The sequence below is a fragment of the Bubalus kerabau genome, chromosome 17, assembly GCF_029407905.1.
Source record: "Bubalus kerabau isolate K-KA32 ecotype Philippines breed swamp buffalo chromosome 17, PCC_UOA_SB_1v2, whole genome shotgun sequence".
Taxonomy (NCBI): Eukaryota; Metazoa; Chordata; class Mammalia; order Artiodactyla; family Bovidae; genus Bubalus; species Bubalus kerabau.
Window position 1 is genome coordinate 69,365,254 of NC_073640.1, and position 121,896 is coordinate 69,487,149.

The following is a 121,896-nucleotide window of genomic DNA, read 5'->3' on the forward strand; positions in this document are numbered from 1 at the left end:
ATCCAATATAAGATAAAAATCAAATTAAAAAATAAATGAGAGCTTATTCGGTATACTGAGAAGAAAAATATAATATTTGACAAAGCAGACGTTGAAAACCCTGTGTGCTCTTCCATCAGCCTCTTTCCTGGGCGGCAGAGGAGGCACGAATTTTCCATCCCGCTAATGGCTGTTTTAACTGCTCCATTCCGGGCTAAGAGGTTGACATTTAAGCGATAAATGTCACGTCTCGAAACCCAGCACAGAAAGACATTTCTACAGAACTGTTAAGAGCCCTTTTCACTTGCAAATTTCCAACCTGAGCCCATCTCCGCGGGCTTGCATTATTCATATAATTTGGAAAATGACTCACCGTTCCTGAGTCGTGATTGTCTGCAGGGCACAAGCCTTGAAAGGTGCCACGAAGCAGCTCTTTCCAGCTTTTAAACAAGACAAATATTCACCTTTTTTTTTTTCCCCTCTTGAGTGTCATGGGATTATATTTTCTTACAGCAAAGGATTGCTCACACATTTTTAAAAGTTTCCATAATGCTTCTCACTGGGAGATATAAAATACAAGGGGGAAAAAAAAGGTGCCTCGAGCTCATTTGTACAGCTTAACACACTAGTTCCCAGGTAATAAAGGAACCAGGGCTCCCCAGGAAAAAACCACCACCGCCACCCCTCCTCCAGAGATAAACACCATGCCAGCTTTTAGGATAATAATTCCCTGGCTGTTCCTCTTAGTTTCACCCGCCCCGGGTAAACCACTGTTGACTTTTGTTTGTAAAACAACAACCTTTTCATTTGTGAAAATGTTGGTAACCCTTGTTTTGTTCTGTTTCTTTCTTTCTTTTCTCCCCAGCTCCTCCAACCTCCCTCTTCTCTCCCATTTTAAAGCAAATGAAACTGTTTGGGTTTTTTCTCCATCATTGCTGGGATTCAAGTTGCCCCTCTTTCTGAGAACCTTCATTGTGGTCCAATACACAACCCATAAAATTTGCCCCCCACTATTTTCAGCGCACTCACGTTGCACGGCAACGTTTCACCGACTTTCGCCTCCATAGCTCCTCCTCTTCCACAGCTGAAAGTGTCCCCATTTCCCCTCTGCCAGCCCCGGGGAGTCGTCATCCTATTTCTGTTTTTATGAATCTGACTCTTCTGTTGTTGTTCAGTCGCTCAGTCATGTCCAGCTCCTTGCAACCCCATGGACTGCAGCACGCCAGGCTTCCCTGTCTTTTTCACTATCTCCTGAGTTTGTTCAAACCCTTGTCCATTGAGTTGGTGATGCCATCCAACCATCTCATCCTCTGTCATCCCCTTCTCCTCCTGCCTTCAATGTTTCCCAGCATCAGGGTCTTTTCAAATGAGACAGTTCTTCGCATCAGGCGGCCAAAGCACTGGAGTTTCAGCTTCAACATCAGTCCTTCTAATGAACTCTCAGGACTGATTTCCTTTAGGATGGACTGGTTGGATCTCCTTGCAGTCCAAGGGACTCTCAAGAGTCTTCTCCAACACCATGATTCAAAAGCATCAGTTCTTCAGCGTTCAGCCTTCTTTATGGTCCAGCTCTCCCAACTGTACACAACTACTGGAAAAACCATAGCTTTGACTAGATGGACCTTTGTCAGCAAAGTGATGTCTCTGCTTTTTAATTCGATGTCTAGGTTGGTCATAGCTTTCCTTCCGAGGAGCAGATGTCTTTTAATTTCATGGCTGCAGTCACCATCTGCAGTGATTTTGGAGCCTAAGAAAAGAAAATCTGTCACTGCTTCCACTTTTTCCCCTTTTATTTGTATGAAGTGATGAGACCAGTTGCCATAATCTTAGTTTTTCTAATGTTGAATTTTAAGCCAGCTTTTTCTCCTCCTCTTTAAAGATACTAATCGATATTTGTATAACGAGTGAGAGAAGGAAGGAGTAAATTAGTGAACGGTGAGAAGAGCCGATCGTCACGCCCCAGACACTTGTCCAGCTGTTAAAAAGCCGTGCTTTCTTCCTCGCAGAGGCCAAACACACTGGTTTTGAGCCCGCCTCGGCCTGCAGCGGCTTGAAGCAGTGTTTTGATTCCCAGCTAGAAACTGAAGTCAGGCCCGGGCAGTGAGAAGTGAATCCTAACCAGTCGACTGGTGGTCAGTGATAAGGCCCTGGCCCCTACGGCTTTACAGAAAATGAAAATTCCCACAAAGAAACGGAAAGTAGTGAAACAACTCAGGTGTTTATTAGGAGGAAAAAGACCTCTGTATGCGTGGATAGACTCACGGGTGGACTCAGAGAAGGACTCACACCCTCCTGGTGGTTAGAATCCTTGTGGCCAAAATCTTGGCCTTCTCTGCCACCGAAGCCGAATTAAAAAAAAAAAAAAAATAAGAGACAGAGTTTGGAGGAAACAGACAGGTGACTTTAATTCCCGGCCATGGAAGTGGGGAACACAGCAGGCTCATGCTGCAAGAGCTGTGGCCCCGATTCCGTGAAGAGTCTAGGTGCTCATGTAAGACCAGGGCTCACAGGCAGGACTCAGGGACGGAGAACAAAGGCGTCAGGGTCTTGGCTTCTTCCTCTCTGCATTATTTCAAAACCAGTCGTAGGCTGGCATTGGTAACCCAGTAGTTGAGTCTGGTTATCCGTAGCCCTTCTTTCTGTAAAGCAGAAAGAGAAAAACTCCAAGAGGTGGCCTGCAAAGACAAGACTGTAAAGGTGAGCACCAGATGCAGGAGGTCATGAGCATAGAGTCAGAGGACAGTAGGTGCAAAACGGGGCTCCCACAGGATTAGGGGGCAGAAAGGCAAAGTTGGTTACAGACGACCGACTAGGAACAGTTCAAGTGAAAACCAGGAGTAATCAGGTCTGCTCACTGTTGTTGTCGTTCAGCCTCTCAGTCGTCTTGGACTCTTTGGGACCCCATGGACTGCAGCACGCCAGGCTTCCCTGTCCTTTGCTATCTCCCGGGGTTTACTCAAACTCATGTCCATCGAGCCAGTGATGGCATCCAACCATCTCATCCTCTGTTGCCCCTTCCTCCTCCTGCCTTCCATCTTTCCCAGCATCAGGGTCTTTTCAAATGAGTCAGCTCTTCGCATCAGGTGGCCAAAGTATTGAAGCTTCAGCTTCAGCATCGGTCCTTCTAATGCATATTCAGGACTGATCTCCTTTAGGATGCACTGGTTGGATCTCCTTGCAGTCCAAGGGACTCTCAAGAGTCTTCTCCAGCACCACGATTCAAAAGCATCGATTCCTCGGCACTCAGCCTTCTTTGTTCTCAGGAAAGAAAACCTCATTCCTCTTTTCCTTTTCCCTGCAACAGAATCACGTTTATGGGGCATTTCTTCTGGGTTTCCTCTGGCCAGTCATCTTGCTTTGCCTGGTTCTGAGTCTGTATTTGGTTTAATCTTAGGTTCCCCCCGCCATGTGTGTGGTCATCTCTCAACCAAGATGGATTCCGGTGACGAGGCCTATGGGTAGGTTAACATTCCTTTTCTGACCTCCAAGGAGCTCTGTAGTCGGGAAGCTCCCCTTGACCTTGAGAAGGAGAAGTATGCAGTCTCTCTTCTAGGCAGGCTCCTCTCCGCCTCCTCTTCATCCTGCAGTCTGTCCACAGGCGACAGACTCCAGCTGCTCAGCCTGGGGCTTGTCTGTCTCTTGCCTCAGTTTTCTCCTTCTATAAAGCTGTTCTCCAGAGACACGATTTTTAAATTTATTTCTCTTTTTTTTGGCTGCACTGCATGGTATATGAGGTCTTAGTTCCCCGACCAGGAATTGAACCCTCACTCTCTGCACTGGAAGCCCAGAGTCCTAACCACCGGACTGCCAGTTGTTCAGTTGCTCTGTCGTGTCTGACTCTTTTCGATGCCGTGGGCTGCAGCATGCCAGGCTCGCCTGTGCTTCACTGTCTCCTGCAGTCTAAACTCATGTCCTGGGTCGGGAAGATCCGCTGGAGAAGGGAGAGGCTGCCTACGCCCGTGTTCTTGGGCTTCCCCTGTGGCTCAGCTGGTAAAGAATCCCCCCACAATGCGGGAGACCCGGCTTCGCTCCCTGGGTTGGGAAGATCCCCTGGAGGAGGGAAAGGCTACCCACTCCAGTGTTCTGGCCTGGGTCAAAAAGAATCAGACACGACTGAGCAAATTTCACTTTCACTTTTTCACTTTCATGTTCATTGAGTCGGTGATGCCGTCCAACCATCTCATCCTCTGTCGTCCCCTTCTCTTCCTGCTTTCAGTCTTTCCCAGTATCAGGGCCGGGGAAGTCCCCAAAGACACAATTTATGTATGATGCACAGGCCTCAGCCCCACTGACTGAAGTCTCAGGCCCATGCTTCCTCTCTAACCCCCAGTCGGGCCAGCTTCTGGGTCCCCTACTCCAGTGTCCACATTCCCTCCTCAAGCCACTGCTGATGGAAGCAGGCTCAGACAGTTGCCATGGAAACCAGTGCTCTCATGAGCTGGTAAATGATTTCTGAAATTAAGTGTAAAAGCCAGGTCTGAACAACTCAGAGTGAAAGTGCTATTATTTGTTTAAAAAAAAAAAAAGAATTGAGGTTAGAAATAAATGCACATTTTCAGAGAAGATAGAAAAACACACAAGAAAATTGTTCACTGGGAAGGGTGGAAGAGAGAGAAAGAGGAAAAAGTGAGTGGTGTGGGAGGCATATTTGTTTCTGCTTTATCGTTTCTCTCCTGTTCTCATGCAAACAATCACCTTTCCTAAAATTAAAATAAGCAAGAGCATCTAGAAAATTATAGCCACTAATATCAAGTTCTGAGTCCAGTCTTTCAGCTTGCACCAAAATTGCTTCAATGAAAGGTAGATGATATGATTACATCTTAAAATAAAGTAACAAACAACAACAAAAACAACAGCAAAGTGCTTCTCCTTGGGAAAAATAAACCCAGGAGCAACTTTAATAAACCTAATAGAAACATCCATATTTCTACAGGCCGTGTTGGAACAAACGATAAACTGTCTTAATATATAAAGAACTGAGGGAAGGGCGGGCGGCCCCGAGGGAGGCGATATACATATAGTTACGGCCACTCCTGCTGTTGTACGGAAGAAACCAACCCAGTGTTGTAAAGCAATTCTCCTCCAATTAAAAAATAAATAAGCAAAAAGAATCAAATTGTCAATAAAGAAAAAAGTAAGTATCTCAAGTGAATAATAAACTGCAATAATTAACAAGTGAATCATAAAGGGAAATGCAAAAAGAAAAAAGGAATATTACTCAGCCATAAAAAAGAATGAAGCAATGCCATTTGCAGCACCATAGATGGACCTAGAGATGATCATACTAAGTTAAATAAGTCAGACAAAGACAAGTATTATATGATATCATTTATATGTGGAACCTAAAATATTATATAAATGAACTTATTTACAAAACAGAAATAAAAATAATAATAAAAATACAAAAAACGAAACGGAAATATAGCCACAGATATTGAAAACAAATTTACGGTGACCATAGCGTAAACGTGGGGAAGGGTGAGGGATAAATTAGGAGTTTGGGATTAACAGACCCACACTGCTGTATATAAAATAAATAAATTCAGTTTTTAACTCAGTTTTCTGTGTTTTAGGTGTATGTTTACTAATATGGCAACCTGTAGGTAACAGGCCAATACAGCAGTATAATTAAGAGAACTGTTAATGAGATAAGTAGGTAATATATATGCAGATCTAGTAACTATTTTTTTTAAGCCTCATTAACTGCTAGGGGTGGGCTGGACCGGGAAGGCTCAGCAGTTGCCATGGGAACCGCAGCTCGAGGGGGAAGGAGGGGCTGGGAAGGGGGCGGAGAGAGCCCCAGTGACTCCAGACTCCGGACTCCCGGGAGGGGAGGTGGGGGTCACAGCTGGAACTGGGTGGCCCCAGGGGTGTTTACAGAGTGAAGAATGAAATGCAGGGTCCGAGTTGAGCAGTTCAGCTCAGGGGAATAATCTTTTCTAGCTCATTGTGTCCTTGCAAATATCAGATGATGTTTATAAAGCATGTGGTGCATTTCTGGGGTTTCCATGGTGACAGGCAGACACACTGCAAGAGAATCACCTGTTCTGATGGGGGGACTTGAGGCTTACCTCAGTCCAAGGAAGTAACTCTCTTGGTTAGAGAACTGTACCTCTTCTCGAGGTGTAGCAGGAATCTCTCTCAGCCTTCTATCTGTCCGTCTCTCTATCCATCTATCTACATGAATATCCGTGATTTGTTTGCTGTTCAATACTGGCTGAATTAAAATTATTCTCCATTGACTGTCATCTCCCACCCACTCCAGTGTGCCCCATGAAAGCAGAGGTCTTTCCATCTGCTTCCTTCAATTCGTGCAAAACCACAGTTCTGGCTTGAATGGGGTCTCCCAAGACTAGCCCCTAGTCCCTCAGAATGTGACTGTGTCTGGAGACAGGGTTTTTAAAGAGGTGATTAAGTTAGAACAGGGTCGTTAGGATGGCTTTTAATCCCATCTGTGGTTGTTCAGTCGCTCAGTCGTGTCCAACTCTTTGCGACCCCATAGGCTGCAGCACACCAGGCCTCCCTGTCCATCACCAACTCCCGGAGCTTACTCAAACTCATGTCCATCGAGTCGGTGATGCCATCCAACCATCTCATCCTCTGTTGTCCCCTTCTCCTCCTGCCTTCAATCTTTCGCAGCATCAGGGTCTTTTCCAGTGAGTCACTTCTTTGCATCAGGTGGCCAAAGGATTGGAGTTTCAGCTTCAGCATCAGTCCTGCCAATGAATATTCAGGACTGATTTCCTTTAGGATGGATTGCTTAGATCTCCTTGCTGTCAAAGGAACTCTCAAGAATCTTCTCCAACACCACAGTTTGAAAGCATCAATTATTCAGCATTCTCTGGTGTTCCTATAAAAAGAGGAGATTATCAAGAGGGAGGGGACATATGTATACCTATGGCTGATCCCTGTTGATGTATGGCAGAAAGCAACACAATATTTTAATTATCCTTCAATTAAAAATGAATATTTTTTTTAAAAGAGGAGATTAGAACATAGACACACTGAGAGAAGACCATGGCCATTTACAAGTAGAGTCTTCAGAAGAAACCAAGGCTGCTGACACCTCGATCTTGAGCTGCCAGAATGAGGAGAAAATCAATTTCTGTTGGAAGGCCCACCCCCCGCCCCCAGTCTGTGGTACTTTGTTATAACAGCCCTAGAAACCTAACACAATCACCCCCTTTTTTTTTAAAGTTTGTGTTTAAAAAGCAAGAAACAGTATGAAAACATGTGCATATAATTGATTGGAAAGCAATTACTTAACATCTTAGAACCACCATCAAGTCTACAAATGCTCATAATAAATGCTAGAGAGCGTGTGGGGAGAAGGGAACCCTCCTACACTCTTGGCAGGAACGTAAATTGGTGCAGCCACTATGGAAAACAGTACAGAGGCTCCTTAAAAACCTGAAAATAGAGTTAACATGTGATCCTGCAATCCCACTCCTGGGTGTAAGTCTGGAGAAAAACATAGCTTGAAAGGATACATGCACCCCAAAGTTGTCTGCCCCACTGCTTACAGCAGCCAGGCAAATGTCCATCCACGAAGGGGTGGATAAAGAGGATGTGCCGCACATGCACACTGAATGTTACTTAGCCGTGAAGGAGAAGGAGGTACTGCCACTCGCCACAACTTGGAAGGACCTATAGATTTTCACACTATCACAAGTGAAGCAACTCAGAGGACAAATGTCATATGAGATCGTTTATATGTGAAATCATAAAAGATACAAATGAACTTACAAAATAGAAATATGACTCACAGGCATAGAAAACAAACTTATGGTTACCAAAGGGTAAAAAGGGGAGGGATAAATTAGAAGTTTGAGATTAACAGGTACACCCTATTATATATAAATAGAGAATCAACAAGGTCCCACTGTATAGAACAGGGACCTCTACTCAATATCTTGTAATAATCTATAATGGAAAAAAATATATATATTATAGGAAATTATAAAATATATAGGATATATAAAAAATTCTTCCCAGGTGGCTCAGTGGTAAAGAATCCACCAGCAATGCACAAGACGAGGGTTCCCTTCCTGGACTGGGAAGATCCCCTGGAGAAGGAAATAGCAACCCACTCCAGTATCCTTGCCTGGAAAATCCCATGGACAGAGGAGCCTAGTGGACTACAGTCCATGGAATTGAAGAGTCAGACTCGACTCAGTGACTAAGCAACAACAACGTAGATACGTATGTATAACTGAATCAATTTTCCATCACCTAAAACATTGTAAACCAACAATACTTCAACAAAAATAAATGAAAAATGAAAAAACTTACATTAGAAACTCTTTAAACAAAACCATGCAGGACTCAAACAATCTGGAGTTTGGAGACCCATGTGCAAATTCCGGCAGAAATGCCGATCCACAGACTGGGTCTGTGGTTCCTAGTATTTAGTGGGAATCCCACCCGGCTGTCCCATGAGAGTGTGGGCAGTGGTCAGGAGGAAACACGTGGCCTTGGGGTGAGTGGTGGGGAATGGCAGCATCATTCCCTCTTCACTGCCTGCCCCACCCCCACAGCCCATGGGCATCCCACACTCCCCAGAGGAGCCGCAACGAGAGTCTGAAGCCCTCACACAGACCAGGTGGCTTCCCCTCTGCCACCCAAACATGCATCTTTGCAGTGGACTTTCCAGGGGATATAGAATGAAATCCCACGTCCTCACCCGGACAACATCCTGGAGGAGGAATTTGCAAGCATCTACAAAATTCACAGGCACATTTTCCCTCTGGCCCGCAGGCCATTGATCAATACTTAATCTAAACCACAAGCACACGCAACCTTGAATCTGCAACGGCTCCCTGAGTTCATCCAAGAGTCAGAGCAGAATTCGGGTGAAATAACATCTGTGCAGTCATAGATCGTTCACTGCACTGGGGCATTATCGTCATTATTTTTGTGGCCGAAACACAACAGAAATGCGTCAGGAAGTCAGCCTGTGAAATCCACGCATGGAACGTTCCATAGCCGCTAAGAATGAAGAACATCTTTGTGCCTGCAAGGACATCAAAAACCCGTCCATCCTAAAGAGAATCCACCCTGAAGATTCATTGGAAGGACTGATGCTGAAGCTGAGGCTCCAATACTTTGGCCACCTGATGGGAACAGCCAACTCATTGGAAAAGACCCTGATACTGGGAAAGATTGGAGACGGGAGGAGAAGAGGGTGACAGAGGATGAGATGGTTGGATGGCATCACCGACTCAATGGACATGAGTTTGAGTAAACTCTGGGAGATGGTGATGGACAGGGAGGCCTGGTGTGCTGCAGTCCATGGGGCTGCACAGAGTCGGACACGACTGAGAGACTGAACAGCAACAGCTTTGTGCCTTAATGCGGGATCAAGACGTGGTGTGAAGTGATAAGAGCAAAGTGTCAAAGAGCGCAATGCCAGGTACGCTCTGTGTCTGTGAAAATACACAGAAGGGCGTGAACGTCAAGATAGATGTTGCCGCCGATTTATGTATAGAACACTCAGCAGGGAGACCTAGGAGCTGGCAACTGAGTTTGTCTCGAGAGCAAGTGTTGGTAAGCTTTTTCTCTAAAGGGTCAAGTACTCAACTCTGCCGCTGGGATGGCAAAAGCAGCCACAGACAATTGTAAGGAATGGAGATGACTGTGTCCCGATAAAGCTTTATTTACAAACATAGGTGGAGCCAGGTGTGAGCGGATAGAGGGTGATTTCCCCTTTTAATTTATTTTATTGAACTTTAGTTGAGGTACAGTATGGTGTTAGTTTCTGGCATACGGCACAGTGATTCAGTTATACACATAAATAATAGTTTGCTTTGGCTAGCTCACCCCAAACTCCCCATCCTCCCCTTCCCCTTGGAGACCACTAGTGTGTTCTCTGGGTCTGTGAGTCTCTTTGTGTTTTGTAAATAAGTTTGATTGTATCATATCTTAGATTGCACATATAAGTGGGTATCATCTGACGACTTTCTTTTTCTAACTTACTTCCCCTAGTCTGGTAATGCCTAGGTCCACCCGTGTTGCCACAAATGCCATTATGGCATTCTTTTTCACAGTTGACTAATATTCCGCTGTCTATGCACCACACCTTCCTGATGCGTTCCTCTGTCGGTGGAGGCAGTTACTTCCCTCTCTTGGCTGTTGTGAATAACGATGCAGTGAACACCTGAGGGGCATCTGTCTTACCGAATGAGAGTTTTGTCGGGATCCATGCCCAGGAGTGGGATCACTGGATCGCATGGTGACTCTGTTTTTAGTTTTCAAGGCACTGTTCTCCGTGGCGGCTGCACCAACGTACGTTTACAGGGCGGTTCTGGGGGCTGGGTTTTCTGATCCCTGGGCTGGAGCGTGAAAACTAGGGCAGGAGCGTCAGGCCAGAAAGAGAAACACACCCTCCTGGTTCCCTTCCACGCAGTTCTTCGAATCCTCCAACGACGCCTACGGGAGAGGAACTGTTTTTATCCTCAACACGAAGGGTTGGAAACCTCTATTTAGAAAATTGCACAAGAACGCAGCTGGGAAGTGCAGGAGCCAACACACACACAGCCACGCCGAGTTACTCCACAGTCTGATGGCAGCCACGTGTCACTACCCTGGCGCTCCCCCGCGAGGAACCAGTCCTCTGGCTCCAGCCTGGGAGGAGAGAGAAGACCGGCTGGCAAGGAGAGGGGATCCAGGTTTCGGGGCTAAATGTAAGGGGTCTGGGGAATTTCAAACTTGGGTTTGTCTCAAATCAGTCCATATAAGCTGCTCGAGTTGCTGGAAGTCGGGTTTTCCTCGCTGAGGGACTTCTTGCTCCACAAAAGACTCTGATGGCAGCATTTCAAGTTCCCTAGATTGCAGATTTTCGGTCCTCCTGAGGACGCACGTTCCTGGGCTGTTTGTAAATTCACTCCCGGTTTGATCGATCACTGCCTGTTTTTGGTTTTCCTTTGTTGGTTTTTTGTTTTGTTTTGCTTTTGATTTGGCTGCCCCGGGTCTCAGCTGTGGCACTGGGATCTCCGGTCTTTGTTGAGGCATGAGGGTCGGGTGTTTTTTAGTTGGGGTATGCAAACTCTTAGTTGCAGCTAAGATGTAGTTCTTACTTATCTTACTATCTTAAGAGAAGATATATAGTAACATATAGTTCCCTGACCAGGGATCAAACCTGGGCCCCCTGCACTGAAAGCGCAGGGTCTTAGCCATTGCACCACCAGAGTGAAAGTGTTAATTGTTCAGTCGTGTCCGACCCTTTACAACCCCATGGACTGTAGCCCGCCGCGCTGCTCCGTCCGTGGGATTCTCCAGGCAAGAACACTGGAGTGGGAAGCCATTCCCTCCTCCAGGGGATCTACCCGACCCAAGGATCGAACCCAGGTCTCCTGCACTGAAGGCAAATTCTTTATCATCTGGAGCACCAGGGAAGTCCCAATCGACAGCGTGTTTTAAGGGAGCCAAAGCAGCCGGAGCTGGTCAGCGTTTTAGCTGCTGCCCCTTACCTTGGCTTCCCAGGTGACACAGCGGTAAAGAATCCATCTGCAATGTAGGAGACGGAGGTTCAGGCCCGGGGTCGGGAAGGTCCCCCGGAGGAGGAGATGGCAACCCACTGCAGTGTTCTCGCCCGGAGAATCCCATGCACAGAGGCATCTGGCAGACCGCAGTCCGTGGGGTCGCAGAGTCTGACATGATGAGCACACACGCACCATTACCTTGACAGAGGAACTGTGTTTCTCCCATCTTTGACGCAGGAAGGAACCAAAGCACACAGAGATTGAATAAGCATCTGCTGGACACACAGCCCATCGGGACCCACACTCAGGTCTCTGGAAACCCGCTTCTGTTGACAGACAAGGTCTACTGATGGCCTCAGGTGTCCGAGTGTCTCCTGATCTCTGAGAGTCCCTGACACTCCCCTCCTGAGTCCTTCCACCAATGGGGCTGGACCCCAGCCCTTCAGCACCATCCCAGAGTTACAGAAAGGCCCCCGGGACTTCGTGCACCTTGAATCCATCTTTCTCGGTGGTGGGGCCACCACCTCTCCATCTGATGAGCATAGCTTCATCACTCTGCCTCCATGACAACCCCAAACTATTTTCTCTCTTGTAAAAATTCTTCCAACCTTTGCATTTAACCCAAGACATCCAAATATGACCCCCTCAAAACATAACCCACATTACAATGATAAAGAATATGTTCTACGATCTGTTCTGCATTTATCCCACGCGAGTTTCATGGTTACAGCCCTTCTCCGTTTGAAAGATAAATCTGATCAGATAAACTTGACATGTATCAAGATTTCACACGGTCTGTGGTTGCAGGAGAGGCTTCATAGCAGCTGTGCTGTCCAAACACACCTTGAAACGTTCCCATAACGGAACCAAGTCTTGGTTTTCAGAATTGAAGTTACACTCGTTAAAATAAACCGAATGCAAAACTCCCATCCTGTTGGTTACCGAGCTGCATCTCATGGTGTGGATGGGCCCTGTCCCGGTGGGATGGGCCACTTGTACATGAAGGACCCTGGAGTCCCACCCAGCTTTTGTCGACCGTGAGTGTAGGGCTGCTCTAAACCTTCGCATTCACGTTTTTCTCAATGTAAGTCCTTTTTTGCAAGTCAGATAACTCAGACTGAGAAAGCCGGGTGGAAGGGTGAGTGTGTGTTTAACTGTAACAGAGATGGACCAATCGCTTTCCTAGTGGATGTGCCATTCTGTGCCCCCCTCCCCCCGCCGCCCCAGCGGTGGTGAGAGTCGCAGAGGCCTTGGTGTGGTCAGCAGTGGATGTTCCTGTGGCTTCCGGTGGCTGCAGGGTGTTTCAGCGCATCTAATTTCAGTCCTCCTGGGGGTTGTGATTTGAACCCATTCAAGTGTTTGCCTGCCTCTCCTTGGTGAACTATCTGTTCAAGTCTCTCTTTCTCGCTCTTGTTTTTTTTTTTTTTTTTAGAAATACTAAGAACTTTATTGTCTGCCTCTACCAGTGAATATAAAATAATTACCCTTGTGAAACAGAAATTCACGAAGGTTCAGAGGTAACGTTAAGGACTGGCAGAAGTGGACGCGTGTATTGTGTGGCAGGTGTTACAGAGACAGGCTGTGGTTCAGGCTTCAAATTCAGGTCTCCTCTGAATAGTCACTGGTTCGTGAAAAGTGGTCTAGAAAACCTTGTAAAGATTCCTTTTTCTACTAAAGGGAACAGGCTTTCTGGGGTCTGACACGTCTCCTTTGTAAAATTCTATTTTTTAAATAAAAATTATATATATTTAAGGCAAACAACATGATTTGCTGCACACATACATAATGAAATGATTACTGCGAACTAAGTCACATAGCTTCTCACATAGTTGCCATTATTTGTTTGATGCGAGCCCCTAAAGTCCACTCTCTCAGGAAATGTCCAGTGTTCAGCATAGTGTTTTTTGATTGTTTATTTGCTTCATTTATTTTTACTGAAGTATAGTGGATTTACAATGTCATGTTAGTTTCAGGCGTACAGCAAAGTGACTCAGTTATATATATAACTGAATATATATAATTATATATACATACTATAATATATATTATAGTATGTATATATGTGTGTGTGTGTATGTATATATATATGTTGTTGTTTACTTACTAAGTTGTGTCCAACTCTTTTGCGACCTCATGGGCTGTAGCCCACCAGGCTTCTCTGTCCATAGGATTCTCAAGGCACGAATACTGGAGTGGATTGCCACGTCCTCCTCCAAGGGATCTTCCCCAACCAGGGATCGAACCCGCGTCTCCTGCATTGGCATGCGGATTCCTTACCATTGAACCACCAGGGAAGCCATTTTTTTTTTCAGATTCTTTTCCCATATAGTTTATTGCAAAATGTTGAATACAGTTCCCTATGCTATACAGTAGGTCCTTGTTGTGTATTTTGTATGTAGTAGTTTATACCTGCTAATCCTAGACTCCTAATTTATCCTCTCCCCCCCACCCCCGCCATATTTCCTCTTTGGTGATCATAGTTTATTTTCTATGTCTGTGGGTCTGTTTTATAAATAAGTTCATTTGTATAATTTTTTTAGCTTCCACACACAAGTGGCGTCATATGATATTGTCTTTGTCTGTCTGACTTACTTCACTTAGTGTGACCATCTCTAGGTCCCTCCATGTGGTTGTAAGTGGCATGCTTTCATTCTTTTCGACAGTTGGGTAATATTCCGTTGTCTATATTTACCACATCTCTTTTGCCCATCCCTCTGTTGATGGACACTTCAGTGCTGCACACTAGGCCTTCAGACTTCTTCATCCCTCACAACTTAACGTTGCCCCCTTTGCCCATCACCCATTTCCCCATATCCCCTCTCTGCCCGCCTGCTAAGTCGCTTCAGTCGTGTCCAACTCTGTGTGACCCCATAGACGGCAGCCCACCAGGCTTCCCCGTCCCTGGGATTCTCCAGGCAAGAACACTGGAGTGGGTTGCCATTTCCTTCTCCAATGCATGAAAGTGAAAAGTGAAAGTGAAGTCGCTCAGTCGTGTCCAACCCTCAGTGACCCCATAGACTGCAGCCTACCATGTGGAATCTGAAAAAGTCAAATCGCAGAAGCAGAGAGGGGAATGATGGTTATCTAACCCTCTCTGGTAACCATCATTCCCCTCTCTGCTTCTGCGATTTGACTTTTTCAGATTCCACACGCATGAGAGTGCACATTTTTTTCCTTTGCCTGACTTGTGTCCCCTAGCATAACGTCCTCCGGTTCACCCGTGCTGTTCCAGATGGAAGGATCTCTCCTTTTTCAAAGCTGAGTCATACTGCATCACATCTCTATCCCTCAATTTCTTTATCCATTCTTCTGTCTGGGAAGACAGGTCTTTTGCCCATTTTCCAATGGGGTCATCTGTCCTTACCTGGAGATGTTTTAGTTCCTAACCCCTAACTGATTTTTATGAGGAAGGAAATGGAAGCACAGAAAGGTTAAGTGACTGGCCCGAAGATGCACAGCTGAGCCCTGCAAGAACCAGAAAGCAGGAAGCCAGGCCTCCTCACTGGCGGAGAGGAAGCAGAAAGCCCTCAGCCCTCTGGACTGACCTTTATAGACACGCGGTCGTTCTGTCTTCTGAGAAGCAGCTCCAGAGGGCGTCCCGGAATGGGTTTGTCCCAGGACCTCTGAGGGACCGACTCGTACCCACCTGAGGGCCTTTACACCTGCTTCCCTGCCCTCGGCCAGGGGAGTCCTTACCCAGACATCCTGCGTCTCATCCTTCAGGTCTCAGCTGCCACATCATCGTCACCTTGGAGGGTCATTTCCAGAGTTACTCTCTGAAACCGTGGCGTTGGTTTGTTAATTTTCTGACTGTCTCCTCCTTCCAGGAGAGTTTGAGTTCCACGAGGCGGGGTGGTTTGTCTGTGCTGGGTCACATTTCCACCCCATCTCTCACCAATGCTTTCTGTGCCCCCAAACATTTTTACTTCAAACGCCCCACATTCTTGAGACTTCCCTGGCGGTCCAGCCGTTAAGACTCCGAACTGCCACTGCAGGGGGCACGGGCTCAGTCCCTGCTCGGGGAACCAAGATCCCACATGCTGCGCAGTGCGGCCAAAACTTTTTAAAAACAACAGAAATATAGTACCACGTTCTCTCCAGATACAGCCCAGCAGAAGCGACAAACGACACGTACTTGTTGAATGAAGTAACAAAAATAGCAAACGTGAAATCTGGGAATGAACTGTTTTTAACAAGTTGGCAACCACCAGATTAGAATCATGGAAATTGTCTTCTCCCGAGAAAACACATGCTGTTTTTGTGCGAGTTCTGAAGCGTCTCTGGTTCCAGGAGAAATTCCCTGCGCACCGTTAGGTTAGTGAGGAGGGTCCCTGCAGACCCTGCAACGAGACAAGGGGCAGGAGCCAGCCCCCGGGCCGGTCCCGTGTCCCTGGCCGGCTGCTGTTCACCGTCTCATGAAACAACTTTTTTTTTTTTTTTTTGGCCTCACTGCAAGCGGGATCTTAGTTCCCTGAACCAAGGATCAAACCTGTGCCCCTGCAGTGGAAGCACAGAGTCCTAACCGCCGGGCCACCAGGGAAGTCCCTTGTGAGGTGAAACTGACGGTGTTGCAGCTGCTCCCGCCTTCCGTGGAGTCTCCTGAGTGGAGGTGGCGGACTCCGGTACCCTGATGGGGTTCTGTCCTACGGCAGAAGGGACAGGACCCTGGGCAGGCCTGGCCTGACACGGTGAGCCCTTTCCAAGCTTGTCACAGAGGAGCCAGAGAGACACGCTCCCACTGGGAAGAGGGGGAAGCGCCTGCCGTGGTGGGGTTCCGTGCAGGAGGCCCCAGACGGGGAGCTGAAGCCACCCCCACTGACAGCAGAGGAGAGGCAGGGGTCCGGCCATGGGACTGCAGGGCTCGATCTGCCTACGGCCCGTCTCACTGTGTCTGTGTGCCTGTGTGTGTGTGCGTGTGTGTCGGTGCCTGTCTGGGCGTGTCCTTGCGTCTGTGTGTGTGTGTGAGTATGTGTGTGTAGGTGTCTATGTGTGTGTGTCTCTGTGTGTCTGTGCATGTCTGTTTGTGTGCCTGTATGTGTCTGTGTGTGTCTCTGTGTCTCTCTGTGTGTCTCTGTGTCTCTCTGTGTGTCTCTGTGTGTGCTTGTGTGCCTGTATGTGTCTGTTTGTGTTGCTGCGTGCCTGTGTTTGTCTGTGTGTACCTGTCTATATGTGCGTGCTTGGAAGACGGCCCTAAGCCCCAGAGAAGACTGCAGCCCGAGCGACACCTTGCTCTCCCCTTGGTGAGGCCCTCCGAGAAGACCCCGCTGGCCTTCACCCTGATCCCTGACCAGAGGGCGTGCTCGCAGCGGACTGTGACATGGCACAGGAAACCATCGCACGCTCTGCGGGGCATCCCGCAAGCGATCTGGAGGACCACACGCTGGGAGGGAGACCACAGTGCCCCACACCCAGACCCCAGGACAGAGGCCCTGGCTCGCGTCTTCGAATGAGCATTTGGGGGCCACTGAGCAGAGTAGTTAGTCCCGGGGACCCACCCAGGGCCACACAGACCTGGTCCATGGCCTAGCTCTGCCCCGTCAGCCAGCGTCAGAACTCTCTGACCTCAAGCTGTCCCTTCGTAAAGTGAGGGGTAAATTCAGTGCTTTCCCTGTGAGCTCTTGGAATTAAATGACCTGACCCATTTCCACAGGCCGCCTGAAGTCGTAGTATCCAGACCAGACTCCGTTTTCACGTTTCTTTTGTTGCTGTTGTCCAGTCGCTTAGTCGTGTCCAACTCTTTGCGACCCCATGGACTGCAGCACACCAGGCTTTGCTGTTGTCCACCATCTCCCAGAGTTTGCTCCAACTCATGTCCGTCGAGTCGGTGATGCCATCCAACCAATCTCATCCTCTGTTACCCCCTTTTCCTCTTGCCTTCACTCTTTCCCAGCATCAGGGTCTTTTCCAATGAGTCCACACTTCGCATCATGTGGCCAAAGTATTGGAGCTTCAGCTTCAGTCCTTCCAATGAATATTCTGGGTTGATTCCCTTCAGGACGGGCTGGCTTGATCTCCTTGCAGTCCAAGGGACTCTCAGGAGTCTTCTCCAGCACCATGATTCGAAGGCTAAATGTGTATATAGGGCACACGCAACGTATTATTAAATACGCACACACACAGGCACACGCACAGCAAGACTCCCAAAGGGAACCCCCCCCCTCGTTTTAATTCACATCTCCGTGGAATGTGTCCAGTAAGCATTTAATGGACAACCACTGGCTCCAAGACACTGGCGAGAAGGGTCCGTGGGGCAGAAAACAACTTCCTTTGCAAAACAGAGTTGCGAAATGACCAATTCTCCAACTGCAGGGGGAAAACTGCTTAGGAACAGAATGTGGTGATAACGACTTGCCAAACAGATGGTTAGTGTTAAAGTTTTCCTCCGCGTTTTGGAAAGGACTGTCTCCAACACGCCGGCTGCACCGGGCTGGGTCCCAGAGAGCGGTTCCCACCCTCTGTCCTGCCTGGCCTTGAGCTCAGTGCAGACTCCGTGGGATTCCGGAGAGCTGAGGGTCCGTCCCGGCCACGTGGCCACGTGTGGGAATTCTAACCACCCCTCCCCATCCGTCCGCAGCCCCCGGCCCGTTCCAGGGTGAAGCGAGAGAGGCGCTCTGCTTGGGTGTAAAATTTAAGTGTGTGTGGGGCGGTGGGTGACGGGGCTGCAGACATTAAGGGAGATGATATTTGAATGCAGCGTTTCCTTAACATTTCCAAATTCATGGGGGAAAAAATCCACGATGAAGAAAATATCTGCATTTTAACTAGAGACAGGATCTCACAGAGTCGGGTGTGTTGGGCTGGATAATGAGTGGATAAATTCTGCAGCGTTCAGAGTCCGATCCTGTCCGAAGTATAAATGTTGGTGTTGCCTGCATCCTCGATTTCTGGCATTATTTTTTATTTTTCCAAATATTGCGTCAGGGCGGTCCAGCGGTTAAGACTTCACCTTCCGATGCAGGGGGTACGGGTTCAATCCCTGATTGAGGAGCTAAAATCCCAAGTGCCTCGGGGCCGAAAAACCAAAACATAAAGCAGAAGCAGCAGTGTAACAAGTTCAATAAAGGTTTTAAAAAATATATCCCATCAAAATTTTACCTTGAAGAAAAATATTACGTGGATCCTACCGTGTGTAGCAGAGGGAACTATATTCAATACCCTAGAATAAAGCATAATGGAAAATATGAAAAATAACATATATAGGCTGTATAACTGAGTCACTTTGCTATACAGCAGAAGTTAGCACTGTAAATCAACTGTACATGAATAAAATTTTAAAAAATAAAAATGAGGGATTTCCCCGGTGGTCCAGTGGCTCAGACTCTGTGCTCCCAATGCAGGGGCCCGGGGTTCAGTCAAGGGACTAGATCCCACGTGCCACAACGAGGACCCGGTGCAGCCAAATAAATAAATATGTAAAAAAGAAAACAAAAACAGATTAACTGGAGAAAACAAATTAAAAAAAAAAAAGAAAATAAAGGGCAGCTTCGCTGAGGTGCTTGGCAAACAGCTGTTGGCCGGGACTCACACCTGGCACCGCAGGCCTCTGGGGCCGGCGGGCAGTCTGTTGCAGGGCCGCCTCCGTGCGCGGTAGGATGCGCAGCATCCCAGGTCTCCACTCACCGGATGCCAGTCCTGTGTCCGCCTCACACTGTGACAACCACAGGCATCTCCAGCATTTCCAGGTGTTCCCGGCACCCCTGATTGAGAACCATTGGTTCAGCCGCACTTTTCACACTGTTTTGTTTTCAGTGTATTTCCTTTTTTAAAAAAATAATAAATTTTATTTAGTTTTAAATTATGAAAATACGATAACACATTTACAGGAAACTTGAAAAATACAGAACAAAGTTACGTACGTCATATGTGCTGTGCTTAGCCATGGCTGACTCTTTGGGACCCCCATGGACTGTACCCCGCCAGCCTCCTCTGTCCATGGGATTCCGCAGGCAAGAATACTGGAGTGGGGTGCCATGCCCTCCTCCAGGGGATCTTTCCGACCCAGGGATGGAACCCACATCCCTTATCTCTCCTGCATTGGCATACAGGTTCCTTATCACTATTGCCACCTGCGAAGCCATTGTTTATATATGTATGTGTGTGTGTGTATACACTCTAAATATTCTTTTCCATTATGGTTCATCCCAGGATATTGAATATAGTTCTGTGTGCTATACAGTATACAGTAGGTCCTTGTTGCTTATCCGTCTTATATATACCAGCTTGCATCCTATATATGTTGTTGTTGTTGAGTCACTCAGTCGTGTCCGACTCTGTGCAACCCCATGAACTGTAGCCGGCCAGGCTCCTCTGTCCGTGGGGTTCTCCAGGCAAGAAGACTGGAGTGGGGTGCCATTGCCTTCTCCCGAGGATCTTCCCCACCGAGGGATGGAGCCTGCGTCTCCTGCAGTGGCAGCTGGGTTCTTCGCCACTACTGAGCCACACAGGGAAGCCCTGTCTACTGTTAACATGGTTGTTAATACTAACCCCAAACTCTCAGTCTGTGCCTCCCCTGTCCCTTCACCTCTGTAAGGCCCCATGGAAAGTCAAAGTGAAGTTGCTCAGTTGTGTCAGACTCTTTGTGACCTCACGGACTGTAGCCGGCCAGGCTCCTCTGTCCATGGGATTCTCCAGCAAGAATACTGGAGTGGCTGGCCATTTCTTTTTCCAGGGATCTTCCCGACCCAGGGATCGAACCTGGGTCTCCTGCATTGTAGGCAGACACTTTAATACCAGAGTCTTGTGGACTTTCAATTTTGGGGGTTCTTTGTTGTGTTTTGTTAAAACTCACTCTGTCCTTGTGCTCTGCCCTGTCTGTCCCACAGAAAAAGAACACCTGTGGACCGTAGCCCACCAGGCTCCCTGTCCATAGAATTCTCCAGGCGAGGATACTGAAGGGCATGGCAGCCCACTCCAGTGTTCTTGCCTGGAGAATCCCATGAACAGAGGAGGCGGGCTACGGTCCATGGGGTCGCAGAGAGGCAGGCAGGACTGAGTGACTGACTCTGCTGCTAGACGCCTCTTGCCAGGTCCTAGGTTTCTCCATTTCCAAAAAGCCAGCTGAACACGGCCTGGATTTCCAAAAACCTGAGTGTATGCTGTAAAAGCATCGTGGTGGGTGGAAGGGTTTGCTTCTACAAGCAGGGCAGGCTGCAGGGCCAGCCGGGTGTCGCAGACCCTCCCGCCTTTCCTCCGGAGAGCCGTTGGGAAGGCCGGGGGTGTCTGGCTCCCGCCTGCCGCTCTGACGGGTTCCTCGGAGCTCGGGCTGATGAACAGCAGCCCCCTTACGGACAGTCTGGCGGCAGCTGCCAGGCGATCAAGGCGGGGACGCGGGCCTCTGCGGCCTTCACGTGCGGCTCAGAATCAGCCTGCGAGCACCGGGGCCGTGCAGCTGTCGGGGGATTAGCTGTAAGGAAAGGCGATCCCGTGACGAATGGGTCAGGTATGTCCGCCCCTGGGAAGCCGAAGCTCCAAGATCTGCCTGATAGGAAACCGGTCGGCTCGCAACAACGGAAAACTCGTTTGTCTTCTGCGTCCTTGTCGGGGAGTCGTGCTGTGGACTGCTTTGAACGTGGCTGGAGAAACAGAACGGGCTTCCGGGGTGGGGGGAGAGGGTCTCAGATGGTAAAGAACCCGCCTGCAATGCAGGAGATGTGGATTTGATCCCTAGGTTGGGAAGATCCGCTGGAGGAGGGAAAAGCTACCCACTCCAGTATTCTGGCCTGGAGAATTCCATGGAGAGAGGGGCCTCGCAGGCTACAGTCCACGGGGTGAGAGAGAGTCAGACACGACTGAACGAACAACAGCAGCAAGAGAAGCATGCCACACAGTGCAGACTCTGGGCAGGCTGCCCACGGGCTGTAGGACTCCGGTTGGGGAACCCCTTGGGCACTTTGCTCAGAGTGTGTCACCCATGGCTTCCGAGATGTTATGTTTCTTACTCATGATCCCAAGGAGGGGTGCTTTGCAGTAAAACGAGTGTGAACTGTGCTTCCCCAGAAAGAAAGCCTGTACCCAGAGTGACCAGAGACGTAACCACGGGGCTATCCACGTTTCGTTTTCTTCTCCTGAAGCTGAGAGGCGCCTGCCACCCTGGATGTGGTAGGAATTGAACGAGACTAGGACGAAAGATTATTATTTAAAATTAAAGATCACCTCTTTCTGAGTCTCCCCCTGACCCCTTCCCAGGGGGCAGTGGAGTTTGAAATAAAAGGAGGGGACTTCCCTGGCGGTACAGTGGATAAGAATGCACATGCCAGTGTAAGGGACGCGGATCCCATCCCTGATCTGGAAAGATCCCACGTGCTGCGGGCAGTTAAGCCCGTGCGCCACCACCGCTGAGCCCTCGCTCTAAAGCCCACGGTCCAAACAAGAGAAGCCACTGCTCCCCGCAACTAGGGAAGGTCTGCACCCAGCACAGCCGAAAATAAAATATTTAAGATATTTTTTAAAAAGAGAGAAAGAAGGATTGGTCAGATGCACAGTGTAGAAAGATGGCTTTGGCCTTCAGTGCATGAAGTGATGGGTGGAGGATAGTGTCCTTGGAAAGTTTAAAAATAGACAAAAGCAGACAAAATAGCAACATTTATTCCATTGCACTCATCATTTCAATACTTTTCTCTACAGCAGAAACTAACACGATGTTGTAAAGCAACTATATGCCAATAAAAATTAATGTTAAAATAAAATTATTCCTTTTATTTTTTATTTTTTAAAGAAAGATTTTTTTTAACTTGTTGGGAATTCTCTGGTTGTCTAGTGGTTAGGACTTGGCGTGTTCACTGCTGCAGCCCAGGCTCAATCCCTGGTCAGGGAACTAAGATTCTGCAAGCCTTACAGCAAGACAAAAAAAAAAAAAAGCCCAAAAAACAAACAAAAAGATTTTTACTCATCAAAGACTAGATACAACACAGACATGCACCCACATGAATAATAATAATTCATAATAGCATTATTTTTTCATTATTTTTGGCTTAATTCATAAAATGGAATACTATACAGCTATTAAGGAGCACAGGCCACATGCTGTGTAATTTATGTAAAGGGGCTACATTCATATGTGAGGATAACTATCATTCTAAGGTTCTTATAAATGAAGATCTACCCAAAAAATTAGCTTTAATCAAACTAAAGATAAAAAATAAAGAATAATAATTGAAGGACATGGGGGAAAAAAAGGAACACAGAACTGTTTTAAATTCCAATATGGCATGATCTCCAAAATATATTTTGGTGGGAAAAAACAAGATACAGAACAGTGGGTTTAGTACACTACGTTTTCAGGAAAAATGGGAAATTTATACATGTATCTACTTGTGTGTCCATAACTCTATGAATAAACAGAAAATGTTGCCTGTATCACTGGTTGCTTCATAAGAAGGAGACTGGGTACCACAGGATGGGGAGAGATCCTTTTTATTTCACATTTTTTAAATTTGTATAAATTTTTAAGTTGAAGTATAGGTTAATTTACAATGTTGTGTTAGTTACAAATGTACAGCAAAGTGATTCAGTTATCCACACATATATATTCTTTTCCAGATTCTTTTCCATTATAAACATTACAAGATATCAGTATCGTTTCCTGTGCTATTCAGTAGGACCTTGTTGTTCATCTATTTTACTAATATATATAGTAGTGTCTAGCTATTAATCCCAAACTCACAATCTATCCCCCCTCCCCACCATCCCTTTTGGTAATCATAAGTTTGTTTTCTATGTCTGTGGGTCTGTTTCTGTTTGCAAAAAGTTCATTTGCATATTTTTTAGACTACATATAAGCAATGTCATATGATGTTTGTCTTTGTCTGACTTCATTTAGTATGACAATCTCTGGGTCCGTCCATGTTGCTGCAAATGGCATTATTTCATTCTTTTTTATGGCTGAGTAATGTTCCATTGTATATATGCCCCACATTTCCTTCATCCATTCATCTGTCCGTGGGCATTCACCTTGCTGCCACGTCTTGGCTATTGTGAACAGTGTTGCTATGAACATAGGGCTGCACGGATCTTTTCGAATTATGGTTTTGGTCTTTTTCACATCGTTGCCAAGAAGTGGGGTTGCTGGATCATGTGGTAACTCTATACTTAGTGTTTCAAGGAACCTCAGGCCTGTTTCCACAGTGATTACCCCAACCCATTTACATCCCCACCCACAGGGTAGGAGGGTTCCTTTTTCTCCACGCCTTCCAGAGGGGAGTCTTTCCACTGCTTGTCTATTTGAATCTTTGAATGTGTTGCCTGTTCCAAAAAATGAATAAAAGTAGATTTTAAGTGAAAATAAATAACCTTGAAGATAAACTAAAACAGGAGACCCCAGCCCTGTTCCCCTAGCAGCCCCTACCTTCTCCATCGTGCTGATGGAGCTCACCACAGGAGCCCAGTGGCACTTACCGAACTTCCGCTTAGCCGAAGTTCCGCTTAGCCCCACTCTGACCCGGTCCGAGGAGCCAGAATCGCCCTGCCTTAATGATTGCTCCGTCTTCCCCTCCCAGGTGTGTCGTCAGCCCCAAGGAAGAGGCCGTCAGCCTGAGACCAAGAGGGTCCGGGGGCGAGTTCCCCCGGATAGGAGCGAAGGTAAGAGCGCAAGAACCATCACGTGCATCACCTCCCCGTCCTCCCAGGCCCCGCAGGGTGTGGGCAGGCCGGTGCGGGCCGGTGAGGGGTGGGCACGCGCATCTGGTGCAGTCACAGAGCGAGAGTGGGTGGGGAACCGCCAGGAAGGCTTGGGGGCGGGCCTTCCCTGGTGGTCCAGTGGCTAAGACTCTGCGCTTCCAAAGCAGGGGACCCAGGTTCGACCCCTGGTCAGGGAGCTAGATCCGACACGGCGCAACTAAGGCCCGGCGCAGCCAAATAAATACATATAAATAAATATTTTAAAAGAAGAAGGTTCCAGAGGGGACCTGGGGTCAGACTTGCAACGAATGTCAGCACTGTGCATAACCTATTCCTCCTCCCCGGAGGGCAAGATTCTAACAGGAGCGGCTCCTTCTCAGATCTGCCTTTTAGGAAGATTATCTGTGCTGCTAGGATGATAGTCACCAAATTCCAGTCCCCTCAAAACTGCTTCTGTATCCGCCGCCCCATTAATGTTATTGTCTATGCGATTCCCTCCATAATAGTTTTTTAAAAAGTTTCATTGGACTCCCTGCTTAACTGAAATAGTCTCATTAAAGGTAATTTTAAGTTTATTTTTTATTGATATGTTAAAAGAAAACTTTAATTCATAACTTACAGAGTAAACCAGCATTAGCTCAAAATTTTAATTAGCCGTCCAAGGAATCTAAAATGTAAAATTACTAGAAGGAAGCTTAGCAGAAAGTCCTTCTGATTGTGAGTTAATACAAATATCTCTTTGATATTACTCCAAAGCTACAATTCAAAAATTAATAAAGAATGATAATTTGGACTTCATAAAAATTAAGAATTTCTGCTTTTTTTTTTTTTTTTAATTTTTCTTCTGGACCACACCTCGAAGCTTGCGGGGATCTTGGTTCCCCAATGAGGAATTGAACCTGGGCCCGCCTGCAGTGAAAGCCCTGAGTGCTAACCACCGACCACCAAGGAAGTCCCAAGAATTTCTGCCCTTTGAAAGACTCTAAAAATATGGAATGCTTCATGAATTTCCTTGAGTCTGGGCCATGTTAATCTTATCTGGATCGTTGCAGTTTTAGTATATGTGCAGCTGAAGTGAGCACGGTAATTTTAAAATTGAAGTTTAGCTGATTTACAATGTTGTGTTAGCTTCTGGTATATAGCAAAGTGATTCAGCTATACATATATTTGTATATATCTGTATTCTTTTTTCTTTTTTCCATTATGGTTTATTGCAAGATACTGAATGTAGTTCCCTGTGCTGTACAGTAAATCTTTGTTGTTTATTTCATACACACGGTGCGTGTATATATTAATCCCAAACTCCTAATTTATCTCTCCCCCTATAATTTTTATACAATGACATATGCCCATTATTTCTCAGGACACCTGGAAAAATAATTTAAAACAGTCATAAAAAATAAAGATGGGTTTACTATTCAGCCATTTAAGAAATGAAATAATGCCATTTGCTCCAACATGGACGGACCTAGAGATGATCATACGAAGTGAAGTAAGTTGGAAAGAGAAAAACAAATACCCTGGGATATCAGTGATATGTGGAATCTAAAATATGACAGAAATGAACTTATCTATGAAACATAAACAGACTCAGACACAGAGAACAGACTCATGATGGCCAAGGGGTGGGGGTGGGAAGGACTGGGAGTTTTGGGGTCAGCAGATGTCAGCTATTATATATAGGATGGATAAACACCAAGGCCCTACTGTGGAGCACAGGAAACTCGGTTCAATATCCTGTGATAAACCATCATGGAAAAGAATCTGAAAAAGAATGTGCGTGCGTGCGTGCGTGTGTGTGTGTGTGTGTGTGTGTAACTGAATCACCGCTGTACACCTGAAACTAACACAACACTAAATCAACCAGACTCCAATCAAATAGTCTTACAAATAAAGGTAATTTTCCCTTCAACCTTGAAAGTGACCGGAGAGAGACTGTTCTAACCGGATCCGCTGTGCCCTGTAGATTGTGAGGGCTTCGCAGGTGGTGCTAGTGCTAAAGAGCTCACCTGCCAATGCAGGAGACATAAGAGATGCGGGTTCGATCCCCGGGTCGGGAAGACCCCCTGGAGGAGGGCACGGCAACCCCCTCCAGTGTCATTGCCTAGAGAACCTCATGGACAGAGGAGCCTGGCGGGCTGCAGTCCATGGGGTCGCACAGAGTCGGACATGACTGAGTGACTTGGCACGCACGCACTCGATTGAGCAAAGGCCCTGGGGTAGGGCCGCGAGCGGCCGGTTCTGGGAGCAGCAGGAAGGCCGCCCGGTGAGAGCGCGGTGGGCGGTGCTGGGGGCGACAGCGGCCTGTGTGCTAAGCGCCGGCGGGTCTCCGCAGGGGCTGACATCAGATCCATGTCTACACAGGAGCCCTTAGGCCGCGCGGTGCAGAGGACGCTGTGGGCAGAAGCCGGAGGTCTCGCGGGCTTGGCCCTCCTGCGCCGCCCGCGTGCTTCTCACGCGCGACCCCCCGCGGTCCCGGAGGAAGAGGCAGGCGTGAACGAAGCCTCAGAAGAAAGGCGTCCCAGGCAGCCACGCCGCGGCCCTCCACCCGGCGACTGCGCCCCCAGGAAACGTTGGGCAATACCTGAGACTCTGCGGGTTGTCCCGAGGGGGCCGGAGGCGGGGTGGGGGGGGAGTGCTTTCCCTTTGTCTGAGGCCCGTGCACGCGCAGCCGTGCTTCCGTGTGTATGCAACGACGCTGCCCGTATACACATGACCTGACAAGCATGTGTGGATCTCAGCTCATCCCAGCCCCAACCAGCTGTGTGCCCTCGGGCCAGTTCCTTAACCTCTCTGAGCCCCAGTCGTCTTGAAATCGGGGATCATCAAAGTACGCCCTCACACGGTTGTTGGGGAACGTGGTCCATTTGGAAAGGGCCTGTGGACAGGGCCTGTCCAAAGAGAGGGTGTTCCACACGCGGTAGTCATCACCACCACTGCTTTTCTCAGTATTGGTCTGGTCAGGATATCGGTGCTGCCAGCTGGGTTCTGAGGATGGCTGGGATGGCTCAGTTGGTAAGGAATCTGCCTGCAATGCCAGAGACCCAAGTTCGATCCCTGGGTAGGGAAGATCCCCTGGAGAAGGAAATGGCCACCCACTCCAGTGTCCTTGCCTGGAGAATCCCGTGGACAGAGGAGCGTGGCGGGCTACAGAGTCGGACATGATGGAGCGATTAACACGAGCTGGGTTGAGGATGGCGGGGATCTTGCCGTGTCCCACCTGCTAGGCCACGGGGTGGCCATGCACCCTACTAGGGGAGGACCTGTGTTCACCCTCCACGGGGTGGAGGGGGTCCTGACCCCACTAGGAAGACGGACGCTCTGACGTGTTGTCTGGGGAGGACACGGCACGGAACGGGATGAGACCCCGCCCGTCAGCCCCCAGCCCTGCTGGCTCCTCCACGGAGAAGGGGCCCTCTGTGGCCACAAGCCTGTTCCTTTCTCAGACTCTGCCTGCTGCATGCATTTCTTTCCAGCTGGATAGGTTTTAGAGTAACTCTGTGATGTTTTTCTTTTTCTTTTTCTTTTTTTAACCTAAGAAAAAAATAATCTTTGTTGTAGAAACTAGAGAAAATACAGATTAAAATAAAGAAAGAAAAACTGGTTACAGTCCCCACCGGGCACCAAATCTGTTTTCAGGCCTTTTTTTTTTTCTCTCTCTTTGTTTTTGTCTGGTTTTGGCTTCCTAGGTGGCTCAGTGGTATTAAAAAAGAAAAGAAAATCTTCCTGCCAACGCAGGAGACCTGGGTTCGATCCCTGAGTCAGGAAGAACCCCAGAAAAAGGGAATAGCAACCCACTCCAGTATTCCTGCCTGGAGAACTCCATGGACAGAGGAACCTAGTGGACTACAGTCCATGGGGTCACAGAGTTGGACGTGACTAACACTTTCGGGCTTCCCGGGTGGATCAGACGGTAAAGAACATGCCCTCCCTGTCAGCACCACCTCTTCTCTGAATTCAGAGATAGTGGATTACAACATTATATGAGTTTCAGGTGTAGAGCGTACTGACTCACAATTTTTAAAGGCTGTACACCATTTGTAGTCCCTGTAAACTATTGACTGTATTCCCCATGCTTTATAGTTACAGTATATCCACATAGCTTATCTATTTTATGCATAGAAGTTTGTATCTTTTAATCCTCAGTGGTAAAGAACCAGCCTGCCAGTGCAGGAGACTTGGGTTCAATCCCTGTGTCAGGAAGACTCCCTGGAGAAGGAAATGGCAACCCACTCCAGGATTCTTGCCTGGAGGATCTGATGGACAGAGGAGCCTGGCGGGCTACAGGTCACAAAGGGTCGGACACGACTGAGCAACTCAGCATCTCCCCTGCACTGCCTCTCCCCACTTCCCTCTCCCCATTGATAACCACGGGTCTGTTCTCCACTTCTGTGAGCCTGTTTCTCTTTTTTTTGTTGTTATGTCCACGCGTTTGTTTTCTATTTCAGATCCCACGTATGAGCGATATCATGCCGTACTTTCCCTTCGTATTTCAGTAAATCCATGCTGTTCTCTGTCGCCCTCTGCTGGCGGTTCTGTTCATTGTGACCAGCGTTTCTCCCGAGCCACGTGCCCCACCAGAAAGGCCGCAGGCTCGCAGGCCCCGAGCCCTTGAAATGGGGCTGGCCTGAACCGACGCGTGCTGTAGCGTGACACACACCGGGTTTCAGAGGCTGCGGGAGGAAAAGGAGATGAGGCAGCTCGTTGGCAGTGTTGGTTTTGTTTTGTTTGTTCTTAAGCACCTCACCTGACTTTGGGGCTTTTACTTCCCAACCAGGGATGGAAGCCAGGGCCCTTGGCATGAGGCGGCAGGACCCTAACCACCGGAGCCCAGGGAGTTCCCAGCTGTGATACTGAGGACGTGTGAGGCGACCCTTGAGCAGCACAGGCTGGGGCGCTGAGCCTCTGAAGATTTGAGTGTAACTTACAGTCAGCCCTCGTGCCCAGGCTTCCTCCCTGTCTGGGGCTCTGTATACTCAGGGCAGGTCTACTCTCCCATTTCCTCGTGAAAAATAATCGGCGTACAAGTTGGCTGCATTGGGTTAAATGACAGCTGGTCTTAAAATCAATTTCACTGGCTCTTTTTCTATTTTTTTAATGAGGATACTAGGAAATGTTGTTAGCTATGTGGCTCGAGTTGTATTTCTTTATATGCCGTTGGTCTGGACTATTACAAATGTATGTGTGTGGACCAGGCTTGGGGGCCAGGTCCCTCTTTCCTGTGGGGGCTGTCCAGTGTGTGGGGGATACTGACGGGGGTCTTCGGATATCAGCAGCATCAGCCCTCAGTTGTGACAGCAAAAATGCCTCCAGATGTTGACCAACTGTCCCCTGAGATCACCCTCACTTAAGAACCACTGTTTCATATGTGTGCTTTCAGTCTACGTATTTTTAATTTATAAAATACATTATGTATTTTATATATAAATCTATTTATTGATTTTATGTACATATATACAGATGTGAGAGTTGGACTATAAAGAAAGCTGAGCGCCGAAGAATTGATGCTTTTGAACTGTGGTGTTGAAGAAGACTCTTGAGAGTCCCTTGGACTGCAAGGAGGTCCAACCAGTCCATTCTGAAGGAATCAGCCCTGGGATTTCTTTGGAAGGAATGATGCTAAAGCTGAAACTCCAGTACTTCAGCCACCTGATGTGAAGAACTGACTCACTGGAAAAGACCATGATGCTGGGAAAGATTGAGGGCAGGAGGAGAAGGGGACAACAGAGGATGAGATGGTTGGATGGCATCACTGACTCAATGGACATGGGTTTGGGTGGACTCCAGGAGTTGGTGCTGGACAGGGAGGCCTGGCGTGCTGCGGTCCGTGGGGTTGCAGAGTCGGACACGACTGAGCGACTGAACACGCAATGGGTAAAATACAGCTGGCCCTTGAACAATACAGGTTTGAACTTCACAGATCCATTTATCTGCAAATTTTTCTCACTAGGACTTCCCGCAGTGCTACACGATGAGACCTACAGATACTAAGAAACCAAGCATACAGGGGACTGACACCAAGTTATATGCAGATTTTTGACTGCACGGAGTCAGCACCTCTAACACCCCCACACTGTTTAGGGGCCAACTGTGTATTGATTATTAATTATTTACTATATGTACTTCAAGGTATACATATATTTACAAAGTGAAAAAATATATACAAAAGACAACTACACATAACCCTTTCTGAGTCCCTGTCATGTGCAAGCTCCATGTTCAGGGCTTAGGGGGTTTTCCCTCCCAGTGCTCGCAGTGACCCCGCGGATGGGCGTTACTATCGTCCTTTCATGCAGACGAAGAACGGGAGGCACAGGGAGGTTAAGCCACTGGCCCCGGGTGCACAGCTCGCTGACCTGGATTCAAATCCAGACGTACCACTGAGGAGCGCCTGCCCCACAGCCACGGGCGGACCTGTGAGCCCCGGGATCTCCGTATGTCGTAGAGCAATGTAACTATAGTTATGGCAGTGTAGTGTAAACACGACGTTTGCTAAGAGGGTAAATCGCTGAGTATTCAGCACATACCTGAAGAGGAAGGAGAGGAGGAAGAGGAGGTGGAGGGAGGGGAGAAAGGAAGGAAGGAAGGAGAAAGAAAGAAGGAAAAACTGGCCACTTGGAGAGGATGGATATATTAACGTGATTGTGATGGTTATTTCACAGTGTATACTTGCATCAAATCGCCATTCTGCCCAACTTACATGTATACACTTTTAACGTGTCGGTTATACGTCAATAAAGCTGAGACAATAAAGCCCAGGCCCTCCATCCGTGGCGGGGGTGGGGGGGGGTCGGGGGTCGGGGGTGGGGTCCGTGTGCCGAGTGCCCTTCCTGGAACAGGCGCCCTCCCGGGGGACGGGGTGTGGAGGAGTGGGGTCAGGGTCACAACATCTACCTCCTGTAGAGGCCGGAAGAATCCAGATACTCCATCCCTTCCAGTCTGCTCCTGCAAGACTGCGGTAGAAGGGAAAACACTCATTTGCTCACCCATTCGTTCACCCGAGTCAGACTGTCTGTCCTCTGGACCTACTATGTGCCGGACACGGCCCAACGCTCTCAGGGCCCCCAGGTAACTAGGGCAGCACAACTCTAAGAGACCCCTGACCCCAGCAGAAGACAGGACCCCGCTGCAGACACACGCAGCTCATTTGGAGGAAGTCAAACGGGCGGGAACCTGCCTGATGGCTCAGACGGTCAAGAATCTGCCTGCCGATGCGGGAGACCCGGGTTCCCCCCCGGGTGGGGAAGGTCCCAAGGAGGAGGGCCTGGCCACGCACTCCAGTATTCTTGCCTGAAGAATCCCATGGATAGAGAAGCCTGGCGGGCCACATACAATCCATGGGATACCAAAGAGTCGGACACTACTCAGCACACACTACAGGAAAATGATGGGGGTGGGATTCTGGAAGATTCCAGAATCTTTACTTTTATCTAAAAATCTCTACCTTTCTCCAGGGCAGAGAACCCCATGAAGTCTCTTCTATATTGTGGAAGGGAGGTTCAGAATGGGGATGGGCGAGAGGCCAGAGCCCCCCTTCTCAGCATCGCCCCCCAAGAACTCTCCCCCTCCCCAGAGTCCAGGCAAGGGTTCGAACACGCACGCACAGTCTAAGTCCTGCGCCTGGAAAATTCCAGGCTCCGGGGTCCTCCCCCACCACCCCGCCCCTCGCCCGCTCCTGCCGCAGCCCCCACCACCTCCCCTGCCGGCTGCGGTTTCCATAGCAACGGATGTCGCCCGCCGACAGCTCTCCAGGCTGATAAACGACCGCGCGGCTTGATGAGGGGGAGAGGGGGGAGGCCGGAGCAAGGGCTCCCCATTAGTAGGCCACTCACGACTTTGATCCAACTAAAGTGCATCTTTAGACTGGGGTCTGTGCGGGGGCGGGCGGGGCGAAATCCAGGCGGTTCTCTGCAGACATCCCAAGTGGCCCAAAAGAGCCGCAGATACCATCTACCCCACCTATTCGCCCGCGTGTTCCTTCATTCCTTAAACCACTTATTTATTCCAAACATATTGACTGGATTAAATAGATGATGAACACAGATAATTCAATTGCTACATTAATTCTGTGCCTATTTTAAGCTCCAGGCTTCTGTCTGGAGAGACCCAGGAGGACGAAGAAAAAGCCGCAGAGCCTCCTTCGAGGAGGCTCTGGGACTGCGGCTCAGCTGCCAGGGCGCGGACGAGGAGACTGTATTGTTACGGTGGCAAGCGCGCAGTTCTGGGAAGACAGACCAAGCAGTGCCATTTTCAATTCGTGGTTTTCCTTTTTAACAGTAGTACATTTTATTATTTTTTTGTATACCTATGGCTGATTCACATTGAGGTTTGGCAGAAAAAAACAAAATTCTGTAAACCAATTATCCTTCAACAAAAAGATTAATTAAAAAAATCTTCATTGAAGCATGGCTGGTTTACGATGTTGTGTTAGTTTCTGGGGTCCAGCACAGTGATTCAGACATAGATATAAAGATATATATATATATATATATATATATATATATATATATATATAGAATAAAGAATTTATTCTTTCTATTTATTCTATATATAAAGAATTTTTCAGATTCTTTTACATTCCAGGTTATTACAAGATATTGAATATAGTTCCCTGTGCTATACACTAGATCTGTATTGGTTATTATTTTATATATAAAAGTGTATATCTGATAATTCCAAACTCCTAATTTATTCCTCCTCCCTGCACCCCCACATACCCCCTTGGTCACCATAAATTTATTTTCTATGTCTGTGAATCTGTTTCTGTTTTATAAGTAAGTTTGTTTTATCATGTTTTTAGATTCCACATATAAAGCAATATCATGAGCTTTCCTGGTGGCTCAGTGGTAAAGAATCCGCCTGCCAATGCAGGAGACATAGGGGACACAGGTTTGATTCCTGGGTCGGGAATATCCCCCAGTGAAAGGAACGGCAACTCACTCCAGTATTCTAGCCTGGAAAATCTGATGGACAGAGGAGCCTGGCGGGCTACAGTCCATCAAGTCCAAAAAGAGCTGAACATGACTGAGCGACTAAACAACAACATAAATGGTATCCTATGATGTTTGTCTTTCTCTGACTTACTTAACGCAGTATGATAATTTCTAGGTCCATCCATGTGGCTGCAAACGGCATTATCTTATTCTTTTTTATGGCTGAGTAATATTCCACTGTGTATATATACCACATCTTCTTTATCCATTCACCTGTCGATGGAAACTTAGGTTGCTTCAGTGATAGTACATTTTAAATCATGGTTTCGTCTCAACTCTGTGGACATAATAATCTTATGGGAAATATTGTCTAGTGAAAATTCAACGTTCCTGCCAGTCCCAAGTCACCCTGTACCCCCTGAGGAATGTGGAACATCATCCTTGATGAGTCATTATAAGCACGTCACATTGGCAGCTCCCTCCTTTTAAAAACAGAATAGTCATTTTCGCATACACTTTTCCGCAGCTTGCTGTTTCCTAATGTGAAGACAGCATAGTTTGGTGGTTAAAAGGCTGCATTAAATGCACCGTCTAAATTTGACTTCCAGCTTGTCCACCTGTTACCCTGGGACTCTGGGCTTCCTGTCTTGGTGCCGCCATTCCCCCACCTCTAAAATATCGCTGACTCAGTGAACATGAGTCTGAGCAAACTCCAGGAGATAGTGAAGGACGGGGGAGCCTGGCGTGCTGCAGTCCATGGGGTCGCAAAGAGTCAGACACGACTGAGCTACTGAACACCAGCAAATTGGGGGTTGGGCTGAGAGTTGAAAGAAGAGCAGCGGGGAGGCGGGTGCCTGTGGGGTATGTATACACAGTAAGTGAAATAAAATAAATCCTGGCGATCAGTCTATACCGGGACTTCAGCAGATGACCCGTTCCTCATGCAGATTCAGAACACCCCGCTGTATGGTTGTCACTCAATATCTCACCTTGCGCATTGAGGTTGTGCCACTCCTCTGGTAACTAACAAGGCTGCAGTCAGCTCCGGTACGCCCCTGCACGTGTGTATCAATACAAGTGCGTCTGTGCAGTTTATTCTTGGAAGTGAAACTGCCGGGTCCAAGAAAAAAAAAGCCTTCTAATTTTGCATCTTTAATGCAAATCGCCCACCATAAAAATCATGCCTGGGGGATTCCCTGGTGGCCCAGTGGTTAAGACTCTTCACTTTCAGTGCTTCCAATGCAAGGAGCACAGGTTCAAACCCTAGTCAGGAAACCAGGATCCCACGTGCCGTTCAGTGCAGCCAAAGAAAAAAACTTTTTTTAATTGTTAACTATTTAAGTGTTCAAAGAAAAAGACCACCAGTGCATAACTATCTCCCAAACCATCTCCCAAACCATCCCTTCCCTCCCACCCTCACCACCCCCCAAACAACCATGGTCGTTATCCAAGTCTGTGGGTGTTTCTGTTTTGTAAATAAGTCCATTTGTATCATTTGTTTAGAGTCCACATATAAGCAGTATCACAGGATATTTTCTTCTCTCTATCCTTCAAAAATGAAAGAGAGGGACTCCCTTGGTGTCCCAGTGGTTAAGAATTCACCTTGCGATGCAGAGGACACAGGTTCGATCCCTGGTCAGGGAACTAAGATCCCCCATGCTGCAGAGCAACTAAGCCTGCACACCACAACTGGAGAACCCTTGAGCCACAGCAAAGCCCTGATGCAGTCAAATAAATAAAAAAGTAATTTTTTAAAATTAAGAAAAAACAAAAAACTTTCTCAGACAAAAATGGAAGGAATTCATTCCCCAACCTGCCTTGCAAAAAAAAAAAAATATATATATATATATATATATATATATATATATATTTGCTTCTCTCTGACTGTACTTCACTTAGTATGATCATCTCCAGGGCCGTCCAGTTGCTGCAAATGGCATCATTTCAGATACTCATTTTAAAATAAAGGAGAGGGAGAGGATATATTAGTGTCCTTATGCAAATGAAAAATACTCTGAACTGTACATTGTGCACAAGCCCCAGCCCGCCTTCCTCCTTTCCTGTGTCACCCTTGTGAGACTCTGAGCTGGGACCTTTGGGTTTCAGGGGTGTCTGGGACCTTGGGAGCAGGCTCCTCTCCCTGGGAAGAGATGCCCCTGAGGCTTCTCTCCCCCTTCACCTCTCCTGCTCTCAGTCCCAGGGTCAGACAGCGAGGTCTGCTCCTGTCTGAATATCAAGGCCCCCCAAGCCCACCTCCCTTAACGGTTTATCCCCCTACAAACGCGTCCTCTGTCTCGCTCTCCATTTCCTAAGTCGTTCTGCCTTTCAGACGCCTCTCCTTCCACCAAACAATGCATCGATGCCTCCACACATCTACATGCCTGATAGGTGAGGCACCTACTGTGTGCAGGCACTGGGGTGGGCCAGGGGTGCAGGAGGAGACCGAGACAGACAGTCTCCACCTCATGGAAGGGAACTCACTCTGTAGTGGGCAGTTGGGGGAGATAATAAAACAGGAAAAGGGTTAGGGCAAAAAAAAAAAAAGACCTTGATGCTGGGAAAGATTTAGGGGCTGGGGGGAGATAATAAATAGGACAAGGGTTCAGTTCAGTTCAGTCACTCAGTCATGTCCAACTCTTGCAATCCCATGGACTGCAGCACGCCAGGAAAAGGGTTAATTAGGGCAAATTAAAAAAAGGATTAGGGAAGGAAAAAAAGGCTCTGATGCTGGGAAAGATTGAAGGTGGGAGAAGGGGGTGACAGAGGATGAGATGGTTGGATGGCATCATGGCTCAATGGACATGAGTTTGAGCAAGCTCTGGGAGTTGGTGATGGACAGGGAGGCCTGGCGTGCTGCAGTCCATGGGGTCGCAAAGAGTCGGACACGACTGAGTGACTGAACTGACTAGCGGAAATACGAAGATGGGGGTCAAAGGGTTGGAAGTTTCAATTATGCAGGAGAGTAAGTTCTGCAGATTTAATGTACAACCCGGGGACTGTGGTTAATACGACTATGCCTGTGTTAGTCACTCAGCCATGTCCAACTCTTCGTGACCCCATGGACTGTGGCCCGCCAGGCTCCTCTGTCCATGGGGTTCTCCCAAGAAGAATACTGGCATGGATAACCATTCCCTTCTGCAGACAGTCCCTTCTCCATCTGCGATCTTCCCAGCCCAGGAATTGAACCCAGGTCTCCCGCATCGCAGGCAGATTCTTTACCATCTGAGTCATTATAACAGTATACAAATTGTGTACCTGACCTGTGCTAAGAGAGTTGATCCTAAATGCACTCACTGTAGACACACACAGAGTTGTAACTGTGGGGTAAGGGGTGTGTCCATAACTTGATTGTGGTCATTTCCCAACATATACATATATCAAAGCATCTCATAATTATACCTCAATAAAACTAGGGGAAAGAAAAGAAATGAAGAAGGTAATCTCAGGTGAAGGTAACCTCAGATGATATGTATAAAATAAAGTAGGATTCTGAGTAGGGGAGGGGAGGGAGCAGGGGGCTGAGTTCTTCTTTCACTAAGGGTCTAAGGGCAGCCCAGGACTCTGGGTGTTTAATTATTTCTCTCTCCCTCGCTTCCGCATTCTGACGCAGGTGAATCCTGGAACATAGTTTTTTTGTGTTTTTCCTTAAAATCCTGGCTACACTACAACAGGCATGGCGCCGAGTGATTTACAAACAGCGTCTACTATAATCTGCACCACGCTCCAAGGATCCAGAAAAATATCCATATCTCCCCACTTTTAGATGAGAACAGTGCCTCAGAAAGGTGACGTCACTTTCCCATGATCCCGTATTTTTGTTCAAACTCTCCCCCCCTCCCCCCTCCCCTCTCCCCTGGCCACCTATTTATTGGGAATCGGTTCGTATGGCAGGCTGGAACTGTAACCCCCACGCAGTCTGGAAAGTTCCACCCGATAAGTGGCTCTCAGCCTCGTCCCCATCCCTCGGCTGCAGTTTCCATGGCAACAGAGCCTGCCTGCCTCCCTGAGACCCCGCCAATGCTCTTAAGGACCAGGGACGAGTAATGGATACCAGAGCTGTGGAGCAGAAGGGCGAGGTCTGGGGGAAGGGCACACGGGCTTCCTGAATCCCTGCCTGGGATTGGGAATTCTGTCTTTTGATAAGGTCACAATTTTAAACGGGCACCTCTTAAATGGCGTCTTTGCAAGACCCGAGTGGAAGTCACAGGTGTCTGTTGCAGCCTCTGGCACCAATGACGTAAACAACCTTTGTTCTCGCCAATAACCAGTTATTTGACTGATTCATTTGTTCAACAAAGGTTTATAGAGTCACTGCTGTTTGCCAGACTCTGTTCTAGGTGGTAGTCACCTAAAACAGAGTTTTCGTTTTCAGGCGAGTTGGCTTCCTATTTGAAGATGCAGTAAATACAAATATATATACGAAAATACAAGCACACTTTTATTTATATATAAATAATATATGTAATATACAAATAATACATAACAGCAATATGTGTATTTTATGATTATTACATATATTATCATAAATAATATTTGTTTATTTGGTATACATAATATTTATATATAAATAATGTATGCACATATAAACAATATAGGGATTCCCACGTGGTGCAGTGGTAAAGAATCCGCCTGCCATTGCAAGAGACACAAGAGATGTGGGTTCAATCCCTGAGTTGGGAAATCTCCTGGAATAGGAAATGGCAACCCGCTCCAGTATTATTGCCTGGAAAATTCCATGAACAGAAGAGCCTGGTGGGTTACAGCCCATGCGGTCGCAGAGTCGGACACAACTGAGCATGAGCATACATGCATATGCTAATATATGTAAAACATGTATATAAGTAATATGTAAGTATATACACATATATGACACACATATGTTCATATATATTGTCAACAAGTATAGTCAGAACCTGAAAGCAGAGAGTCATTTTATTGGGTGGGAGTGCTTAGGACTCCAAGCCTGGGAGACAGAACCTCAGTAGCTCTGAGAAAACTGCTCCAAGGAATCAGGAGGGGAAGTCAGGATATATGCAAGTTTGCAACAAAGGGAGCAGGCAGCTGAACATTGAAGATCAGGTATCAAGTTAAGGAACTGAGCATTCGATGGACGGGAAGATGCAAGGCTCTGGGCTCACTGCGTTAGCGCCTTTCTCACACACCTCAGCTGTCCGGGGCCAGCCCTGTGTCCTGTTCACCTGGCTTCTGGCATTTCCCCAGCTCCTCAGCGATCACCGTGGGGGTGGCAGGATCCGCTGGGTCACAGTTTGGGGAGCGCTCATCCACATGTGGAGGCCAGAAGTCACTGCGGCTGTAACAGTTCTTGCTTATTAATATGGCAGAGGCAGTTTCGTTTCACAATATGTTAAAATCTATGATAGCATTACGTTCTCTGGAGAATAAAATATTGGGGTAAGGCACAGAGCAACAGGTCAGGGGTGACTTTGGTGGGGGGAGTGATTGGGGAATTTACAAGGGAGGCTAGGCCAGTTATCTCTGTCGATGTGTGGACATGCATTTTCCTCTAAACCCCAAGTCCAGGCTATTCTCCTGGGACAATTTTGGACACCCGCCCACCACAGCCCTCCTAATATTAAAAATTCCTAGTTTCTCCAGCACCCAAAGTTAACACATCAGATGAGGTCCAGCTTTAGCTGAAAAGATTAATGACAGAATTTTCCTCTGTGGCTTTCTGACATTCAAGGATCTTCCCTCTTCTGAAATTTCTCCTTGAGATTTCAAGTCATTAAAAATATACCTCCTAAGGGCCAGATGTGTGTATTTAATACAGGATCAACAAGACAGACAAGATCTTTCACTGAATGTGCACCGTCAGGCAAGGATGCAGAAAGCAAATGAGTAAGAAATAAATCACGTTATTTCAGACAATAAAACTGCACAGTGGAAACACAAAAGAAGCCACAAGTGTCCAATTTTTCAATAGTCACCATTTAAAAAAAAGATAAAGAGACATAGGCGGAAGTAATCTTAACAGTAGGTTTTATTAAACCCAATACAAAATATTGCCACTTGAACCAATAACACCGATGTAAAAAATAAAAAAGACCGATGAAATGTTTTAATTTTTTTGTTTCTAGGATTTTTAAAATCCAATGTGTAGTTCACAATTACGGCCTGTCTCGGGGCGGGGACTAGACACATTCCAGGCACTGAATTAGCCACAGTGGCTTGCAGCTGCCATTGTACAGACTGTTAGAAAACAATCTGTAAAAACTGTTGGTAAGGAAATTATCAGGGTGAGAGGAAATGAAAGACAGGTGGGAAGGTGGGTGAGTGCTTGGACAAGGTGTTTTGCTTCAGAAAGTCTAGAGAGTAGCCCTGGGTTTGCCTTTCACCTGCACAGGTGATCCTCAAGGTACATCTGACTAGTAAGGCCTGGGAAAACCAGACTGATTGAATCCTCCAGCAGCCTGGACTGATGATTATTCCCTTTTGAGCGAAGTAACCTGAGGTTTTAGAGAGACCAAGCCAAGCACGAAAGACCCTGTGTTTTCCCAAATAACAGATACCAATATTTTTCTGTATCTCATGTCTTTTCTCTCTTTGTGGTTCAGTCGTGTCCAACTCTTTTCGACCCCATGGGCTGTAGCCCTCCAGGCTCCTGTGTGCATGGGATTTTTCAGGCAAGAAGAATACTGGAGTGGGTTGCCATTTCCTCCTCCAGGGGATCTTTCCCACCCAGGGATCCAACCCCTGTCTCCTGCGGCTCCTGCATTGGCAGGCGGATTCTTTACCGCTAGCCACACTGATGTTTATCTGTGTCTCATACAAATTCTCAAATAATCGATACAGATATTTATTGACTCATTCGCAGATAATCAATAGAGATATTTATTGACAGGCCGCCCTCTGTCTAGACTCGTCTCAGCATCCACACGTCACGTGATGTGAGGGAATGGAAAATTCCAGTCTCCCGGCCTCCCGCGGCTCCTCCTCACCCCAGCGCATCTCCCACTCCAGCGGTGGTCCCCATGGCAACCGTCTCCGCCGCTCCTGTCGGTCGAGTACCCTTGAGGGGCCGGAGGAGTAGTCTAGTCGGCCTCTGAAGAGCCTGGACTCGGGGATGGTGTGATGGGGGTGCGGGGAGGGCTCGGTCCCGGGATCCCTCCCCTGCCCACGTTACTTTCAGCGCTCCTTAGCAGTGTCTCCTCGAGTGGGGTTTGTGCAGAAGGGCAGGGATGAAATGGGCCGTGCAAGCTGCTGCTGACTTAAAGAAATAACAGCTTCCTCCATTAAGCAGCTGCTGGAGGTGCCGGCGACAGACGTCTTATCTCTGCCGACCATTCAGCCGTGTCCCATTCTTCCTCGGACACACGGTGATTGAGTGCCCGGGACATTGTGCACACTTGAATGTAATAATTGTGAGACAAGGCCTGACTATGCCGAACGCAGACTAGGCTTCAAAAGCTTCAAGTGTCTCTCTCCCCCTGACAAACCTCAGCACGAGGGTTCCACTCGGCCTTCTTTCAGGAGATGCTCTGCACCTGCTCTCTGGTACCCATTAGCACCCAAGTACCCCCACGAAGCTGCAAGGGTTTGAAAGACGCCAAAGACTCCACCGCGACTCATGAGCCAAACCACACGGCTTCTAGGGTCCGCGGGGGAGGGCGGGGTGGCGGGGGAGGTGGGCTTTGTGCGGGCATTCAGAAATGGACTTTTGTGGATTTTGAGAGGCGGCCGTGGTTCATCAGAGTTCAGGATCTGGGGACAGGTGCCTCCCCGTGGGACTCTGGAGGGCTGGGGAAACTCAGAAACCCAGTGCTTCAGGAGGGGAAGCAGATGGTGTGAGGGACAAAGGGCTGAACATCTGCTCGAGCAAATGTTTGCTTTTTTTTTTTTTTTTTCTGTGAAACTGTATAAACTGTCAGTGTTTTCCTCTAATGATTATGGGCCTTTTCACAGAATGGGTTTTTAAAAAAAAAGCACGGTCACGGTGGCTCTAAAGTTTGATCCTAAGAAGATGATGGCAGTTTAGAGAGAAGAGTTTGTGTAGAGGTTTTGTTGTTGTTCAGTCGCTCAGTCGTGTCCGACTCTTTGCGACCCCATAGACTTCAGCCCACCAGGCTTCCCTGTCCCTCACCAACTCCTGGAGCTTCCTCAAAACTCACGTCCATTGAGTCGGTGATGCCATCCAACCATCTCATCCTCTGTCACCCCCTTCTCCTGCCCTCAATCTTTCCCAGCATCAGGGTGTTTTCCAGTGAGTCAGTTCTTCAAATTAGGTGGTCACAGTATTGGAGCTTCAGCTTCAGCATCAGTCCTTCCAGTGAATATTCAGAGTTGATGTCCTTTAGGATTGACTGGCTTGATCTCCTTGCAGTCCAGGGGACTCTCAAGAGTCTCCAGCAACACAGTTCAACAGCATCAATTATGCTGCGCTCAGCCTTCCTTATGGTCCAATTCTCACACCTGTACGTGACTACTCAGAAAACCACAGCTTTGACTCTACGGACCTTTGTCGGCAAAGTGACGTCCCTGCTTTTCAACATGCTGTCTAGGTTTTTCACGCACAGGCTTTTTCCAAGGAGCAAGCGTCTTTTAATTTCATGGCTCTAGTCACCGTCCGCAATGATTTTGCAGCCAAGTAGAGGTTTTGGTGGGGAATACACTTGAGATGTTTATTCTCAGCCAGAATTTATGTCAGAATCCTAAACAGAACAGACAACAAAGAATTCAGAGATGAGGACAAACACCCACGCAGGTAACCTGAAGTACCCAGAGTGTGGGCGAGTCTAATCAGCCAGGGAAATCGAATTGTATGAATTATTCCTGCTTCACCCCTCGGCTTGGTCACAGAAAACTTATGTTTTTACAAACTCTAGCTCTTATTGTACCATAACCCGAAGCAAGCTCAATATTCTTCAAGAGAGGGGCTGGCTACATAAATTCTGAGGACTGCATTTGATGGAATTCAATGATGCTGGGCAAAACCATAAAGACGTCCTTCAGGAATTGAAAAAGCAAAATACACAGTGAAATGAAAGCTAGGTGTGTAATGGGATGAAGGGCTGCTACAATTTGTGTAAAAAGGGGAGAAAGGAGCATATATATAAATATATATAGTTTAATACAATATATTGACTTGGCTAAAAAGTTCCTTCAGATTTTTCCATACAATCTTAGGGAAAAACTCAAACTTTTTGGCCAACTCAATATTACATTAGATAGTAATTATAAAATAGACAATATGTAAAGAATATAAATAACATCTACACACATGGGCTCCCTCTCTCCATCACTGGGTGACTGGTGGATGAGCTGATGTCTTAGGTCAATGCCGCAGATTGAACATTGGTGTCTCCCCAGAATTCATATATCAAGCCCTAATCCCCCTGGAGAAGGAAATGGCAACCCACCCCAGTCTTCCTGCCTGGAGACCACGTGGACAAAGGAGCCTGGTGGACTACAGACTGTGGGGTCACAAAAGAGTCAGACACGACTTAGTGACCAAACAACTACAAGTGAAAAATGGCAGAAAGTAGTGGAACAAAATGGTGAAATGCTGTTCAGTAAGGTTCTTGGTGAAAATGAAAAAAAGAAAAAGAGACCTAATCCTTGGTGGGCCGGTATTAGGAGTCGGGCCTCCTGGAAATGCGTAGGTCTTGGGAGTAGAGACTTCGTGATGGGTTTAGGGTTCTCATAAAAGAGGCCCCAGGAGCTCGCCCACCCCTCCCCACAGGCTTTATAGCAGGAGGCCGGACATCAGGGAACCAGGAAGTGGCCTCACCGCCCACCAGCTCTGCGCGTTCCTTTTTCCATGTTTATTGACTCAGTCTTGATTTATGAATTCTGTCTTTAGTTTGTGGGATATCATTTGTTACCATCAGAGTTTATTGTTTTCCTGGAACTGTTCCAGCTTTGGTAGTGAAACTCCCTTCAAGTTTGCATCTGTGTCCTTTTGACATTTTTTTTTTTTTCCAGTCCTCCTGTAACTTTTAGGCACGAGATATTCTGGGCTTATCTTCTGTTTTTCTTGCCCAGCTCCAGAGTCAGCCATTTCTCCAGGCGGCACTGGGTCCCTTGAGTGGAGAATGGCATTTGGAAACCAGAATCTGAGTGATTGGTTTACTCTTTTATAAGTCATGTTTAGGTAAAGAGGGTTTTTTAAAATTATATTTTATTGAAGTATAGTTCATTTTCAATGTGGTATTAATTTCTGCTATATAGCAAAGCGTATATATGTGTGTGTGAAGTCGCTCAGCTGTGTCCAACTCTTTGCGACCCTGTGGACTGTAGCCTGCCAGGCTCCTCTGTCCATGGGATTCTCCAGGCAAGAATACTGGAATGGGTTGCCATTTCCTTCTCCAGGGGATCTTCCCGACCCAGGGATCAAACCCGGGTCTCCTGTATTGCAGGCAGACGCTTTATCCTCTGAGCCACCAGGGAAGCTGTATATATATATATATATATGAGACATATAGGGACTTTCCTAGTGGCTCAGAGGTAAAGAATCTGCCTGCAATGCAGGAGACCCAGGTTTGATTCCTGGGTCAGGAAAATTCCATGGAGAAGGGAATGGCTACCCACTCCAGTATTCTTGCCTGGGAAATGCCACGGACAGAGGAGCCCATGGACAGACTGAGTGACTAACGTGTGTGTGTGTGTGTGTGTGTGTGTGTGTGTTTTATATTCATTTGTTTTATGCTCAGTCATGTCAACTCTTTGCAACCCCATGGACTGCGGCCCACCAGGCTCTTCCATCTATGGAATTCTCCAGGCAAGAATACCAGAGTGGGTAGCCATTCCTATATATATATTCTTTTTCGTGTTCTTTACCATTGTGGTTTATCCCAGGATATTGACTAGCGTTCCCTATGCTCTAGGCCCTTCTTGCTTATCCATCCTGTACGTACTAATTTATACCTGCTAATCTCAGCCCCTGCTCCACCCTCCCCCAGCTGTGGATGTGACTGGTGATAGAAGCAAGGTCCGATGCTGTAAAGAGCAATATTGCATAGGAACCTGGAATGTCAGGTCCATGAATCAAGGCAAATTGGAAGTGGTCAAACAAGAGATGGCAAGAGTGAATGTCGACATTCTAGGAATCAGTGAACTGAAATGGACTGGAATGAGTGAATTTAACTCAGATGACCATTATATCTACTACTGCAGGCAGGAATCCCTCAGAAGAAATGGAGTGGCCATCATGGTCGACAAGAGTCCAAAATGCAGTACTTGGATGCAATCTCAAAAATGACAGAATGATCTCTGTTCGTTTCCAAGGCAAACCATTCAATATCACAGTAATCCAAGTCTATGCCCCAACCAGTAATGCTGAAGAAGCTGAAGTTGAATGGTTCTATGAAGACCTACAAGACCTTTTAGAACTAACACCCAAAAAAGATGTCCTTTTCATTATAGGAGACTGGAATGCAAAAGTAGGAAGTCAAGAAACACCTGGAGTAACAGGCAAATTTGGCCTTGGAATACAGAATGAAGCAGGGCAAAGACTAATAGAGTTTTGCCAAGAAAATGCACTGGTCATAGCAAATACCCTCTTCCAACAACACAAGAGAAGACTCTACACATGGACATCACCAGATGGTCAACACCGAAATCAGATTGATTATATTCTTTGCAGCCAAAGATGGAGAAGCTCTATACAGTCAGCAAAAACAAGACCAGGAGCTGACTGTGGCTCAGATCATGAACTCCTTATTGCCAAATTCAGACTTAAATTGAAGAAAGTAGGGAAAACCACTAGACCATTCAGGTATGACCTAAATCAAATCCCTTATGATTATATAGTGGAAGTGAGAAATAGATTTAAGGGCCTAGATCTGATAGAGTGCCTGATGAACTATGGAATGAGGTTCATGACATTGTACAGGAGACAGGGATCAAGACCATCCCCATGGAAAAGAAATGCAAAAAAGCAAAATGGCTGTCTGGGGAGGCCTTACAAATAGCTGTGAAAAGAAGAGAAGCGAAAAGCAAAGGAGAAAAGGAAAGATATAAACATCTGAATGCAGAGTTCCAAAGAATAGCAAGAAGAGATAAGAAAGCCTTCTTCAGCGATCAATGCAAAGAAATAGAGGAAAACAACAGAATGGGAAAGACTAGAGATCTCATATAAGTGAAATCAAATGATATTTGTCTTTCTCTATCTGACTTATTTCACTTACTATGATAATGTCTCAGTCCATCTATGTTGCATACGGCATTATTTCACTCTTTTTATGGTTGAGGAATGTTCCATCGTGTGTGTATACCCGTCTTCTATACCCATTCCTCTGTTGGTGGACATCTAGGTTGCTTCCATGGCTTGGCTATTGTAAACAGTGCTGCCGTGAACACACGGGTGCATGTATATTTTTGAATTAGAGTTTTATCTGGATATATACCCAGGAGTGGGAGTATAGGATTCTATGGCAACTCTCTTTTCAGATTTTTGAGGAACCGCCATACTGTTTCCATAGTAGCGGCATCAATTTACATTCCCACAAGCGTAGGAGGGTTCCCTGGGGAAATTAGGTTTTATCCTGAGAAGTGATGTGGCTAGATTTGCATTCTAGAAAGGCCTCTTCAGATATGAGTGTGGAAAATAGACTGGTGAGCACAGAGCTTCCAAAAATACAGCCCTTTAGGACTTCCCTGGTGGTCTGGTGGTTAAGAATCCACCTGCCAAGGCAGGGGCCAATTCCTGGTCTGGGAAGATTCCACATGCCGTGAAGCAGCTAAGTCCCCGAGCCCCGACTACTGAAGCCCGCATGTTCTAGAGCCCTCGTGCCACAGCTACTGAGCACACCTCCTGCAACTCCTGAAGCCTGTGCACCTAGAGACTGTGCTCCACGAGGGAGGCCACTGCAGAGAGAAACGCACACGCAGCAACGGAGACCCGGAGCAGCCGGAACCAGTTAATACTAAAGATATTTTAAAAATCAAAAATACTGTCCTTTATGTACCACATTGATGAATTTTGCCACATCAGAGTCTTTGTGATACTACTGGACATAATACTTTTTTTTTTCCTTTTAAATTGCTCTCTGTTATACCTGAACTATAAACTCCCTTTAAAGGGAATTTTAAATCATGACCCTGAATGGAAGCACCATTTTCTCTCATCGTGGAAGATGAGAATAAACATACAAGGAAAACACGCACAAATAATGTTGCTGAACATTAGTTAGATGCAATTGCCAGCCAAGGTTTTGAGCCAAAGACTTGCTTTTGTTTATTTGTTTTTTTTGTGTTTTTTTTTTTTGCTCAAAGGAGATGTTGGTGAATAATATTCGCTAAAGACATTCATTGTTGATACTTTCAAATTCTGGTGGTGTGTGAGGACTCTTAAGAGTCCCTTGGACTGCAAGGAGATCAAACCAGTCCATCCTAAAAGAAATCAACCCTGAGTATTCATTGAAAGGACTGATGCTGAAGCTGAAGCTCCAATACTTTAGCCACCTGATGCGAAGTGTGGACTCATTGAAAAAGACCCTGATGCTGGGCAAGATTGAGGGCAGGAGGAGAAGGGGACAACAGAGGATGAGATGGTTGGATGGCATCACTGACTCAATGGACATGAGTTTGAGCAAGCTCCGGGAGATAGTGAAGGACAGGGAGGCCTGGCGTGCTGCAGTCCATGGGGTCGCAAAGAGTCGGACACGACTGAGCAACTGAACAGCAAAGACATTCGAACCAAACTAAGACGTTATCCTTTATGCGCTGCGATGGGCCTTAAGATACTGAAAAGGAAATTTGTTTCTTCTTTTGATTCAAACATTATTTAATGTTATATGTCTAGCTTTTGTTTTGTTTTGTTTTTGTCACGTGGCTTGTGGGATCTTAGTTCCCCGGGCAGGGATTGAACCGAAGCCATGGCAGCGAAAGCTCAGAGCTGCATGGCAAGCTGCAGTCCAATGGGGGACAAAGAGTCGGACACGACTGCAGCGACTTAGCACAGCACAGCACAGTGTAAACGTATCTTCCCTAATGGTCCCGTTTCTCCAGAGAACCCAAACTAACACACAGGCAGGCCTCGCTGACGGCGATCTGGCCCGTTTTCTCCTGGTTAATTTCCTTTTTCCGGGCCCAGTATTTTTGAGATGTCCATAGACAATGGGAGAAGCTGAAGTTGACTTCGTGGGACCTGCAGAAGGACTGGGCACAGGGCTTTGAGAGCAGAGGGTAAAGAAGGCACGACTTCTGGGATGTCAGCTCGGGCAAAGTGGCACCTCCCGGCAGCGTTCACTGACACAGGGCCAGCCCGGGACACGGAGCGAGCGCGCGAGGTGCCTGCGATAATTACCCAGGAAATATATGTAGGCGGTGCGGGCAGGCTGGGGGCGGGGGAAAGGGAGCAGGGATTGGAGGGACAGTACTGGGGACGACGCGAAAAGAATAACAGCACAGAGACTCTGTGCTCTGGCAGGAAAAGCAACAAGGGTGTTTACCGTCCTCGCACGGTCAGGAGAGACAGCTTGCAGATTGTCAGCGGAATTTTCCACTGAGCTAAAGGCCAGGCCGGGCTCCATGAATGATATACATCCCCGTGTAATTAAGAGTGGGGAAGGTTTCTCTAAGACGCCAAAGGCTGTGGACAGTCTCCTGGAGACATCTGTTTACCATCATTCATTTTGTCTCAATACCCACCTGTTTCAGCAAATTTTCCCCGCTTTCAACTGTCCACCCAGTTTCCATCCAAATCTTGGGAACTGACGGCACTGAATTTTATCATCTGCAGGGCTTTATTTATTTGGACGTGTTAATCACGGTGTCCTGGCACACAAGAAAATGCACAGCGGAACGCTTCTGGGATCAATTTCCCTAATGCAGTCAAAAGCAGTGAAACATTCCGTGTTACCTAATGTGCACCCTCTCCTTGAAAATATCAACATCCCTCCCGTATTAACCTAAGGTTTCCTTGGTCTCCGTGCGCAGAGTGCGGAAGCTCCCTGCCCGGGAATCGAACCTGTGCCCCCTGCAGTGGAAGCATGGGCTCTTAACCACCAGACTGCCGGGGAAGTCCCCACGCTTTTCCTTTCTGACGTCTCCACTTGGGCATCTCATAGGCATCTCAGCATAACAAATGCAAACGGAAGCCGCTGGTGTCTACTCCCACCCACTCAACCGGCATGGTTCCCACAGAGGGGTCTCACAGACGTCACAGGACCCAGAACCACCAGTCCATTTTCAGTTCTTTCTCTCACATCCCATAGCCAGTCCATCAGAAGAATCAGGTCCTGGGACTTCCCTGGTGGTACAGCGGATAAGAATCTGCTTGCCCATGCAGGAGACGCGGGTTCGATCCCTGGCGGGGGAGGAGCCCACGTGCCTCGGAGCAACCAAGCGCCACGCCCACTAAGCCTGTGCTCTGGAGCCCGGGAGCTGCAACCACTGAAGCCGTGTGACAAGAGCCCATGCTCTGCAACCAGAGAAGCCGCCCGCAAGCAGAGAAAATCCCATCAGGGCAACGGAGACCCGGAGAAACCAAAACTAAAATACATAAACGTGTACAAATGTTTTCAAAAAGAAAACCAGCTCCAATGCTCGTCCAAAAATACACCCGAAACTTCAACAGCTCCTCGCCCTGCCCATCATCACTGCCCTGGTCCCTGACGCCGACAGCTCTTGGCTGAATGATTTCAGGAACACACCACCGCCAACTTGTTTTCCCAACTTCTAGTCTGGCCCCCTGAGTCTCCTCTCAGCACAGCCTGATTGTAATTATCCTAAAATTCTCTTTACTTTTTTAAAATTTTATATATTTATTTAGGCCATCACAGGCTGTGGGACCTTAGTTCCCCGACCAGGGATTGAACCCAGGCCGTCAGCAGTGAAAGTGTGGGGTCCTAACCCGAGTCACCAGGGACTTTCCCCAGATGCCTGTCTCTTTTGCATGCTGGGTCTTCGTCGCAGTGTGGGCTTTTCTCTAGTTGTGACGAACGGGGGACACTAGCTGCGATGTGCAGGCTTCTCACTGCCGGGGCTTCTCTTGGTGCAGAGCAGGGGCTCTGGGGCGTGCGGCCTTCTGTAGCTGCAGCTCCCGGGCTCAAGAGCACAGACTCAGTAGTTGGGACTCTTAGCTGTCCCTGCAGCACACGGGAATCTTCCCGGCCAGGGATCAAACCCGTGTCTCCTGCACTGGCAGGTGGATTCTTTACCACTGAGCCACCAGGGAATTGCCCTAGACCCCTTTTGGAAATCCTCCCCGGGCTGCCATCTTGCTGGGCTAGAGGCCGCAAGCGGAGCCCTATGTGTCTGTTCTCCAGCCTTCCTGCCTCTCCTCCGACCCCCGCCCCGCTGCGGCCGCGCTGACCCCCGCAGGCCGCCCTCCGCCGCCCCGTCCTCCACCCAGGAGGCAGCACAGCCGGCTCCCCCCGGCCTGCATGGCGGCGCTCGCCCTCTCAAGGACACCGCGCCCCGGGCGCCCCCCGGACCTGGCACCCCGGCCCCCTCCCCGCCTCGTGCTCCTTTCTCTCCGGGAGGAGGAGAGCGGCCCCTGTCTGGGGGCTCGGGTTCCGTTAAACATCAACCCTCAGCAGTGTTCGCACATACAAATGGGCTTCTTTCCAAAACAGAGACAGACATAGAAAACAAACTTATGGTTACCCTGGGGGAGAGTGGAAGCATAAATTAGGGGTAGAGCATTAACCGGTACAGTCTACCATATGTAAAGTAAACAGCGGTGATTCACGGTAGGCACGAGGTGTGTGCGTGCTCAGCCGCTCAGTCCTGTCGGACTCTCCATGACCCCATGGACTGTGTCCCTCCAGCTCCTCTGTCTGTGGGCTTCTCCAGGCAAGGAGACTGGAGAGAGTAGCCATTTCCTTCTCCAGGGGGTCTTCTCGACCTAGAGACTGAAACTGTGTCTCCTGTATTGACTGTGTACCCCTGGGCCATCTGGAAAGCCCCTATAGCACAGGGGACTATATTCAATATCTTACGTGTGTGCATGCGTGTGCGTTTTATATCTGTACATAACCGAATCACCTTGCTGTACTCCTGAAATTCAACTCCTCTTAAATTTAAAACAAAACAGTGTGTTCTCACAGCACATCAGCCTCAGAAAAGGCCACTCAGCAACCCTAATGGATTGAAACAAAACCCAGTCCTCCGTAATTGTGTCTGAACACAGACAAGACATGAACATCGTCCACGTCACAGAAATGAACAAACAGTACTCACTCCTGGGTAATTGTTGTTGGTGTTTTGTTACTAAATTGTTTAGTCACTAAGTCCTGGCCAGCTCTTTGCAACCTGATGGACTGTAGCCCTCCAGGCTCCTCTGTCCATGGGATTCTCCAGGCAAGAACTCTGGAGTGGGTTGCCATTTCCTCCTCTGGGGGAATCTTCCCCACCCAGGGATCCAACCTGCATCTCTTGTGTCTCCTGCATTCGAAGGCAGATTCTTTACCACTGAGCCACCTGGGAAGCTCAGATTCATCTTCAATTCCTTCTCTCACATCCCATGGCCAGTCCATCAAAAAATCAGGTCCAATACTCATCCAAAAATATATCTAAAAATTCATCAACAGCTCACTTTGCCTATCATCACTGCCCTGGTCCATGACACCCACAGCTCTTGGCTGAATGATTTTGAGAACACACCACCCCCAATCTGTTTCCCCAAAATCCATACTCTCCCCCTGGGTCTACTCTCAACCCAGCATAATTGTCATTATCCTAAAATCCTCTTTATTTTTAAATTTTTTTGTTTTTTGGTTTTTTACTTTATTTTTGGCTGCTGCATAGCTTGTGGGGGGCTTGCAGGAGATCTGGGTTCCATCCCTGGGTTGGGAGGATCCCCTGGAGGAGGAAATGGCAACCCACTTCAGTGTTCTTGCCTGGAAAATGCCATGGATGGAGCATCCTGGTGGGCTACAGTCCATGGGGTCACAAGGAGTCGGACATGACCGAGTACACGTGTGTGCATAAGATAGCTGGTGGAATCACAGTCCGCCCACTGGGATCGAACCCAGGCCCTCAGCAGTAAAAGGGTGGGGTCCTAACCACTGAGCCACCAGGGAACTGCCCTAGACCCCTTTTGGAAATCCTCCCCGGGCTGCCATCTTGCTGGGCTAGAGGCCGCAAGCGGAGCCCTGTGTGTCTGTTCTCCAGCCTTCCTGCCTCTCCTCCGACCCCCGCCCCGCTGCGGCCGCGCTGACCCCCGCAGGCCGCCCTCCGCCGCCCCGTCCTCCACCCAGGAGGCAGCACAGCCGGCTCCCCCCGGCCTGCACGGCGGCGCTCGCCCTCTCAAGGACACCGCGCCCCGGGCGCCCCCCGGACCTGGCACCCCGGCCCCCTCCCCGCCTCGTGCTCCTTTCTCTCCGGGAGGAGGAGAGCGGCCCCTGTCTGGGGGCTCGGGTTCCGTTAAACATCAACCCTCAGCAGTGTTCGCACATACAAATGGGCTTCTTTCCAAAACAGAGACAGACATAGAAAACAAACTTATGGTTACCCTGGGGGAGAGTGGAGGCATAAATTAGGGGTAGAGCATTAACCGGTACAGTCTACCATATGTAAAGTAAACAGCGGTGATTCACGGTAGGCACGAGGTGTGTGCGTGCTCAGCCGCTCAGTCCTGTCGGACTCTCCATGACCCCATGGACTGCGTCCCTCCGGCTCCTCTGTCTGTGGGCTTCTCCAGGCAAGGAGACTGGAGAGAGTAGCCATTTCCTTCTCCAGGGGGTCTTCTCGACCTAGAGACTGAAACTGTGTCTCCTGTATTGACTGTGTACCCCTGAGCCATCTGGAAAGCCCCTATAGCACAGGGGACTATATTCAATATCTTGCATGTGTGTGCATGTGTATAATATATAGAGAGAACTGCACATACATCTGAAACCAGCATGATATTTTAATTCAACTACACTGAAATTTAAAACAAAACAACAACAACAAAAAGTGTGTTCTCACAGCACATCAGCCTCAGAAAAGGCCACTCAGCAACCGTGATGGATCGAAGCAAAACAGCCACTCGCTAACGGTGTCTGAACACAGACGAGACGGGGACACCGCCCATCTCATGAAACAGTCACCAAACCTCCTCACTCCTGGCTAATGCTGCTTCCTAACCAGTTACAACTTTAGCCTTTCTCTCTGGTCGAGACCCTCCTTCTCCATAAGATTTACTAAGAAACTCAGTCACAGAATGAAGCTCTCTTCCTGATACAGCTCATCTAGAACATAACCCAGCTTCCATAAGCTATACTCAAAATCCCCGACTCAAATCCGAACCCTATAATAGAGTTTTCAACATATTGCCTCGAACACCTGTTCAATATAACAGGTATTTTCAACATCATCTCACAGTTTTCTGTTGCACTTTCTCCCTCATTTGAGCCATAACCAAGGTATCCACCATAGGTGTCTTCCAGGAGGTCTTTGCCTAACCCTAACCCCGTAACACCCAACACTAACAGCCTATGGATTTCATTTTATCATATTCACTGTCTGTCTCTTCATTAGAACAGAAGTTCTTTGAAGACAATGACTGGCAGAGTTAGGGCTCCACGAATTTTTTAAAAATAGCTTTAATTTATTTATTTAAAAATAAAGGAGGCTGAAGAAGGTCTTAGTTGCAGCATGGGAACCCTTAGTAGGGATATGTGGGATCTACTTCCCTGACCAGGGGTTGAACCCGGGTCCCCTGCATGGGCAGGCCGACTCTTAACCAATGGACTGCCAGGGAAGTCCTTCAGGAATTCTTGTAAAGAAATTATCCAGGAGGAAGTTGAAACCCAGTGGAGGGAGTTTTGGGGGGGCAGTGCCCTCTTTTTTGACAACTGACCTCAGTCCGTGGAGAAGGTCTGGCACCAAGCAAGTGGACCTGGGTGGGAGCAGGGGGTTTGGTTCCTGCCTTCCCGCCCAGGGTCCTGGCCCTGCCTCTCAGCTTGGAAGCAGCAGGGAACACCTTCGTGATTCCACCAGGGGGACCCCTCCGCCCGCCCCCTCCCCACCTCCCGTTCTTGGTCCAGGTTTGGCTGGAGGCCTTCTCTCACCTGACGCCCTCCCAGCCGCTTGGCAGTCTGTCTGCCTCTCCACCTTGGGCAGGGACTCTTCCCTGTGACTTTAGGTTCCTGTCGACTTGCTGTCTTTCCGAATAAGTCTCCGGCATTTCCCTCCTTTCTCCAAGATTACATCGAAAATTCGTACACCTGTATTCGTAATACCGTTAGTCACAAACGCTGAACTGTGGAAGTGGTCCAAGGGTCCACTGAAGAATAGATGGGCAAACAAAATATGATGGGTCCATATAATAGGATACCACCCAGTCTCAAAAAGGAAGATTTTTGGCATCTGTTCAATGTGCCTGAGCCTTGAGGTCATTATGTTACGTGGAATAAACCAGTCACAAAAGGACAAGTACTGTATGACTTCACTTATATGCGGTTTCCAGGGAACTCAAACTCACACTCAGGACATTTAACACTGGTTTGATCGATTCAGCCGTATTCAAATTTTCCCAAATGCCTCGGGATTCTTCAGTATCACCTCCACTGAGAAGGCCTCCCAGGTTACCCCCTGTAAAGCATGTCTGCTTCCTTAGTCTCTATTTTGGGTGTGTTTAGTTGCTCAGTCGTGTCTGACTCTGGGACCCCATGGACTGTAGCCCGCCAGGCTCCCCTGTCCACGGGATTCTCCAGGCCAGAATACTGGAGTGGGTTGCCATTTCCTTCTCCAGAGGGTCTTCCCCACCCAGGGATCGAACCCAGGTCTCCTGCATTGCAGGCAGATGCTTTACTGTCTGAGCTACGAATCGGCAAACACTTTCTGTAAAATGCCAGGTTGTTGGTTTTGTTTTGTTTCGGGGCCTCATGGCGCAGCTCGTGGGATCTTAGTTTCTGCACCAGGGATCCAACCTGAGCCCTTGGCAGTGAAAGCGCCAAGGCCTAACCTTTGGACGGCCAGGGAATGCCCCAGCTTGTAAATCTTTTAGGCTTTGTAGCACAGAGTTCTCTCCCTGTTGTAATAGGAAAGCAGCCACAGGCAATATGGAAATTAATTAGTGTGGCCATGTTCCAGTAAAACTTTATTTATGGACACTGGAAAAAGATAAGAATACATTCAAGGTTAGTTAAGCTGTAAGACCCACTCTAGGTGGGAGGCTTGTGGGGCGGGGCGCCCTCGAGAAGGAGACAGGCTCTGTGCTGCTGCACGGAGTTCACACCGGAAGACAGACCCTTGGCAGGTGAACCACTTTTCAAAACCCATTTTGGATATGGACCTGTGCTGAGAAGAAAAGGAAGCAGGGTGATAGTGTATATATTTGGTCACTTATTTTTAAGTTGTGTTTATTTATTACAGCCGCGCTGGGCCTTCCTCGCTGTGCGCGGGCTTTCTCTACTTGCGGCGAGGGGAGGGCTACTCTCGTTGCGAAGCTCGGGCTCAGTAGTTGCGATGCAGACTTGGTTGCCCAGTGGCATGGGGGATTTTCCCAGACCGGGGATCAAACCCGTGTCCCCTGCATTGGCAGGAGGATTCTTAACCACTGGAGCGCCAAGGAAATCCCCCATTTATTTATTTTCCCAGGGGCCGCAAAGGGAGCTTAATTTTTAATGCCAGAGGACAGATGTGTGTTTCAGTGCCGTTTTTTGCCAGTTCCTAGCCACGTGACCACAAGACATGGTCTACCTTCCCAGCTTCGACCGGCCCGCCCATTGGGTCAACATGACTAGTCTCTATAGTGTGTGCACGTCTCAGCAATTTTGTTGCCTCCTCCCAAGTTTTCCATCCACTGAACTTCTACTTATTCCTCACAGCCCCCCTCACCTATTTGTTTCACTTTCTGCCGCACCACACAGCAAGGAGGATCTTAGTTCCCGACCAGGGATCGAACCTGAGCCCCCCTACATTGGAAGCGCTGAGTCCTAACCACTGGACCGCCAGGGAAGTCCAGCAGGGTGATATTTAAGAGCGAGACTATGACGAGGAGAGCTTTTGCCTCCTTTTTTAGTTTTAGGGACCCCAGGATTCTCCATTTTCAACAGCGGCCCCCCTCTGCCCAAGTGCCCCGAGGCACGTGGTCTCTGGCTCCACTTTGAGAAACTTGGGCTAAAGGTGAAAAGGAAAAGTTAATATTTCCACATAACCTCCTGCTCTTTCTGCCTCTGTAACTCAGCTTGCTCCTTGCAAAGTCTAGGTCGTAGTCTCAGTGAGTGGGGACTCACAATACTGGGAACCGGAGTTTATCTCACTCACCCTTGTCCTGCTCTTTGCAACCACCCAGCCCCTGCAAACCCGCAAATCATGCCTGTCCGTGTATAAAGCTCAGTAACCCCTTTGTTCCGAGCTCAGAGCTTGCAGGGTTAACCACGCGGCGTGTTAACCCTGAGTTCTCCAGCTCTGCGAGTGCCGCGCGTGGTGACTCGAGTACTGGTTTCTGCAATAAACGGCGTCAGATCTGCTGCTGAGAACTTTGTCAGATGCATTTGCTTTATGCTCAGGGCAACCTCGTGATCATGGAATACTTGTAGTTTGTGTTCTAGAAGAGGAAACTGGGGTTTCGAGAGGCAAAGCCGCTTGCTGAGTTTCCTTCTTTCTTTTGGGATCTGCTGGGTCTCCATTACTTCTAATTGCGGGGAGTGGGGGGTTGCTCTCTGTTGCGGAGCAGCGGCCCTAGGGCACGTGGGTTCATGAGTTGTGGCTCCCAGGCTTAGTTGCTCCGCAGCGCATGGGATCTTCCCAGATCAGGGATCGAACCCGTGTTCCCTTCACTGTCGGGCAGATTCTCAACCACTGGATCAGCAAGGAAGCCCCACTTCCTGAGGGCCTCCATTGCGCCTTCATACCTTGGGTGCGTCCCCTGTGTGGATAGGCGGGACTTGAGTCCCACGTGGTCTGCAAAGCCCGTGAAGTCTCAGTCTCTGAGGCTCCTGCTGTCCTTTCCCCAGCCTCTCCTTCTGGGCCCCCATCCCACCTTGGTTTCCATGGCAATAGCCAACAGCCTCTATCTTCACACCAGGTGGGAGGGAGTTTCTGTGACCTGAAGAGGGTAGAGGGGTTGTCTTCGTCCCTTGGGGCTGTTATAACAGAATCCCCACAGATCCGGTGGGTTATGAACCACAGACGTTTCTCTCTTACATGTCTGGGCTAGAAGTCCAAGACGCAGGCTCCAGCAGATGAAGCGCCTGGTGAGGACCCCACTTGTGAAAAGTGCAAGTGTGGGTAGCTCAGTCGTGTCTGTCTCTTTGCGGTCCCATGGACTGTAGCCCGCCAGGCTTCTCTGTCCGTGGGATTCTCCAAGCAAGAATACTGGAGCGGGTAGCCTTTGCCTTCTCCAGGGGGATCTTCCCAACCAGGGGACGAACCCAGGTCTCCTGCACTGGCAGGCGGATTTTTTTTTTTTTTTTTTTTTTTTTTACCATCTGACCACCAGGGAAGCCCTTACTGGTTCGCAAATGGCTACCTTTGCTGCTGCTTCTTTTTTCCCCCCCCCTTGGTCACCACGAGGCACGTGGACTCTTATCTACCTCCGCCAGCATAGAACCTGTAACCCCTGCACTGGAAAGCGGAATCTTAACCATCGGACCACCCGGGAAGCCCTATGAAGGGCCACTTCTAGCTATGTCCACCAGAGGGAGCTCTTGGGGACTCTTTTATGGGGATATTAATCCCCAGCCTCGAGACCTAATCAATCACCGAAGGGCCCACCTTCAGATACCAACACACCGGTGGTGAGGATCCGACACGAAGTTGTGCGACGCAAACATTCCGTCCATAGCCGAGGGGACGCCAGGCCCGCGTGGCTGGAAAAGGAAGAGCTGAGAAAGGCTCAGACCTCCTGCTGCCCAGGACGTGTGTCATGCCTGCTTTTGTCCCTATTAAAATGAAAACTTACATTCTTTACAAAAGGATGAAAAATAAAATGAAAATTCCCTGGTGGTCCAATGGTTAGGGTTCTGTGCTTTCACTGCCCAGGGCCCGGGTTCAATCCATGTTCAGGGAATTAGGATCCTGCAAGCCATACAGCCATACAGTTAAAAATTAAATCAAGTGGTTTTGTAGTCTTTTGCGGACGCTAAAGATCCCAGATTCTAGGCAGCAGCGGCTGCAAGTTCCAGTAGCTCAAAGCATAGTTATTTAAATAATTAAAAATACAGCTGTGATGTGTGACAAGATGGATTAAATCTCAGGGCATTATGCTAAGTGAAATTAGCCAGGCAGAAAAGACAAATACAGTGTGATCTCGCTTATACATACGTGGAAACTTAAAAAAAAAATGAGATTCATAGAGTAGAACAGTGGCTTCCAGGGGCTGGGGTGAGGGTAGGGGAATGGGAGATGCTGGTCGAAGTGTACAAGCTTTCAGTTTTAAGACAAATTCTGAGCTCCAATGTACAGCGTGGCAGCTGTAGATAATCAGACTGCGTCATATGCTTGACATTTGCTAACAGAGTTGATCTTAAGCCTTTATTCTCAACAGAGACACATAAAATTACTCAGATAAAAGCAACTGGACATCGATTTTTAAGATAAATATTTATGAAATAAACGGGTAAGTACGTGCAAACAAGCAAAGGCACTGCATTCCTGAGGGGTGGGCTGGCCTGTGGAAAGGCCCTTTTGTTTTTCCAGTGGAATTGCTGGTGGTGGTCCCACATATGCACAAGTAAAATCGATACACTGTGATATACACTTGTTCATCTTTTATGGGAGACAGAAATGGGGTGAGATGCCTCAATGCATGTGCAGGATGTGAGTGTGTGTGTGTGTGTGAGTGAGAGTGTGTATGCGTGTATGTGTGTGAGAGTGTGTGAGAGTGTGAGTGTGTATGTGTGTATGTGTGTGTGTGTCTGTGACAGTGTGTGAGTGTATGCATGTGTGACAGTGTGTGAGAGTGTGTGTGTGTGTGTGTGTGTGTGTGTGACAGTATGAGTGTATTGTATGAGAGTGTGTGTGTGTGTGGCTGTGTGTGTGTGTGGCAGTGTGAGAGTGTGTATGCGTGTGTGAATGTATGTGTGTGAGATAGTGTGTTTGTGACAGTGTGTGTGACAGTGTATGTGTGTGAGAGAGTGTGTGTGAGTGCGTGTGTGTGAGAGTGTGTATGCGTGTGTGAGAGTGTGAGTGTGTGTGTGTATGTGTGTGTGTGGTGGGGCGGGCGCTCAGAATATTTCATAGCACTTCATTGTCACCTGCCCTGCTCTGCCCTTTCCTTTTCTTCAAATTATTCCCCTCTTCCCTCTAATTTATTTGCTTCTCTCCACACTCCCCTAGTTTTAAGGGGAAAATAGGACCAAAACCAAAAAAAAAAGAGCAGAGCTTCTTTCTCTTCGCCTTTATGTTGTCTCTCCCCGCCTGTCTCTGTCTCCCCTCTCCCTCTCCGCCTTGCCGGACCGGAGGCAGCAGAGGTCAGAGGAAAGCGTGGTCCTTTCCGGGAACCGCGGGCGCCCCGGGGACCTCAGACCCCGGCTCGGGCTGGAGGCACGGTGGCAACTGCGGCTTCGGGAACCCTCCCAAGCTACAGGAACCCCCGAAGGTGAAAGGAGCCATCTCAGGAGTAAGGATCACTCTCAAAACGTCTCAGCAGACACAGTCTCCCGTCCCGTCGGCCAGATCTGGGTTGCGGTAAACCCCCTAATCCAACCATTAGCGAGGAGATCAGGGCCTCCCAGAAAGAGCTAGACCCATCACAATTTACTCCCTTAAGGAGGGCTGGGGTCGCTCTTTCATGACGCAGATTCTTATCGCAGGTTCTCACAAACCTGATCCCCCCTTTTTCTTCTTTTTCTTTTTTTTATTGGCCATGCCACCTGGCATGTGAGATCTTAGTTTCAAGACCAGGGAGCAAACCCGTGCCGCCTGCTGTGGAAGCTCTAGTCTTAACCACTGAACTGCCAGGGAATTCACCTTGCTCCCTTTCATCATTCAAGCTGCAGCACAAATGTCACCTCCTCCGAGAAGCCCTCCTTGAACGCCCCATGCAGAGTAACCTTGCTAGGCGTGCACTCTCCCTCACCAAATTGTCTGTCCCAGGAGTCTCCAACCTCCGGGCCTCAGAGCGGTACCTCCTGTCAGATCAGTGGCAGCATTTGGATTGGAAATAAAGCGCACAATAGATGCAGTGGGCTTGAATCATCCCGAAGCCATCTCCCCACCTCCCCATCCATGGAAAAATCGTCTTCCACAAAACCAGTCCCTGGTGCCAAAAGCTTGGGGACCACAAGTCTATCCTTCAGGATATTTATCACAATTGTAAATTATCTTGCCCACTTTTGATTTCTAGCAGGTAGATACCACCATTATTGGCATTCAACAGGTAAGGGAAACAGAAGTATCTTCTCCAGTCTCTGCTGGGGGAGGGGGAGTACCCTAACTCCCTTTCATCACTCAAGCCACAGCTCAAATGTCACCTCCTCCAAGAAGTCCTCCATGAACACCCAATGCAGAGTCAATGTAAGGGTCGATGCTGAGTGTGCACAGGTGTAGATGTTACCATTGTCAGTGGAAAACATCAATAAACAATCTATATAAAAACAAACAAACAAAAAAAACTTTCCTGCTGGTCCAGTGGTTAAGACTCTAAGCTTCCACTGTAGAGGCACACGGGTTCAATCCCTGATCAGGGAACTAAAATCCCACATGCCCGCATGCTGTGGACCAAAGCGGAAAAAAAAAAAAAAAAAAAATATATATATATATATATATATATATAGTAGGAATAGAAAGGAGTTTTATTCCCACTGGATTACAAAATGGAAGAGAGTCGTAAAGGCAAAAACCACAGGTAACAAATTGTTTGTCAAGAATTATCACTAAATCTGGCCAGAACGTGTGCTTGTAGGGCGAGGATTGGTTGGGGTCTGAAATGGTTGCTTAGTTACGAGGGGAGACCTTGAGCCCGTGAGGTTGCAGCTGGCAGCGGTTCGTAGCTAACGGTTTGAGAACCGGCTGGTGGTAAATAGAATCACGGATAAGCCAGAATGGCTCCCCCACCCCTCAATATGTGAACATTTCTCCTGTCTTCGTCTTGGCTTCCTCCCCATCATTTACCTGTGTTCCCTCAACTGCGGTTGCGGTGTGACCCCGGTTCTCTTTAAATTATAAATCTGAGACTAGCCTACCGTTAAGCAAAGGTTGGAAAGGAAAATGCCCGCAGGCAGGACTCCTGAGCGGCTGCAAAGCACAGGGCAGCTGGGGCTCGAGCAGCTAGCCAGGGCCCACGAGGGCGGGTTAATGCTCGACCAGGCGCCAGGTGTTTGGAATGGCTTCCTTGCCCATCAGGGTCAGCACGAGGGCTCTCAGGCGGATGTGTGACGTTGGCAGAGAGGGGGCTGAGGCGGCGGGTGGGGCGTGGAGGAAACTCTGCACCTGGGGTGCTTCTTCTCACCCTGGCGCTACTGGCCTTTGGAGTCTAATGCTAATCTGGTACTAATTCTTAGTCCCAGGAGACCTGTGGCCTGGCCTCCCCGCCACACGCCCCCCACCCCCATCTCCTGCCCCTTGTGAAACCCGAAATGTCTGCAGACATCCCCCAAGTGTCCGCTAGGAGGCAGAACCGCCCCTAGTTGAGGAACCGTGCTCCCAGCAGAGCCCGCTCTAAACACCGGGCTGAGCCCCCGGATCAGATCTTGCTTTAGGAGGTCTAGGAGCATTACCTTGAGAAGTTCCTGCTCTAAACCATCTAAATTTCTTTTTCTTCAAAAAAAAAAAACAAAACAAAAACCCTTTCATTGATTGTCTAGTGCTTGTGCTTAGTCACTCAGTCCTGCCCGACTCTTTCTGACCCCACGCCGCCTCTGTCAGTGAAAATTTCCAGACAAGGATACTGGAATGGATTGCCATGCATTCCTCCAAAGGATCTTCCCAAACGCAGGGATCGAACCCAGGTCTCCCACATTGCAGGCGGATTTTTTTTTTTTTTTTTTTTTTTAACCATCCGAGCCACCAGGGAAGCCCAAGAATACTGGGGTGGGTAGCCTAGCCCTTCTCCAGGGGAACTTCCTGACCCAGGAATCGAACCAGGAGTCTCTTGCATCGCAGGCGGATTATTTACCAGCCGAGCCACCAGGGAAGCGTCATTGTCCACGCAAGTACTTAAATCATGAAAACATGTAGCTAGTCAAGAGTGGGAAGATTGAGGGGGAAAACGAATGGGACCTTTGCATATTGCCAAGCCTTGAATGTACATGCAGTTTGTGAGAGACCAATGACTGTATTTCTGAGCACACAAATGTCTCCTTGGATTATTTGTTTTATTTTAATTTATTATTTAATTTTGTCCTTATACGTGTGATTATGTCCGCGAATTTCTGTGGCAGTTACTATATATTACCACTAGATGGTGCTCGAAGACAAAAAAGAAAGCCTTGTGCGGCGTCTCCAGCAAGACCGCTACTCTCAATGTTACCACGAGGTGGTGCTAGAAAATAAGAAATAAAGCCTTAAGGTCCGTCTTGCTCGTTCACAGGCGTCTGTTGTTAGCCGGTTAAATTGAGAAGCCCCGCAAGTGAGATACTTCAGCGTCACCATCACAGTTTTCCGTATCATCCGACTCGAACAGTTTTTCTCGCAATAGGCACACTTTATTCATTTTCTTATTTTATTTTAATTATAGTTGATTTATTACAATGTTGTGTTAATTTCTTGAGATATACAGATATATACATTCTTTTTAAAATGTTCTTTGCCACTATGGTGTATCACAGGATTTTGAACAAAATCTGTGCTTTACAGCAGGATCTTGTTAATCCATTCTAGATGTAAAAGCTTACACCTGCTAACCCCAAATTCCCTCTCGTTTCTCCCCCAGCCCCTTCCCCCTTGGCAACCTCAAGTCTGTTCTCTGTGTCCGTGACTCCGCTTGGTAGATAGGCTCGTTTGTGTCATATTTTAGATTCCACATGTAAGTGATCTTACGTGGTGTTTGTCCTCTTTCTGACTTACTTGGTATGACCATCTCTAGTTGCCTTAAAAACAAATTTTAAAAAGTACATCAATTTCAACAGAAAACTGCAGCCGCTGCGATAATACAAGATGATAGCAAGAGAGAGAAAAACAGAGGAAAAAGTGGAGGGGAGGAGTCTCTAACTAGAACACTAATCCTATCAGAGCCCCACCCTTGTCTTCTCCTTTACGCCTAATTCCCTCCATCAAGGCCTCAGTTCCAAACACAGTCACGCTGGCAACTGGAGTTTCAACCTTTAGGAGGAGTGGGAAATGACACCGTTGAGTCCACAGCATTTATTTTTAACTGGAGGACATTGCTTTACAGTGTTGTGTTAGTCTCTGCGGCACCACGAGGTGAAGCAGTGACGTGTACGTACGTCCCCTCGCTCTTATCCCGCCCCTCTAGGTCCTCAGGCAGCACCAGGTTGAGCTCCCCGTGCCGTGTAACGACTTCCCAGGAGTGTCTGTCCACACATGATAACGTGTATGTTTCATGCTAACCCTAACCCGGGTGCCTCAGACGGTAGAGAACCTGCCTGCAATGCGGGAGACCAAGGTTTGATCCCTGGGTCAGGATAGATCCCTGGAGAAGGGAAGGACAACCCACTCCAGTATTCTTGCCTGGAGAATCCCATGGACAGAGGGCTGGCGGGCAACAGTCTCTGGGGTCACAAAGAATCAAAGACAACCGAGTAACTATCTTTCTCTCAATTCATGTGACTATTGATTTTTATCATTACTTCTTAAAGACTTCTCTCTTTTTTTTTTTCCAGAAGAGAACCCTAAATATTCCAATGGAAGACTTGACAATGAATATAAACAGAGTTCTCAAAAGAACTACAAAAGGGTGAGGTGGGAATTCTCCAGCGGTTCAGTGGTCAAGACTGCTCTCCCAGCACAGGGATGAGTGCAGTCCCCAGTCAGGGAACTAAAATCCACAGACCGCAAAGCGTGACCCGAAAGAGGAAACGAGGAAAAAAAAAAAAAAGCTGTGGAGACAGCGAGAGTGACGGGATAAAGATGCAGGTGAAGAGAAAATGAGGGAAGAACACATCAACTTTGGAAGTTCTGTTGGACATTCATGTAGGTAAACTTGACCAGTGAAAATCTTATTGATAATTAACTGAGCCTGAACATTAGTTTTACATATAAACACTAGGCACTGTTCCTTGTTGCCTGTTTTAATTTATGCTGAAACTCCTAAGCAACATGATGACCAGAATGTAAGGCAATTTGTTTTAGTTGAGATTTTGCCAAGTGAGGAACATCATTTCAAAAATCACAGTGCCCCCAAGCAATGCCATTCAGGCCATCTGAGTTGTCAGTAAATACCGAGTCAGTTGTTGTGTTAAGGGGAATCAACAGGTGTGCAGATACTTTGGCTACTTGTGTTTTATTGTTGTTGTTCAGTCACTAAGTCCTGTCCGACCCTCTGCGACCCCATGGGCTGCAGCATGACAGGTTTCTGTTCTCCACTATCTGCCTAGTTTGTTCAGATTCACGTCCATTGAGTCGGTGATGCCGTCCAACCATCTTGTCCTCTGTCGTCCCCTTCTCCTCCTGCCTTCAATCTTTCCCAGCATCAGGGTCCTTTCCAGTGAGTTGGCTCTTTGTATCCTGTGGCCAGAGTATTGGAGCCTGTGTTTGACTTCAAGCAAAATCATGCCAGAACACTTACACAGTGAAATACATGTTATTATTTTTTATTATGTGACTTTCCTTTTGTTTTTCCATCATATTATTGTTAAAACATTATGTTGAAGTTTTAATATTATGCATCTAGAAAGGCAGGGTTGGGAGGGGTTGGTTTTGGGGGCTTTTTTGGCCATGACTCTAGTTTCCTGACTGGGGATAGAGCTGGGGCCCCGTAGTGAAAGTGCCAAGTCCTAACCTCCAGACCTGGGGGGATTCCCTAGAAAGGCGGCATTAGCTAGGAGTCTCATCTCCGTATGGTTCACGGAGACGTATAAAATAAAATACCTGTTATAAAAAGTGAGCCATGGGTTTGATAAAGTCAAGAAGGACTTAGCCAGGAGAAAGAAAACCGTGACTTTCAAACGGACTTTTTGGTAGATGCAGGGAGCTTTGAGACTGAAGTCAGTGGTTAAGGAGGGGAAAGGAACTAATGAATTTGCAAGATATTATGATGAAGGGAAGGAGAAGAAAAGGAGATATCTAAGGAGAAGAACTCTTTTTCTTTTTTTAAATTAATTATTTTTGGTGTATAGCTGCTTTATGAGGTTGTGTTAGTTTCTGCTGTTGTTCAGTTGCTAAGTCATGACTCTTTGCTACTTCATGACTAAGTCATGCTAAGTCATAACTCAGTTGCTAAGTCCATGACTCTGGACTACGACGCTCCAGGCTTACCTGTCTGTCACTAACTCCCAGAGATTGCTCAAACTCATGTCCATCAAATCAGTGATGCCATCCAACCACCTCCTCCTCTTTCCCCTCTCTTCGTGTCTTCAGTCTTTCCCAGCATCAGGGGCTTTTCCAGTGAGTCAGCTTTTTGCATCAGGTGGCCAAAGGATTGGAGCTTCAGTGTCAGCATCAGCCCTTCCAATGAATATTCAGAGTGGATTTTCTTTAGGATGGACTGGTTTTATCTCCTTGCTGTCCAAGGGATTCAAGAATCTTCTCCAGCACCCTTCGAAAGCTTGTACACACGTCTTCTTACTGAATGTCAAATTGTGTGAAATGCTTAGTTTCCTGATTACTAGGCTATGATGTGCCTCTTCCACAAAATGTGACCTCCCTGATTCGATTCTTGGGTCGGGAAGATCCTCTGGAGAAAGGATAGTCTACCCACTCCAGTATTCTTGGGCTTCCCTGTGGCTCAGCTGATAAAGAATCCTCCTGAAATGCGGAGACCTGGGTTCAATCTCTGGGTTGGGAAGACCCCCTGGAGAAGGGAAAGGGTACCCACTCCAGTATTCTGGCCTGGAGAATTCCATGGACTAGAGTCCATGGGGTCACAAAGAGTCAGACACAACTAAGTGACTTTCGCTGAGGGAGAGGCATTTGCTGTCTCATCGCTGAGGTATCCTGCACCTGAAACAGTGTCTGGTGTGTGCTGAGCACCCAACAGCCGTTTTTCTAGTGGACAAATGAAAGTTTCTTGTAAAGATGGGTTGGGTGAAAGCCAGAGTTCATGGAAAACTTACTTGGAGGACGTACAACTATACTTTAAAACTGTAAAGGTGATGGGATTATATGCAATGTATTTATATACATGTCTATTCATCTTAATTGTATTTTTTTTTAAATTTTTATAGGGTCAGGGCATTTGGGATCTTTGTCCCTGACCAGGGATTGAACTTGCACCCCCTGCATTGGCAGCACAGAGTCTTAACCACTGGGAAGGGACCACCAGGGAAGTCCCTTAAGTTTAATTTTATAAATAACATTTATCATATACAACTTAAAAATCTCTAATCAGAATAAGCATTAAAAAAATACAGAATAAGCATTTAAACCAGAGTTGCTATCCACTATCTTCTCTGACAGAATTCACATCTGTAAGACCAAAATTATTTGAATAGTAACACTAAGATATTTTATGCCTTTTCAACACTCATTCTCTCACAATTGTACAACGGCATTTTCTAGGAGCTATGTAGTAAGTGGTATCACAACAGATTGAATGCAGGTACAAGATTTCAGCTGTCTTCTATTAACTCAGACAACAAATAGATTGCAAAACTGTAAAACAATGCAACTTTTCTCACTTAAAATAATTTTTGGTTTTAGAAAAAAGTAACTAAAAGACGCTTACTCCTTGGAAGGAAAGTTATGACCAACCTAGATAGCATATTCAAAAGCAGAGACATTACTTTGCCAACAAAGGACCGTCTAGTTAAGGCTATGGTTTCTCCTGTGGTCATGTATGGATGTGAGAGTTGGACTGTGAAGAAAGCTGAGTGCCGAAGAATGGATGCTTTTGAACTGTGGTGTTGGAGAAGACTCTTGAGAGTCCCTTGGACTGCACGGAGATCCAACCAGTCCATTCTGAAGGAGATCAGCCCTGGGATTTCTTTGGAAGGAATGATGCTGAAGCTGAAACTCCAGTACTTTGGCCACCTCATGCAAAGAGTTGACTCATTGGAAAAGACTCTGGTGCTGGGAGGGATTGGGGGCAGGAGGAGAAGGGGACAACAGAGGATGAGATGGATGGATGGCATCACTGACTCGATGGATGCGAGTCTGAGTGAACTCTGGGAGTTGGTGATGGACAGGGAGGCCTGGCGTGCTGCGATTCATGGGGTCGCAAGGAGTCGGACACGACTGAGGGACTGAACTGAACTGAACTGAACTGAATTATTTTTTTTTAAATTGTGTTACTTATGATAGCGTATAATGGGTTGGTGATTGTGGGGAATTGATATATAAAAACATTAAATTAAATTGGTCAAAAATAGTATACCCTGGAACACAGGAACTGTAAAATGGTCCTTTTGGACCTATTCACATTTATTATACAAGTTACACTGAAAAACTAGGAGCCCTATCTATGTATGCATGTGTATGTATATACACAAACTGTATTAAAAACTGGAGTGTGTATCTGTGTGTGTGTGTGTGTGTAAGCATGACCACATTCAGCCATTCATCAAATCCTTATTGACTGTCTACTGTCATGAGCAAGACAGCCTCTTTAACAGAGCACCCATAGTGGCAGAAGGAAACAGACAAACACAGAAAGCACTTCAGAAAGTGTGTGTATTGTGTGTCTGTGTGTGTGACAGAGATGCTAGGAAAGAATGTGTAAATCCACTTTTTCACAAGATGACAAATACGATTATTTTAAAATAAAAACTCAAAAACTGAACCTGCCACAATCTAAAAGTGAAAATCATTGCAAAGCAGAGTTTCTACAAAGAATGCACAAGTAGTAAATATGAATTAGAGAACAAAGTGGAAACTATATTAAAGCCAGAAGAAAAATGTTAACCACACTACTTGGTGATTGTTGGCATTATCATTAGATTGACATCTATTCTTACATCTTGCTGCTGCAAGTCACTTCAGTCGTGTCCGACTCTGTGCGACCCCAGAGACGGCAGCCCACCAGGCTCCCCCGTCCCTGGGATTCTCCAGGCAAGAACACTGGAGTGGGCTGCCATTTCCTTCTCTAATGCATGAAAGTGAAAAGTGAAAGTGAAGTCGCTCAGTCGTGTCCGACTCTTTGTGACCCCATGGACTGCAGCCCACCAGGCTCCCCCATCCATGGAATTTTCCAGGCAAGAGTTCTGGAGTGGCGTGCCATTGCCTTCTCCGATTCTTACATCTTACTTTCTAATAAAAATATATGTACGTGTGAAATTTATGCAAAGTAGACTTTGCATGTATTATTGTTTTTCACTCAAAAATATATCTTGTATATCAGTACCTTTCTTGTAAACTGACAGAAGCAAGTTTAAAAATATCTTGTAAAACTACATCACAGTATCAATGAAAACTCAATCAACTATCTATAAATTATAATGTAAGCTTAAATTACAAATGTCAAATGGTGAAAACTGCATTGTGTACATAAGAATAACTGATAGCCTTCATTTGTAAAGAATTTTTATAAATTAATGGGGGAAAAGTTAATTCACCTTTAACTTAAGAGATAAGCAAAAGCACTAGTAAGCAGCCAAAGAGAAAACATAATAATCAAAAAATAGAGAAAGCTGTACCAACACTTGTACTACAAATAAGATACATTTCTGCTAACCTACTGATAGAAACCAAATGATTGTAATACATCAGTGATGGGAAAGGTGAAAGTCGCTCAGTCGTGTCCGACTCTGCGACCCCATGGACTGTGGCCTGCCAGGGTCCTCTGTTCACAGAATTCTCCAGGCAAGAATACTGGGGCGGGTTGCCATTTCCTTCTCCAAGAGAATCTTCCCGACCCAGGGATTGAACCCACATCTCCTGCGTCTCCGGCACTGGCAGGCCGACGCCACCACAGAGCCAGGAGGGAAGCCGAGTTGGAGATGAAGACAGCCTGATTCAACGTGTTGATTTGGGAGGGATTTTTCCATTCTCTGTGACCTTGGATATTGGCATTTTCAGAAGGGAGTGCGCATCCAAAGCTGGAATGATAACAGCTACCTGCCTCTTGACCTCTCCTCGGGGAACAACTGGTGAACTCGAATCCCGATGACTCCTCCTTTCGGGGAATTTAAGGTGCAGTGAAGGTAGGTTCCTCTGAAGGGGGCACTTAAGTCATGGCCTGGTAGCAAAGTGACCAAGGGCATGAAATGTAGGGGAAAGGCGGCAGGGCACCCGCCCGTGCCCTGTCTTCACCCTCCAGACCTTGTGTTAGGACAGCTCAGGGAATTGAAGACGCGTTCACTACCGTGATGGAAGATCTTCCCTTTCCCCTGTGGCCTGGTGGGCTCAGCACTGTTATTGCCGGACCGTGAGGAAGGGGGTCACTCACTGCCCACGGTCATTTCCAATGATGCATCCCTGTTACCTTAGTTGGGTGACTCAGAAAAGCCCCTACATCTAATGTTTTGGGAGCTCAGTCTCCCTACCGGTTATTTTTTTTCCATTTTTGGGCTGTGCCGGGTCTTCCTTGCTGCGCTGGCGTTTCTCCCTCTGCTGTGGCGCATGGAGGCTGCTCTCTAGTCGTGGTCCACAGGCCGCTCACCATGGGGGCTTCTCCAGCGTGGAGCACGGGCCCTAGAGCACACTCAGTAGTTGTGTGTGGGCTTAGCTGCTCTGCAACTTGTGGGAACTTCCTGGATCAGGGATCAAACCCGTGTCCCCTGCATCGCCAGGAGGATTCTTATTTACTGGTTCACCAGGGAAGTCCCCTACTGGTTAAATATCGATAAAACTGAATATTGCATGCTCACTTGCAAAATTAAACTGTATTGAGGTATTTGAATCAAATAGACTGATCTGCAAGAAACCTGAATAAAAGTCACAGAATTCTGCTTCCTGCAGGAACAGAACCCCAGATTTCCCCAGATGAGGTACCCTGGTAGTTTAATATAGTCTATTCTGTTGTTTTGCAATCCCTAAGTCATGTCCGACTCTTCACGGCCCCATGGACTGCAGCATGCCAGGATCCTGTCTTCCTCTGTCTCCCAGAGTTTGCTCAAACTCATGTCCATTGAATTGGTGATGCTATCTAACCTTCTCATTATAGCAAACAAACAAAAACCCAGACACTTAAAGTTCTAGGCTGTGAGACATCAGAACAACCCTTTAAGTTAGACTAGAGGCATGAAGCACAGGGTTTCTCAAACAAGATAAGTTGTTAGGCTTGGTTGTGGCAAAGAGTTCCAGGTCTACTAGTCAGTGTTAGGCTTGTGGATGTACTAACATAATCTGGGTGATTGGGGAGGGGTGTGCTTGGAATGCTTTTGAGAGTGGATTAACTTACAGGATTGTGGAGGGAGATGAGTTTAAAACGTGTTATCTTTTTCTCACAACAACCCTAAGCAATCATTGCCCACATGTGACCGAGGACAGCTCTCCAGACTGACTCATGTCTTTTGGGGATGGACCGTGGCTGGGCAAAGGGCAATTTTTATGTTGGTTTCACCGGGGTTCTGATGCTTCTTTTCTAAAATTGAAATATCAGAGGGGAGTCACCATTCCTGACCGCCTGAAAAGAGATGAGCAAATGAGTGGGGAAAAGAAGGGAAATTAAGAGAGGTTTTTTTTTAAGTTTCTGAAAGCTCTCTGTCTCTGTTTTGAGCTGTATGTCTCTTCACGTCTCTTTCTTTTTCTCTCTTTTCTCTCTCTCTTTCTCTCTGAATTTTGATAATTATCTGCTACAAGAGTTGACCGTCTTACTCCATTTCCTTCCTCTGTACACACACTTTAATTTATTTATTTGTCCTGTGCTGGGTCTTAGTCGCTGCCTGGGCTTTCTCTAGTTACAGCGAGCGGGGCTACTCTCCACTGCAGTGCAGGGGCTTCTCACCGAGGTGCTTCTCTTGGTGCGGAGCCCAGCGCTGGGCACATGGGCTCAGAAGTTGCAACAGGCAGGCCCTAGAGCTCGGGCTGGGTAGCTGTCACACGCAGACATCGCTGCACTGCAGCGCATGGGATCCTCCCGACCGGGGACGGAACCGGGCTCCCCTGTATGGCCAGGTGGGTTCTCTAGCACTGAGCCACCAGGGAAGCCTTCTGTGTCTCTGTTTTGAGATGCATGGCTCTCTCCCTTTTGTCCTCTGTCTCTCTCTCTGAATTTTGCTAATTATCTGGTACACCAGCTCATCACCTTCCCCATTCCCCTCCTCTGTGTATATTTGACATGGGTGGTTGCATACCCAGCATTTATTCTTCTCCCAACCAATTCTTCCTAATGTGGCATTTATCACTCAGTCACATCGACTCTTTGTGACCCCAAGGACTATACAGTCCATGGAATTCTCCAGGCCAGAATACTGGAGTGGGTAGCCTTTCCCTTCTCTAGGGCATCTTCCCAACCCAGGGATTGAACCAGGGTCTCCTGCATTGTAGGCGGATTCTTTACCAACTGAGCTATCAGGGAAGCCATTCTTCCTAATAAAATTGTCCCAATTTTCCTTGTAACAACCCTTCTGCAATCCAGCCCTCCTATTACAATGAAAGCTGATTTATCCCCAGTTGCAGGGTAATGATAATTGTTTTAGGATTGACCAGCCCTTAACACAGTGAAATATCAGGTAGTACTTCATGGGAAATAGGTGGGGAAACAGTGGAAACAGTGTCAGACTTTATTTTTGGGGGCTCCAAAATCACTGCAGATGGTGATTGCAGCCATGAAATTAAGACGCTTACTCCTTGGAAGGAAAGTTATGACCAAGCTAGATAACATATTCAAAAGCAGAGACATTACTTTGCCAACAAAAGTCCATCTAGTCAAGGCTATGGTTTTTCCAGTAGTCATGTATGGATGTGAGAGTTGGACTGTGAAGAAAGCTGAGTGCCGAAGAATTGATGCTTTTGAACTGTGGTGTTGGAGAAGACTCTTGAGAGTCCCTTGGACTGCACGGAGATCCAACCAGTCCATTCTAAAGGAGATCAGTCCTGGGTGTTCATTGGAAGGACTGATGCTAAAGCTGAAACTCCAATACTTTGGCCACCTCATGTGAAGAGTTGACTCATTGGAAAAGACTCTGATGCTGGGAGGGATTGGGGGCAGGAGGAGACGGGGATGACAGAGGATGAGATGGCTGGATGGCATCACCGACTCAATGGATGTGAGTTTGAGTGAACTCCGGGAGTTGGTGATGGACAGGGAGGCCTGGCGTGCTGCAGTTCATGGGGTCGCAAAGAGTCGGACACGACTGAGTGACTGAACTGAACTGAACTGAACTGGTTAAATATCATATCACTGTATCTAACTGAAAGTGGGTTCCGGCTGCTCAAAACTCAAAGGCCACTAAAGAAGCCAGGTTGATGGAAAGGAAAGTTTGCTTTATTTCAGATGCTGGCAACTGGTGGGGGGGTTGAACTCCCTCTGCCCTCTCCCACCCCCACCCCCCACTGACAATCAGGGGCCAAGAGCAGTTATAGACAGAGGGAGAAACAGCAGAAACAGGCGGACTATGCAGGAACAGCACAGGCAGCTCGGACAGCCACCTTGAGGTTGGTCAGCAGCGGTCTGACCACCGTTGTCCTCATCGCTTTAGGTACAATTCATCTTCAGTTCCAGGGCTCGTTCCCATCTCTTTGAGGCCAGTTCTCAGAATTGTGGCAGCTTATGTCGTGGCTACAGTTTGGTCATCATCTGGTGGGGGTTTCAGTATCTACAAGACAGCTCATAGGCTACAGCTCAGAATATTATCTATAGTCCTTGAGAAGGAACTAAAGGTCCTTGACTCTGCTTATTGACTAAACTATTACTATTTGATCTCCTCTGACTGTTTTCCTTTGCTTCTGCATTTTCTCACTTCTCTGATTAAACTTATTCTTTGGCTAAAATTTTTCCACAGCCTAAAGGCAGGCTGAGGACACGGGAGGCAAGAACCATAGGGTCCTCCTCCACTTCACATGAAAAATAGGAAAAAACCCAGATGGGAGAATGCTGGTAAACCGATTTGCCCAATAATCAGTGGTGCTTAGAACAAAGACAGCATTAAGGTAAGAAGAAAACGTTGGCATGTAAAAGAGAAAAGCCAGGGACAGGACTGTGAAGTCATTGAATGAAGAGGCTAGATTTTTGTTCCAGTAAAAGTACAGAACTGCCTCTTACAAATGGTAAGTTGTATAGATCTGCAAATAACTGCTCTAAGGACATGTTTAGAGGCCCGATCCTAAGCCTCGTCTTCTCCCTGGCTATAAAACTCAGGTTTAATTGGTTAGTTGACTTCATTCTGTGTGATCATGATATGATAAATAAAATTAAATGCCACAGGAAAGAAAACTCAGAACCAGATATAGAAATCCCTCTTGGCTTACCTAAATTCAGCAGCATGACTGGGTAACATTAGTTATCCACCTTTTAAGCCATCCTTCATCACCCGCCCCGCCTAACAGCCCCCCGAAAGAGCTTATATTTTTTTTAAAGTTCTTTTTTCTTTTAAAAGTTTTTATTTGTTTATTTTTGCCTGTGCTGGGTCTTCATTGCAGTGTACGGGCTTCTCATTGTGGTGGCTTCTAGAGCATGGACTCAGTTGCTCCACAGCACGTGAGATCCAAGATGGGGGATTGAGCCTGTGTCCGATAAGTGGATTCTTATCCACTGCACCACCAGGAAAATCCAAAACTGTATTCTGAATCTATGTCTTCTGGAAAACTGCCACGCTTCCAACTCGCTCAGTCACGTCCAACTTGTTGTGGCTCCTCTGTCCTTGGGATTCCCCAGGCAAGAACACTGGAGTGGGTTGCCATGCCCTCCAGGGGATATTCCCGACCCAGGGGTCGAACCCACGTCTCCTTCAGCTCCTGCACCGCAGGCAGGCCCTTCACCACTGAGCCATCAGGGAAGCCCAAGAACTGCCATAGCTTTAGCATGTAAGTAGTCCCCCAAAAGTGTCTTTTAGCTAAGCCTAAGGAGAACACAGAATGAATTTTATTACACAGGGTTTTCCACTACTGATAATACATTCTAGACTAAAGTATATGTGTGTACTTTTTTTCTTCAGGTTACATAAGTTTTCCTTGCAAAGAAGAGGATGAATCCTCTAAAAATACACGGCTTTGTTCACATTTGGAGCAAGAGAGAAAAGCTCTTGTGGAAACAGTGGACGGAGAGAAGTAAATTAGCCTGGCAGTCATCTTCAACTCTGAAGGATTTATCCGGGTTTTTCAGCTCAGCAACAATATTACAAGTGTGGTCCTTACACACTGTGGAAAGAGACAAAGCTGTCTGCCTTTAACTCTGCAAAACAACAGCTGCTTGTTCATTAACAAATTATCCTACAGGGACCTGAACAGTTCAAGGCCTTTCTGGACGCAGTCTGTCAAAACAAATCCCAGCCACCCATGAAACACAATCGTGATTGGGGTGTTTTTGGTGGGAGGAACACACAGAAGGAAACGGACAAAACTCCATCTCACCAAGTCCGTGACAAGCCCTGCGATGCACCCTTTAATACAGAAAAAGCAAAGGAAACTCTCTCCCCTTCAAAGATGACTTTGTTCAAGTCACCAACACTTGCCAGAACAGGACTCTTAGAAAATCAAGGAACAAAGAGGGAAAAAATGCTATCACCTGGTCGAGAGATGAATGAAGGGTCTCTGAAAGAAAGCAACCCTGAACTAAACAGAAATTGAAGACCGATTCCTTTGAGTATGCAGAAGGTAACAAGGATGAACTGTGGCATTCAGAAGGTCAAGAAAAACAGAAATTCAACCTGTGGATCTACATGCAAGACCATCTCTACTGAAAATGCCAATCTAGCTCAGACTGTTGTTTCAATCCAGGCTCTCTCTTGCAAAACAGGTTTGGAGTTTCCATCAGAACAAATATATAGCCAATGCGACCTAAGATGGGATGACTTTGACACTCACCCAGAATTCTGGCAAGGGTTCCCCAACGTGGGGAACACCTGTTACATGAATGCAATTTTACAATCACTGTTTGTGATTCCCTCATTTGCTGATGACTTACTCATGAAGGGCATATCGTAGGAGAAAATTCCCTTTGTTGCTTTTATTACGTGCCTGACCCAGCTACTTGCTTTAAAAGATATTTGTAATCTGGAGGGCAAGAAAGAGCTACTTGTCAACATCAAAAATGCTATTTCAGCCATCACAGAGACTTTCTCCGGCAAGGTGCAGTACGACACTTATGAGTTTTTAGGATACTGTTTAGAGCAGCTGAAAGAAGACATGGAAAAATTAACCACCACTTTGAAGACTGAGCGGAAACCGGGGATGGCAATTCACCTTCACAGATGTATGCGGATAACGCTGCCTGCCAGACACTTGTTTGTCCTGTTGTGGCTACCTTTTGAATGGCAGCGCTGCATTATCTGTAAAGCCTGTGGACAGGTTGTTCTCAGGACAGAGGCAAGTCATTATCTTTCTATCAACCTTCCCTAAGAAACGAAACGACAACCATCCTCTATTCAGAATTCTTCTGATCTTTTCTTTAGGGCAGAAGACCTTGAGTGTAGCCGTAACAAATGCACCCATGAGACATCTGTTGCAATGCACAAATTCAGTAAGCTTCCCAGAGTGCTCATCGTCCGTCTGAAACGCTATAGCTTTAATGATGCTTGGTTGCTAGTGAAGGATAACCAACCAGTTGCTATTCCTAAAGTTTTAAACTCATCTTCTCATTGCAGTGAGAGCACCAAGTTACCTTTTCCTATACCAGTAACACACCTCCCGGGGACTCCAAAATGCTAGAAGTCTTCGAGAGAAGGTTTCTGAGATCCTCACCCCATTGTCATCTTCAAAGAAGTTGGTCTCAGAATCCAGTGATTCCTTGGCAAAGAATGCTGAACCACTAATGTTCCGGAAGATCGTTGAAGGGTCAAGCCAAGAACAGCAGCAGGGAGACCTGGAAAATGGTCCTTAACGGAATATAACAGCTTCAGAAATGGCAGAAAAGGAGCTGCCGGCAGCTGACTCAGGCATGGATCAAGAACACACATATCTTATGATCTGTGAAGATGCAAGAGAACCTACTAGCAGCCCACACCACGTCTCAGAGAGGCTCAGCTCCAAGAGGCGCCTGAAAATCCGGACCTTAAGAGATCTGAGAAAGCCAGGCATTCGTAGAGCAGATGTGGGCAGTGTCACGGAGTCCACTGAAGACTTTTATAGGCTCATGAAAACAGGATTGTAGAAAGATTTCAAGGCATGGCTGAAAAACTGCAGAAGTGCAATAGGAAAAGAATTGTCAAGGAATTCCCCTGAAGGGAATCACCTCCAGGCGTCAGGGAGCTGGGTGCCCAGGAATACACAGAAAAGGACTTCCAGGATCATCAGAAAGATCACAGGGACTCCCTCGGTGCTTTGGGTTCTGATACGAACCCTGGAATTTTAGACAGGGAGGACACAGAAACTGAAGCCAAAGGGTAAAAGGAAATGCCTACCAGCTCATCCGTGTCATCAGCCATCTCGGGAGCCCCCCAGATTCAGGCCATCACATCAGCGATGTTTACGACTTTCAGAAGCAGGCCTGGGTCACGTACCATGACCTACTAGTATCAGAAATCCAAGAGTCCGTGATGCAGGAGACTAGGCTTCACACTGGGTATGTCTTCTTTTGTATGCACGATGAGATCTTTTTTTTTTTTTTTTTTTCACGATGAGATCTTTCAGGAGCTGTTGAGAAAGGCAAGGAATTATCACTTAGAGTGGAGATAGGGGAGATCCCTCAAGAGGCCTAAGAAAAAGATGACTGGACTTCACTGGTGCCTCAGTGGATAAGAATCTGCCTGCCAATGCAGGGGACACAAGTTTGATTCCTAGTCCAGAAGATCCCTCATGCTGCAAAGCAACTACGCCCGTGGGCCACAACTGCTGAGCCTATGTTCTAGAGCCTGGGAGCTGCAACTGCTGATGCTCAAGCGTCTAGTGGCCACGCTTCACCGCTAGAGAAGCCACCGCAAGGAGACGCCTGCTCACTGCAGCTGGAGAGGAGCCCCTGCTCACCGCAACGAGAGAAAGCCTGCTCACCACAACAAAGACCCAGAGCAACCGAAAAGTAAAAATAAACAAAAATTTTAAAAAGAATGAGGTTTAACTTAAAAAAAAAAAAAAAAACGGAAAGAAAGAGATGACTCGCACAAATCTGCTTGCCTGCTTCACCCAGCCCCTCTTTCTCTGTGGAAGGAAGATTCTGAACTCTACCCAGAGATGAGAAGACAAGGAGCTTGAGAGTGAAGTTCAAACAGAAACTTCTCATGGGAAATAACCATGCTAACTCTGCAGCAGACCCCGAAGCTCAAACTGAGATGGGTCGTCCAAGCCTGTAAGATTGGAAAATCGCTTTTTGTGTTACTGGGGTGGTTTTCGAAATGCTGGTCCTGCCGTGGCAGCAGTAGCAGGAGGCTGGTTAGAAATGAACCATCCTGGATCCCGTTTCAGACCAACTGAATCAGAAACTGGGGGCGCGACTCAGTAATTGACAGAGATCTGGTGTTCCAGAAAATACAAGAGCCGCTGCTTTGCTGTGAAGAGTATCTTCATATGTTTCACTAGTGTATATATGAGTTGTTTGTTTTATGTAAAAGATTTTTTTTTTTGCTTTACGTAAAGGATTTTAATTGTGTGTTTTCAAGTTCCTCACACGCATGCATACCTTTCCGTTGTAAATGTGTTAAAATAAAAGCCCAACCAATACATGTATCATTGACTGGGCTTCACAAAGTTTTGTGACTGATTACTGGTAAAATTTGCTATTTTACAGTACAATCAACTGTATTTTTACATTCTTCCAGGAATTGCAGGGAAATAATTAATGGGAAATTGAGTATATTAAAAAATTATATGAGGTTGATTTTGAAAATTCAAAAGCATCTTAAAATGTTGCTGAAGTTATTAATATGAATAAGACTATAAATATTCATACATGCATAACGTAACCTAGTAGCCAAGGCTTAAACAGTCTCACAGTACTGAGTGTCAGTAGGGCATAGGAGTAAGGCTGTGAAAGTTGAGAGGATTTTGTGAGTACAAAGAGATAAAGTCCTGGTGAGGAAAAAAATAACTAATCCTGGTGGGAAATTCCCTGGGGTTCCAGTGGTTAGGACCTAGGGCTTTAACTGCCAGGGACCCAGGTTCAGTCCCTAGTTGGGGAACTAAAACAAAACAAAAAAAAAAAGGAAAAAAAAAATCCGGTGATGTATAAAATATAGGACAAGTTTACACAGTTAGATGCAGCAAAGAGGAGGTGGGAGGAAGCAAACAGAACTATGCACAAGGGTTTTAAAAGTATTATTTTTAGCATTTAAGGGGGAAAGACAGAAAGTACTGTATAAAAAAGAAACACATTTTTTTAATTTAAAAAAAGAATTAAAAATAAAGGAATTTTTAAAAAAGAAACAGAAACATGTCAATAATTCCACTATTAGTATTTTTGTGTTCTCTTCCAATCCTGCATACATAACTATGAAATATAAATTTGTTTACACATAATGTCCAAAATAATGTGCTTGTCAATGTGTTACCTCACCTACTTAGCTCTCTCTACTTCTCACATGTGTGTTTGACCTTCTTGGGCATCACTGAAGGGCAGGGAAAGCAATAAAAGCAATAACTCTGTAAGCCTACTCAGGCTTAAAACTGAGAGGGTAACAGGCAGGAAGGCCAGGTCTCCAAACGGAGGACATAGGCTGCAAGTCTCAGACATTCTTCTCTCTCTTAAGCGGCAGGAGGAAACAAACTAGCAGTATTTTTTCCTTCTCTATATAAATGTAAAAGGAGGTTTCTCTTAAAATACTGTGTTGCCATAATGACACCTGGTTTCACCTGAAGTTAACTATTCTCAAACCTTGAGTTAACCAATGCATTTTTCTTATGGAAATGTTTGTCTTAAGCTATGTTAATGTACTGTGCATTTACCCCAGACTCTGTCTTCAAGTCGTTCCGCCTAATGGCTCAGAACCTACTTGACAAACCAGTATGTTATACTCAGATATGGTTCCCCTAATCTATGTAAACGAAACTATTTGTATGGTAATCTGCCCTTCTACAAGATTCAAGACAACCGTTTTATGGCCTGGGATGAATCATCTGGTGCCAAGATTATCCCAAAATGCATCTTATGGATTGGGGGCCTGGTGCCATTCTGAGTTTTAAGACATTCCTCACTGCTAGTGACTATATAACATCCAGCTGAAGACTAGCAGAGGGGTACTCTTTCTGCCCCCTTCTGATGCCTATGTCAGAAGCTTTCTCTATCTCCTTTATACTTTAATAAAACTTTATTACACAAAAGCTCTGAGTGATCAAGCCTTGTCTCTGGCCCCAGATTGAATTCTTCTCCTCTGGAGGCCAAGAATCCTGGCGTCTTTTTGTTCAGCAACAACCTTTCAGCATGTTGTAAAGCCCTTTAAAAAGTAACAGCCAAGTTTTGTGAATGGAAATGTAGGGCTCAAGTCATATTCTGCTTTCAAAGTCATAACAAGTACAGATGAATTAAAATGAAAAAATAAAACCAGTAACTCTAAAACCCATTGCATTTACAGATGCCACGAGAAGGAAGGCCATCAATTCCAAGGTCAAAGTCTCCTTCACACCAGGATAGCACCCCTGACTCCTGAAACCAAAGGTGGAGTCGCACGTGCTGATTTACGTAAACCAAGCTTGACGGCAGTGAGCTCAAGGAAAACTCCTGGGCTTCGTGGATACCAGAGATCTGCAACATCCGATGATTCCCTGGACGCTTGATTTTCATTTAGCCCCTTTATATATAATGTAATTTCCTCTCTCATGTCCTCAACCATGACTTCCCGAGGTCTCCTAGCTTCCCTCCCAGATCTTCCCTCCACGTCCGCATCCTCCGTCCCTTTGCCTCCAGATCTTCCCTCCACGTCCGCATCCTCCGTCCCTTTGCCTCCAGATCCTCCCTCCACGTCCGCATCCTCCGTCCCTTTGCCTCCAGATCCTCCCTCCACGTCCGCATCCTCCGTCCCTTTGCCTCCAGATCCTCCCTCCACGTCCGCATCCTCCGTCCCTTTGCCTCCAGATCCTCCCTCCACGTCCGCATCCTCCGTCCCTTTGCCTCCAGATCCTCCCTCCACGTCCGCATCCTCCGTCCCTTTGCCTCCAGATCCTCCCTCCACGTCCGCATCCTCCGTCCCTTTGCCTCCAGATCCTCCCTCCACGTCCGCATCCTCCGTCCCTTTGCCTCCAGATCCTCCCTCCACGTCCGCATCCTCCGTCCCTTTGCCTCCAGATCTTCCCTCCACGTCCGCATCCTCCGTCCCTTTCCTCCAGTTATCTTTGCCTTCTTGCACATTTCTTTTCTTCCCCCTCAGGGCACTGTCAAGGGTAAAGAAAGCTCAATATCTGAAAAAGAAAGTCGTGGTGAGCAATCATCTTTTAGTTATTTGTTGACTTACAATGTTGGGTTCATTTCTGCTCGAGTGAAGTGATTCAGTCATACATACATGCAGTCTTTTTCATATTCTTCTCCATTATGGTTTATCCCAGGGTATTAAATATAGTTCCCTGTGCTCCGCAGTAGGAGCTTGTGGCTTATCCATCCTATATAGAACCGTTGGCATCTGCTAATCTGAAACTCCCAGTCTACCCCTCTCCCACCCCTCATCCCCCATGGCAACCGCAGGTCTGTTCTCTACGTCTGTGAGTCTGGTTTTGTTTCACAGATATGTTCGTTTGTGTCATATTTTAGATTACACAAGTAAGTGATACATGATATTTTCTTTCTCTGTCTGACTCATTTCACTTTGTGTGATAATCTCTAGGTCTATCCGGATTTCACTCTTTTTTACGGCTGAGGAAGCTCCAGGAGTTGGTGATGGACAGGGAAGCCTGGCGTGCTGCAGTCCACTCTTTGCTGGGGTCACAAAGAGTCGGACACGACGGAGCGACTGAACTGAATATTCCATAGTATATTTGTACCACATCTTTATCCATGTATCTGGTGATGGACATCTAGTTTGCTTCCATATCTTGGCTGTTGTAAATACTGCTGTTGTGAACATAGGGGTGCGTGTATCTTTTCAAATTATAGTTTTGTCTGACTATATGCCCAGGAGTGGGATTGCTGGATCATATGGCAGCTCTATGTTTAATTTCCTGAGGAATCTCCATACTGTTTTCTATAGTGGCTGTACCAATTTACATTCCCACAAACAATGTAGGAGGGTTTCCTTTTCTCCACACTCTTTTCAGCATTTGTTATTTGTAGGTTTTTTTTTTTTGAGGGTACACCTCATGGCAGGTGGGAATATTAGTTCCCCAACCAGGGATCGAACTTGTACCCCCTGCTGTGGAAGCTGGAGCACCAGGGAAGTCCCCAAGGCAAGAACTGTAAGTACAGGTACAAAGTTTATTATTAGAGACATAGCACAGCAACAAGTGGGAGAGTACACAGAGAAATATTGTGCGTAGCTAAGGCAGAACCAAGGCAGAGGTGCACACCCAGAGAAAGGATGTGGCGTTCTAGAGAGGAGCAGTGCAGTACGAGGCAGTTAGGAGGTCGTTTATACAGGACAGGCCTTCTGGGTCTTTGTTTACCTTTACCCAATGATCTGACTCTTTTTCCACACTGGACCTACCCCAGGACCCTCCCCTGGGGTGCACATGCACCCTTCAGCTGAGATGGATCTCAAAGTGAAGGCTTCTGGGAGAAGCAAGACCCATTATTCAATATTGTGTGTGTTCAATCACTAAGTCCTGAGTCTTTGCAACCTCATGGGCTGCAGCATGCCAGGCCTCCCTCTCCATCACCATCTCCCAGAGTTTGCTCAAACCCATGTCCATTGAGTCGGTGATGCCATCCAACCATCTCGTCCTCTGCCGTCCCCTTCTCCTCCTGCCCTCAATCTTTCCCAGCATCAGGGTCTTTTCCAGAGTTGGTTCTTCGTCCCAGGTGGCCAAAGGCTCATTATGGCCTGGCAATATCCTCTGATATTTTGACCCCATGAAGGCTTTTGCGCACGTGTGGTGCTGGAGAAGACTCTTGAGAGACCCTTGGACAACAAGATCAAACCACTCAGTCCTAAAGAAAATCATTGGAAGGGCTGATGCTGAAGCTGAAGCTCCAATACTTTGGCCACTTGATGAGCCAACTCATTAAAAAAACCCTCATGCTGGGAAAGATTGAAGGCACAAGGAGAAGGGGTGGCAGAGGATGAGATGGTTAGATAGCATCACCAACTCAATGGACATGAATTTGAGCAAACTCAGGAAGGACAGGGGAGCCTGGTGTCCTGCAGCCCATGGGGTTGCAAAGAGTCAGATACAACTCAGCAACTGAACAACATTGTCTCCCTTGCCCCAAGGATGGGAGGTGAGTGATCTCTTAATCTTTTTACAGTGTTTAGTCCAAGTCTGTCCCTGCCATAAAAATGCCCAAGGTCTGGTGATTTACCCTATTGCCATTGCTGGTTTTTATACCAAGGTGTAGATCTTGAGACAGGAGTCCGGTCATGAATATGTAGTCCCGGAGCCCGCTGGTCTCTTGCTTCAGGAAATGTACACAGGGGGCTGCTGATGAATGCAAGGTCCCAGGAGGTGTGAGCAGGAGGCCAGTTGTAAATGCCTAGCCTGGGGCCATCTCCTGGTCCAAGAGCACTCCAGTCACCATCCATAATATAATATTTTGTCACTCAATTTATTGTCTAATCCAAAAATGAAAGTGAAAAGATTTCACCTTATTCTTATCTCTTCCCCCTACTGTGACATCTATTGTGTTCTGTCAGTGTTTAAATGCTAATTTCCAGGTTACAAGAGCTTCCCTGATGGCTCAGAGGGTAAAGCGCCTGCCTGCAGTGCAGGAGACCTGGGTTCGATCCCTGGGTCGGGAAGAGCCCCTGGAGGAGGAAATGGCAACCCACTCTAGTACTCTTGCCTGGACAATCCCATGCATGGAGGAGCCTGGTGCAGGCTACAGTCCATGGGGTCGCAAGTTGAACACGACTGAGCGACTTCACTTTCACTTTCTTTCACTTTCCAGGTTACAAGCTATAAAGACAAGGTAATGGTTGAACCTGGAATCATTTAGGGAGGAAAGGAATGACTCAGAAGACTTACTTGCCCAAGGGAGAGAGGGTGAGTGTGTTCCCATTTAAATGAGGGATGGTTGTATTCTGTGAAGCAGGAAGATGTTTCTGCTGTCGTGTGGAATTCAGCTTTCTGAAGACCTCCATCTCCATGGGTGGACTGTCCACGGCAGAGAGTGAATCTAACTAACACCCGTTTTAATCCTCTTCTAGCTTACCTTCCTGCGTTGCAAAGTCTGGTTAGCTAAAAATGTTATTTTCCAGGCTCCCTTGCTTTTGGTAAGCAGACATGTGTGAGACTTGGAGTAAGATACTGCATGGCAGTGAGCGGCAAAAATGCATGCGGACTTCCCTGATGGTTTGGAGGCAAAGACTCCACACTCCCAATGCAGGGGGCCCGGAATTGACCCCTGGACAGGGAACTAGATCCCAGATGCTGTGACTAAGCCCCAAATAAATGCTGAAAAAAAATACATGAAACTCATGGACAGACTGGTTCCAGGTATCAACTAAAAAAGATGTACAAGGTAAGAGCTATGAGTTAAGTTTTATTGGAGACAAAATGAGGACTATGGCCTGGGAGACAGCACGTCAGATAGCTCTGGGAGACTGCTCCAAAGAGGCAGTGGGGGAAGGTCAATATGTGAGATTTCGGTGAAGGGGGAGCTCAACGCAATCAAGCACTTACTTCACAAAACATTTTCTGCTGCTCCTGAGGAGCTGATGTCACCATGAAGGGATTTAGTGATTTTCTAGATACAGGAGATGCAAGGACTGGGATCATGAAATCAGTTCCTGAAAATATCCAACTATCTAAAGACCAGTGCCATCAATTTCTCTGGCACAGAAAGTGCCTCTCTGTCCACCCTGAACTCCGTTCGAGCACAGAATCCAGTCTCTGCAGAGGCAGATGGTGAATGCCCTCAGCGAGAACCAATCTGTTGTCGGCACAGGAAGCTAGGTGTTCACAGTGGGTGGACTCAGCCATTCTGGGCTTTTTCCTCCTGCTCACAAGAGAGATGAATTATCTCCCTGTTCTCTTGGAAAACAAAGTGAAGGGCGGAGGAGGGCAGAGATTTTTATGCTGTGAAACATCTATTTGTCCCTCTTTCTTTCCCAGCTTTGAAGACTTACCAGGTACTTTCAGTATATTTCTCCTGGGTTGCTAAATGTATTGACTTAACAGATCACGTTCCCAAATAAAAAGCCGCAAATAAATAAATACTAGTATATACTAATACAAATAAATACTACTACTAATATAATCCATCCAGGGCATTTTAGTGATGCAACTATGTTGTTCCATTTTATGTTTATTGTCCCCAATTAGTGATAGTATTTATATTTAAAAAAATACATGGGACATCCCCGGAAGTCCAGCGATTAAGACTTCACACTCCCAATATAGGGGGCATGAGTTCAATCCCCGGTGGGGGAACTAAGATCCCACATGCCCCACAGGGCAGCTGAAATAAATACAATTAAAAATTAAATTAAATTTTAAAAAGACTTCACCTTCCAATGCACGGTGTGTGGGTTCGACCCCCAGTTGGGGAGCTAAGGTTCCCCCATGCCTATTGGCCAAAAAAACAAAACATAAAATAGAAACAATATTACAACAAATTCAATAAAGATTTTTAAAAAATGATCCACGCTGAAAAATCTTTAGAGCTTCCCTGGTGGTCCAGTGGTTAAGAATCCACCTTGCGATGCAAGGGACACTGGTTTGATCCCAGGTCTGGGAAGATCCTACATGCCTCAGGGCAACTAAGCCTGTGCACCACAATACTGGGCCTGCACACCTGGAGCCTCTGCTCGGAAACCAGAGAAGGTGCTGGAATCAGCAGCCCCTGCTCACTGCAGCTGGAGAAAGCCCAAGTGCCACAGCGAAGACCCACCACAGCCAAAAATAAATAAATACATCTTTTTAAAAATCTTTAAAAAAAGAATAAAGAGGTGTATTAATAATAATAATAATAAATAAGTAAAATTTAAAAATGGATACCACAGGTTGTATTCACTAGGAAAAAACTCCATCAGCATTTTTGCCAATTTGGTTTATTGCTACATTGTCAATGTTTAAAAGTATCCCTGGTATACAAAGGGTACTTCATATTTGCTGAACAATAAACAAAATCAATCTTCAAAGGATACACAGCACCCCCAGGCTGCCCTCTGATAAGAGTGTTCTTACCGATCATTCAGTGGGAACTCCTGGAGGACTATTCTAGGCGAGCCTCTAAGGGGAGCATTCCCCTATTTTCATGTGCAGGAAGTGTGTATCTGTTGTGAATTCTTCTCTGGTGTTTGATAAGATACGACGTGTCAAGGAAGACTTTTCCACATTCAGAACACTCATGAGGTTTCTATCTGGTATGGATTTTCTGATGCAGGCGGAGGCCTAACTTCCAGCTAAAGAATTTTCCGCATTCCTGACATTGGTAGGTCTTCTCTTCGCTATGAGTTCTCTGATGGCTGTGAAGATTGGACTTCTGGAAGAAAGCTTTCCCACATCTGTCACATTCATAGCATTTTTCTCCAGTATGGATTTTTCTGTGTTGAATGAGATTTTTCTGCTGGATGAAGGTATTGCCACATAGCTCGCAGGCGTAGGCTCTCTCCTTAGAGTGGATTTTCTCATGGTCAATGGCATTGGATTTCTGGGCAAAAGCCTTTCCACATACCTTGCATTTATAAGGCTTCTCTCCTGTGTGTGTTCTCTGGTGTTTGACAAGATCTGACTTGTAGATGAATGCTTTTGCACAGTCGTTACAGATGTAGGGTTTTTGTCCAGTGTGAATTTTTTTATGTTGAAGGAGGGTTGAGCCCTGTTTAAATGACTTCCCACATTTATCACATTCATAGGCTCTCTCTTCATTGTGAATTTTCTTATGATTAATGCAGGAGGATTTCCAGGAAAAGCCTTTCCCACATGTTTGACACTCAAAGGGTTTCTCTTCAACATGAGTTTTCTGGTGTTGGACAAGGCTGGGCTTTTGCTTGTAGACTTTTCCACATTCATCACATTCATAGGATTTTTCTCCTGTATTAGTGTTCTGATGTTCATCAATCCTTCTCTTCTTGCTGAATGCCTGTCTATGTGTATTATGTCCAAAGGATTCCTCAATGGCTTGTGTCCTTAGGGGACTCTGAAGGTATGATTTTGAACTGAGTGACTTTTGATGGACATTCCACAAAAATTGGTTTTCTTTAAGTTTAGATGGATCATTGCCAATTCTTCTTTTGTATATATTATACGTATTATTTTTTACATAGCTTTTCTTACCTAAACTATGTTTCAAATGTTTTCCGCGTGAGTCACCTTCAAGGAGTCTGACCCTCGAAGGAACACTGTCCATGCCCGGTAGGAATTTTTCTTTGTCACGTTCAGGATCTTTGTGCTCAGTCAGTGTCTCCTGGTTGACGGATACAGCTTCTGTCTTGAGGTTCCGCTCTATGTCCTGGAATCTCCAACTCTGCTCTTCAATGGCCCAGTCTTTTTCTAAAACAGAATACAAAGAAACGGACTTCCCTGGTGGTACAGTGGATAAGAATCCTCCTGCCAATGCAGGGAACTCGTGTTTGATTCCTGGTCCAGGAAGATACCACATGCGACAGGGCAACTAAGCCCGTGGTGTGCACAGCTACTGAAACCCGCCTGCTCTAGAGCCCAAGCTCCGCAACAAGAGAAGCCACCGCAACGAGAAGCCCAAGCTCCGCAACTAGGGAGCAGCCCCTGCTGGCTGTAACTACAGAAAAGCCTGTGCAGCTACGAAGACCCGGCACAGCCAAAAATAAATAAATAAATAGAATTTTTTTTTAAAGAATACAGAGAAATGTTCTGTGTGAATCTCCCCACTCACATGATTGAAATGAGGTACTGTAAATTCTCTATTGAAGAGATCATTCTGGTTTCAGGTGTAAAGTCTGTGGGAAATTAACTTAATTGAAACTTTATGGAGGAACACTAAAGGAGTAGATATAACCTCAGGTGATACTGATCAAGAATGATCAAAAACAGGACTTCCTATGACAACTGACCACAGCTGAATACCTGCCGACCGCTTACTGAAGGTAACGTGTTGTGTAGCTACCGTATCTTTAGTTTCAGATAAATAGAGCTTAAGATCCATGACAGATTTATACTCAAAGTTACCTGCAATGTGTGCATTCTGGTTAGTTTTTTCCTAAATAAACATGTGTGTGCTCAGTCATGTCTCACTCTTTGCGACCCCATGGACTGTAGCCCACCAGGCTCCTCTGTCCATGGGGATTCTCCAGGTAAGAATACTGGAGTGGGTTCTCATGCCCTTCTCCAGGGGATATTCCCCACCAGGGATCAAACCAGGGTCTCCTGCGTTGCTGGCAGATTCTTTACCAGCTGAGCTACCAGGAAGCTTTAAAATAAACTTAGATAATCTAATATTTATGAATTGCTGTGTGCATATAATTGTATGTAATATCATGTTCTCTCTCGTATTTTGAGCTGCACTTGGTCTTTGCTGCAGGGCATGGGCTTTTCCAGTGGTGGCATGTGGGCTTCAATGCCCCGCAACATGTGGGATCTTAGTTCCCTGACCAGGTATAAAACTGCGTGCCCTATATTGGAAGTCAAAGTCTTAACCACTGGACCACCAGGGAAGTCCTGTATCTTGTTCTTTTTGTGGTTTGCTTTTATTGATTAATTTTTTAAATTGAAGTACAGTTGATTTTCAGTGCTGTGTTAATTTCAGGTGTACACCAAAGTGATTCTTTTTCAGATTCTGAATATGTCTGAAATATATTCTGAACATACTCAAAATATATCTGAATACATATACAAAAGTAGATACACATATATGTGTGTATATATATACAATCTGTACATATGAAAGTTAAAGTGTTAGTTGTTCAGTTGTGTCCAACTCTTTGCAACCCCATGGACTACAGCCCACCAGGCTCCTCTTCTCCAGGCAAGAATACTGGAGTGGGTAGCCATTTCCTTGTCAAGCAGGTCTTCCCAACCCAGGGATCAAACCTGGGTCTTCTGCATTGCAGGCAGATTCTTTATCGTCTGAGCCACCAGGGAGGTCCATCTGTATATACATACAGATTTCTTATCTAGATTCTTTTCCCATATAAGTTAAGCAGCTGAATTTTGGATCCAACTTTTTCAATTCTTTTGCTATGAAGCACATTATTGGGAAAATTCGTGAAATTTGAATGATGTTTATAGACAAATACTAGCATTACTTTCAGTGCTGAGTACCCAATGTCAACCCCTGTACTGTGATCATGCCCTTATAAGAGAAGGCCCTTGTGTTAAAGAAAACACTTGAGTGCAGGGGGCTTCACAGTTGAGTGCACAGGGAGCAGAGGAGAGCCCAAAGAGAGGAGAAACAGAGTTTACTCGAAAAGGAAAATTCAGGTTAAAATTAAGGAACATGGCTGTGTGGAGAAAAATACCTGGAGATTCTCTCATTACAAAAAAAAGTCAGTAGCTTCCATGTGATTTTGGTCCACTCAGGCTAAAGGACTTAGTGATTTTTCTAAGAGGTTGGGTGGGGTGGGGGGAATTCCTGGCCATCCTGTGGTTAGGAATCGGTGCAGAGAGAACGGGTTCAATCCCTGATCGGGGAACTAAGATCCTACAAGGGGTGCAGTGTGGCCAAAATAAAAAGGATGACTTCCATCCACGTGACTTTAGCCCTCCCTCTCCTGGTTATGTACCTGCTGGACCGCAGCTCCTCAGCACTTGCGTTCCCACCATCCACGGCTCCTCACTGTTTTCCAGCCTCAAGATCACTTCCGGTTTGGTGGAGTCCTCTCCTCCTGTTCACGGAAAATACAGTTTGAAGTTGAGTGTCTGAGTTTTTGTGGGAACATGGTGTGTGTTTGTGTGTGTTTCCATGAGTGTGTTTGTGTGAGTACCATGTGTCTGAGAGTGTTCCTATGTGTTGGAGTGTTTGTGTGTTTGTATATGTGTTTGTGTGAGTACCGTGTGTGAGGATGTTCATCTGTTGGAATGTTCGTGTGCTTGTGTGTGTGTTTCTGTGAGTGTGTGTGTTAGTGCTATGTGTCTGAGGGTGTTCAAACGTGTTGGAATGTGTGTGTGTGTGTATGTGTTGGTGTGAGTGTGGGTGTTGTGTGTCAGCCTTTGGTGGAGGGAACAGATGGGGAAGATACAGCTAGGAATGCCTGGGGGCTGTCAATCCAAATACAGTTTTCAAATGCTTTTTTTTTTGGAGGATGATGTTTTCCCAAAAATCAGGGCCAGAACTGGGGTGGAGCGAGAGGGCCCCACCCACAAAACTGAAAGAGGCCCTCGTCCTCACGGTACTTACACAACCTGAGATGGAGGTTTCCTTAAATTTAGCCCACGTGCGCCTCACATGCCCTAATCTCTGTCCTGCCATGAACATATCCAAAGCAAATAGCATCTAACACACAAAACTGGTAAGCTACTCGGGGTGAGTGCCATGAGGTTCAGGCTTCAGGTTTTGAGTGACGCTCCCCAAGGAGCCATGCTTACCCATGGAGACCAGGTTCCTGTAGTTCTCCAAGGTCACATCCCTGTACAGGTCCCTCTGCTCAGGACTCAGCCGCTGCCACTCCTCCTGTGTGAAGTCCACGGCGACATCCTCAAAGGTCACGCCTCCCTGTAACAAGTTCCTGACCTGCAGAAAAATACCCCCAGATCCAGAGGCCTGGTGAACAGGAATTTGTTTCCACTGAGCCAAGATGGAATTGTGTATGCTATTCACTGAGTGTTATGTGCGCTCAGTTACTAAGTTGTGTCCAACTCTTCGCGACCCCATGGACTGTAGCCTGCCAGGCTCCTTTGTCCATAGGGTTTCCGAGGCAAGAATGCTGGAGTGTTGTAAAGCAATTATCCCTCAATAAAAAAATAGACTAAAAAAGAAAATGCTAGAGTGGGTTGCCATTTCTTTCTCCACAGGATCTTCTGAACCCAGGGATTGAACCCATGGCTCCTATATTAATAGATGAGTTCTTTACCACAGAGCCACCTGGGAAGCCTCTCTATGACTGCTGTGCCTGGGAGAAAATTAATTGTACCTGAAATATCTTGCCGATGAGCTGTAGCCTCAGGGTTATGCTTCTACAAACCCTATCCAGTTCCATCGATTTTACTTGCTAAACCTCTCTCAGATCTATTTGGCGGTCTCCATTTTCCCCACTGTTCACTGATCCACAATATCTTTTTTTTTAAGATAATTATGATTTATTACATGCTAAGCTCTTTGCAGTTTTCTTGGCTGTACCACAAGGCATAGAGGATGTTAGTTCACCAATAAGAGATCGAACCTGTGCCCTCTGCAGTGGAAGCTCAGAGTCTTAACCACTGGGCTACCAGAGAACTACCTATGATCTTTTTTTTTTTTAACCATTTTTAATTTTTTTTAATTGGAGGATAATTGCTTTACAATCTTGTCAGTTTCTGCCAAATGTCAACATATACCAGCGATGGGTGTACAGCCACAGGTGTCCCCTCCCTCTAGAACCCCCCCCTTCCAACCCCTCTAGGTTGTCACAGAGCACAGAGCAAATTCCCACTAGCTATCTGTTTTACATATGGTAAAATTGGTATATATTTCAATGCTACTCTCTCAGTTCATCCCACCCTCTCCTCTCCCTGCTGTGTCCACAAGTCTCTCCTCTATGCGTCTCTATTTCTGCTCTGCAAATAGGTTCATTAGTACCATCTTTCTAGATTCCATGTATGTGCGTTTATATATAAAATTTGTTCTTCTCTTTCTAACTCACTTCACTCTGTATAACAGGTTCTAGGCTCACCCACCTCACTAGAACTGACTTAAATAAATCCGTTCCTTTATTTAGAACAAGGCACTAGCATCCTAACTATAGGAGGAAAAGGGGACGACGGAGGATGAGACGGTTGGATGACATAACGGAGTCAATGAATATGAGTTTGAGCAAATTCCGGGAGACAGTGAAGAACAGGGAATTCTGGCGTGCTGTGGTCCATGGGGTCCCAATGATTGGACATGACTTGATGACTAAACAACAACATCCTTACTCTTTCGCTGCTTCTAAACTGATGCCTTCCAATCTGTTTTTCACAAGGCGTGGAAATTGGATTGTGACATGCCCCAGTTTATCAGCTTTCCTTGGTTTGGGGAAATGGTGAAAAGTGAAAGTGAAAGTTGCTCAGTCGTGTCTGATTCTTTGTGACCCCCATGGACTACACAGTCCATGGAATTCTCCAGGCTGGAGTGGGTAGCCTTGCCCTTCTGCAGGGCATCTTCCCAACCCAAGGATCGAACCCAGGTCTCCCGCATTGCAGGAGGATTCTTTACCAGCTGAGCCACCAGGGAAGCCCAAGAATACTGGAGTGGGTAGTCTATTCCTTCTCCAGGGGATCTTCCCGACCCAGGAATCGAACTGAGGTCTCCAGCATTGCAGGCGAATTCTTTACCAACTGAGCTACTAGGGGGAAAGGGCACCCCTCCTTTTGACGTGTGAGAAATAAGATATTGTCTCCCAGATCAGTAAGCAAAGGATGTCAGAGTCATCGGCGATTAAGGGAAGTTGGTGAGACCCGAGGGAATTCAGGGTGTGAAAACACAGGATGCTGCCCCAGATAACTGTGGAGCCTATCGAAGAAGGCAGGAGGGAGAGGGGATGGAGGAGGGAAGGAGAAACTGCCAAAGAGGTTAGTGGAGGTTAATTCTGAGGAATGGGAATACAGATGACATGTCTGCTTGTTTGAGATGATGATTTGGATTAAAAAAAAAAAACTCACCTGGATATTTTTCATTTCCTGTTCCTTTTGAGCCATAGCGGTCTCGGGAAGGAAGAGCTGAGGGAAAACAGAAAAAAGTCATGAAAAACAGGACGTCTGGAGCTGCCCAGTCCTCCTGTACAGGGAGCACTGCCTGGACCCTTCAGAAAAGCCTTTGCTTATCCCAGGAGGGACCCTGTCGGGACAGGGGCCGACCCCGCTGGGTGGCATAAACCCATAGAATTCCCTTGACCTCTCACAATTTACATTTCCTTGATCCTGAGATTCTACTAGTAATCCTTTGCCTTCCAGTAAATAACTCTGGGGGCTTTCCAGGTCACTCAGCGGTAAAGAATCTGCCTACAATGCAGGTCTCGCAGGTGATGCATTTTTGACCCCTGGGTCAGAAGATCCCCTGGAGGAGGGCATGGCAACCCACTCCAATATTCTTGCCTGAATAACCCCCTGAACAAAGGAGCCTCACGTGCATGGACAGTCAGATACAACAGAGGAGACTTAGTATGGCACAAATAACTACGAAAGTGCAAAAAAAGGATCAAGGACAAGACATCTCACTATCGGCTTATTTTTCTCATCAAACGAGTGGAAGCGACTTACAGGTACAGTAATCAAAGTTTTCTTTCTTTTTTTTAATAATTAAAAAATAATTTTATTTATTTATCTATTTTTGGCTGTGCTGGGTCTTCCTTGCTGCACGGGCTTTTTCTCTACTTGCAGGGAGCGGGGGCTGCTCTCTAGCTGTGAGCAAGCTTCTCATTGTGGAGGCTTCTCGTCTTGTGGAGCCGGGGTTCTAGGGCTCGAGGACTTCAGTAGTTGCGGCTGCCGGTCCCTCGAGCACAGACAGGCTCAGAAGTTGTGGTGCTTAGTTGGAGGGAGGGAGGTGTGGAGCCTAGTTGCTCCTCCTCATGGGAGATCTTCGCGCACCAGGAATCGAACCCATGTCTCCCGCATTGGCCGACGGATTCTTGACCACTAAGCCTTCAGGCAAGCCCAGGTGCTACAATCAAAGGTTTCTTAAGGATCCGACGGTGCAGGCTCTATTGTGTACAAGCAGAGTCGTCGGGTCAGCCACCTGCAGACCCCTCCAGGAATCCGCCTTCATGCCTCTCACCCGTGAGAGTTTTCAAAGGCACGGTTGTCTCTGAGTCAGTTCAGCCTGATTTGCAGTGGTCCATAAACTTGCCAGATGGCTCAGGGGTAAAGGGCCCACCTGTCAATGCGGGAGACTTGGGTTTGATCCCTGGGTGGGGAAGATGCCCTGGAGGAGGAAATGGCAAGCCACTCCAGTCTTCTTGCCTGGGAAATCCCATGCACAGAGGAGCCTGGTGGGCTACAGTCCCCGCGGTCGAAAGACTAGGACACAAGTAAGCGGGTGTGCACACGCATAAACTTGCCAAATGGGGGCAGGAAGGACAGCCACCTTTCTCAGAACCCAGCCTGAGACCCAGAACAAAACAAGAAAAGGTCCTGAGAGGGCGTCTTTCTGGATTTTCTGCCTCATCAGAGAAGGCGGGGTCCCTCTATTTCCTCGAACTGCTCTGACTTCTTCAAACCACAGTCTTCCCTCTGACGGGGAAGCGAGGCAGGAAACGGGCCATGTCACCCGCAAGAAGGTCCCTTCACCAGGAGGGCAGAATCCAGGCAGGAGAAGCCTGCGGAGAGCAGTGCACGCCCTTTGCCCTCAGTGCACTTCAGTTCGGTTCAGGCGCTCAGTCGTGTCCGACTCTTTGCGACCCCATGGACCGCAGCACGCCAGGCCTCCCTGTCCATCACCAAGTCCTGGAGTTTGCTCAAACTCATGTCCATCGCGTCGGTGATACCATCCAACCATCTCATTCTCTATCGTCCCCTTCTCCTCCCGCCTTCAATCTTTCCCAGCATCAGGGTCTTCTCAAGAGAGTCAGCTCTTCACATCAGGTGGCCAACCTATTGGAGTTTCAGCTTCAGCATCAGTCCTTCCAATGAACACTCAGGACTGATTTCCTTTACGATGGACTGGTTGGCCTTAGTAGTTTCAATTTCTGAGGACATCTTCTTTTCTCTTTCTAATAATACCTACTTTTTCTTTTTATTTGATATTCTTTCTCAAGCTTTTATCAAGTGTAGTAGAAAGGCTTTCATATACATATATATAAATAGTAAGTAAAATATAATATATATATTTTAGGAAATGTAGGCATGTTTGCCTAGCTAAAAAATTTAAGACATCTTGATTTCACTTGTTTGACTTAGTATGAATAGAAAGCTAGATTTCTAATTTTAAAAACATAGATACACAACAAGCAACAAAGGTTTACTGTACACCACAGGGAATGATAGTCATTATCTTATAATAACAAAATAATATATGTCTCTATATAACTGAAGCACCTTGCTGTGCACTGAAACACTGTAAGTCAACTATGCTTCAATAAAATATACATATTAATTTAAAAAATAATAAATAGCTACTTTTCTTTCTTTCTTTTTTTTTTGCTGACCCAGGTGGCTTGTGGGATCTTAGTTCCCCAACCCAGGATCCAACCTATGCCCCCCTGCAGTGGAAACATGGAGTCCTAACCACTGAACCACCAGGGAAGTCCCTTATTTTCATTTTTTTTTTAATTGAAGTGTAGTTGTACGGTATTAATAAGTTACAGGTGTGTCATATGTATGTGCTAAGTTGCTCAGTGGTGTCCGACCCTTTGCAACCCCATGGACTGTAGCCCGCCAGGCTCCTCTGTCCATGGGATTCTCCAGGCAAGAATTCTGGAGTGGGGAGCTTGCCCTCCTCCAGGGGATCTTCCGCATCCAGAGATCAAACCCTAGTCTCTTACGTCTCCTGCGTCGGCACTACAGCTGCCTGGGAAGCCATACTGGTGTGCAATATGGTGAGTCATGATTTGTAAAGGCTGTACTCCATGATAGTTATTATAAAATATTGGCTACGTTCGCCATGTTGTACAGCATATCCTTGTAGCTCTTTTCACACCTATAGCTTGCCTCTCTTCGTCTTGCCCCTCCTTGCTTCCCTCTCCCCACTGTTAATCACTAGTGTATTCTCTGTATCTGAGTCTGCTTCTTTTTTATTACGTTCCCTAGTTTGTTGTATTTTTTAGGTTCCACATATAAGTGATACTGTACAGTATTTGTCTTTCTTTGTGAAGACATCTTAGTTTCATCTTTCATTCTTCTCTGCATTTTAAAAAGAAAGTATTACCTGACAGGGAATTTCCCAACCAGGGATTGAACTTGGGTCCATGGCAGTGAAAGTGCAGCATCCTAACCATTGGACCACCAGGGAACTCTCTCCCAGTTTATTTATTTTTTTAAAAGAATTAATATCTCAAAAGTATGGTTCAAAGGCTTTTTTGTACCTTCACTTTTTCTTACAAGTTACTGATTTATCCATCTTTTCTGAGTTGCTACCAGTAAACATCTTCCTACTTTCACAGATTTTGGAGTCATTTGTTCAACTTCTGCTCAATGGATATTTTTTTATCACAAGTAATAATTGCCTTCTGACCTCTTTTTCAGTTTTTCTAATGCTTGTGTTTCCTTATTGCTCCCTTTTTAGGTAACTTCGTTCTCTTGAAGGACAATTAGTAGAAATAGTATATCGGTTATAAGGATTAGAGAAACAAGTAAGAGGGAAAAGATATTTTTTAAGAATACAGTTTCTATACAATTTGTAGTTTCAAAATTAAACATTGACATGTTCCTTTTTTTTTTATGTTCCTCTTTTTAAAACAAAAAATGTATAAAATCCCTAGTGTGATTTGTTTTAAAAAATTCTTTCATAGTGGGCAAAAGTCATGCAAGATGATTAAAAAAAATTTTTTTTGCTAAAAGACTGTTCTAAAGTAGCTGTAAATATGTTATTTCAAAATGTATAAAGAAGTAAAACCCTACATTCTCATTCATTCATTTTTTAAACAGAAATGAAAAAGGAGACAAATTTCATAATTTGAGGATACAGAGAGTAGATGTTACCTATTCATATAAACAAGGATTTCTCAACCTCGGCTCCGTTGTCATTTGGACCAGATGTTTACAGCAGCTTTATTCATAATTGGAAAACTTGGAAGCAACCAAGATGTCCTTCAATAGGTAAGTGGGTAAATAAACTGATATATCCAGACAATAGCATATTATTCAGAGCAAAAAAGAAATAAGCTATCATCATAGAAAGACATGTGGAGGAAAATTAAATGCATATTACTAAGTAAAGAAACCAATGTGAAAAAGCTACATACTACATGATTCCAACTATATGACATTCTGGAACAAGGGAAATTATGACGACGATAATAAGATTAGTTTCAGGACTTCCCTGGTGGTCCAGTGATTCGCACTCCCAGTGTTGGGAACCTGGGTTCAATCCCTGGTCAGAGAACTAAGATCCCATTTGCTGCAACTAAGAGTTCCTCTGTGGCTTAATTAAAGATTCAGTGGCAACTAAGAACTGGCTCAGTCAAATAAATAAAGATTAGCTGCCAGGGGGTTGGAGGAAGGGAGAGATAAACAGGCAGAGCAGGAGAGCATGAAGGGTCTTTAGGGCAGTGAAAAATACTCTGTATGGAACTATGTTAATGGTTTTATGTCATTACATGTGTGTTCAAACCCGAAGCATGTTCAATAACAAGAGTGAACCCTTAAAAATAAGTAACAAGGGAGGAAAAAACCCAAACAAGAAAGAGTAGACCCTTAGGAAAACCATGGACTTTGTTGATAATGATCGGTTAATATATGTTGATGGGGGAGGGACTATACATGGATAAGGTAGGAAGCATATGGGAAATTTCTGTATTTTCCTTTCAATTGTATTATAAAACTAAAACTGCTCTAAAAAAAATCATTGGGAATTCCCTGGTGGTTCAATGGTTAGAACTTCATGCTTCCACTGCAGGAGTACAGGTTTGATGCCTGGTTGGAGAACTGTTTCCCTGGTGGCTCAGACAGTAAAGCGTCTGCCTGCAGTATGGGAGACCCAGATTTGATCCCTGGGTCGGGAAGATCCCCTGGAGAAGGAAACGTCAACCCACTCCAGTACTCTTGCCTAGAAAATTCCTTGGATGGAGGAGCTTGGTGGCCTACAGTCCATGGGGTCACAAAGAGTTGGACACAACTGAGCGACTTCACTTTCTTTCACTTTGGAGGACTAAGATCCCACAAGCCCCCTAGCCAAAAAAAAAAAAACTTCCCTGGCAGTTCAGGGGTTAAGACTCCATACTCCCATTGCAGGGGTTGAAGATTCAGTCTGGTCAGGGAGCTAAGATTCCACATGGTGTGCATGGTGGAGCCAGACCGAAAAAAAAAAAAAAAAGAAACAAAAGACCTCTACCCCCCAGAAATTTAAAAACAAAATTATCAAAAACAATCTTGGGGGCTTCGCTGGTGGCTGAGCAGTAAAAAATCTGCCTGCCAGTGCAGGAGACACAGGTTTGATCCCTGGGTTGGGAGGATCCCCTGGAGGAGGAAATGAGAACCCACTGCAGTATTCGTGCCTACAGAATCCCAGGGACAGAGGAGCCTGGCGGGCCTCAGTCCAAGGGGTCGCAGAGTCGGACACGACTCAGCGACTAAAAAGAAGATGAAGGTAATGGATACAGATATGACATTGGCATATAAAACAGAGCTAAACTGAGGGAAAAAAGGAACAGAAGTTCAGCTGCACTTTTGCAATGAGCCGGTGCCAAGACCGTGGGGCCCAGAAGGGCTCCGCTAGAGAACAGACAAGCAAGCTGAGCACAGAAAACAGTGAAGTCAGAACCGAACCACGGGCCATGGTGCTGAGGATTCAAGGCCATTGAAAGTACTGGGCACGTCCTGGGACCACCACTTTCTAACACAAAAATTCAGATCTACGTACAAATGTAAAACGTTTGACTTTCAAGGAAGGAGAAAGAACAGCCTACCTCCCGTGAAATCTGGTATGAACTCTCTAGGTTAATTCCCAGCGCCTGTGGTTGTTTCTTCTCCTTGGGTGGACTGGAAATGAAAAGAGGTGTGTAAATGAACCATCAAATAAATGTAATCAGCCCCACCCCTCTCATCTCAAGATCCTAATCTAGTCAGGAAACAAAGAGTATCTGGTCAGAAACAGGAAGCCCCACCTATTCTAATCCTATTAAACATCTTCAGCTACAACTTCCATAAAACCTCATGAATAAATGTGAAAGGCAGGAGAAGAAGGGGATGACAGAGGATGAGGTGGTTGGATGGCATCACCGACTCAATGGCCTTGGGTATCTCCAGGAGATAGTGAAGGACAGGGAAGGCTGGTGTGCTGCAGTCCATGGGGTCACAAAGAGTCAAACATGACTTAGTGACTAAACAACAAAACTTTTTTATTTAAACAGGCCAGTGTATTTCCAATGGAAATTTAAAAAATCCCATTCAAGTGAAATCTTTCATCCTAAATTGAAAAGATAAAGAAAAACATGAATATTTATCCAAGTGATTGAAAGCCCCATGAAATACATTAAACAAGAACGTTTTACTTATTAGTTTATTCTTTGAGCTCCCCAACAATGGTTTTCAGTGTTTAAAAATAAAGGTTGAATATTTTTGGCTTAAACTATCAGAAACTTCGATGTAAAAATAAAATGTGTTTCTGGTTGCAAACATCTAGCAAACTGAAAATGGTTTGCTTTAATCAGCTGACTACACTGATATGGAATTGGGCTCACAGAGGAAGAAGTCCCTCTGCCTTAAGGGGCTGTGCTCCAGTGCCTGCGTGCTCATTCTCATCTTTTGCAATCCCATGAGTGTAGCCTGCCAGGCTCCTCTGTCCATGGGATTCTGCAGGCAAGAATACTGGAGTGGGTTGTCATTTCCTCCTCCAGGGGATCTTCGCCGACTAAAGATCGAACTTGCCTCTCCTGCACTGGGCAGGTGGATTCTTCAGCACTGAGCCACCTGGGAAGCCCCCTGTGCCCCAACAGCAAGGGCTCTTCAGCCGTCCTGATACTGCCAAGATGAGACCAACGTGCCACGTAGGTCCTAGCCTCATCTGGGTCTTGAATTTAAATACTTGTTTCATGATCCCCTGCCTAGACATGGCAACTTTCCAAAACAAAATGGCTAAATGAATTCTGAGAGATTACTGCAGACTCCATGAGGTAGGCTCCAAGAGACTTGGTCTCCTCTCAAACATATCTGAAGATGGATATTTTTTAATATATGTGCGTGCTCCGTCGTGTCCAACTCTTTGTGGCCCCATGGACTGTAGCCAGCCAGGCTCCTCTGACATTGGGATTTCCCAGGCAAGAATACGGGAGAGGATTGCCATGCCCTCCTCCAGCTTGGATTGAACCTGCATCTCCTGCGTCTCCTACATTGGCAGGCAGGCTCTTTACCACTAACGCCACCTGGGAAACCATTTTTTAAATGACCTGACTGGAAAGAGGAGGGATGAAAGTGCAAAACACAAAGGATTTTCGGTGCAATCGTATGAATAGCAAATGTGCTTCTCTGCTGGGGGATGTGGATAAGAGGGGAAGGGTGTGCATGGGAGGGGCAGGGGACATATGAGAACTCGATACCTTCCTCTGAATTCGGTTGTGAACCTAAAACCTTTCTATAAAAAATGTGTTTTGGGAAAATGACCTGATTCTACCAGTCAGCCCCTGGTGGGGGAGGGCGGCAAAATGAAAGGGCCTTGGGGGAATCCCTGGCGGTCCAGTGATTCAGACTCGGTGATTTCACTGTGGGGGCTCGTTCAGCCCTGGCTGTGGAACTAAGATCCTGCAAGCTGCCTGGCAAGGCCAAAGCGGTAGCGGCTCCACTGGGTCCAGCTCCCTGCGACCCGTGGACTGTGGCTGCCAGGGCCCTCAGTCCGTGCGATTCTCCAGGCAAGAATACTGGAGTGGGTTGCCATTCCCTTCTCCAGGGGCTCTTCCCAACCCAGGAATTGAACCCAGGTCTTCTGCATTGCAGGCAGCTTCTTTACCATCTGAACCATCAGGGAAGCCCAAAATTCAGGGAAAAAAATGAAAGGAATGTTTTACATCACTCTTTTTTTTTTTTCCCCTAAAGGTGGCAAAGGCCGGAATTGCTATGAGAAAGTTGCTTTATTACCCTTCAAAAGTGTTAGGACTCAGATTTATTGTTCGTGTTAATGGAGAGGGTTTCTTAAGATGGTTTTGACTCACAGTCTTGGAGAATGAATTTATGGTCGTGGGTTAAGTGGGGAAAGATGGGAGCTAGAGATAGGGAGTTTAGGATGGACATGCACACACTGCTACATTCAAAATGGATAACCAACGAGGACCTACCGTAGAGCACAGGGAACCTTGCTCAGGGTTCATGTGGCCGCCTGGATGGGAGGGGAGTTTGGGGCAGAATGGATACATGCGTATGCACGGCTGAGTCTCTTTGCTCTTCACGTGAAACTATCACAATACTGTTAATTGGCTATACTCCAATACAAGATTAAATAAAATTTTTTTTAAGATTTTTTTGGAGAAGGAAATGGCAACTCACTCCAGTATTTCTTGCCTGGGAAGTCCCATGGACAAAGGAGCCTGGTAGGTTACAATCCATGAGGTTGCAAAGAGTCAGACAGGACTGAGCACACGAATGTTGTACCATGTCACTATTACAAATACTGCTTTATTGTTTTTTGACAACTTAATTTTTAGTGACCTGTAAGCTGACTATAATGGTGAGATATATATATATATTTAATCCCTTTCCCAAAGAAAGCGTATTTATTTCCCAACCCAGATCCTCAGATTCCTTGATGAACAGAAACCGATCAGAGGTGAGATGAGAAATTTGGGCAAGGCTTTTCTGGGGCTCTCATTGCAGCACAAGGGAGCAAGGACAAGTGACAGGTGCCCTGGCTCCTTCTGGAGGACAGCGGGCTGGTTCCTTAAATGGGGGAGGGCGGGTGAGGATCCAGAGGTCGTAGGGTCACCAGAGAGGTGGCCCTGGTGGTCTGCAGACCCCCTGGTGGCGCCGTGTGTTGGGATCATATGCAGCACACAGCTTTTGCGCCAGGCATCCCAGAATCAGCTGTTGGTTTGTGGCCTTTTTATATCTTACTGCATAACCGTGTTGAGTACACATGGATGTTAGATCTTTTGAATCTCTTGCTGGAGGAGGCCTCTGTCTGGTTTCAGGTGCTCCAATGGCTGGTCCCAGGTCCCAGCCTCTCAGATTCAAAGATAAATGGTGGTAGAGCCCATAGGGATATTCCAGTCTGGAGTCTCGAAGTCTTATTTAACAATATTACTGTTAATCTCCACAGAGTCACATCAAGAATTTCAGAGTGATGTAGATGGTCAGAGACTTGATAGAACTGGGTTTATTCCCAGCACATAAGAACATCACAAGCTGGTTTACTGACTCTATGGACATTCACCTGAATCTTTCCCTACCTCCAGTCTATTCCCTGGGAAGTTTCCTGGATGTCCAGTGGTTAGAACCCCTGTTTGGAGAACTGAGAGCCCACAAGCCTCAGTGTGACTGAGATTTTTTTTTTTAAAGTGAACATGAGGTTTCAAACAGTAGGTACTGTCCCCAGACTCAGAACTGGAATCCAGTGACAAAAGTTTCTTAAATAAATATAATTTGAAGGGGAATTCCCTGGTGCTCCAGTGATTAAGGATCCATGCTTCCACTGTAGGGGGAACAGGTTCAATCCCTGGTGGGGGAACTGAGACCTCACATGCCTCTCAGCACAGCCCAAAAAATGTTTTTTAATTAAAAAAGTTTTTGATAAGTAATTATAACCTAACATGTTAGAAATATGATCCAGGAACCTTCCTTCTATTGTAATACCTTACCATATTCTGCTATAGTTTACAACACATGGAAGCTTGTTGTTCAGTTGCTAAGTTGTGTCCGATTCTTTGGACCCCATGGACAGCAGCACATCAGGCTTCCTTGTCCTTCACTATTTCCCCAAGTTTGCTCAGATTCATGTCCATTGAGTCAGTGATGCCATCCAACCAGCTCATCCTCTGTTGCCCCTTCTCCTCCTGTCCTCAATCTTTCCCAGCATCAGGGTCTTTTCCAATGAGTCAGCTCTTCGCATCAGGTGGCCAAAGCATTGAAGTTTCAGTTTCAGCATCAGTCCTTCCGATGAATATTCAGGGTTGATTTCCTTTAGGATTGACTGGTTTGATCTCCTTGTATTCCAAGGACTCTCAAGAGTCTTCTCCAGCACCACGGTTCGAAAGCATCAGTGGAAGCTTATGGCTCTCAAATTGATATTTCTCCAGCACCGACCCTCCTCTGAACCGAAGCTGTGTCCTGACGATCTCCCCACGCTGGGAGACGCTGGGGATGTAGTGGTTAAACAAGGCACACTCCGGCTCCACTTGTCAAAGCCACTGTACCATCAGCAAAAGACTTCCTTACTCCAGACCTCAGTTGCCTCATCAGTAGCAACATGATGAGAGTGGAGAGGCTGTGAGCATTAGATGATGTAATACATGCAAAGAAGTCAGAAGGATGCCCAGCACAGAGTTAATTTTTGTGTTCATTATTATTAATATCTTTACCTTGAGAGTTGCCATTCCTCAGACAGATTCAGGGGTTTTGAAGTAAACCATGAGGTCACAAAGAGTCAGACACGACTGAGCAACTGAACAACAACCAGCAAACCAGGTGGACGGGGCATCTTACTTTCATCTTAACCCTATCTGATATTATGTTCTAACTCACAGCCACAGCTTCTCTTCCACTGGCTCTCAACTCTTACTTGACCTCTTTATTCTCCAAATGGATGCTCTTTTAAGCATAAGTTCAGTTTAGTTCAGTCGCAGCATGCCAGGCTTCCCTGTCCATCGCCAACTCCCGGAGTTTACTCAAACTCATGTCCATTGAGTCAGTGATGCCATCCAGCCATCTCATCCTCTGTCGTCCCCTTCTCCTCCTGCCCCCAATCCCTCCCAGCATCAGAGTCTTTTCCAATGAGTCAACTCTTCGCATGAGGCGGCCAGAGTACTGGAGTTTCAGCTTTAGCATCAATCCTTCCAGTGAATGTTCAGGACTGATTTCCTTTAGGATGGACTGGTTGGATCTCCTTGCAGTCCAAGGGACTCTCAAGAGTCTTCTCCAACACCACAGTTCGAAAGCATCCATTCTCAGAGCTCAGCTTTCTTTATAGTCCAACTATCACATCCATACATGACCACAGGAAAAACCATAGCCTTGACTAGATGGACTTTTGTTGGCAAAGTAATGTCTGCTTTATACTATGCTGTCTAGGTTGGTCATAACTTTGCTTCCAAAGAGCAAGCATCTTGTAATTTCATGGCTTCAATCACCATCTGCAGTGATTTTGGAGCCCCCCAAAATAAAGTCTGTCCCTGTTTCCACTGTTTCCCCATCTATTTGCCATGAAGTGATAGGACCAGATGCTGTGCTCTTAGTTTTCTGAGTGTTGAGCTTTAAGCCAACTTTTTCTCTCTTCAGTTTCACTTTCATCAAGAGGTTCTTTTGTTCCTCTTTGCTTTTCTGCCATAAGGGTGGTGTCATCTGCATATCTGAGGTTATTGATATTTCTTCCAGCAATCTTGATTCCAGCTTTTGCTTCCTCCAGTCTAGCATTTCTCATGATGTACTCTGCATATAAGTTAAATAAGCAGGGTGACAATATACAGCCTTGACGTACTCCTTTCCCGATTTGGAACCAATCTCTTGTTCCATGTCCAGTCTAACTGTTGCTTCTTGACCTGCATACAGATTTCTGAGGAGGCAGGTCAGGTGGTCTGGTATTCCTATCTCTTTAAGAATTTTCCACAGGTTTTGTGATCCACACAGTCAAAGGCTTTGGGATAGTCAATAAAGCTGAAGTAGATGTTTTTTGGAACTAAAGCGGATTATAAATCCTTGAATGGCTCAACGTTTTCCCTTTCTGTTAGATCTCAAATTCCTATAAGGGGCTGCCTCTTTGGCCACCCCTTACTTAGATTAACTTTCTCCCAAACATCAGATCGGACAATCTTTCTTCTGGTACATGAATATTTTGTTTCTTTCCTACCTGAGGACTCATTAATATTCATATTAAGTGCTTAAATTTTTTTTTAATTTTTGGTTATACTGGGTCTTCATTGCTGCGCATGGGCTTTCTCTAGTTGAGGCCAGCAAGGGCCACTCTGTCGCAGTGTGTGGGCTTCTCACTGTGGGTGCTTCTCTTGTTGCAGAGCATGGGCTCTAGGGCGTGCCGGCTTCAGGGACTGCAGCATGCAGGCTCAGCAGATGCAGCGCCTGGACTCCAGAGCAGAGTCTCAGTAGTTGTGGCTTACGGGCTTAGTTGCTCTTTGGCATGTGGGATCCTTCTGGACCGGGGATTGAACCCATATCTCCTGCATTGGCAGGTGGATTCTTCACCCCTGAGCCGGCAGGGAAGACCCATGTTAAGTGCTTTAGTGCAATAGTTTTAAGTTTTTTCTCTTGGGCCATGGATGTATATTCTCTTGAAATATATCCTGATAGTTTCGGTTCTGTTGTGATTACGATATAAATTTAAATTCTACTTTCAAGCCTATTAATGCCATCACATAAGTAGGTATCAGTGTTTGAAGTGCACATTTATTAAATCAGAAAGACAATGTTACTTTTCTTTTTGGTCACACTTTGTGACATGCAGGATCTTCTTCCCTGACCAGGGATCAAACCCTCTGCTCCCTGCAGTGAAAGCACATAACTCGACCACGGGACCACCCGGGAATTCCCTGTGCACGTACTGTTGAATGAAATAGTTATTCACTTCCTGTCACACTCATCATTTCTAGTACCCAGTGGTCCACTGTGACTTGTGGTTACTATACTGTTTTGGGGTGTTTGTGTGTGTGTGTGTGTGTGTGTGTGTGGCTACTATGATGTTTTTTGTGTATGTGTATATGGCTACTATATTGGACATACATTTGGGTTCTGGACCCAATTCCAGCCAACCGATGCTGGAGACACCAGTGGGGATCCTACAATTCAACCCAATTCTGACTCTATCAACTTGGAGATAGTGCCGTATTCCATGGGTTATAGGGGCTCAGTCCTAAGACTCTGCTACCAAACTCAGGTTCAGCTGCTGATTGCTCATGAATCCGATATTAGAGACACGTGTTGGGTAAAAGCAAAGATAGCTTTATTGGGAAAGCTGACAATCCTGGGAAGAAGCTGGACTCATGTTCCAAAAAACCAAATCCCCATTGTTGATCAGAGGGCAAGAGATTTTAAAGAATTAGATGTCCATCAGCAGATGAATGGATAAGAAAGCTGTGGTACATATACACAATGGAGTATTACTCAGCCTTTAAAAAGAATACATTTGAATCAGTTCTAATGAGGTGGATGAAACTGGAGCCGATTATACAGAGTGAAGTAAGCCAGAAAGAAAAACATCAATACAGCATACTACTACTACTACTAAGTCACTTCAGTCGTGTCCGACTCTGTGTGACCCCATAGACGGCAGCCCCCCAGGCTCCCCCGTCCCTGGGATTCTCCAGGCAAGAACACTGGAGTGGGTTGCCATTTCCTTCTCCAATGCATGAAAGTGGAAAGTGAAAGTGAAGTCGCTCAGTCGTGTCCAACCCTCAGCGACCCCATGGACTGCAGCCTTCCAGGCTCCCCCGTCCCTGGGATTCTCCAGGCAAGAACACTGGAGTGGGATGCCATTGCCTTCTCTGGTATACTAACGCATATATATGGAATTTAGAAAGATGGTAACAATAACCCTGTATGTGAGACAGCAAAAGAGACACAGATGTATAGAACAGTCTTTTGGACTCTGTGGGAGAGAGAGGGAGGCATGATTTGGGAGAATGGCATTGAAACATGTATAATATCATATAAGAAACGAATCGCCAGTCCAGGTTCGATGCTGGATACAGGATGCTCGGGGCTGGTGCACTGAGATGACCCAGAGGGATGGTATGGGGAGGGAGGTGGGAAGGGGGTTCAGGATTGGGAACACGTGTACACCCATGGCAGATTCATGTTGATGTATGGCAAAACCAAGAGACTGTTGTAAAGTAATTAGCCTCTAATTAAAATAAATAAATTTAAATTAAAAAATAATAATAAAAAAAGAATTTCAAGAATGCACAGGTGGAGAGGGGTGGCTGCATGCAGAGGAGTAGCGTCATCTCTGACAGTCATCTTGAAGTTTTTCATGGGTGGTCTGACCAGTATCATCTTGGTTGTTTTAAGTACAGTTAATCTTCAGTTCCAGGGTCAATTTGTTCCTATTTCCTTGAGACAAACTCTCAGAATTGTGTAAGATGGAGCAGCTTATGTTGTGGCTACAATCTGGTCATGATGTGGTCAACTTCTTCCAACTGATGGGGGCTCCAGTATTAAAGGATATGGCTCAGAAAATGATCTATAGCCCTGGTGTGCTAAGTCGCTTCAGTCCTGTTGGACTCTTTTTGACCTCATGAACTATAGGCTGTAGGTTCCTCTGTCCAAGGGATTCTCCAGGCAAGAATATTGGAGTGGGTTGCCGTGCCCTTCCCCAGGGATCAAACCCTCAGCTCTTAAGATGCCTGCATTCACAGGCAGTTTCTTTACCCCTAGTGCCTCCTGGGAAGCCCAAGAGAGCCCTTGTGAAGGAACTAAAGCTCCCTGACTTTAATGGCTCAAGTATTTCATCTTTTCTTTCAAATTTAAACTTTTTATTTTGTATTGGAGTATAGCCAATTAACAATGTAGTGGTAGTTTCAGGTGACCAGTGAAGGGACTTAGCCATCCATATACGTGTGTCCATTCTTCTCCAAATCCCAGTCCCATCTAGGCTGCCACGTAACACTGAGCAGAGTCTCCTGTGCTTACAGTAGGTCCTTGTTGTTATCCATTTTAAATACAGCAGCGTGTACATGACCTTCCCATGTACAAACCTTCATCTTGTTTGACTGTTTTCCTTTGTTGCTGCATTTTTCTCTTTTCTCTGATTAAATCTATTCTTTAGCTAGAAATGCCTCCAACCATCTCAAGTTCACATGGTTACCTGACTTCTGACCAACAGGCTATAAATCAGAGGTTCCCAAGAACCCTTCTCCTTGGGTCAGGAAAGTCAGTAGATTACAGATTTATTACAAGGCTACTGAAGGATGTAAGTCAACAGCCGGATGGCTACGCAGGGTTGGTGAGGTATGTGACAAGGGGCTCGGAGCGTCCATGTCCCCTTCAGTGCATCGCTTGCCCCTGCTCCACGTTTGCTCTGAACCCATCCTTTTAGGGGTTTACTAGAGCCGGACACGACTGAGCGGCTTCACTTTCACTTTCATGCATTGGAGAAGGAAATGGCAACCCACTCCAGTGTTCTTGCCCGGAGAATCCCAGGGACGGGGAAGCCTGGGGGGCTGCCGTCTATGGGGTCGCACAGAGTCGGACACGACTGAAGCGACTTAGCAGCAGCAGTTTGATTAAAATCACGATACCACACATTTTGATGATTTTTGCTTGAATCAGTAGTATTCTGATGATCAAAAAAAAAGATATTATTTATAATTATTTTATTGTCCTCAAGATCTGTTGAACTCTGAATCTGGATTCGGTCACTAGGGCTGCATGGTTCTTTGTATCGTCTGTCTCTGCCTCCTGAAGTCCTCTTTACCATCTCCAGAAGCTGAAGCTGAATGTATATTTAGAGGGATATGTTAAGGAAGATAATTAATGTGGAGTCCAGGCTGATGACATCAAATACACCAAATCTGTCTCCCTTTTCACTTTGTTCTGGCTCCAGAGAAATAAAACAGTCACTATGGAGTGCCATTCTGTATACCTAAAGCAGAAAGGGAAAAGAAAAATTGAAGAAACCAGTTTACACATACAAAAATGGTGGTCGATTCTTTCCAGTGTTCCAGTCAAATGTGGAACCTCCTACCCCTTGGGAAAGCCGTGCATTAGCCAGCCCTGGCAGAACACACCTGAGGATTCATTCTGCCAGTAACTCAGACATACCTTCCACAAAATCTGATTGTTTACCATGTGCCAGGACTAGGGACAATATTAATAAACCAAGCTCACATACTAACAGGGTTTCTGGGTTCCAGTTCAGAGCTTGAAAAGCGGGCAGTGGAATTCCTCGGGAGGACTACAACCTTGGGAAGAGCCTTGGGGACTGCGACCACCCCTGACCCCATGGAGGCACGCTTGAGTGGAAACTTCATCCACTGTCCAGAGGAAGCTGGAGCTGAGTCCACCACGCGGAATAACTGGCACTCAGCAGACTGACTGTGAGTCACAGTGGGAACAGCAGGCTAGTACCTTGAACTCTCCCATATCAGAGATCCTGTCCCTGGTTTTGTCTTTGGTCTAGAGCTTCTTCAAGGCCTCTTTTTCTCTGGATACGGAGTCTGGCTCTTCGGTTTTGGAACCAAATCTAAGTAGGTAAAACAAAGAGATTTAATGAAAAAAAAATTGATGTCATGCAAGTCTCACCATTGCTCATCCTATAAGGTAAAGGAGAGGAAGAGATGGTTTCTTTTAGGCATAATTCTCAAACCACTGACATTCCATATGACATCTAGGAAAGTCTCTCACATCTCAGGATAAAGTTCAAAATTCTGAAATTTTTTTTGGGGGGGGGCTTGTTGCTGTGTCTGTGGCTTGCAGGGATCTTAGTTCCCCAACCAGGGATCAAACCCGTGTCCCTGCAGTGGAAGCATGGAGTCCTAACTCCTGGACCACCAGAGATGTCCCTCAAAATTCTAAATCTTGTACAAATACCTTTATGATTTACTGATAGGTTTCATATCCTGAAAGTCCCCGCAATTCCCTCGTTATAAGTATTCAGATCAGATCAGATCAGGTCAGTTGCTCACTCGTGTCTGACTCTTTGCGACCCCATGAATCGCAGCATGCCAGGCCTCCCTGTCCATCACCAACTCCCGGAGTTCACTCAGACTCACGTCCATCGAGTCAGTGATGCCATCCAGCCATCTCATCCTCTGTCGTCCCCTTCTCCTCCTGCCCCCAATCCCTCCCAGCATCAGAGTCTTTTCCAATGAGTCAACTCTTCACATGAGGTGGCCAAAGTACTGGAGTTTCAGCTTCAGCATCATTCCTTCCAAAGAAATCCCAGGGCTGATCTCCTTCAGAATGGACTGGTTGGATCTCCTTGCAGTCCAAGGGACTCTCAAGAGTCTTCTCCAACACCACAGTTCAAAAGCATCAATTCTTTGGTGCTCAGCTTTCTTCACAGTCCAACTCTCACATCCATACATGACCACAGGAAAAACCATAGCCTTGACTAGATGAACCTTTGTTGGCAAAGTAATGTCTCTGCTTTTGAATATGCTATCTAGGTTGGTCATAACTTTCCTTCCAAGGAGTAAGCATCTTTTAATTTCATGGCTGCAGTCACCATCTGCAGTGATTTTGGAGCCCAGAAAAATAAAGTCTGACACTGTTTCCACTGTTTCCCCATCTATTTCCCATGAAGTAATGGGACCGGATGCCATGATTTTCGTTTTCTGAATGTTGAGCTTTAAGCCAACTTTTTCACTCTCCACTTTCACTTTCATCAAGAGGCTTTTGAGTTCCTCTTCACTTTCTGCCATAAGGGTGGGGTTATCTGCATATCTGAGGTTATTGATATTTCTCCTGGCAATCTTGATTCCAGCTTGTGCTTCTTCCAGCCCAGCCTTTCTCATGATGTACTCTGCATACAAGTTAAATAAGCAGGGTGACAATATACAGCCTTGACGTAGGCCTTTTCCTATTTGGAACCAGTCTGTTGTTCCATGTCCAGTTCTAACTGTTGCTTCCTGACCTGCATACAGATTTCTCAAGAGGCAGGTCAGGTGGTCTGGTATTCCCATCTCTTTCAGAATTTCCCACAGTTTATTATGATCCACACAGTCAAAGGCTTTGGCATAGTCAATAAAGCAGAAATAGATGTTTTTCTGGAACTCTCTTGCTTTTTCCATGATCCAGCGGATGTTGGCAATTTGATCTCTGGTTCCTCTGCCTTTTCTAAAACCAGCTTGAACATCAGGAAGTTCATGGTTCACATATTGCTGAAGCCTGGCTTGGAGAATTTTGAGCATTACTTTACTAGCGTGTGAGATGAGTGCAATTGTGCGGTAGTTTGAGCATTCTTTGGCATTGCCTTTCTTTGGGATTGGAATGAAAACTGACCTTTTCCAGTCCTGTGGCCACTGCTGACTTTTCCAAATTTGCGGGCATATTGAGTGCAGCACTTTCACAGCATCATCTTTCAGGATTTGGAATAGCTCAACTGGAATTCTATCCCCTCCACTAGCTTTGTTCATAGTGATGCTTTCTAGGGCCCACTTGACTTCACATTCCAGGATGTCTGGCTCTAGGTCAGTGATCACACCCTCGTGATTATCTGGGTCATGAAGATCTTTTTTGTACAGTTCTTCTGTGTATTCTTGCCATCTCTTCTTAATATCTTCTGCTTCTGTTAGGTCCATACCATTTCTGTCCTTTATCGAGCCCATCTTTGCATGAAATGTTCCTTTGGTATCTCTGATTTTCTTGAAGAGATCCCTAGTCTTTCCCATTCTGTTGTTTTCCTCTATTTCTTTGCATTGATCATTGAAGAAGGCTTTCTTATCTCTTCTTGCTATTCTTTGGAACTCTGCATTCAGATGTTTATATCTTTCCTTTTCTCCTTTGCTTTTCACTTCTCTTCTTTTCACAGCTATTTGTTAGGCCTCCCCAGACAGCCATTTTGCTTTTTTGCATTTCTTTTCCATGGGGATGGTCTTGATCCCTGTCCCCTGTACAATGTCATGAACCTCATTCCATAGTTCATCAGGCACTCTGTCTATCAGATCTAGGCCCTTAAGTCTATTTCTCACTTCCACTGTATAATCATAAGGGATTTGATTTAGGTCATACCTGAATGGTCTAGTGGTTTTCCCTACTTTCTTCAATTTAAGTCTGAATTTGGCAATAAGGAGTTCATGGTCTGAGCCACAGTCAGCTCCTGGTCTTGTTTTTGCTGACTGTATAGAGCGTCTCCATCTTTGGCTGCAAAGAATATAATCAATCTGATTTCGGTGTTGACCATCTGGTGATGTCCATGTATAGAGTCTTCTCTTGTGTTGTTGGAAGAGGGTGTTTGTTATGACCAGTGCATTTTCTTGGCAAAACTCTATTAGTCTTTGCCCTGCTTCATTCCGTATTCCAAGGCCAAATTTGCCTGTTACTCCAGGTGTTTCTTGAAGAAGGCAATGGCACCCCACTCCAGTACTCTTGCCTGGAAAATCCCATGGACGGAGGAGCCTGGTAGGCTGCAGTCCATGGGGTCGCACAGAGTCAGACACGACTGAGTGACTTCACTTTCACTTTTCAGTTTCATGCATTGGAGAAGGAAATGGCACCCCACTCCAGTACCCTTGCCTGGAGAATCCCAGGGACAGGGGAGCCTGGTGGGCTGCCATCTATGGGGTCGCGCAGAGTCAGACTCGACTGAAGTGACTTAGCAGCCAGGTGTTTCTTGACTTCCTACTTTTGCATTCCAGTCCCCTATAATGAAAAGGACATCTTTTTTGGGTATTAGTTCTAAAAGGTCTTGTAAGTCTTCATAGAACCGTTCAACTTCAGCTTCTTCAGCATTACTGGTTGGGGCATAGACTTGGATTACTGTGATATCGAATGGTTTGCCTTGAAAACGAACAGAGATCATTCTGTCGTTTTCGAGATTGCATCCAAGTACTGCATTTCAGACTCTTTTGTTGACCATGATGGCCAAGTCTTTCCTAAAGGGCCATACCTGTATTTCAGCTTTTCTCTCTGCCTGGAATTCTCTTCCCACTTCTCTCCTTCCTCTCAAAAATGCCTGATTTTACTCTATGACCCAGAATAGGGTAATGTCTTCTAGGAAGACATTGTTATCCCATGGGTGCATGCATGCTCAGTCATATCCAACTCTTCAGAACCCCCATGGACTGTAGCCCACAAGGCTTCTCTGTGCATGGGATTTTCCAGGCAAGAATACTGAAGTGAGTTGCCATTTTCTCCTCCAGGGGATCCTCCCCACCCAGGGATTGAACATGAGTCTCCAGTGTCTCCTGCATTGCATTCTTCACCTACTGAGCCCTTGGGGAAGAACTATTCAAGCCAGAAACCCCATTTTTCATCTGTCCTGCTCATCTTTTTTTCATTTATAACATATTATGCTATTTGTTTTTCTTCATATTTATTTTATTTATTTGGCTGCACCAGATCTTAGTTGCAGCACTTGGTTGGGATTTTCATAGTTGCAGCATGCAAATTCTTGCCTGGGGCATGTGGGATCTAGTTCCCTGACCAGGGATTGAACTGCACCCCAGGTATTGGGAGTATGAAGTCTTAGCCACTGAACCACCAGGGAAGTCTTCATCTGTCCTGCTTATGATGTCTATGAGAATAAGTCCCTGATGGAGAAATCATTTAAAGATGTCTCATTATGTACACACAGTATCAAGTCCCTTTTCGATTACCTGGACTCTTGACTCTGGAACCCCAATTTCTTCAGCAAGTTGCTCTCTGGAGTCAATCCCAGGATAAGGGTTTTCTGTGAACGCATTCTTGAGAGTTTGTAACTGAGAGGAAGTGTAGCTGGTACGACACCGTCTGTCTGTTCCATCTGGAGCAGGGATAGGATTGAAGGTAGAGAAACATTTGGGATCAGCTTACATATTCGGATGAGGAACCGAAACATGTTCTCACCATCTAACTTGGAATCTGTTGTCACTCCTTGAGAAGGTGATTCAAGGTGGGAGGTTCTAGAAGAGTGTGTGCTCAGTCGCGTCCTACTCTCCACGGACTGTAGGGCACCAGGCTCTTCTGTCCGTGGGATTACCGGAGTGGGTTGCCATTTCCTCCTCCAGGGGATCATCCTGACCCAGGCCTTGAACCCACATCTCTTGTGAGAAGCAGTAGTATTTGGCTAAATTGCTAGACTCCAGCGCAAATAAGCTAAGACTCAGAATATCTGGACCTTGTGGGGAGACTTTCCAGGGGCCTCATTGAACCCTTTGCTCCTGGGATGCCTTGATCAGGAAACCCGGAGGAGGAAACATTCCTTTCCCACTCTCCTCTTACAAGGCGGAGAGAGGAAGAGATGGTTTCTTTTAGGTGGCACCACTCTCAAGAGGCACTTGCATCCCAGGAGGCTCTGGTGGGGAGCAGGGCTGGAGCAGGCTGTTTACCTTGAATCTTCTCTATGGGGAAGGCGTGGTCTTTGCTTGGGTCTAAGTTCTTCTTGAATCTCTTCAGGAATCCATGCCTCGCTCTTCGATTCTGAAACCATATCTAAGAGAGGAAAAGAAAACGAGAGAATTAAACATGTTTATGCCATCTTGGCTCCATTGCTGCTCTTCTCCAAAGGGAGTGATTCTGGGACTGCCCTGGTGGTCCAGTGGTTAGGACTGCAGGTGGCATGAGTTCAATCCCTGGTCAGGGAACTAAAATCCCACGTGCCATGACATGGCCCCCAAAAGGGGGGTGGGCAGTGATTCTTATGAACCCTAAACTCAGGATTATCACCGATCCTGGTTACATTCAACTAAGCCTTAGATAAAGGCTTGGCATTCAGCATCTTCATGACCTGGTCCCAGCACAATTTGCTCTAATAATCTCTTTTTTTAAAAGGACCATTTTTAAAGTCTTTATTGAATTTGTTATAACATTGCATCTGTTGTTTACATTCTGGTTTTTGGCCATGAGGCACGTGGGATTCTAGCTCCCCAGTGAGGAGTTAAACCTGCATCCCTTCATTGGAAGGCAATGTCTTACCCACTGCACCACCAGGGAAGTCCCCTGTAATACTTTTTAAGTTAATAAATGGATGCTGTAATTATTCTGCGTGTAAGACCTCTGTCCAGCCTGAATCTGCAACTTTACACCTGGGCTTCCCAGGTGGCACAGTGGTGAAGAATCTACCTGCCAATCCAGGAGACATGGGTTCCATCCCTAGGTTGGCAAGATCCCCTAGAGAAGGGAATGACAACCCACTCCAGTATTCTTGCCTGAGAAATCCCATAGAGAGAGGAGCCTGGAGGCTACAGTCCATGGGGTTGCACAGAATCACACAACTGAACGCACACACACCAGTCTGCTATTCCCTGGTCTTCTAGAATGCATTGAAAGGAGAAGGTTAGCCCTCACATCATCCATCATTCCTCTGGCATCTTACCACGTCATCAGACACTTGCTGATATCTGTGACCACATCACCTAGATGACCTATTTGGCTTTTACACCCTGGAATAAGTGTGTCTTCACACCATTCCTCTTTTCTGAAGGTGTATCTGCACATTTCTTGCCCACTCTCCTTCACTCTCAGTGTCCACATTTGGAAGAGAGGTTATGAGCAACATTCTTGGGAGTTCATTCTGAGGGTCAAGCAAGGCACTCCACTCAACGCCCTTATCACACAGGCTCATGATATGTGTTCAATGAATGGTCCTCACCCCCCTTTCTTTGTTTATATTTTATTTTTGATTTACTTGACTGTGCCAGGTCTTAGTTGTGGCACATGGGATCTTTAGTTGTGGCATGTGGAATCTAGTTCCCTGACTGGGGATCAAACCCAAGGCCCCTGCATTGGAAACATGGATTCCTATTCACTGGACCACCAGGGAAGTCCCTCCTCTTATTCTTGAATAGAGGTTTCTCTCCAACAGCTCTCTATTAGAATCACAAAATGCTAAGACTTCCCTGGTGATCCAGTGGTTAAGACTCTGTACTTCCACTGCAGGGAGCCCAGGTTTGATCCCTGGTTGAGGAATCAAGATCCTGCATGCCAGGCAGCATGGCCAAAAACTTAATTAAAAAAGAAGAAGCACAAAATGCTGTGAATATTCTCGCAATTACATTATTGCAAACATCATAAGTTATCTTCTTGGCAAAAAAAAAAAAAATCCTTAAAATGATATGCTGTCAAATGTCATGAACATTCAGGTTTAATGCATATTGACAGATTGTCCTCCAGAAACATTGTACCAATTTCAGTTAATAACTTTTGCGATTACTAAAATTTGGGGGGAAAAAATTTTCACTCTCCTTGAATTTTGAGGTGTGCATTCTCAAAAAATTATGCAAGTGGAGTTTCTCCTGCCATATCAGTAAACAAGGATGTCACATTCATCGGCGATTCCAGCCCTCCAGGGCGCTCAGAAAGGAGAAAATACCTGGAATCTAACAGCCATCAGATCCCAGCCACGCCTTAGGATGAGCCCCAAGGGAGCTCAGGATGTGAAAAAACACAGGATATTGGTCACACAGCTGAGGTGCGTATGAAAGGAATGATTTCAGTGAGCCCAGACTCTTGCACCTTCTCATACATAGAAAAACGCCAAATTCCTTCACTTGGGATATCTGTTTTTATTAAAATCACAAAAATCCTTTGGATGTTCAGACTACTCGCCCTTTGTTGCAACTTCTTTATAACATGGGGCTTCCTAGGTGGTGCTACTGGGAACGAATCAGCTGGCCCATGCAGGAGACAAAGGAGTTGTGGGTTCAATCCCTGAGTCAGGAAGATCCCCTGGAGAAGGAAAGGGCAACCCACTCCAGTATTCTCACAAAGAGTTGGACGGGACTGAGCACAAATACAACCGGACTCCTCCCTCTTCCCCTATAGCCTCCTTGGAGCAGTTCTCTCAGGGTTACTTGAGATGCTGCCTCCCGGGCTTGAAGTCCTAAAAATTTCCACTGAGTAAAAACCTAACTCTCAACTTTGAGGTTGTGACTGATTTTTTAAGTCGACACAAACACGTGTAGCTATGTCTCGCTTACATCTAGCTCGGAGTCTTAGCTACTGGGCCACCAGATAAGTCCCCACCCCCCCATTCCCACCCTGAGTTTCTGCTTCTCGTCCTGGAGATCTGGAACTTGGAATGTACCTGGATCCTAGACTCTTCAGTGTTGATTTCCATGGCAAGTCTCTGTTTGGCAGTATAGCCAGGGTAAGGGTTTTGGCTGAATGCCTGGATGAGGATCTTCAACTGCTCTTCTGTGAACGAGGTACGGCTGCGTCTACACTTTGTCGCCATGGTCTCTGGGGAAAGAGAGACCAATAAATCAGAGGAGAGAAGCATTAAATGGCCATTGTATGCATTCATGCTTCAGCTTGGAGCTTGTCTTTCATTTCCTCTTTTCATTCTGAATCCACCAGAACCCAGATGGAAAGAACCCTCGATTATAAAGCCCTTAAGTGCACAAGGGTGGTGATTCTTGACGCTTCCTTAGTTGACCTGAAGGTCATGACTAGGGACATATGTCTTCTGTTTAAAAAAAAGAAAAAAGAAAAAAAAAACATGAAAAACTGATGTGTCCCAATCCTATGGATCAAGAGCAATGTAAGTCAGGATGATGCGGGTGATGTCATGACAATGATGGACATTTGAACTCACAAAGAGCTCCTGTTACAGGTATTGTTGAGCTCCTTTCAGGTTTTCTGGTTAGAATTCCTAGTACGGATTGACTCATTTTGAAGTTCATTGCCCTCAACAAATAGGATCAGTTTCCATTTTTTTTGCCTCACTGCATAGCATGCAGGATCTTAGTTCCCCGACCAGTGCTTGAACCTGTACCCCCTGCAATGGAAGCACCGGTTCTTACCTGCTGGACCATCAGGGAAATCCCCCTACAAATATTTTTTTAAACACTATGGGGTGAACACAATTCATACATTCAGTAGAATCTTCAAATAGGGAATACATGCCATGTTGCATGATCTTAGATATGATCAGATCAGATCTGATCAGTCGCTCAGTCATGTCCGACTCTTCGCAACTCCATGAATCGCAGCACGCCAGGCCTCCCTGTCCATCACCAACTCCCAGAGTTCACTGAGACTCACGTCCATCGAGTCAGTGATGCCATCCAGCCATCTCATCCTCTATCGTCCCCTTCTCCTCTTGCCCCCAATCCCTCCCAGCATCAGAGTCTTTTCCAATGAGTCAACTCTTCGCATGAGGTGGCCAAACTACTGGAGTTTCTGCTTTAGCATCATTCCTTCCAAAGAAATCCCAGGGCTGATCTCCTTCAGAATGGACTGGTTGGATCTCCTTGCAGTCCAAGGGACTCTCAAGAGTCTTCTCCAACACCACAGTTCAAAAGCATCAATTCTTCGGCACTCAGCCTTCTTCACAGTCCAACTCTCACATCCATACATGACTACTGGAAAAACCATAGCCCTGACCAGACGGACCTTTGTTGGCAAAGTAATGTCTCTGCTTTTGAATATGCTATCTAGGTTGGTCATAACTTTCCTTCCAAGGAGTAAGCGTCTTTTAATTTCATGGCTGCAGTCACCATCTGTAGTGATTTTGGAGCCCAGAAAAATAAAGCCTGACACTGTTTCCACTGTTTCCCCATCTATTTCCCATGAAGTGATGGGACCAGCTCATTAAAATAGCCAAATCTGGAAAACCTGGGCATTCATTTTGGAACATGAATGAATTCGGCTTGGTAAACTAAATAAGATGAAAAGAAAAGTTACTGTGAATGCTAGAGGTTCGTTTGGAGCTGGACTCATACAAAGAGGAAACTTAGGGATTCTGAGTTGCTTTGGTTGACACCTCACAGAAAAGAACATGCTGGATCATATCGTAGTTCTATTTTTCTTTTTTTAAGGAGCCTCCACACTGGTCTCCCAAGTGGCGCTAGTGGTAAAGAACCCGCCTGCCAATGCAGGAGACGCAAGAGACAAGGGCTCCATTCCAGGGTCAAGAAGATCCCCTGGAGAAGGAAATGGCGACCCTCTACAGTATTTCTTGCCTGAAAAATTCCACAGACAGAGGAGCCTGGTGGACTACAGTCCATAGGGTCGCAAAGAGTCGGACACAATTGAGTGGCTAAACAACAACAGTAGGTAGTTTTAACCCCAAATCCATTTCTTTGTAATGGATTACATAGAATAATTTGTAATTCTAACCCCAAATACATCTCCGTGACATTTCTCAGAATGGTATTTCGTAGTAAGCTGAAGCAACTGAACACCCATTGCTAGGAGAATGGATAAGTAAAACTTGGTATATTCCCGTAATGGAATTTTACACACAAGACAAAGTAATGAGGGAAAAAATGATGGAGAAATAAGCTAGGTAGAGCAGGAGGGTTGGAGAAGAGAAAATGAACCAGAAGCAGATGAGGTCTTAGACCTCCAAGTGGGCAGATTATATGGGACCTCCTGAGGCCATGTGCCTTTGATTCTAGTATGGTGGGGCTTCTCAGGTAGACCCAGGTGCAATCCCTAGGTCAGGAAGATCCCATGGAAAAAGGAATGGTGGCCCACTCCAGTATTCTTGCCTGGGAAATCCCATGGACAGAGGAGGCTGGCAGGCTACAGTCATGGGGTCGCAGAGTGGGACATGACTGAGTGATCTTGGCTGGCCAACAGTGAGAAGAGTTGATCAGACAGTTTGACAAGATCACAGAGGCTACAGAGTTGAAAATAGATTGAATCAGGGCCAGGATGGGGGCAGAGAGATCAATTCTTGCCATAATCCAGCGACGATGGTTTATGTTTAAGTGTTTTGTTAAAGCCAACAGGATTCTCAGCCTGGTTAGGTGTAGCTTATGAATTCCCCAGGCAAGAACACTGGAGTGGGTAGCCATTCCTTCCTCCAGGGGATCTTCCCTACCCAGGGATCAAACCCAGGTCTCCTGCATTGCAGGCAAATTCCTTACCATCTGAGCTGCCAGGGTAGCCCTATGAGAGAAAGACAAGGTCAAGAACGCTTAGGTTTGGGGCACAAACAGTTGATATTTGGTGAGCAAGGAGAACAGGAGGAAGAATTTGGGTCTGAACATAAGGAGTTCCATTTGGGACATGTTGATTTTGAGACACCTATTACAGGCAGTTAGATGCACAGAGCTGAAGTTCAGGAGACAAGTTCAGTCTGGAGAGAGAAATCTGAAAGCTACTTCGATTCCAAAAACTTACTGGTCTCAGGACTTTTTGACGACCCCCATCATTTCCTTGGGTTTCCCAGGTGGCACTAATGGTAAAGAACCTGGCTGCCAATAAGATGTGGGTTCCATCCCTGGGGAGGGAAGATCCTCTGGAGAAGGAAATGCAACCCGCTCCAGTATTCTTGCCTGAAGAATCCCAAGGACAGAGGAGCCCAGGTGGTTGCAAATAGTCGGACACGACTGAAGCAACTTAGCACAGCACAGCACGTAGCTCCTCTTCCTTCTTCCCATCAATTTTTCCCTTCCATCTCCCTTCTCGAAACAACACTTTGTACTGTTCAGTTGTTTTCACCCTCCTCCTGTATTGTCTGGTTCTTGCATGCCTCCATCGTTTTGAAATTCCCAATGCTCAGATGCAGAGAAAACAGCATGGTTTCATATTACATGAGGGATCAATTTTCTCTTACCTAGCACAGTTATTTAAACGCTTGAAAAATGGGACTCCCATACCTTCTCATAAGCTCAGTATGTTTTCAGTCCAATTCCCCTCCCCCTCCCCACTAACCAAGGAAAAGAGCACAGCAGTCTGAAGCGTGAGGAACTTACTGTCTGAAGGACTGTCTTGACCCATCTGCAAAGGAGCTCCAAAGTCTGTTTCCAGCAGAAGGCAGGTAAGCAGCACTAGCTGGTTGGCTTTTATATGAGCAGCCTGTTTGGCCCCACCCACTTACTTAAGTATAAACCCATCTAATCCAGCAAGGACTAGATAGGATCTTTTCTTCCTTTGAATGAATTATTTATTTACTTACTTTTATTTTTTGGCTGTGCCCCTTGGCATGTGGGATCTTAGTTGCCCAAACGGGAGTCAGACCCATGCCCCCTGCATTTGAAGCAAGGCGTTTTAACCACTGGACCACCAGGGAAGTCCCCCGAGATTGAATTATTTATACCAACATCTACACCTGAACAAGTGCATTTTTGAGTAGTATTGCTCTTACGCATCTTCCCCCCCCCCATGTTTGTTATGTACATATTATTCTCTTTGAAATTGCTTTTTCATATTCTTCACTTATCTTTTGAAGTGGTAGCCTTTTCTTATTTAATTAATAACTAGCAGCAGGATTGAAGTGAGGTAAAGTTGGTAAGTTGTATCTGACTTTTTGCACTGGAGTGGGTTGCTAGTTCCTTCTCCAGGGGATCTTCCCAACCCAGGGATCGAACCCAGGTCTCTCTCCCACATTGTAGGCAGACGCTTTACCATCTGAGCCACTAGGGAAGTCAAGCAGCATGATTAGGGTGAGGCAAATGAGATTCTCATTTCTAGGGAGCAATATTTAAGGGGGGGGGATGCTAAAAGTTCTGTGGTCAAGACAAATGATATTTGGATGCAGTACTTAAAAAATTAAAATTAATTGCAAAAAGTCCATGTTTTCAAAATGTGAGAATTGTAGATAGGGACTTCTGGAGGTCCGCTGGTTAAGACCTCACCTTGCAGTGCAGGGGGCATGGGTTCCAGCCCTGATCAGGAAACTAAGATCCCACATGCCACTGGGTGTGGTCGAAAAAACAAAACAACTGTAAATAAAAACAGGATCCTATCCAGTACTGTCAGGAGTTATGCATCTGAGGGCACAGTGCTGTGACTAAAAGAGCTCGCCTTTGCAATTTCTTCTCAAGGTCATTGGTCAGTTCTGAGGGAAGCTCACAAGTCCTTTTAATTTTCTTTAGTTGTCATCCACAGTAGTGCAAAACGGAGAAGATTTTATAACTCATATATGTCTGTGTGATTCAGGAGGAGTCAAAGTGTCAGGTGCCACCGCCGAGGAGGGCGGACGCTGTAAGTCGCACACTTGGGAACCCTCCTACACTGTTGGTGGGGCTGCAAACTGGCACAGCCACTGCGGAAAACAGTATGCAGGTTCCTTAAAAAAACTAAAAATAGAGTTACCATTGTTGCTGCTCGGTCACTCAGCTGTGTGTGACTCTTTGTGACCCCATGGACTGTAGCACACCAGTGTTCCCTGTCCATCACTATCTCCTGGAGTTTGCTCAAACTCATATCCATTGAATCAATGATGCCATCCAACTAGCTCATCCTTTGTCGCCCCCCTTCTCCTCCTGCTCTTGATCTTTCCCAGCATCAGGGTCTTTTCCAATGAGTGGCCACAGTATTGGAACTTCAGCTTTATCATCAGTACTTCCAATGAATATTCAGTTGATTTCCTTCAGGATTGACTGGTTTGATCTCCTTTCAGTCCAAGGGATTCTCAAGAGTCTCCTCCAGCAACACAGTTCGAAAGCATCAATTCTTCGGCGCTCAGCCTTCTTTGTGGTCCACCTCCCACATTCATGCATGATTACTGGAAAAACTAACTTTGACTATACAGACCTGTGTCAGCAAAGAGATGTCTTTGCTTTTGAATATCCTGTCTAGGTTTGTCATAGCCTCTTTTCCAAGGTGCAAGAATCTTTTAATTTCATGGCTTCAGTCACCATGAAATTAAGTTACCTTATGACCCATCTGATCTGCCTCTTGAGAAATTTGTATGCAGGTCAGGAAGCAACAGTTAGAACTGGACATGGAACAACAGACTGGTTCCAAATAGGAAAAGGAGTACGTCAAGGCTGTATATTGTCACCCTGCTTATTTAACTTATATGCAGAGTACATCATGAGAAAGGCTGGGCTGGAAGAAGCACACGCTGGAATCAAGATTGCCAGGAGAAATATCAATAACCTCAGATATGCAGATGACCCCACCCTTATGGCAGAAAGTGAAGAGGAACTAAAAAGCCTCTTGATGAAAGTGAAAGAGGAGAGTGAAAAAGTTGGCTTAAAGCTCAACATTCAGAAAACGAAGATCATGGCATCCAGTGCCATCACTTCATGGGAAATAGATGGGGAAACAGTGGAAACAGTGTCAGACTTTATTTTTCTGGGCTCCAAAATCACTGCAGATGGTGACTGCAGCCATGAAGTTAAAAGATGCTTACTCCTTGGAAGGAAAGTTATGACCAACATAGATAGCAGATTCAAAAGCAGAGACGTTACTTTGCCAACAAAGGTTCGTCTAGTCAAGGCTATGGTTTTTCCTGTGGTCATGTATGGATGTGAGAGTTGGACTGTGAAGAAGGCTGAGTGCCGAAGAATTGATGCTTTTGAACTGTGGTGTTGGAGAAGACTCTTGAGAATCCCTTGGACTGCAAGGAGATCCAACCAGTCCATTCTGAAGGAGATCAGCCCTGGGATTTCTTTGGAAGGAATGATGCTAAAGCTGAAACTCCAGTACTTTGGCTACCTCATGCGAAGAGTTGACTCATTGGAAAAGACTCTGATGCTGGGAGGGATTGGGGGCAGGAGGAGAAGGGGACGACAGAGGATGAGATGGCTGGATGGCATCACTGACTCGATGGACGTGGGTCTGGGTGAACTCCGGGAGTTGGTGATGGGCAGGGAGGCCTGGCGTGCTGGGATTCGTGGGGTCGCAAAGAGTTGGACACGACTGAGCGACTGAACTGAACTGAACTATGACCCAGCAATCCCATTCCTGGGCATATACACAGAGAAAGTCATAATTCAAAAAATACATGCACCCCAATGTTCATAGCAGCACTGTTCACAATAGCCAGGAATTCTTTCCTGGTTCTCAGATCTCCCCTTATTGGCTGATGAACCTAAGTTATGTTGGGTGGTGCTAAACTCCTCTCTGGAGGAGTAGATTATCCTTGAAACTTAGTTTCAAGAAGAGGTACCTGGGTTACCCTAAATTGAAAGACTGGAAAGCCTTGCTTGAAAGTCTCCCTAACCCAAAATCTAATTCATTGCCTCATTAAAAAAAAAAAAAAAACACTAACTTTATTTATTTATTTATTTTTGGCTGCACTGGGTCTTCATTGCTGGGAGGGCTTTTCTCTAGTTGCCATGAGTGGGGGCTACTCTCTAGGTGCAGTGTTCAGGCTTCTCTTCTTACAGAGCACAGGCTCTAGGCATGCAGGCTTCAGTAGCCTGTGGAGAGGCATGTGGACTCTAGAGCACAGGCTCAGTAGTTGTGGCTCAGAGGCTTAGTAGCTCCGCAGCATGTGGGATCTTCCCAGATCAGGGATCAAACCTGTGTCTCCTGCATTGGCAGATGAATTCTTGACCACTGAGCCGCCAAAGAAGCCGTCATCAGCTCTTTAAACCTCTTCTAGGGTTTGTCAAGGATAAATACAAATCTTTAAAGTCTTTCCCAGAAATAAGAGAGCTTTAGTCATCTGAGCAAGCAGATTTAACTTATTCCAACTGTTCTTTATAAACTAGTAAGTTTACATTGTAATACCTTATTCACACCCAAGTGTCAAAGCCATGAGATCTCTATAGTTTTGCCTG

At 46.3% G+C, this 121,896-nt stretch overlaps 2 protein-coding genes, 3 long non-coding RNA genes, 1 other non-coding gene and 3 pseudogenes across 13 annotated transcripts; 5 read left to right on the forward strand and 4 right to left on the reverse strand.

Annotated features, from left to right (window-relative positions):
- The first annotated feature begins 24,198 nt into the window (after nucleotides 1-24,198).
- Nucleotides 24,199-24,271, forward strand: TRNAG-UCC (transfer RNA glycine (anticodon UCC)). Its single transcript has one exon. It is a non-coding gene; the product is annotated as a tRNA-Gly (tRNA).
- A 787-nt stretch (nucleotides 24,272-25,058) lies between these two features.
- Nucleotides 25,059-25,156, reverse strand: LOC129632668 (uncharacterized; annotated as a pseudogene).
- A 3,457-nt stretch (nucleotides 25,157-28,613) lies between these two features.
- On the reverse strand, nucleotides 28,614-32,036 carry LOC129632327 (uncharacterized). The gene is made up of 3 exons (XR_008704466.1): nucleotides 31,907-32,036; nucleotides 30,969-31,027; nucleotides 28,614-28,747 (listed from the first exon to the last, which is right to left on the reverse strand). It is a non-coding gene; the product is annotated as an uncharacterized LOC129632327 (long non-coding RNA).
- Nucleotides 32,037-61,044: 29,008 nt separating this feature from the next.
- Nucleotides 61,045-66,870, forward strand: LOC129632321 (uncharacterized). Its single transcript, XR_008704460.1, has 3 exons — nucleotides 61,045-62,339; nucleotides 62,629-62,938; nucleotides 65,131-66,870. It is a non-coding gene; the product is annotated as an uncharacterized LOC129632321 (long non-coding RNA).
- A 6,099-nt stretch (nucleotides 66,871-72,969) lies between these two features.
- On the forward strand, nucleotides 72,970-73,570 carry LOC129632271 (ubiquitin carboxyl-terminal hydrolase 29-like; annotated as a pseudogene).
- An 18-nt stretch (nucleotides 73,571-73,588) lies between these two features.
- Nucleotides 73,589-74,822, forward strand: LOC129630773 (ubiquitin carboxyl-terminal hydrolase 29-like; annotated as a pseudogene).
- Nucleotides 74,823-83,985: 9,163 nt separating this feature from the next.
- ZIM3 (zinc finger imprinted 3) lies at nucleotides 83,986-96,706 on the reverse strand. Its single transcript, XM_055553724.1, is given in 5 exon segments — nucleotides 83,986-85,447; nucleotides 87,655-87,756; nucleotides 88,457-88,601; nucleotides 90,710-90,766; nucleotides 96,607-96,706. Coding segments are annotated over 4 exon segments (1,563 nt in total). The 5' UTR covers nucleotides 90,746-90,766; nucleotides 96,607-96,706; the 3' UTR covers nucleotides 83,986-84,167.
- On the forward strand, nucleotides 85,834-106,934 carry LOC129632322 (uncharacterized). The gene is made up of 4 exons (XR_008704461.1): nucleotides 85,834-86,019; nucleotides 93,194-93,579; nucleotides 94,628-94,798; nucleotides 106,702-106,934. It is a non-coding gene; the product is annotated as an uncharacterized LOC129632322 (long non-coding RNA).
- On the reverse strand, nucleotides 103,769-118,267 carry DUXA (double homeobox A). Of its 8 annotated transcripts, none has more exons than XM_055553785.1 (6): nucleotides 118,135-118,267; nucleotides 114,513-114,667; nucleotides 111,817-111,919; nucleotides 111,106-111,251; nucleotides 107,000-107,030; nucleotides 103,769-106,280 (listed from the first exon to the last, which is right to left on the reverse strand). In XM_055553785.1, the coding sequence occupies exons 1-6, from the start codon at nucleotides 118,157-118,159 to the stop codon at nucleotides 106,207-106,209; spliced, it is 534 nt and encodes a 177-aa protein (XP_055409760.1). In that variant the 5' UTR covers nucleotides 118,160-118,267; the 3' UTR covers nucleotides 103,769-106,206. The 8 variants fall into 8 exon arrangements, 5 of the variants coding, with proteins under 5 accessions (XP_055409760.1, XP_055409762.1, XP_055409761.1 ...); XM_055553787.1 differs by having other exon boundaries at nucleotides 106,916-107,030; XM_055553786.1 differs by having other exon boundaries at nucleotides 103,769-106,430; nucleotides 106,916-107,030.
- Between the last annotated feature and the right edge of the window lie 3,629 nt (nucleotides 118,268-121,896).

What these genes read in the sequence shown, in the direction of transcription:
- DUXA (XM_055553785.1), bottom strand. Translation starts at nt 118,159, where the DNA reads ATGGGTCAAGACAGTCCTTCAGACA. An exon ending in CTGAAGAGTCTAGGATCCAG is followed by an intron (nt 111,920 to 114,512) that starts GTACATTCCAAG and finishes TTCCTCTCTTAG; the next exon opens with ATATGGTTTCAGAATCGAAG. An exon ending in TTCCAGAGTCAAGAGTCCAG is followed by an intron (nt 107,031 to 111,105) that starts GTAATCGAAAAG and finishes TTACCTACTTAG; the next exon opens with ATTTGGTTCCAAAACCGAAG.